The 144,179-nt window shown below is 46.4% G+C and overlaps 1 protein-coding gene across 3 annotated transcripts; it reads left to right on the forward strand.

Moving 5' to 3' along the window:
* Window positions 1-43,132: 43,132 nt before the first annotated feature.
* On the forward strand, window positions 43,133-84,309 carry VEGFA (vascular endothelial growth factor A). 3 transcript variants are annotated; one of them, XM_030195739.1, is made up of 8 exons: window positions 43,133-43,301; window positions 49,826-49,877; window positions 54,226-54,422; window positions 57,219-57,295; window positions 58,454-58,486; window positions 71,355-71,426; window positions 73,286-73,417; window positions 84,156-84,309. In XM_030195739.1, the coding sequence occupies exons 1-8, from the start codon at window positions 43,236-43,238 to the stop codon at window positions 84,166-84,168; spliced, it is 642 nt and encodes a 213-aa protein (XP_030051599.1). In that variant the 5' UTR covers window positions 43,133-43,235; the 3' UTR covers window positions 84,169-84,309. The 3 variants fall into 3 exon arrangements, with proteins under 3 accessions (XP_030051599.1, XP_030051598.1, XP_030051600.1); XM_030195738.1 differs by lacking the exon at window positions 84,156-84,309 and adding an exon at window positions 76,366-76,632; XM_030195740.1 differs by lacking the exons at window positions 71,355-71,426; window positions 84,156-84,309 and adding an exon at window positions 76,366-76,632.
* Window positions 84,310-144,179: the final 59,870 nt, after the last annotated feature.

Here is a 144,179-nt window from a genome sequence, read left to right on the forward strand (position 1 = left end):
ACTATGTTACTATGTTACTCTTTGGGGTTCTACTTGGAATGTTGCTACTAATTGGGATTCCGGAATCTTGTAACTCTTTAGGATTCCAGAATCTTCAGAACTTTTAGTACAAGAGACTTCTACGGTCTGTGCCCTGAGAATGGCAAGGACAAATCAAACTCGGGTTTAAAGTATCACATACCATGTAAAATGAGTTTCTCTTGTTGGGCAGACTGGATGGACCGTACAGGTCTTTATCTATAGTCATTTACTACGTTTCTGATGTCAAGGTGCCAAATGGTCTGCCACCTTGACGTCAGAAACGTACTCTCCATTCGTAAGCACCAGGTCCAGAACAGCTCCATCCCGCGTCGGTTCCGTTACCCAAATTTAAAGGTTGAATATTACGATATTGTGGAAGAGCTGTCTGGTAAGGTTTGTCTCTTTGAGGATGATACTAAACTCTGCAATAGGGTGGACACCCTGGAGGGTGTGAATGACATGAGGAAGGACCAGCGAAGCTAGAGGAATGGACCGATATTTGGCAACTAAGGTTTAATCCCAAAAAATGCAGGGTTATGCACTTGGGTCGCAAAAATCCGAGGGAATGGTACAGTATAGGGGGTGTAGTGCTTCAGTGTGCGAAGGAAGAGCGGGACTTGGGGTTGATTGTGTCTTCCGACCTTAAAGCTTTCAAACAGGTAGAAAAAGCGATGGCCAAAGCCAGAAGGATGCTTGGGTGCATAAAGAGAGGCATGACCAGCAGGAAAAAGGAGGTGATAGTGCCGTTGTATAAGTCTCTGGTGAGGCCTTATTTGGAGTACTGCGTGCAGTTCTGGAGACCGCACCTACGGAAAGATATAAACAGGATGGAGTCAGTCCAGAGGGCAGCTACGAAATTAGTAAGTGGTCTTGAATGCAAAAATTATAGGGACAGGCTTATGAACCTCAACATGTATACGCTGGAAGAGAGGAGGGAGTTAGGAGACATGATAGAAACGTTTAAATATCTCAAGGGCATTTATGTACAGGAAGAGAGCCTTTTCCAAATGAAGGAGAGCTCTGGAATGAGGGGACATATGACAAAGAAGAGGGAATAGGCTTAGGAGTAACCTAAGGAAGTATTTTTTCATAGAAAGGGTGGTGGAGGTGGTGAAGTCGAGGACTGTTCCAGAATTGCATTGCTCTATTGCAGGAGGGACTGTGGAAGACGGGAGAGCTAGACTGAATCCTGAGATTGTTGACTTCTTATTCGTCCACAGATTAAAAAATCATAACACTGCTTCATAGGGCATATTTTTCCCCTCTAGGGCATACAGAACGGGTTGTATTTTATACCCCTGGACATTTTAACAGTGTGAATTAGGATTCCTTGGTGTAGTAGAGAGGTGCCAGTCAAGCCCCCACCCCTGTGGGCCAACACTTTACAAGACCAGATCACTGCACCAGTGATTTCACAGTAAGAATACTGAAAGGTAATTTTAAAACAATACAGGAACTTAAGACCTTTGAAATAAGAATGATTGAATATTTTGACACCCAACAAACAGGACTTAATAAGGATCTGGGTTTTCTAACCCATTATAAACCATAAAGCTGTATTTCTCTGTTTATTACCCTCCTCTCACTTACCAATACCCATCCTGTTAGACTATCAATTAAATGCTTTGATGCCCCATGCATACCCCCACCCTCCCACTCTATCAGACTGTCAAAGTAATGCTTTGATGTTTCTCTTATATATACTATCTGCTACCTCATTTGCTTATTTCCGATCTGAGGAAGAAGGGCAACCTTCGAAAGCTAATCAAGAAATGTATTAAGTTATGTCCAATATAAAAGGTATCATCTTATTTTCTTTTCCATGTTTTATTTTGTTTGATTTCTATTGATAACCTTAAGAGTGGACTAACACGGCTACCACACTCCTCTACAGTAAGAATACTGAAAGGTAATTTTAAAACAATACAGGAACGTAAGACCTTTGAACTAAGAATGATTGAATATTTTGACACCCAACAGAAAGGACTTAACAAGGATCTGGGGTTCCTGGCCCATTATAAACCATAAAGCTGTATGTCTCTGTTGATCACCCCATCCCTCACCTATCCACACCCATCCTGTTAGAATATCAATGATATGCTTTGATGTCCCCATGTATACCTCCTACCCACCCCCATCCTCCCACCCTGTCAGACTGTCATAGTAATGCTTGAATGTTTTCACTTATATACACTGTCAGCTAGCACATTTGCTTATTTCCGATCTGAGGAAGAAGGGCAACCTTCGAAAGCTAATCAAGAAATGTATTAAGTTATGTCCAATAAAAAAGGTATCATCTTATTTTCTTTTCCATGTTTTATTTTGTTTGATTTCTATTGATACACCAAACAAAGAAACAGAAGCCTATTTTACAAGATAATAGTATCATAAAACTCCCAATGTGCAAGATGGTGAGATATGTGGCTATATAGCTATCGGTGTAATATTGTGAACAGTGCTCAGACCAAGGTGCTTGAATTGAGCTATAGAGCAGCTGATAATCATTACACCATCCTCCGCATCACAGCACTGCATTCCCTCCCTCACTACCTAAATATTCTAATATTATTAGTCCAGTATCTTAAATGGTGGTACTTAGCTTGGAAGTGCTGGATGCCATCCAGATGAGGTGCACTGCAACCATAGACATCAACTCAGTTTAATGCAATTTTTTCTTATTTTCAGTTTTTGCTAGTGAAAATGTGCATAGTGATAATGGATCATAGCGGATGTTTCTCTTTTCACACTCTCAACATGTGCTCACATGTTTCGCCTGCTGGCGTCCTCAGGAGAACGAAATCTATAAAATAAAATACCAGAATACCGCCACCAGACTCATATTTGGAAAAACCAAATATGAAAGTGCAAAACCCCTAAAAGAGAAACTTCACTGGCTCCCAATCAAGGAACGAGTTGCGTTCAAGATCTGCACGAATGTACACAAAATCATTCACGCGGATGCCCCCAATCTACATGCTAAACCTTGTGGACTTGCCTCCAAGAAACGCCATAAGATCATCCCGCAAATTTCTCAATCTGCACTTCCCCAGCTGTAAAGGATTAAAATACAAGCTGATACACGCCACCACCTTCTCTTACATGAGCACGCAATTGTGGAATGCAATACCTACAGCCCTAAAAGCTATTGATGAAATAAGTAACTTCCGCAAATCTCTGAAGACACATCTATTCAACAAGGCCTACGAAGAGAACCCATAACCTTACAAAACTACATCACCAACTCACCCAATTATTACAGTCTACCTAATATCTTGCCTAACACCTTCCTTCTCTCTTCCCTCACCTAATCTTTGTACATTACTAATTGTATCTGATATCACGTAATGATTATGTCATAATCAAACTCTGTAAACCACATTGAGCCTGCAAATAGGTGGGAAAATGTGGGATACAAATGCAATAAATAAATAAATAAATAAAATGCAAAACAATCATAGCTATATCGCCCCGCTTCATTAAATCTCCACATCTAGGGCATAACTCATCTCAAATTGTGTCTTACTAAAGCTTAAAGCCCGCCGGATAAAAACCAGTCAGCTTCCGACACAAATTGATTGAAACGCCGACGCATGCGCAGTAGTGCTTATATCTCTACAGATGAGTAACCGCCCACCAATCAATAGCCTTGTTAAGTCCTCTGGGAAACGTAGTTTGCCAATTATAAATGTATTGTGCTTCTCTCTTTAGAAGGCTCGAAACTATATTGCCCCCCACCCCTGTGGTAACCGCAACACTGCTAACACCACAAATCTCAGATCCTCCATCAGATCCCAATGCCCCACCAATGCGCCTTCCTTCTTGTGAATATGCAAATTACAGAGGTGCTCCCCGATCCTCTGTTTGATCTTTCTCTTGGTTTGCCCGATGTACCATAACGAGCAAGGGCATTTAATCCCATAAATCACTTGTGTCGTGTCACAGTCTGTTCTTTCTGGCAAATTAATAATTCGATTGATGACAGGATGAACAACATGTGTAGTAACCCGAGCATAGCGGCAATAAATGCAGCTCAAACATTTGAAATGCCCTCTATCATGAATCGGGGTTGGTCCCTCATGTTTATATTTGAGCAACTCTCCCAAATTGCGTGCTCGTGTAAAGGCAAAACGTGGCATGGTAGGGATTCCATGTAATTGCATCATGGGCCAATGCGTTCTCATAATATTTTTGATTTGGGGGATCCTCGAGGAAAAGGGCAATATGCAAGTGATGTTATCTTCGCCTAAAGATCTTCTATTATTTTCCTGCATTGGTTCAAACAGCCACCGTCTACGCACATTAGCAGCTCTTTTATGTGCCTTTTTTATAGTTTTACGTGGATACCCCCGTTGAGCGAATCTACGTGTCATATCTGCTGCATGATGATAGAAACCTGACTTTAGTTAGAAGTGGAGGAGTAGCCTAGTGGTTAGTGCAGTACTGCACTACTCTAGTTTCCACCCATTATCTCAAAAAGAAGCAATTCCTTTTGGTCAGTTCTTACGAGTGAGGAAGATATGTTCCTTGTTTGCTGGCGGGGGTCCCCAATCCCCGCCAGCCGAAAAGTCTTCTTCAGCGCCGGTAGACTCCAGCGCCTTCGTTTTGTGATAATCTGTTTCTGACGCCTTACGTCCTGCACGGGGCTACATGCACAGAGCAGGACGTAAGGCGTCAGAAACAGATGATCACACAACAAAGGCGCTGGAGTTGACCGGCGCTGAAGAAGACTCTTTGGCTGGCGGGGATTGGGGACCCCCACCAGCAAACAAGGTACCTGATGATGCGGCGTCAGGGCGGGGGATGGCCGGTGGCGGCAGCTGGGGGGGGGGATCAAATGTAGAGGGGGCCAGGGCGTATTCTGTGGGGGCCCATGCCCTCATGGCCCCACATAGCTATGCCCCTGAGTGGCAGCAGGGCCAGTCTTAGGCAGGGGAGACAGGAGTGGTTACAAAGGGCCCCATGTCTCCAGGGGCACCGAGGCGCAGCGGGCAGGAAAGATCCCCCTCTGACCCCTCTGTTGTCGCATCTTCTTTCAAAATGGCTGCCAAGACTTCCAGCAGTGGCCTCGCCAGAATTAAATGCACCTTGCAGAGCACACATCTCATAGTATCGCATAAGTTGTGCGTGTCGCTGGGCGGAATGCCCATGATGCACCCCTCCTCCACCCCCAGGTACAGTCTACTCACAGTTGTGTGCAACGCAGGAGAGGACTGACCATTCAGGCAACTGGGCAGTCCTGAGGGCCCAGAGGCTCTGCCCAATTGCTCGCCACCGTTCTTGAAGAAGCCACTAGACCACCAGGGGATCGGGAAGGGCCCACTGAGGCTGGGGGGACTGTGATGTGTGGGAGGGGGGCAGCACGGTGGTGGGGAGGGGTGGCGGGCAGCGACGGGGGGGGGGGCCAGATAACCCTCATTGCCCGGAGACCAAGTTGACTGTCAGTCTGCCCCTGGCACAACATAACATGTGCACCATCTTTACAGAACAGCGCCTAGCACTTGCGTGTATTTACTACTACTACTACTACTACTACTTAACATTTCTAGAGCGCTAATTTGTCGCTTAAGGGCAACAATCGCGCCTAAAAGTTCTAGTATTCTATAAACGTTGGCACACAATTGGCACCTTAATTTAGCTGCACCTTCCAGAAAGCCCTTAAAACCTCATAGCCTGCCCCATCTTTATACCTGCATGATCATACGCTTACGATAACTCTCGATTTGTGCATATGTACATGTGTGACGCGTTCTCTACTTGTAAAATGACATTTCTACAAATGATCCTCATAGTAGACATTCTCTCTGCTCGTCGTGCCTCGGTAGAAGCAGGGGCGTAGCCAGACAATAGATTTTGGGTGGGCCTAAGCAAGAAGTGGGTGGGCACCAAGTGTTCTCCCAACCACCACCAAAATAATATCTCAACTGACAGGAAAACGCTTCTTTCCACCCTGGCAGTCTGCAGCAGGCATGCGCTGAAAACTGAGCATGCTCAGGTGCCGGTATCGTGGACAGTAACACTTTTGTTACCATCAGGGGGAAGTCTTCAGCTGGCCAAGCTTGGGATCCCCACCAGCTACTGCTACACGTGTGCTACTGTTGGGTGGACCTGAGCCCCGGCCCTTCCAGGCCCACCTGTGGCTAGACCATTGGGTTGAAGCCTCTTTGATCATGAGTCGGGCCATAGTTACGCTGGTGAGGAGTCGTCTTACTTTGCAACGAGAGAGCTGTCCTGCCAGCCCTTCTGGTGAAAACGGCCTTGTGTTTCAAGAAAGCCTGTCTTTCCAGATAGCTTTCCGCTACCTTGAACACGATATTCTTTGTACTTGAGTAATTTCTTAATCTCCTACTCCACTCTTTTGGCTTTTGCTTCCACCTTTGTGTTTAAACTGAAATCAGGATCTGATGTAGACCTTGGCTGAGAGCCCCACGCCTCCCTTCCCTTCCTTAAGCTGCTCTGTTCATACAGGCTTTGCTTCAGTCTTGTCTCTGCACGAGGCCTCTCGTGTAATATCTACTCTGTTACTGTCTTCATTGGCTTGATATGGCGCATTTCAGTGTTTGGCTTTAATAAGGAAATGGCCATCTCTTTCGGGAGCTACGTCCCATAATCCTTTTGTTTGGTTTTCCTGACTTTGCAGCCATATATGTTTGCAATTAGTGGGCCGTGACCATGAGCGGTTCAGCACAGCTTAAATTCATAAATCACACGAGAACGCAAGCTTTCCGAGGAGCTGGAAAGGAGCAGTCTCACAGAGCAGTGACAAGACCTAATTACACTACTTAGTTAAGCCTGTGACAGGCCATTCTAATACTAACTAGGCACAGGTGTACAACAGGAGCCATCACTGTAACTGGTAACATGTGTGTGTCAGAAGCTGTTATCTACAAAGAACAGAGAAATTTAAATTTTAAGCCAGAAAAAGACCACAAGGCTCCTCCGCTCCCTTCCCACTTTTCTTTTTGGCTGTAATACCCAGAACAATCAGTAGGTGTGGGAGAGAAGGACAGTAAAGACGCAAAGCTCTTCGGGAACAGAAAAAAAGACTGAAAAGCAGACAAATGCTGGCAGCAGATGAAAAACCAGGAAATGTGGCCATACTGGGTCAGACCAATGGTCCATCTAGCCCAGTATCCTGTTCTTCAAACAGTGGCCAAGCCTGGTCACAAGTACCTGGCAGAAACCCAAATCGTGGCAACATTCCATGTAGAACCCCAAAGAATAGCAAGATTCTGGAATCCTAAAGAGTGACAAGATTCCACGCAGAATCTCAAAGAGTAGCAACATTCCATGTAGAACCCCAAAGAATAGCAAAATTCCGGAATCCTAAAGAGTGACAAGATCTCAAAGTAGCAACAATTCCACACTACAAATCCCAGGGCAAGCAGTGGCTTCCCATGTCTGTCTCAATAGCTATGGACTTTTCCTCCAGGAATTTGTCCAAACCTTTTTTAAACCCAGATACGTTAACCGCTTTTACTACCTCCTCTGGCAAAGAGCTCCAGAGCTCAACTATTTGTTGAGTGAAAATATATTTCCTCCTATTTGTTTTAAAAGTATTTTCATGTAACTTCCTCGAGTATCTCCTAGTCTTTGTACTTTTGGAATGAGTAAAAAATTAATTTACTTCTACTTGTTCTACACCACTTAGGATTTTGTAGACCTCAATCATATTTTTCCTCATCCATCTCTTCTCCAAGCTAAAGAGGACTCTCTTTAGCCTTTCCTCATACGAGAGGAGTTCCATCCCCTTTATCATTTTTGCTGTTCTTCTTTGAACCTTTTCTAATTCCACTATATCTTTTTTGACATACGGTGACCAGAACGGAACGCAATGCTCAAGGTGCAGTTGCACCATAGAGCGATACAAAGGCATTATAGTATTTTTGGGCTTATTCAACATCCCTTTCCTAATAATTCCTAGTATCTATCCTGTTTGCTTCTTTGGCTGCTGCCGCACACCGAGAAGAAGATTTCAGCGAATTATCTGCAACAACACCTAGATCTTTTCTTGAGTGCTGACCCCCAATATACATCACCTTGTATTTGTTCACATTAAATTTCATCTGCCATTTGGATGCCCAGTCTTCCAGTTTCCTAAGGTCTTTCTGCAATATTTCACAGTTTGCTCGTGTTTTAACGACCTTGAATAGTTTTGAATAATCTGCAAATTTAATCACCTCACTCGTCATTCCAATTTTTCATATCATTTATAAATATGTTAAATAGCACTGGCCCCACTGTTCACCCTCCTCCATTGAGAGAATGATCATTTATCCCTACCGTCTGTTTTCTGTCCAATAACCAATTCCCAATCCACACCAGAACCTTGCTTCCTATCCCATGACTCTTTAATTTTCTCAGGAGTCTCTCATGAGGAACTTTATCAAAAACTTTCTGAAAATCCAGATACACTACATCAACCAGCTCACCTTTATCCTCTTGTTTATTTATGCCTTCAAAGAAATAAAGCAAATTGGTGAGGCAAGACATCCCTTGGCTGAACCCATGCTGACTCTGTCCCATTAAACTATGTTTGTCTATGTGTTCTGTAATTTTATTCTTTATAATAGTTTCCACTATTTTGCCCGGCACCGACATCATGCTTACTGGTTTGTAATTTCCCGGATCACTCCTAAAACCGTTTAAAAAAAATCAGCATCACATTGGCCACCCTCCAATCCTCAGGTACTACGGACGATTTTAATGACAGGTTACATATTACTTACAGCAGATCAGCAATTTCATGCTTGAGTTCTTTGAGTACCCTTGGATGTATGCCATCTGGTCCAGGTGATTTACTACTCTTTAATTTGTCAATTTGGCTCAGCACATCTTCCAGGTTCACAGAGATTTCTTTTAGTTCCTCAGCATCATCCCCTTGAAAACCGTTTCTAGTACAGACAGATCTCTTACATCTTCATCCGTAAAGACAGAAGCAAAGAATTCATTCGGTTTATCCACTATGGCCTTGTCCTCCTTGAGCACCCCTTTTGCTCCTTCGTGATCTGACAGTCCTGCTCTCCAAACTAAGGGGGAAAAAGGCAGAAATTAATAAAGGACTGGGAACCAAAGTGGAGGAGCCAGACCTGGGTGTCAAAATATATAGCAAGAGTTCTGGCAATACCTCAGAACTGAACTTTATCTTTATATCCTCAGTGCTACTGCAGAGATGCCAAGTCATCTCCTTTCACTCGTTAGAAGGGTCTCTCACCCTCACACTCTTTAAACGCTTTCTCTCACTCATTAACAGTGTGTCACACTCATGTGAGGGCTGTCTGCTCTCTGAGTCCCTTCTCTCACTCATTCGTGCTTCAGTGCACTGATCCTGATCACCATTCATGAGGTGCAAGACTAAAACAAACATTTAATCCCCCCCCCCCCCCCCCCCCCCCGCAAACAACTGGCTGTAATGATAGGAAGAAATCTGGCCACTCTGTCCTACCTCTCCTTCCATTTCTGTTTTTAATGATTCTAGTTCTCCATTTTCTGTGAACCTTATGGACTTACCACAAGAGAGTCAAGGTATTGCCTCTACTCTGTTTCCTTCAGACACAGCTTTTCTTTTTTCATTTCTAAAGGAATATAACACTTCTCTCTATCTGGATTCACACTCTTTAGCCTGCAGACTCACTCTGGGAAGGTACATCCTTTGCATCTCCGCCATATGTGCTTATCCCAGGCTTTACCCCTCACTCCCCCCCCCCCCCCCACAGCGAAGGACCCTCTGTGCTCATCCCAGGCTTTACCCCTCACTCCCCCCCCCCCCCCCCACAGCGAAGGACCCTCTGTGCTCATCCCAGGCTTTACCCCTCACTCCCCTCCCCCACAGCTAAGGGTCTACTGTGCTCATCCCAGGCTTTACCCCTCACTCCCCCCACAGATAAGGGTCTTCTGTGCTCATCCCAGGCTTTACCCCTCACTCCCCCCACAGATAAGGGTCTTCTGTGCTCATCCCAGGCTTTACCCCTCACTCCCCCCACAGCTAAGGATCCTCTGTGCTTATCCCAGGCTTTACCTCTCACTCCCCCCCACAGCTAAGGGTCTTCTGTGCTCATCCCAGGCTTTACCCCTCACTCCCCCCCACAGCTAAGGGTCTTCTGTGCTCATCCCAGGCTTTACCCCTCACTCCCCCCACAGCTAAGGATCTTCTGTGCTCATCCCAGGCTTTACCCCTCACACCCCCCCCTCCCACAGCTAAGGATTTTCTGTGCTTATCCCAGGCTTTACCCCTCACTCCCGCCACAGCTAAGGGTCTTCTGTGCTCATCCCAGGCTTTACCCCTCACTCCCCCCACAGATAAGGGTCTTCTGTGCTCATCCCAGGCTTTACCCCTCACTCCCCCCACAGCTAAGGATCCTCTATGCTCATCCCAGGCTTTACCCATCACTCCCCCCATACATAAGGGTCTTCTGTGCTCATCCCAGGCTTTACCCCTCACTCCCCCCCACAGCTAAGGGTCTTCTGTGCTCATCCCAGGCTTTACCCCTCACACCCCCCCTCCCACAGCTAAGGATTTTCTGTGCTTATCCCAGGCTTTACCCCTCACTCCCCCCACAGCTAAGGATACTCTATGCTCATCCCAGGCTTTACCCCTCACTCCCCCCACAGCTAAGGGTCTTCTATGCTCATCCCAGGCTTTACCCCTCACTCCCCCCACAGCTAAGGATACTCTATGCTCATCCCAGGCTTTACCCCTCACTCCCCCCACAGCTAAGGGTCTTCTATGCTCATCCCAGGCTTTACCCCTCACTCCCCCCACAGATAAGGGTCTTCTGTGCTCATCCCAGGCTTTACCCCTCACTCCCCCCACAGCTAAGGATCCTCTATGCTCATCCTAGGCTTTACCCATCACTCCCCCCATACATAAGGGTCTTCTGTGCTCATCCCAGGCTTTACCCCTCACTCCCCCCCCCCACAGCTAAGGGTCTTCTGTGCTCATCCCAGGCTTTACCCCTCACACCCCCCCTCCCACAGCTAAGGATTTTCTGTGCTTATCCCAGGCTTTACCCCTCACTCCCCCCACAGCTAAGGATACTCTATGCTCATCCCAGGCTTTACCCCTCACTCCCCCCCCACAGCTAAGGATACTCTATGCTCATCCCAGGCTTTACCCCTCACTCCCCCCACAGCTAAGGATCCTCTATGCTCATCCCAGGCTTTACCCATCACTCCCCCCATACATAAGGGTCTTCTGTGCTCATCCCAGGCTTTACCCTCACTCCCCCCCAAAGCTAAGGGTCTTCTGTGCTCATCCCAGGCTTTACCCCTCACTCCCCCCACAGCTAAGGGTCTTCTGTGCTCATCCCAAGCTTTACCCCTCACACCCCCCCTCCCACAGCTAAGGATTTTCTGTGCTTATCCCAGGCTTTACCCCTCACTCCCCCCACAGCTAAGGATACTCTATGCTCATCCCAGGCTTTACCCCTCACTCACCCCACAGATAAGGGTCTTCTGTGCTCATCCCAGGCTTTACCCCTCACTCCTCCCACAGCTAAGGATCCTCTATGCTCATCCCAGGCTTTACCCATCACTCCCCCCATACATAAGGGTCTTCTGTGCTTATCCCAGGCTTTACCCCTCACTCCCCCCCACAGCTAAGGGTCTTCTGTGCTCATCCCAGGCTTTACCCCTCACACCCCCCCCCCCCTCCCACAGCTAAGGATTTTCTGTGCTTATCCCAGGCTTTACCCCTCACTCCCCCCACAGCTAAGTATACTCTATGCTCATCCCAGGCTTTACCCCTCACTCCCCCCACAGCTAAGGGTCTTCTGTGCTCATCCCAGGCTTTACCCCTCACTCCCCCCACAGCTAAGGATCCTCTATGCTCATCCCAGGCTTTACCCATCACTCCCCCCATACATAAGGGTCTTCTGTGCTCATCCCAGGCTTTACCCCTCACTCCCCCCACAGCTAAGGGTCTTCTGTGCTCATCCCAGGCTTTACCCCTCACACCCCCCTCCCACAGCTAAGGATTTTCTGTGCTTATCCCAGGCTTTACCCCTCACTCCCCCCACAGCTAAGGATACTCTATGCTCATCCCAGGCTTTACCCCTCACTCCCCCCCTCCCACAGCTAAGGATTCTCTGTGCTTATCCCAGGCTTTACCTCTCACTCCCCCCCACAGCTAAGGATCCTCGATGCTCATCCCAGGCTTTACCCCTCACTCCCCCCACAGCTAAGGGTCTTCTGTGCTCATCCCAGGCTTTACCCCTCACTCCCCCCCCCCACAGCTAAGGATTCTCTGTGCTTATCCCAGGCTTTACCCCTCACTCCCCCCCCCCACAGCTAAGGATTCTCTGTGCTTATCCCAGGCTTTACCCCTCACTCCCCCCCCCCCTCCCACAGCTAAGGATTCTCTGTGCTTATCCTAGGCTTTACCCCTCACTCCCCCCCACAGCTAAGGGTCTTCTGTGCTCATCCCAGGCTTTACCCCTCACTCTCCCCCCCCCCCCCAAGCTAAGGGTCTTCTGTGCTCATCCCAGGCTTTACCTCTCACTCCCCCCACAGCTAAGGATCCTCGATGCTCATTCCAGGCTTTACCCCTCACTCCCCCCACAGCTAAGGGTCTTCTGTGCTCATCCCAGGCTTTATCCCTCACTCCCCTCACAGCTAAGGGTCTTCTGTGCTTCTCCCAGGCTTTACCCCTCACTCCCCCCCCCCCACAGCTAAGGATTCTCTGTGCTTATCCCAGGCTTTACCCCTCACTCCCCCCACAGCTAAGGATCCTCGATGCTCATCCCAGGCTTTACCCCTCACTCCCCCCCACAGCTAAGGGTCTTCTGTGCTCATCCCAGGCTTTACCCCTCACTCCCCTCCCCCACAGCTAAGGGTCTTCTGTGCTCATCCCAGGCTTTATCCCTCAGTCTCCCACAGCTTTAATCCTAAAGATAGTAATGATCCAGAAGTCATATCACTGTTACTATTTCTAAATGACTTAATGATCTGCAGTTTCATTGACCACCAACTAACTAAACAACTCCCTGTAGTGAAAGGTCTGTCAGATGACATTAAGACGATTTAGAGAAAACTTGAGTAAAACTGAAAGAACTGTGTGGAAAGGAACTTGAACAGGAAGGTGTATATTACTATCTAGGAGTGGATGAAAGAGCGACAATTAGGAATCAATCACTGAGAAACATGATCAATAAAGAATATTACTGATGAGCAATATTGATATTGAAGAGGGTATTAACATCACAGAATAAAATAGAAACCAGCTGCCAATTCCTGCAACTCTGATACAGCTTTGGCCTCTTAAAGACCTTGAAAACCTTGGTCTATGAATATGAAAACTCTTCCGTTCCCACGAGGTCATTTGGAAGAACCAGCGTATGCCAAGACGGCATAATTCCCGAGCTGAAAGAGGACCAGGCCCTCAGGGAATATTTATTTTACAGCCTCATCAGATCCAATTGTCCAGAATCCATCTCGTCATTAGACAAGCGCTCCTATGAGTAGAAGGAACGATGAATACAGGGATGGAAGGAAGCGACAGAATTTACAAAAGAAAAGAAAAAAGTTTTCCAAGAATTAGATCAGCAAATGAGGAAAAGCAATCGGCAAACGCATATGTACAGTGGGAAATGCAGAGGCTTTCATCAGCAACCATTTGTTCACTAAAACCAGACACGTGAATGGTTAATTTATTTATTTATTTATTGCATTTGTATCCCACATTTCCCCACCTATTTGCAGGCTCAATGTGGCTTACATAGTTTTGTTAACATTGTCATTTCAGGATATCAGATCGGATTCAGTTAGTAATGTTTAGTGATTAGGAAGGGGAAAAAGAGGAAGGAAGAGAGTGATTAGGGTAGTTATAGAAGGTGGGCGTTCATAATTAAGTGGGTTGGTGAGGTGGCTCAGTGAGGCTATAGGTTCTCATTGTAGGCCTTGTTGAAGAAGAATGTCTTCAGAGATTTTCGAAAGATAGTTGTTTCGTCGATTGTTTTCAGGTCTGTGGGTAATGCATTCCATATCTGCGTGCTCATGTAAGAGAAGGTAGTGGCGTGCATCAGCTTGTATTTAAGTCCTTTGCAGCTGGGGGTACTGCAGGTTGAGAAATTTGCGAGATGATTTTGTGGCGTTTCTGGGAGGTAGGTCTACGAGGTTTAGCATGTAGATTGGGCGTCTGCGTGGATGATTTTGTGTACAATCGTGCAGATCTTGAACGCAATGCGTTCCTTAAGTTAAGGAGAGTTGAACTTAAATCTAAGGGAAAGTCAATGAAAGTTGCAGCCCTGGACAGCAGATATGGACGAGATGGTTAGCTGCTGAATATTCCTGGACTACTGCCGGCCCAACGCAGTCACCAGTGGTAGTTGCAGGTCCAGCGTGTGCTATTTTGGGGTGGACCCCCCCCCCCCCCCTCAGAAATGGTTAGCGCGTCGATAACCCAGCAGTAATCAGGCATCGATGCACATTGCCCGGTTACTGTCAGGTTACCGCGGGAGCCCTTACTGCCACCTCAGTGGGAGGCAGTAAGGGCTTCCTGCTGCATGGCCATTTTGTTTTTGGGCCTTTTTACCCACTGCCAGGGCTGCCGAGAGACTGGGCCGGGCCCCTCGCCGTCCCACCGAGGTCACCGCTGCCTCCGCTCCCCCCTCCACCTCCCCCAAGGTCGCTGCCACCGCTCCCCCCTCCACCCCCCCAGGTCGCCGCTGCTCTCCCCTCCACCCACCCCCTCCATCCGCCACCGGGCCAGGCCCCCTGCATTGAAATCTCAGTGCCTCTCACCTCTGTGTGAAAGCGTTGCAGACAGCAGAATGCCTCCCTTCAGCCCTCCTCCTCTCCTTGTGTCCCGCCCTCGTGGAAGTTACAGCAGACGAGGGCGGGACACAGGGATGGAAGGAGGCCCGAAGGGAGGCGATCTGTTGCTGCCTGCAGCACTTTCACACGGAGGTAAGAGGCACTGTGATTTCAATGCAGGGGGCCTGGCCCGGTGGCAGACGGTCGACGAAGGAGGGTGGGTGGGACTGTGGCACTGGGCCCCCCCTTGGAGGCCCGGGCCCGGGGAATTTTATCCACCCTGCCCCCCCCCTCTCAGTGGCTATGCACGCTGCAGAAAAAAGGGCCCTGGCGCGCAGGAAAAACAGCCGCCGCAGGGCCCTTTTTCCCACAGCTCGGTAAAAAGACCCCCAGAGATCTGTACATTAATCTGGAAATGTTCATAAGTACATAAGTATTGCCATACTGGGACAGACTGAAGGTCCATCAAGCCCAGCATCCAGTTTCTAACAGTGTCCAATCCAGGTCACAAGTACCCAATAGTAGCAACATTCCATGTAGAACCCCAAAGAATAGCAAGATTCTAGAATTCTAAAGAATAACAAGATTCCATGCAGAATTTCAAAGTGTAGCAACATTCCATGTGGAACCCCAAAGAGTAGAAAGATTCCATTCAGAATCCCAAGCACATAAGTACATAAGTGTTGCCACACTGGGACAAACCAGAGGTCCATCAAGCCCAGCATCCTGTTTCCAACAGTGGCCAATCCAGGTCACAAGTACTCAATAGTAGCAACATTCCATATAGAACCCCTAAGAAAAGCAAGATTCTAGAATTCTAAAGAATAACAAGATTCCATGCAGAATTTCAAAGTGTAGCAACATTCCATGTGGAACCCCAAAGAGTAGAAAGATTCCATTCAGAATCCCAAGCACACAAGTACATAAGTGTTGCCACACTGGGACAGACCAAAGGTCCATCAAGCCCAGCATCCTGTTTCCAACAGTGGCCAATCCAGGTCACAAATACCTGGCAAGATCCCCAAAAAAGTACAAAACATTTTATGCTGCTTATCCCTCACAAAGGAAAAGTCCATAGAACATTATTAAGATGGACTTGGGAAAATCCACTGCTTATTTCTGGGATAAGCAGCATAAAATGTACTGTTTTGGGATCTTGCCAGGTCCTTGTGACCTGGATTGGCCACTGTTGGAAACAGGATGCTGGGCTTGATGGACCTTTGGTCTGTCCCAGTATGGCAATACTTATGTAACTATCCACTGGACCACCAGAGACCCTAAGGCAACCCTGGGAGGCGGAGGGGGTGGCAGTGGACTTTAGCTAAAAAATTAATGGTCTACAGACTACTGGGGGGGGGGGGTCTTTAACCATCATTAATTTTGTTCAGTCACCGGTGATAGAGGGTGAGAAGTACTTCTGCCTTCTTTAGACCTGTCCACCGCATTTCGTCTCATGAGTCATAGCATACTTCTGCAGATACTAAAGAAAGCAGGCATCTCGGGAACAGTCTTGTCATGGTTCCTCTCCTATCTCTACAACAGATGGTTTTGAGTCTATTGGTCCAACACCTCCGCTAGCACCTTTCCCCTGCTAAAGTTCTGTTCTTGGACCTGTTCTTTTTAATATATATTTGGCCCCTCTGGTTTGGTTGATTCAGTCACTTGGAATTACCTTCCGTATATATATGGATGACATACAACTGCTGTTCCCCTTGGAGTAATGCTCTGCATTCATCATCTCCAACATCTCGACCAAACTGAGCTTGATCGCTGACTGGCTTCAAATTAAACATCATCTGGTTTGTTTTTTTAAAATCCCTTTTCACACTAGGACAGCTTCAAGCTGTACTTCCACCATTTAATACTCACGGGATAATATTCAGACCACAGTGGTAAGCAGCTTGTCAGCCACTTACAGCCGTGGGCTGAACTAAGGTCGTGTGGAGGAGCATTTTTGAAAGGGACGTCCAAGTTGCGATTTAGACGTCCTTGTAAAACGGTGAAATCCAGGGGCGGAGAAACCCGTATTTTCGAAACAAGATGGACGTCCATCTTTCGTTTCGAAAATACTGTCAGGGATGTCCAAATCCTTAGATTTGGACGTCCCTAGATGTGGACGTTTCTGACTTTCGGCGATTTTTAAAACCAAAGACGTCCATGCCAAAAACGTCCTAATGCAAGCCATTTGGGCATGGGAGGAGCCAGCATTTGTAGTGCACTGGTCTCCCTGACATGCCAGGACACCAACCGAGCACCCTAGGGGGCACTGCAGTGAACTTCATAAATTGCTGCCAGGAACATAGCTCCCTTAGCTTGTGTGCTGAGCCCCCTAACCCCCCCCCCAAAACCCACTACTCACAACTGGATACCACTACCATAGCCCTAAGGGGTGAAGGGGCACCTACATGTGCACACAGTGGGTTTCGGGTGGGTTTTGAAGGGCTCACATTTACCACCACAAGTGTAACAGGTAGGGGGGATGGGCCTGGGTCCGACTGCCTGAAGTGCGCTGCAGTACCCACTAAAACTGCTCCCAGGACCTGCAAGCGCTGTCATGGACCTGAGTATGACATCTGAGGCTGGCACGACATATTTTTAAAGATATTTTTGGAGGGTGGGAGGGCGTTAGTGACCACTGGGGGAGTAACAGGAGGTCATCACCGATTCTCTCCGGTGGTCATCTGGTCATTTCGGGCACCTTTTTGTGCCTTAGTCATAAGAAAAACACGTCTGGGTGAAAACATCCAAGTGTTCGTCAGGGACGCCTTTTTTTAGATTATGGGCCAAGGACGCCCAAGTCCCGCCTTCACTACGCCTCCGACACACCCCCTTGAACTTTGGCCATCCTTGCGACGGAATGCAGTTGGAGACGTCCTAAATCGGGTTTCGATTATACCGATTTGGACGTCCCTGGGAGAAAGACATCCATCTTCCGATTTATGTCGAAAGATGGACATCCTTCTCTTTCTAAAATAAGCCCAACAGTCAATGATGAGAAATACTTGGCTCCTGGCACTGAGTATCTGGATATGTGCACTGATCCAGAAGTTAACTGGGAACCAGTCGATAGAAAGTTAGGACAGCTAACTTGGTAAGTTATGACTCCACACAAACTCTGCCCCGGACCTCATCTAACCTAGCACTGCCTGGTTAAATGCCACTGATTTTCAGCAGCCGGCCAGCTCAGCGGGGTTTAACCCTTTTGAATATTTGGCCCACAATCTCCCTGTTTGCTCGGTTGTAATATCACATTTAGATTATTGTAATTCCCTCTAGCAAGCCTTAACCCAGATCCAACTCAGAAGACTACAACTTCTAGAACATAAGAGCAAAAGTGATGCCATACTGAGACAGACGGTCCCTCAAGCCCAGTATCCTGTTTCAAACGATGGCCAATCCAGGTCACAACAGTAAAACAGATTTTATGCTGCTGATCCTAGAAATAAGCAGTGGATTTTCCCAAGTCCATCTTATTAATGGCTTATGGATTTTTTCTTTTAGGAAATGATCCAAACCTTTTTTAAACCATGCTAAGCTAACTGCTTTTACCACACTTTCTGACAACGAATTCCAGAGTTTAATTATACATTGAGCGAAGAACTTAATTACAAGTTGAATGAAGTTGGTTGAATCACTTTGATGCTGGTGGTTGGGAGGCGGAGATGGTGCTGGGCAGACTTATACGGTCTGTGCCAGAGCCGGTGGTGGGAGGCGGGGCGGGTGATTTTTTGGGCATGGATAGTGCTGGGCAGACTTATATGGTCTGTGCCCTGAAAATGACAGATACAAATCAAGGTAAGGTATACACAAAAAGTAGCACATGTGAGTTTATCTTGTTGGGCAGACAACAACGGCAATCCACTGCGGACTGAGTATTGATCAGCATTGTATTACAACGAGGTGTTTCTCTCAGTCTTTGTATGATACTCATCTTGCCAATTTACAAAAGTAACCTGAAAGGAAATCTAATTCACGTCAGTGCATTTCAATTACATAGTAACATAGTAGATGTCAGCAGAAAAAGACCTGCACGGTCCATCCAAAGACTGAGATAAACACCTCGTTGTAATACAATGCTGATCAATACTCAGTCCGCAGTGGATTGCCGTGGGCAGAATTAATCTTGGATATTTAATGCTGGGCCATTTCGGTTACTGACACAGAATATCCAGGACTCTCAACTAATATTCAGCTGGACTCCCCCCCCCCCCCCCCCCCCCCTCAGCTGAATATCAGCAGGGACCTACATAACTAGAAAGCAGTGCCTGAGCCCCTCTGAACCCTTCCCTCCCTCCGCCCTGGTCCAAATCCCCCTTCTCTCCCCCCGAAGCAAATGCTAGGCTGAGTCTCACCCCCCCCCCCCACCTCTCCCATGCCCATAGGCCCCCTCAGGCCTATCTTGAAGCTCCCTGCTGGTCTAGGGACGTATACAGTATACAGGTATATCCTGTCATGGATCCAACCTCAAAATGGCCGCCACAATCCCTAGCCTCTCCTGCCCGGCTAAATCGCTTTGGATATTGGGCAGAGAGCATTCATCAATGGAAATTAAGAAAAAGTTTTCCATTTTCTCGGTTTCCTTGTTACCAAATGATATGTTCGTAACTCCAGATTTCAAGTCTCAGACTAACTTATTAGCACAAAAACTTATTGAAGCGTCGATATCCGGCACATGTAATAAAGCCTCTATTATACAGAGAGCTCTTTATAATCATCTTGATGCACTTAAACGTTCACCTGGAATAATTTCAAGGGATGATGACACCTGTGTTCTCAGGTAGTCTTCTGTGGCCCCTAAATTGTAGAATGTATTTATTTATTACATTTGTATCCCACATTTTCCCACCTATTTGCAGGCTCAATTTTATTTTTTGGTTACATTTGTACCCTGCGGTTTCCCACTCATGGCAGGCTCAATGCGGCTTACATGGGACAATGGAGGGTTAAGTGACTTGCCCAGAGTCACAAGGAGCTGCCTGTGCCTGAAGTGGGAATCGAACTCAGTTCCTCAGTTCCCCAGGACCAAAGTCCACCACCCTAACCACTAGGCCACTCCTCCACTGTTGCTACTATTTGAGATTCTACATGGAATGTTGCTATTCCACTAGCAACATTCCATGTAGAAGTCAGCCCTTGCAGATCACCAATGTGGCCGCGCTGACTTCTGCTTCTGTGAGTCTGACGTCCTGCACATACGTGCAGGACGTCAGACTCACATAAACAGAAGCCTGCGCAGCCTTCTACATGGAATGTTGCTAGTGGAATAGCAACATTCCATTTAGAACCACAACATTCCATGTAGAATCTCCAATAGTAGCAACATTCCATATAGAATCTCCAATAGTATCTATTTTATTTTTGTTACATTTGTACCCTGCGCTTTCCCACTCATGGCAGGCTCAATGCGGCTTACATGGGGCAATGGAGGGTTAAGTGACTTGCCCAGAGTCACAAGGAGCTGCCTGTGCCTAAAGTGGGAATCGAACTCAGTTCCTCAGGACCAAAGTCCACCACCCTAACCACTAGGCCACTCCTCCACTGTTGCTACTATTTGAGATTCTACATGGAATGTTGCTATTCCACTAGCAACATTCCATGTAGAAGTCGGCCCTTGCAGATCACCAATGTGGCCGCGCTGACTTCTGCTTCTGTGAGTCTGACGTCCTGCACATACGTGCAGGACGTCAGACTCACATAAACAGAAGCCTGCGCAGCCTTCTACATGGAATGTTGCTAGTGGAATAGCAACATTCCATTTAGAACCACAACATTCCATGTAGAATCTCCAATAGTAGCAACATTCCATATAGAATCTCCAATAGTATCTATTTTATTTTTGTTACATTTGTACCCTGCGCTTTCCCACTCATGGCAGGCTCAATGCGGCTTACATGGGGCAATGGAGGGTTAAGTGACTTGCCCAGAGTCACAAGGAGCTGCCTGTGCCTGAAGTGGGAATCGAACTCAGTTCCTCAGGACCAAAGTCCTCCACCCTAACCACTAGGCTACTCCTACATAGTGCTGTGGGGTGAAAGCCTCCTTCAGTCAATAAACAAATATAGAGCAATGTATTACAAATGAAATAGATATGTACAGACACATTAGGAAATATAGAGAGGGAAATTATGTAAAGTTCACTAAGTTCAAAACAAGCCTGGATTTACTTGAGTCGCAGGATTCAGGTGATTAAGTTGGGTCCTTAGGGTATGCCTTTTCGAACAGATAAGTCTTTAGTGATTTCCGGAAGTTGAGGTGGTCATACGTAGTTTTCACGGCCTTCGGGAGTGCATTCCAGAGTTGTGGACTTATACAGTATATGAGAAGCTGGATCCATGAACTGATTTATATTTGAGTCCTTTGCAACTAGGGTGGCAGAGATTTAAATAAGAGCGCGATGATCTGATTGAGTTTCTGGTTGGTAGCTCTATGAGGCCAGACATATATCCTGGGGCATCGCCCCTGGGGTATCACCCGGGGGGGGGGGGGGGGTACCTGGTGTTTGAAAATAGCCAGGAGCAGACTGCCTATACTGGGGGGAAAAAATTGTCAACATTTGTTGAGTCCAGGTCTTCTGTCATGGAACGCACTTGCATCAGTTGGTCATAGTAAAATGTAATTGACGTTAGTTTTGTGATGTGATTCCTCAAATGAAAGAAATTTGTGATCCTTATAATAACAAAAACTATTTGTTTAAGTACGGTACTACATGTACCTCAACTTATGTCATTCACGTGATTTTGAGTCCCTGGAACAAGATTGATGTCATTAAGAGCATGAGGTAATTAAGGGTTTGTTTAACAGTGCACAAGTAACTAAAAAATGGAGGATCCCTGCGTCCTTCTTGTGTACAATAGGGACATCATCTTTCATCTCGTTATGTTTTCCATTGGACTGGATGCCAAAGTTTCCACGAAGAGATGACAGAAGTGAAGCTCTGTTGCAATTTGAACAGAAAGATTATTATTTTGTCATTTGCACAAGATCGTAGTTGCTATTGCAATCTCTTCCTTTTGTGTTGTGGTTTGCTTTGTGTTTAGGCTGATTTCACCTTTACTGTAAATTGCCTCGATGCGTAATTTTTTAATGCGAATGGCGGTATATTAAATTGTATAAATAAATAAACTGAACCAAAGGGTTAATGTCTCCATTGATTGGACTGCGCTTTTCTGATTTTTCAGTTTTTTAAGTTTGGATATTTCCCATCTGATTGGTTTTTTAATGGGTTTTTCTTTTTTTATTATCAATATATTGTTAATTTACATTGATATAATTAACGTAAGTGTTTAGGTAATTCCCAACCATGATTAACAGGAAAAATTATTTACTAAGAAAAACATTTATCATCACTTTGTCCACATATTTGGATCCAAGTACTAAGAAATAAATAAAAATACAGGGCAGGGAGAGGGCCTGGCATATGGGCTCAGGGAGTTTATTCCAAGCATGGGGTGAGGCAAGGCAGAAAGGGCGGAGCCTGGAGTTGGCGGTGGTGGAGAAGGGTACTGAGAGGAGTGATTTGTCTTGAGAGCGGAGGTTACGGGTAACTAGAAGCTAGAAATTTAAAATGAATCAGAGAAATATTTTCTTCACTCAACGTGTAATTAAACTCTGGAATTCGTTGTCAGAGAATGTGGTAAAGGTGGTTAGCTTAGCGGAGTTTAAAAAAAGGTTTGGACGGCTTTCTAAAGTAAAAGTCCACAGACCATTATTAAAATGACTTGGGGGAAATCCACTGCTTATTTCAAGCAGAATAACATGTATTGAACTGTTTTGGGATCTTGCCTGGTATTTGTGACCTGGATTGGCCACTGTTGGAAACAAGATACTGGGCTTGATTGACCTTTGGTCTGTCCCAGTGTGGCAATAATTATGTACTTAACTAATGGCAGAGTATCAAGTGTTATACTCTGCTGTATTGTTCCAACCATTTCAAATATGAATAAAAGTACTTAGATATTTTTCGGGCATTGCCCCTCCTGAGCCCTTTCCCCGAAATCATTGTTCTTCCTGACCCCCTCCCCCCACACACATAAGCTTACCCCCACCTATGAAGAGCACTGCCCAGCTCTTGACCCCTCCACATCAGGTTAACTCCCTCTCAAACCGAACTGCTCTTGAGTGTGTACCGTACAATTTCCCTTTCCCAGCCCCCTTGTAGCCCCCTCTTCCAGATCTACCTTAGAGCCCCTGGTGGTCTAGAGGGGTAGACTAGGCAGGAGACAGTGAACCCCTGTTGCTCCTGCCCATACTGGCTCCAGATACAAAATGGCAGCTGCGCCCTCTAGTGGCAGTCTCATGGTACTACTGATATGGTAATTCTTCCATATAAGGATACCGCTAGAGGTTATGGCAGCCACTTTGCACCCTGAGCCAGCAAGGACAGGAGCAACTGGGGTTTTCTCTTGCCCAGCCTACTCCCTCTACACCAAGGGACTTTTAGATAGACCCGGGGGGCCTACAGGGGAGATGGAGAAGCAGGTGGGCAGGAAGCTAGTAGGGGCATGTTTGGGGTGGCGGGGGGGCAGCTTGTAAAAGGTTCCAGTATGTGCTTGGAAACACTTACCTATAGTTTAAGAGAAGGAACTAACGAGTGTAATAAGGTTTTCTGTCCTTTCGAACTGCTTCAGTGAGGGGCCCATGGTTGGAGGGACCAAAGGATTCACCCAGCATCTCAGTGAAAGAGCCCCAATAATATGAGTTCACTCACCTACACTCGGGGTACCCCCAATAATTCCGAACCCCGGTAGCGAGGGTGACAGTATACTTACCCGGTAAAGATGACCCCACTTTACAGAAGAGGCATTGCATAAGTGAGCTGAACTTATACGAAAGGTTTTGATTTTACCGATAGAGCAGGTAACAATTAGCATCATTGTCAAGATACTGTGATATTCACTTCAGGTGTGATATCACTATTAAGGCCGTGAAACATGTTTCTGTTTTCCTGTGTGGCATTATCTGGACTGATTTGTATTGTTTCATCCTGCTTTTCTTCCTATAAAAGTACATCAAAAACCCCAATGAACTCTAATAAGTACTATTTTATCTGATTACTAGTAAAAAAGGTCCATTTCTGACACAAATGAAACGGGTGCTAGCAAGGTTTTCCCCGGAGTGTGTATGTTTGAGAGAGTGTGTGTGCGAGAGAGAGAGAGAGAGAGTGAATGTGAGAGTGTGTGTGTGTGACAGAGAGTGAGACTGTGTGCGAGTGTGTCTGAGAGAGAGTGTGTGTGATTCTCCTTTCTCCCCTGCCCCCCCCCCCAGGCACCCAGCGATTCTCCTCTCTCCCCTGCCCCCCCTCCAGCCACCCAGCGATTCTCCTCTCTCCCCTGCTCCCACCTCCAGCCACCCAGCGATTCTCCTCTCTCCCCTGCCCCCCCTCCAGCCACCCAGCGATTCTCCTCTCTCCCCTGCCCTCCCCTCCAGCCACCCAGCGATTCTCCTCTCTCCCCTGCTCCCACCTCCAGCCACCCAGCGATTCTCCTCTCTCCCCTGCCCCCCTCCAGCCACCCAGCGATTCTCCTCGCTCCCCTGTACCTCCGTCGAAGCGGCCGCATTATTGAAAGCCCTGCCCATTTCTAGCCTTCCCTTCGAGTTCGTTCCCTCAGAGTCCCACCCTCGCGGAAAGAGGAAATGACGTCAGAAGGCGGGACTCTGAGGGAATGAATTTGAAGGGAAGGCTGGAGATGGGAAGGGCTTTCAATGACGCGGCCGCTTCGACGGAGGTAATCAGGGGAGCGAGGAGAATCGCTGGATGGCTGGAGGGGGGGGGGGCAAGGGAGAGAGGTGAATCACTGGGTGGCTGGAGGGGGGGCAGGGGAGAGAGGAGAATCGCTAGGTGGCTGGAGGGGGGGCAAGGGAGAGAGGTGAATCGCTGGGTGGCTGGAGGGGGGGCAGGGGAGAGAGGATAATGGCTGGGTGGTTGGAGGGGGGGCAGGGGAGAGAGGAGAATTGCTGAGTGGCTCGGGAGAGAGCTGTGAAGTGATGCATACGCGGCACGTCGCTCACAGCTCATTTATATAGTAGGATTTCTCTCCTATCCCATTGCCAGACAGAAAGTATTTGGGCTCTGTTAAAAAGTTAGCGCACCTACAACATGGCTTAGTAAACAGGGCCCTTTGTGTGTTGTTATTTTCACCTTTTATAGCACTAATCCCTGTCCTCTACCACCAGGGGAAACCTTACGTGGTCACCACTTTTTTCCTTTTCATTGATGCAACAGGTGTTATTCATTGCATTCATTAAAAAGCTATGCACATAAGTATCTACAACTGACAGGGGCATAGCCAGAGCCAGCATTTTGGCCAGAGTTACCGTATTTTTCGGACTATAAGACGCACTTTTCCCCCCCCAAATTTGAGAGGAAAATGGGGGGTGCGTCTTATAGTCCGAAGGTAGATTTGGCTGGCTGGCTGGCCGCCCGCCCTCCGAGTTCGGGATCGCCCTCCCCCCGGCCCTGTCACCACTTCTCCCTACTCACGTCACGCGATCTTCCCTGGTGGTCTAGTGACGTCGGGGCCGGAAAGAGCCCCCTCTTTCCTGCCCAGCGCGCTGCTCTCCGTCCTCCTGTATGCAGCCTGACGGTCTCGGCGAGATTCAAAATGGCCGCCGAGACTTCAATTCTCAGCGGCCATTTTGAATCTCGCCGAGACCGTCAGGCAGTAATGCATACAGGAGGACGGAGAGCAGCGCGCTGGGCAGGAAAGAGGGGGCTCTTTCCTGCCCCGACGTCACTAGACCACCAGGAAAGATTGCGTGACATGAGTAGGGAGAAGTGGTGACAGGGCCGGGAGGAGGGCGATCCCGAAATCGGACAAGACGCACCGGAGCACCTAGGTTTTAGAGGAGGGAAAAAGGAAAAAAAAATTTTCCTATTTCCCTCCTCTAAAACCTAGGTGCGTCTTATGGTCCGGTGCGTCTTATAGTCCGAAAAATACGGTAATTTGGATGATCTCTTCCACACCCCTCCCCCATCCTGAGATTTAAAAAAAATTAGTTTTTGTTTTTTTTTTTTTTTTACTTATTCCACATCCAACATCTCTTTCATCTGCGGCATCCCAGCATCTGCCCTGTTATTGCTGGGTCCCGTCCCTCCCCAGTGTGCCTTGTCAGTGTTCCCAGCACCTGCGCTGGCTCCATAGGCTTCTATCTGCCGTGATGACGAGGCGTGTCCCACCAAACAGGAAACAGGAAGAGTGGGACATGGTGGATGGAGGCCTGTGGGCCGGAATGGGTAGCGGGGGTGGGATAGCAGCAGGTGCCTGGGATACCTTTGGGGAGCACTGGGAGGGACGGGGTTTGGCGGCAGGAGGGCAGATGCTGGGGTGCCACAGAGGACACAGGGAAAAAGGCAGTGTAGTGTCATCGCTGGGTGAGCCTGAGCCAAGAATGGGTGGGCTTGTGCCCACCTAGGCCCAACCCGTAGCTACGCCACTGAAACAGATACGAACACAACATTTCCTTGTAGCTCAAAATGTTGTCAATACATCATATCCAACATATGAATGAGAACCTGTATATAGGACATGAAATACTTACTGGGGAAGCCCCACTTTTCCTTTACCTGATCAAAAGAGGGAAAATTCCCCTTGCCTACTTTAGGGGTCCTTTAACCCTTGGATCTGGGACCCATTCTAGCAGGCATTCCCCTACCCTCCTCCCAATTACTTTGCTTTCTCACCATACCTCATCAATCAATAACCATTTTGCACACAATTATGGGATAACCATAGGCCGCAGCTTGATTTATTAAAATTTTAAACTTTCAATTAACATCAGTAAATGATAACTCCCCCCCACCCCCGAGCTACAGTTGTCAAAGGCATAACATCAACAGCTGCCCCCCACCGCCGCTCGCCATCATCATAGCAAAGCAGCAACTTCCGCTTCTTGCTATTGCCGCAATTTTTCCGCTTCCCGGCTCCACCCTAACAGCAAGAGCCCTGGCCTGTGTGGACCTCCGCACGTTTATTCCGGGTCACCCGACCCGCCTTTAATGACCTGGCTCATCCCCATGAACCATTGCTCCTGTAGCTCGGGTTTTTCCCGCTGCCACAACTCCAACGCTATTCACCTAAAAACAAAATCTACAACACAACAAGGAAGCCTCGCCCCAACAAATTAAAGGGGTGGCAGGGTGGGCAAAGCCGCCTTCGAGGATCAGGAAATGCCCTGAGCCTCAGAGGAAATTCAGGCTTTATTCCCTCCCAAAAGCCCCCCCCCCCCCCCCCCCCCGGCAACCTCTCCTCAGACTGGATGGACCATGCAGGTCTTTTTCTGCCGTCATCTACTATGTTACTATGTTACTATGTTATCAGCTCGCAGAAACGGGCTCAAGGGCTGGCTGACTTCTTTTAAGCCAACCAATTATCCCAGCCCCCGAGCCCGCCGGTCGAGAGCACTGCTACCCCCCCCCCCCCCCCCACACACACACACACTAATCTCCTGCCCTGAGCCTTCCCCACGTTTAACGGGGCCCATCGAGACAGGCTCTCGGGCCTTTTCTTTACGACGCTGTAGTGAAAGGGGCCCTGTGCTATCAGTAGCAGCCTTTTTTGTCGTGCGCCAGGTCCCCTTTCACCGCAGCAGGTGAAAAGGCTGTTTCATCTGCCCGCAACCTCGGACTCATCTTCGACTCCTCCCTCTCCTTCTCTGCGCATATCCAGCAGACAGCCAAGACCTGTCGCTTCTTTCTCTTTAACATCAGCAAAATTCGCCCTTTCCTCTCTGAGCACACCACCCGAACTGTCGTCCACGCTCTCATTACCTCTCGCCTTGACTACTGCAACTTACTCCTCACCGGCCTCCCACTTAGCCATCTATCCCCCCTTCAATCTGTTCAGAACTCTGCTGCACGTCTTATATTCCGCCAGAACCGATATACTCATATCACCCCTCTCCTCAGGTCACTTCACTGGCTTCCGATCAGATACCGCATACAGTTCAAGCTTCTCCTTCTTACCTACAAATGCACTCAGTCTGCAGCCCCTCATTACCTCTCTACCCTCATTTCCCCTTACGTTCCCGCCCGTAACCTCCGCTCACAGGACAAATCCCTCCTCTCAGTACCCTTCTCCACCACCGCCAACTCCAGGCTCCGCTCATTCTGCCTCGCCTCACCCTATGCTTGGAATCAACTTCCTGAGCCCTTACGCCAAGCCCCCTCCCTGCCCATCTTCAAATCCTTGCTCAAAGCCCACCTCTTCAATGTTGCTTTCGGCACCTAACCTTTATACCTTTCAGGAAATCTAGACTGTAAGCTCCTTTGAGCAGGGACTGTCCTTCTATGTTAAATTGTACAGCACTGCGTAACCCTAGTAGCGCTTTAGAAATGTCAAGTAGTAGTAGTAGTTTGATTCCCACTGCAGCTCCTTGTGACTCTGGGTAAGTCACTTAACCCTCCATTGCCCCTGGTACAAAAATAAGTACCTGAATATATGTAAACCGCTTTGAATGTAGTTGCAAAAACCTCAGAAAGGTGGTATATCAAGTCCCATTTCCCTTTCCCCCTTTCCCTTATGACATCACAATATCAGAAGTGAGCCAAGTATCGGGCAGCCATTGTGACATCACTGATGAGGTTGGCTCAGGCATTGGTGGAATGAGGCATTATGACATCACAGTATCAGCTCCAGTGGAGGAGTAGCCTAGTGGTTAGTGCAGTGGACTTTGATCCTGGGGAACTGAGTTTAGATTGTAAGCTCCTTTGAGCAGGGACTGTCCTTCTATGTTAAATTGTACAGCACTGCGTAACCCTAGTAGCGCTTTAGAAATGTCAAGTAGTAGTAGTAGTAAAAGAAGAAGGAGTTTTCAGAAAGTTTGGCGCAGTATGTGTTTATTTTCAGGCGTAGGCAGGAAAAAAAACGGGTCCCTGATGAAGATCGCCTTGAAACCCTGCAGAGATGGACACAGACGGTATACTGCCAATATTGGAAAAAGTATTCGTCAACGCTGGATTTAACAGCAGCTGCTGGGCGTTGTGCACACACCCAGCAGCGCAGAGATAAGCGCGCCTTTTTCTTTTTTCTTTAAGGTGTACTATTTATGGACTTAGGGACATTTGTTAAGGATTTATGTCCTATTCTGATTACATCATATGTTTCCTAACTACGTTCGTGGTTAGGCATTGACATGGCCAAAGGAAAAAGTCACAGCGAAGGAGACAGAAAAGATGATGGCAAAAAACTTCCACTGGACTCTACAAAGTTCACACTTCACAGTGTAAGTTTAATTCTTAAAATGTGGACTCGACACGAGCCGTGTTTCGGCAGCTCAGGCCTGCCTCAGGAGCCCCTAAAAACAGTACATAACGTAAAAATGACAAAGCACTCCCCTATTATATTTTATTTTATTTTTGATTTTGATTGTTTAATTTTTAATTTCATACTATTTGCTTTTTGTATCATTTGCCTTTTAGTAGATCATGCGCCAGGACTGTTGAATAAGGAATCAAGGGGGTCTTTTACTGAGGCGCTCTGGCGTTTTTAGTGTCCGCTAAAAATAGGCACGTGCTAAACGCTAAGGATGCCAATGTATTCTTATGGGCGTCTTTAGCATTTAGCGTGCGTCTATTTTTAACGCGGGCTAAAAACACCAGCGCGCCTCAGTAAAAGAACCCCCCCCCCCAAGTCAGTTACTGACAAACATCTCCCATACAAAAATTAAAAAAAAAACCACACAAAACAAAAACGCTTATATTGAGCTGAGTTCAAATCAGCCTGTTGGTTTTTCTAGCAGTTTCTGTCGATGGGATTCCTTACCAAGTCGAAAAATGAAAGCTTTCAGCGTCTTGGGGTTTTCAAATCTCAAATCCTTGTTCTGATAGATAAACTGCATCCAGGGTGGGCATTGAATGCCTCTTTTATGTAATTTGGTGCAGTAGAAAGCAATAACCTTCCTCCTGGCCACCACCTGTAATGAGAAATCTTGGAACAGCAAGATGGCGTGATCTTTGTATTCCGATTTACGGGTCTCCTGATATTTACAAAGTAGTTGCTCCTTATAAACATAATTCAACATACGGCAGATGACCAATTGAAGTTTCTGACCCCCCCCCCCTTCCCCTGCGCCCTGGGTCTCACTCGATGCGCCCTCTTGAACCCATGCACACGCCCAGGGCTTGAGAGAGCCATGTCTTCAGCAATCTACAACGATCCTGAGCCTTTACTAACTCATGTATACAAATGATGCACAAATTATTTTGCCTTCCTCGGTTCTCCTGGCAAAGTGATCCAGGAGCTGCCGATTGCATTTCTCCAGCTCACACACACATTATTCCAGGCCTACCACTCGATCGTCTCGCAGGCCCAACTGTTCTTCGGCTTGTTTCAAGCGATTGTTGTGAGAATCGATGGCTTCCGTTATGGCTTGTATATCAGTGTCGATCTGAGACTTTTGTCCTCCATAACTGTCATTAGAAACTTGGTAAGTTGCTGGGCCATTGCTTTGTGTGGTGTAAACGCAAGTGCGTTGTTTTCTGTTGCCATCTTAGACTGCTTACTGCAGGATTATTTGGGGTCATTTTCAGTCCCTTAGCTGGCATAATCAAGCCAAACATCCAGATAGTAAGTGACAGCTTTTTCCAACTCTATAACTACTACTTATAATTTCTATAATGATACTAGACGTACGCAGCGCCATAACATGTAAGAGACAGTCCCTGCTCGACAGAGCTTATAATTTAATCAGGACAGACAACCAGAACAAATTAGGGATAAGGACAAAGAGTAGCAAGGTTCCGGAATCCCAAAGAGTAACAAGATTCTGTGCAGAATCCCAAACAGTAGCATGATTTTGGAATCCCAAAGAGAAGCAAGATTCTGTGCAGAATCCCAAAGAGTAGCAAGATTTTATGCAGAATCCCAAAGAGGTGCAAGATTTTATGCAGAATCCCAAAGAGGAGCAAGATTCTGTGCAGAATCCCAAAGAGTAGCAAGATTTTATGCAGAATCCCAAAGAGTAGCAAGATTCTGTGCAGAATCCCAAACAGTAGCATGATTTTGGAATCCCAAAGAGAAGCAAGGTTCTGTGCAGAATTCCAAAAAGTAGCAAGATTTTATGCAGAATCCCAAAGAGGTGCAAGATTTTATGCAGAATCCCAAAGAGTAGCAAGATTCCGGAATCCCAAAGAGTAGCAAGATTCTGTGCAGAATCCCAAACAGTAGCATGATTTTGGAATCCCAAAGAGAAGCAAGGTTCTGTGCAGAATTCCAAAGAGTAGCAAGATTTTATGCAGAATCCCAAAGAGGTGCAAGATTTTATGCAGAATCCCAAAGAGGAGCAAGATTCTAGAATTCCAAAGGGTAGCAAGATTCTGTGCAGAATCCCAAAGAGGTGCAAGATTTTATGCAGAATCCCAAAGAGTAGTAAGATTCTGCGCAGAATCTCAAACAGTAGCATGATTTTGGAATCCCAAAGAGTAGCAAGATTCTGTGCAGAATCCCAAAGAGGAGCAAGATTCTGTGCAGAATCCCAAACAGTAGCATGATTTTGGAATCCCAAAGAGAAGCAAGGTTCTGTGCAGAATTCCAAAAAGTAGCAAGATTTTATGCAGAATCCCAAAGAGGTGCAAGATTTTATGCAGAATCCCAAAGAGTAGCAAGATTCCGGAATCCCAAAGAGTAGCAAGATTCTGTGCAGAATCCCAAACAGTAGCATGATTTTGGAATCCCAAAGAGAAGCAAGGTTCTGTGCAGAATTCCAAAGAGTAGCAAGATTTTATGCAGAATCCCAAAGAGGTGCAAGATTTTATGCAGAATCCCAAAGAGGAGCAAGATTCTAGAATTCCAAAGGGTAGCAAGATTCTGTGCAGAATCCCAAAGAGGTGCAAGATTTTATGCAGAATCCCAAAGAGTAGCAAGATTCTGTGCAGAATCTCAAACAGTAGCATGATTTTGGAATCCCAAAGAGTAGCAAGATTCTGTGCAGAATCCCAAAGAGGAGCAAGATTCTAAAATTCCAAAGGGTAGCAAGATTCTGTGCAGAATCCCAAAGAGTAGCAAGATTCCAGAATCCCAAAGAGTGCTACTACTTTCTATAGTGCTACTAGATGGACGCAGCGCTGTACACTTGGATAAGGAAGAGACAGTCCCTTCTCAACAGAGCTTACAATCTAATTAGAACAAAACAAACAGGACAAATAAGGGATGTATAAATATAGTACAAGCCTGCGGCCTACCACCCAGCTTTGGGACCTGCTGGAAGAGCTTGGCCCAGCCTAAGGGCTGCTGGGAAATACAGGCCAAGAATTAATTGAAATCAAAAGAGCTTTTAATAAAACGTTTCTAGCTGGCGTGGAGGGGCATAATTGAACGCGAACGCCCATCTCCATGGGCGTCTATGTCCGAAAACGGGTATGTGAAGAGGCGGGACAGACCGTATTATCGAAAAAGATGTGTGTCCATCTTTCGTTTCGAAAATACGGTTTGGACGCACCAAATGCCATGGATTTGGTCCCTTCTGAGATGGGCCCAGCTCAGAATCGTCCCAATCCAAGCCATTTGGTCGTGGGAGGGACACAAGTACAACACTACCATAGCTCTTAGGGGTGAAGGGGACAACTACATGTGGGTACAGTGGGTTTTAGAGGCCTCCCATTTACCACCACAAGTGTTACGGGTGGGGGGGGGGGGGGATGGGCCTGGGTCTGCCTGCCTGAAGTGCACTGCAGTACCCACTAAAAGTGCTCCAGAGACAGGACTTGTTGCTGGTGTATAACCTTGGCACAGCAGTTGACATCTGAAGATGAATCTCACTGAAAATGTCTTTTATTTGAATAAGCACCTTTATTCACAGTTAACTGCAGATCAGAGGTTGTGCCCCACTGGCAACGAGTCTCCCTGGTACTGAGATTAGCAGTAGGTCTGAGCTGGCAGAATGCTGTACAATGCCCTCTTTCAGCAACATTCAAGGTAAGAACAAAGTGCTGTAGCGTGGCTAACACATGAAAGGGATCTAAAAGTGTCTTACACAAATGGCCACTACCTCATGGAAACAAAACAGGGCACACTCTGACCCAGTAAGCAGAGGGAAAATCACCATGGGAGTAGAGCCCAGTACCCTACACCCACCATAATGCATTGCTGATGTGACTCTGCAGTGCCCTTAACAGAAAAGGTGTCACACTCACCCGAGAGCCACATCAGAACCAGGGAAAGGCTGTCAGAGGATAGAACACATTCTGCTGTCATGGAGGTGGGTACGGCATTTGAGGCTGGCATACAGGCTGGGAAAAAAGTTTGTAAAGTGGGATTTTTTGGTGGGAGGGGGTTAGGGACCACTGGGGGAGTCAGGGGAGGTCATCCCCGATTCCCTCCGGTGGTCATCTGGTCAGTTGGGACACTTTTTTGGGACTTGGACCTGAAAAAAAGGGTCCAAATAAAGCGGATCAAATTCTCGTCAAAAACGCCCTTCTTGTTTCGATTATCAGCTAAAGACGCCCATCGCTTCTCGGCCGATAACCATGCCCCAGAACCACTTTCGCCACGCCTCCGACACAACCCCCGTGATCTTTGTTCGTCTCCTTGATGGACTGCAGTTGAGGACGCCAAAAATCGGGTTTCGATTATACCGATTTGGGCGCCCGCGGGAAACGGACGCCCATCTCCCGATTTGGGTCGAAATATGGGCGTCTCTTTCTTTCGAAAATAAGCTGGATAGTTTGTCAAGTTGAGAAGTATGAAACAGAAATAGCTCAGAACCTGGTGTACCAGGTGCATGAAAAAAGCAGAAATGAGAAAGAACATGGTGGTCAAAGACATCTGCCCATCTGCCCGAAAAAGGTGGGGGATTTTTTCCAAGGGTAAAAATATCAAAATCTGCGATTAAGAGAAAAAACTGTCATCCGGCCATAGAACTCAATGTAAATCAAGAGTATAAATATGGCTGATAGCCTTCCTATTGAGGGACAGTCTGAGACCAGTGGTTGACCTGCACGTCACCCTGTTGAAGATCTCCCCATAAGAATATTTAATTATATTCTTATAAATCAATGCTCTATATATAAGCTGAACTTTGGTGAGTAATAAATCTTATAATTGAACCTGTCTCTAGTTCTCTATTTCTTACTTATGGGTAATTTGTTACAATATGTGAAATCTGATATAGACAAAGAAAAGGGTTAACTAGAATAAATTGACAGTCCTTCTGGGTTTGTCTGGGCAATTCACATCCCCAAGAAGACCCCCTGACAGAACTGGAAGATCGTAGTAATTTATCATTTTCTACTATACTGGGTAACATTAATGGTCCATAGTTAATCAGTTTTCAATGGAACTCAAAGGCTTCAAAGACTGGAGTCAGATGAAATTGGTAACAGCCTTCCCTGTCAATTTAGGGCATATAAAAGTCCACATTAATTCAGGGATAAGGGAATTACTAAGGTGGGGATGTTAAAATAAGGATACCGAACAAGTGAGTAATGGTTAGGAGTTAAAAGCAGCATCAAAATCGTAGGATTTTAGCCTAGATTTGAAGACAGCCAGAGATGGAGCTTGACGCACTAGCTCAGGAAGTCTACTCCAGGCATATGGTGCAGCAAGATAAAAGGAACGGAGTCTGGAGCTGGTAGTAGAGGAGATGGGTACAGATAAGAGAGTTCCCGGGAAGAGTGTAGGGAGAGATAAGAGTGGAGAGGTACTGAGGAGCTGCAGAGTGAATTCACTTGTAAGTCAATAAAAGGAGTTTGAACTGTATGTGGAAACGGATAGGGAGTCAATGAAGTGACTTGAGGAGAGGGCTAACATGAGCACAGCGACACTGGCGGAATGTAAGTTGTGCAGCAGAATTTTGAACAGATTGAAGGGGAGAAGATGGTCTAGTGGGAGACCTGTCAGAAGCAAGTAGAAATAGTCTAACCAAGAGGTGATAAGAGTGTGGATGAGGGTTCTGGTAGTGTGCTCAGAAAGGAAAGGACACATTTTGGTGATATTATAGAGAAAGAAATGACAGGTTTTAGCAGTCTGTTGAATATGTGCAGAGAAGGCGAGAGAGGAGTAGAAGATGCCCCAAGGTTGTAAACTGATGAGACAGGGAGGATGAGAGTGTTATCCAAAGAAATAGAGAATGGGGGAGGAGGAGAGGTTGGTTTAGGGGAAAAGATGAGAAACTCAGTCTTGGTCATGTTTAGTTTCAGATGGCGGTGAGACATCCAGGCAGCAATGTCAGACAGGCAGACTGATACTTTGGCCTAGATTCCTGCTGAAATTTCTGGTGTGGAGAGGTAGATCTGGGAGTCATCAGCATAAAGGTGATAGTGAAAACCATGGGATAAGATCAAGTACCAAGGGAAGAAGTAAAGATGGAGAAAAGAAGAGGTTGCAAGACAGAGCCCTGAGGTACACCAACTGATTCCCTGCTCAACAGAGCGTACAGACAAATAGGACAAATAAGGGATAAGGGAATTACTTGAAGTGGGAATTATCTCCTTTATGACTAGCTGCTATTTGATCAATATTATCTGGGTCCAGGCCCAGAGCTTTTCTTTGGGATGTTCACTTAGCTCTCTGCCATCATGTGACCTCCTTATGTGGACATTTCTATGCATGTCTTAGAGGGGTAGTGGTTTTTTTCTGCCCTGCCCTGTGGTCCTGGCTCCACCCAGATGATGTAAGTGACAGAACTAGGTATACCAGTTGTAAATGTGACAGTATATAAAGCCCATTTACTCGTGCGTGGAAACCAGGTCCAGGAACAAGTAAATGGGCTTTATTCGCCTCTTGTGATTTTTTGATTTTGGCTATGGAGGCAAAAGCGTGATCGCATTGTTAGTCCACTTGAATCAGTGGCATAGACAAGGGTGGGCTCGGGTGGGCCCAGGCCCACCCAGTAGCAGCACACTTATAATGTGACTGGCAGGGATCCCCAAGCCTCACCAGCCAAAAACTCCCAACAACTGTCCCTCCTGCATACCTTGTAAATAGCAGATCTACAACTGCAGCAAAAAGTGACTGATACGTACTGCTCGAACCAGCCCCACAGCCTTCCCTCTGATGTATTCCCACCTATGCGGAAATGGGAAGTTGCATCAGAGGGACGGCTGTGGGGCCAGCATGAGCAGCGTGTATTAGTTGCTGCTCGCTGCCGTTGAAAATCTGCTGTTTAAAAGGTATGCGGGGGAGGGGGGATATTTGAGAGACCATATGACATGCAGGCGAGAGAGGGAGAGACCAGTGGCGTAGCCAAGGGTGGGCTTGGGTGGGCCCAGGCCCACCCACTTTGGGCTCAGGCCCACCCAGTACCAGCATAGCTATAATGTGGCTGGCAGGGATCCCCAAGCCCCACCAGCCGAAAACTCCCAACAACTGTCCCTCCTTCAGACCTTGTAAATAGCAGATCTTCGCCTGAAGTGAGCAGTGACTGATGCATTCTGCTCGCACCGGCCCCATAGCCTTTGCTCTGATGTATTCTTGCCTAGGCGGAAACAGGAAGTTGAATCAGAGGGAAGGGTATGGAGCCAACATCAGCTGTGTGTATTCGTTGCTGGTGAAACTCTGCTGTTTAAAAGGTATGCGGGAGAGGGAGGATATTTGAGAGACCATATGGCATGCAGGTGAGAGAAGGAGAGACCACATCATCTGTGGGATGAGGCGGGGTTCTTCTGCCCACTCATCTTGGGTCCAGGCCCACCCAAAATTAGGTGTCTGGCTACGCCCCTGGGAGAGACCAAATCACTTGTAGGACCAGGCGGAGTTCTTCTGCCCACCCATCTTGGGCCCAGGCCCACCCAAAATTGGGTGTCTGGATACGCCCCTGACTTGAATGCATGGAAATAAAGGTTACGAAAGAACAAAAAAAGAATATAAGGTGAGATCTTGCATTGGACTACTTTAATCCACTTCTCCACTGCCTTTCAGGTATTTCACCCTGCCTCCCTCTGGCCCTAAAGTTGGAGACTGATTCACTGAGTCAAGGGACCAATTCACTAATAAAATGGATTTTCCATGCTTTACAACACTTAGCACATCTTGCCACACTTTACCTGGTAGGGAGTTAAAAACCCCAAGTATCTCTTTAAATCCTTTAATGGAAGTTCTTCTGATCCTTTTAATTTCAAATGTCCCTGGATTGGCAAAGTTCAAAGGCCTGGGCACAGTTTGATCCTTGTTGTCCCATAGAGACAGACACTAACCTCATTCTGTTCTCTGCAATAGGATACACTGACCCCCAAATTCTGGATAAGTCACCCAAAAAGTCAGGTGCACAATTTTGGGCATGAGCATAAGAACATAATTGATGCCATACTGGGACAGACCGAAGGTTGATCAAGCCCAGTATCCTGTTTCCAACAGTGGACAATCCAGGTCACAAGTACCTGGCAAGATTCCAGAACAATAAAACAGTTTTTATGCTTCTTATCCTAGAAATAAGCAGTGGATTTTCCCAGTCCATCTTAATAATGGCTTATGGACTTTTCTTTTAGAAAAGTATCCAAACTTTTTTAAACCCTGCTAAGCTAACTGCTTTTACCACATTACATAACACAAGAATATAAGACTAGCCATACTGGGTCAGACCAATGGTCCATCTAGCCCAGTATCCTGTTTTCCAAACAGTGCCCAAGCCAGGTCACAAGTACTTGACAGAAACCCAAATCATGACCTGGAGATGGGGGTAACTAGTGAGGTAATCAAATTTGCTGATGACACAAAGTTATTCAAAGTCGTCAAATCGCAGGAAGATTGTGAAAAATTAGAAGAGGACCTTACGAGACTGGGAGACTGGGCGTCTAAGTGGCAGATGACGTTTAATGTGAACAAGTGCAAAGTGATGCATGTAGGAAAGAGGAACCCAAACTATAGCTACGTCATGCAAGGTTCCGCGTTAGGAGTCACAGACCAAGAAAGGGATCTAGGTGTCGTCGTTGATGGTACATTGAAACCTTCTGCTCAGTGTGCTGCTGCGGCTAAGAAAGCAAATAGAATGTTGGGTATCATTAGGAAAGGAATGGAAAACAAAAATGAGGATGTTATAATGCCTTTGTATCGCTCCATGGTGCGACCGCACCTCGAATATTGTGTTCAGTTCTGGTCGCCGTATCTCAAAAAAGATATAGTGGAATTAGAAAAGGTGCAGAGAAGGGTGACGAAAATGATAAAAGGGATGGAATGACTTCCCTATGAGGAAAGGCTAAAGCGGCTAGGGCTCTTCAGCTTGGAGAAGAGGCGGCTGAGGGGAGATATGATAGAGGTCTATAAAATAATGAGTGGAGTTGAATGGGTAGATGTGAAGAGTCTTTTCACACTTTTCAAAAATACCAGGACAAGGGGGCATGCGATGAAGCTGCAGTGTGGTAAATTTAAAATGAATCAGAGGAAATTTTTCTTCACTCAATGCGTAGTTGGACTCTGGAATTCGTTGTCGAAAAAAGTGGTTAAGGCGGTTGAATTAGCAGAATTTAAAAAATGGTTGGATGGCTTCCTGGAGGAAAAGGCCATAGAATGTTATTGAATGGACCTGGGAAAAATCCATTATTTCTAGGATGGGTGGGACAAATTGTTTGTTCTTTTGGCCACTGTCGGAGACAGGGTGCTGGGCTCGATGGACCCTTGGTCTGACCCAGCATGGCGATGCTTATGTACTTATGCACTCCGTACTACAAATCCCAGGGCAAGCAGTTGCTTCCCATGTTTGCCTCAATAGCAGACCAAACCTCTTTTAAACCCAGATACGCTAACCGCTGATACCACATCCTCCAGCAAAGAGTCCCAGAGCTTAACTGTTCATTGAGTGAAAAAATATTTCCTCCTATTTGTTTTAAAAGTATTGCCATGTAACTTCCTCGAGTGTCCCCTAGTCTTTGCACTTTTGGAGAATTCCAGAGTTTAATTACACGGATTGCACAGAAAGTAATTCTTTAAATTGGTGATAACGTTCAATAACTAGCCTTAACAAGCATTAATTAGCACTAATTACTGGTTACACACAGGTGTCTGCTCTGCACTAAAAACTGCGCACCTAATCCATCTTGCAGACAACTCCAAAGGAGCTTGGCAAAGGGAGGAGCATGGATGGGTCATGGGCTTTCCCAGGGTTTAGGTGCAGTTATAGAATACTCTTCCATTTCCACACCAGACAGTAATTATCACATGTATTTGCACCAGTTTTTGGCAGACATAAATGCACCTAAGGTTAGGCAATGGAGAAATATGGTACAGCCAAGGGCCACTACTGGAAAGGCCAAGCCTGAAGGACAGGCCTGTTGGAAAGTTTGGCCAAGCTGAAAATCAAATAGTCTATTATTATTTATTTTTTTATTTGTACCCCGCGCTTTCCCACTCATGGCAGGCTCAATGCGGCTTACATGGGGCAATGGAGGGTTAAGTGACTTGCCCAGAGTCACAAGGAGCTGCAGTGAGAATTGAACTTAGTTCCCCAGAATCAGAGTCCTCTGAACTAACCACTAGGCTACTCCTCCACTCATTCCACCAATAAGAGCCAACCTCATCAGTGATGTCACAATGACTTGATTGCCCGATACTTGGCTCACTTCTGATATTGTGATGTCATAAGGGAAAGGGAAATGGGACTTGATATACCACCTTTCTGAGGTTTTTGCAACTACAAGGTGGTTTACATATATTCAGGTACTTATTTTGTACCAGGGGCAATGGAGGGTTAAGTGACTTGCCCAGAGTCACAAGGAGCTGCCTGTGCCTGCAGTGGGAATCGAACCCAGTTCCCCAGGACCAAAGTCCACCACTCTAACCACTAGGCCACTCCTGTCTATATCAGAGAAATTAAAAGAAAAATCTGGCTGTCACAGTTACAGTTGACAGTTGTGAATGTCCCAAACTCAAAAATGAAAATTGGAAAGCACCCAAGTTCACCAGGTGTTGAGAAGAGAACAGGGAAGTCCAGAGATAAGGAACAGGACAAGGAAATTTGGAAAGTTTGCGGTTGGAGACAGTTTTGGGCCACCTGTTTGAGAGGGAGGGAGATCTTCCAGAGGAGCATCTGTGGTTTGCTTTGAAAAAGGGGGGGGGGGGGGGGTCATGTGCGAGAACAAGGTTATCATAGGGGTGGATGAGAGCCTATTGATTTGAATGCAAGCCAAAGGGTATAAAAACTGACAGCAAATGTAAGCAAGGGGGAGAACTCCAAAGGCATGCCGCCCTGCGGTCCTCCGTACCTTGAAAGATTCGTGTACCTTCTCATCTTGTATTACTTTGGTAAGTTGACAAATAAAACTATATATCTTTGAAACTAATCTTTTCTCTCCTTTATTACATTCTGTGTAACTATTCTTTTGGGTTTAAATGGATATTAGGAAGTACTTCCATGTTCCCACACAAAAATATGGAGTCAGATGATTATATGGTTAGCCTTCTAGAGGTTCTCTCCGGTAAGTGGAAAACCGAATGGCATTATCAGACAGAACCTGGGGGGGGGGGGGGGGGGGGAACATTGGTCAGAGTATTGTACGGGCAGTGGCTCGAGCAATGGGGTGTCCTTGGGGACTCCATCAAAGCCTGTAGCAGTGATATTGTCTTTAGAAAGTTTAAGATGCTTTTTCAATTTAAGGGGAGCATTAGCCAGAACAGAGCGAGAAGCAACCTGTATCACAAATAAGTAATGTTATCATTGGATCATCTAATCCAGCTTTGGAATGGACCACGCCTAGTCTCTGCGGACGGCGTTGGTCAGGGTTCCACAAGGGGAACGATTGGCGGTCCGGGGGAGATTGACGCACTTGATTTCTATGGGAAATGTCGAGGGCTCTGGTCACATTCGGAGGCAAAATGGCCAGGACGATGGCGTCGAAAACAAACAACACTGGCACGGCGATTGGGACTAGGCTGAGAGTGGTAGTCCCTAGGTCGCCTATTATTATCGGTGGGACTTCTCTGTGGACCCCTCTGAGGCTGTCTTTCCCGGGAATCGGGGTAGTCATTTCTGGAGTCGGGGGAGTTAAGGCCTAGAGCCTTGGTTTCTGACATTATTATCACTAGCATACATAATATTACTCAGAGGGTTATGTCTGTCGCAATCAGGAAAGTCAGGGCAGTCTCGAGGGCACCTGCTATCCCTAAAAGGGTTCCGCACCTCAGGAGAGCTAGAGCTGGAACTACTGAAATCCCCCAGGTCCGACTATGGCTCGGGAGCGGCGGGGTACACGGGACTATTTATGGGGGAAACCCAAGATGGGGTGCTGGAGCCTGAGGTGAAAGGACTGGCCTGAGAGTGAGTTCAGTTACTTTTCTATAAAGACAATTCTACTTAGCGTGAATCATTCTAACACCTAATTCCTCCCTGAGTACATAATAAAGAGGGAGTGGCATCCTACAGGATGCGGGCAGACAGTCTGAAAGAAGCAAAATGAGCTGCTGAAAGATATATGACTCTGATCTGATGGAAACCTTTTTTTTTGGAAGGAATTGTGTTCTTACTAATAAAGTTATTTTCCAGCTTCACTGATACCACCATTGCTTCTTGCCTTGTAACCCTCTCATGTTTCCAGTGCTGCAGGTTAGGGCTCTTCAGCTTGGAAAAGAGACGGCTGAGGGGGGATATGATTGAGGTCTACAAAATCTTCAGTGGTGTAGAACGAATCATTTTTTTTTTCTCATTACAAAAGTTCAAAGACTAGGGGACATTCAATGAAATTACATGGAAATACTTTTCAAACAAATGGGAGGAAATATTTTTTCACTCAAAGAACAGTTAAACTCTGGAACTCACTGCTGGAAGATGTGGTAACAGTGGTTAGCGTATCTGGGTATAAAAAAAAGTTTGGAAAGTTCCTGGAGGAAAAGTCCATAGTCTGTTATTGAGATAGACTTGAGAGAAGCCGCTGCTGTCCCTGGGATTGGTAGCATGGAATGTTGCTACTCTTTGAGATTCTGCATGGAATCTTCTCACTCTTTGGGATTCCGGAATCTTGCTATTCATTGAGATTCTGTATGGAATCTTGTCACCCTTTAGTATTCCAGAATCTTGCTATTCTTTGGGGGTTCTACATGGAATCTTGTTACTCTTTGGGATTCCGGAATCTCGCTATTCTTTGGGGTTCTAAAAGGAATGTTGCTACTAATTGGGTTTCTGCCAGGTACTTATGACCTGGATTGACCACTGTTGGAAGCAGGATACTAGGCTAGATAGACTATTGGCCTGACCCAGTGTGGCTATTCTTATGTTCTTATGTGTAGTCCTGTTAGAGAATGGGATGTTGATTTTTTTTTGGTGGGGGAGGGGGGAGAGGGTGTGTTTAACATATCAACTGGGGTTGAACCCTGCCCCTCCAGGATTAGAATTATTGTATGCTTCCTGCATAGGAAGGAGTATGTTCCAAGCAATACAGTTTAGATAGTCAGTCTTTTAATGTAGTGTAATAGTAACAATCCGAACTGAAAAGATTTTTTTTTTATATTATTGATGTTGTGGAACAGAAGCCCTGCCTTTGTACTAACTTATGTAAGGCTGTTGGGAGATTTAATTAGACAATGTGCTGTCCGAAGTGCATAGAAATCATTTGAGCTTCTCAAGACATCACATCATGAGCATGTTTCATCCCCAGTCATCTGTTCCAGATGTTGGTAACATTAGGAAAATGACTTTTCATGTCTGACAGGGGATAATCAGTTTGGTGTATACTGTGATGTATTAGGCACTGGAGAATGGCAACTGGCCTAGAGGGGTTGGTTCAGCTTCTCTTGACTTGGCAAATACCTTTAGGATTTGTGTTTATACATTGGAAACGAGGTGACACGTAGGTTTAGAGTAAAACTTAAAAAAAAAAAGGCCTGAACTTGCTTGGTTTCACATCTGCTTATTTACATAAATACATCCATGCATCCAGTTACCGGGAATGCATCCTACATGCACATCTGTAACTCTTCACACGGAAGGGTTAATAAAAACACTAATCATGGGATTTACTGCAAAAAGCCGAAAGTGTTGTAAGAAAATTGGCTGGGAATGTGTGGCAGAACTTCGGCGGCCGGTAGGTGTCGTCGTAGAGCTGCCGAGAGAGCAATATTTGCTGTATAAGCACACGCCAATGAACCTTAATCCTCCTCCTGCGCCCAGGAGAACCATGCAGCCACCTCAGGGAGGGAGTGGGGGCTGAGCCCCCTAACCCCTTTTTCAAATGACGCCCGCTTTCACCCCCCCAGAAGGCAGACGGGTGTAAAGGGCTGGGCAGGGGCTGCAAGGAACAAGGTGCCCACAACCCAGACTTCCCCCGACGCGGCTCTGAGCATCTCCCTCCCCCTCCCCCACCCCAAGTGGAGGTGGAGCAGGGTTGGCTGTCTGCGGGGGGCGGGGCAGGCTGGGCCCAGTCCCTGCCCCATTGGACGGCAGCGGAGAGGGCGGGGCCGAGCTGCTTGAATGCAGGAGTGCTGGAGCCCGAGAGCGACGAGAGAGAGCGAAGAGCGAGTGTGACTGAGCCGCAGCCCGGGAGGGGAGGCTGAGGCTCGCTTTCATGGAGTAGCTGCTCGGAGCCGGAACCCGAGTCCGGCTGCCCCGGAACCATGAACTTTCTGCTCGCCTGCATGAACTGGGGCTTAGCGGTGCTGCTCTACCTCCACAGCGCTAAGGTAGGGGACGCGGGGGAACGGGCTGGATCGGGCGTTCCGCGGTGGCAGGTGACAGCTCCACGAGGTTCCGGCGCTGTTTTTCTCTGCCCTGGCCCCGAGAGGACGTGTTGGAGAGATCGAGGGCTAATTAGGGGACAGCGGGGGTGGGCTGGGTGCATTTGCCTCTGCTGGGGGAGACGGGGGGGGCAAGTGCTTGAAGTTTCTGAACAACCTTTTACTGTTCCAAATGACATTGAATTGTGTACTTTTATCTCTCTCTTTATATATGTGTGTGAGGAATAAGGTGAATGGAAGAAAAGTCATTAAAGATGCACAAAGTGACACAGAAATTAGGGGATTCAGGCTTGCGCTATATAGTGTTACAATAGCCACGCTGTCCGGTGCCTCTGTACTGCCAGGTTACAGCAGGGAAGGAACCCAAGACCAGGCTCCAAATCCCCTTTGTTACCTCCTGCCACAGCTGTCAGTCCCCGGACCTGTGACATCAGAGCAACCAGAGTGACTTTTCGCCTCCCTAAGGGCTGAGTCAGCTGGTGCCCCGGTTGTGGCACGAGGATGTGCCACAGGAAGGCACTAGTACGTCCTGTGCAAACTGCAGCGTTGGAATTGTCTGTGCCGTGACATGCCTGGCATCTCCCCATCCAGCAGGCACAGTGGGAAAATATGAGTCAATGGATCTGAAGAAGGGAAAAAAAAAAACCTTTCAGTCACATAAGTGCCTTTTGCGCTGCACTTCACTGGAATTCCTCCCCTCCCCCCACCCCCTCAACTTTATCCATTTAATTGGGAAGTTAATACAATTGAATTAACCCCCCCCCCCCCCCCCTCTCTAGGTGGCTATTGGGAGTGGGAATGTGATTGTCTTAGTGGGAGAGCACAGACCTCCCAGCTTCTCTCACTGGTTGCTGCTAGATTTAAATTTGCAAAGCTTCATGGTATGAAAGAGCGGTGTGGCTGCCTGGCATGCAGCAGTCTGAGCCTTCCTGGCAGCCTGTGGAGGAAAAGGCCCTCCCTGGCTTGTATTACCATAGATACATGGGAGCAGAAAAGCCACCAGCAGCATGTGACTGGATTCTTAATGGCTCAGATCCCAGACGCCCAGAGCCTCTAGGCTCCGCGCTCCCCCTGGCCACTAGTCTTATGCCACTGGTGGATTCATGACACACAGTTGCTCCCAGCTTGCATGGCTGCACTTCTGAATTTGTAGCCCAAACATACCAAAAAAAAAAAAAAATTCTTATACTGTTGCCTTTAGCAGTGAGCTATCTGGTATGAAAGAACAAGGGTGTCTGTTAAACCAAGTCCTTGGGTCTTTGGAAAGAAGTTGTTTGCTCTCTCTCTCTCTTTCTCAGACTCAGTTAATTGTTTTTCCAGCCCTATACAGTGAGAGCCCGAGAGAGAGGGTTTAACCCTTTCCCGTCCTGTGGATTGCACCTGACACAGAAGGAATGTGGAAAGGCAGAGAGATCGGCCTGGGAGCAGGAGAGAACCTGAGTTCTGGGCATGACCTTCAGCACTGCCCTGCAAGGTTATGGCTCTTTGCGGCCCTATGCAAGCCGGGTGACCTTTCAGTGAATTCTCTCCTGGTGGTGCAGGGCCCGGCGAAAAGGAACTGTGTTTGCTGACTTGTCGGCCAGGAAAGTACAAATTTCCGGGGAGAAGAGCTCGTTCGCCCTGCAGGACTGTCACTTTCAGGAGGGATGGGGAGGGTTTCGGATGGCTTAAGACTGTAGAAAATGGGGACCCTGGCAGAAAAATACCTTTTGTCCTCCAAGAAGTGTTTTTTGGGACGGAAAGCGAGGAACAGGGAGTAGAGGGGCACGTAAGGAAGATTCTCAGCAGGGCTGTGACATCTCAGGTACTGCAGAAACTAAGCTACGGGAACACCAGTCCCTCCTTCAGACAGTGCATCTGCAAGATCCGCTCTGGATACTCAGATATGGAAGCCTGGGGGGGGGGGGGGGGGTGGGCAGGCACTGTGATATGTGGGCATGTGTGAACATGTGTTTGTAAACATGTGTGTCTGTTGGAAAGATATTATATCAGGTCTCTGTGCTTCACTCCTTTTGGAGAGAGGTTTACAATGGACCCTAAAGCCACAACTGAGAACAGCTGAGGTGGAGTTTCCAGACTCCCTCCTTCCATCCTCTGAGCTGATTTGCTCCATTCCTGGGGCTGTTTCAGAAAGTTAATTTCAGGCTGACTGAAGATTGCATTGGGTCCACCCGGTCTGTGTGTGATCTGCTCATTTCGCAGGCAAAAGACGTGACGGGGCTTGTGCCGCGGTGTGACTTGCCTTTTTCAACTGAAGGGAAACTCTAGAACGAGGGGGCATACGATGAAATTAAGAGGGAACAGACTTAGGAGGAATCTAAGGAAGTATTATTTCACGGAAAGGGTGGTGGAGGCGTGGAATGACCTTCCCGCTGGAGGTTGTGGAGTCGAGGACTGTGTCAGAATTTAAGAAGGCATGGGATAAGCACGTGGGATCGCTTAGGAAAAGGATGAGTTAGGGGTTACGGAGGACGGGCCATTTGGCCTTTATCTACCATCATGTTTCTGTTTCTTATACTGGGAGGATGCCTTTTGTATTTAGTGAAGGATCCTCGGTTTTCACAGACTTAGAAAAACTGGTCTCCTTCAAAACCCTGGATATATCCTTTCTTGCTGTTTGGTTGACAAAATGTGGGGGGAGCGAACCCATTTGGGTTTTCTGACGTTTTGTGTGCAGGCTGCAGAAAGTTTCTGCTTCCCGCAGGGCCTGGAGGATAGTTGAAGTTTAGCCATTTCTGCAGATCTCGGTCTGTTTGTTTTACCTGCGCCTTGCCCGCCAAAGCAGGTTCAGTCCCTGTGTTCTTTGTCCCTGTGCTGTGCATCTTTCACTGTATCTGAATAAAGTCCTTCTGTGGAAAACAGCAGGCGCCTGGGGGGTGGGGAGCCGCTGCGGGGCGATAGATTTTTGTTTTACCCTCCAATAACCCTTAATAAGCTGAAAAATGACCCCCCTGTTTTCATAGTGTATAAATCCCTAAGAATTGAAGGCCTTAGGTGTATCATCACACTTGATCACCGTTCCCTGTCTCTAGGGCAGGAAATTCCTTTTATCACCCCGGAACTGGTTCATAAGTCACCAGCTGCAAATATTTGGGATAGGAAATAGGTGGCTGAATTATGCAATGGGACAGCTCATGCTTGTGTATTTCAGAGCAGTTTCCTAAATGTTTTACTACTGAGGCCCAAAGGTCACAGGGGAAGTTTTAACTCCTTCAGCGGCAGGGGAAGGGTGGTCTGGAGCCCAGGCACATAGAGAGTTGCACATGGACTGTGTCTTTGTCAGCCGGTCAGTTGCCCCTCTCTTTTAAGTGTCCAATTTCAGAGATGCCAAGTTACCCACTTTCGGGCTTCAGACAGTTTGGTCCGTCCTGGTTTTGAATCAATAGCGTCTGACAGATTGAACCTCCCTCACAATTCAAGAATGAAACAGAAACCGAGGGAGCCCCTCTCACCAGGGCTAGTGTTAGACATTCAGGGGCCCAGGGCAGAAACCAGGGAGCCGGCCCAAAAGCTTCCTTTAGCTTCAGGCAGATATGGGGGCCCCAGGGCAACTGTCCTCTTTGCCAGCCCCGCGGGCACTAGCATAGACCAAGGGAGGCTACCCCATACTTGCTGCAAACCCAAACTAAGGGATCTTTGTAACTGACATTAACACAGACCAAAGGAAGTCAAGATTGAGACCCCCCTGTGCCTGGTAGAGGCAGAGGTGGGTTCCCGCTTCCTAGCGTTCTGTTTCTATGTTATATTAAGGGCAGATTCTCTCAGGGGTATTAAAAGACACCTTCACTTTACTGAGCGGCTGTAACTGATCCTTTCCATTCCTGCTCTCAGCTCCTCTTGGCTTTTCTGCTTTTGTTGAAAAGTGGCCAGAACTTTAGTGTGCCCTGTTCAGGCCTGAAATCACCCCTCCGATTCAGGCTGGGCTGTGTGCTGTGTTTGTTTGTCGTGTGCTAAATGACCTTCAGCACTGGAATGAAACAGATCAGCCCAGGTTCAGGAATCGCAAAGGTTCACGGTATAAACAAAACGGGCCCGCCTCTTCTGGGACCAACGTACGCTGAACAGTGTCTGTGGCATTAAATCATGCAGGGGTGACACGCAGGAGCCACACCGCTTGGCTCACAGTCTCCCTGCGCAGGACATAATGTCCTCTCCATGTCTAATGCAGATTTCTGGGAGTTTCTGGAGGCTCCCTTGGCAGAATCTCACAGTCTGAGATGCTGTGTTTTCCGTGGGGGGGGGGGGGGGGGGGGGCTCTGAGCTCTGAACCCAGGCCCCCTTGCAGTCAGTGCCTGTGGACGTGGCTCTGAGCCTGTCTTCCCTCTGTGCAACTGATGCCAGAGACTAGGGAGCTGTAAGGAAGTTCTGGACTCCAGTGCTGTGAGAGATAGGGGTGTTTTGAAAGCAAGATCCATCACTGTGACCATCCCCAGGCATAGAGAGGCAGGGAAATGAGCCTGGGATACAGTTCTCTAATTATGTATAGCCACAGAGAAATAGGGACAAGCTGAACCCCGACTCCATCGCTGTTGCTGTCTCTGGGCGCAAGGCCACGGGGAAGCTCTGACTTTTGAACCCAGGTGCCACTGCTGTCACCATCCCTGGGCAAAGAGAGGCAGGGAAGCTCTGGATCCAAGGCGCCATCACCAGGAACAGAAAGGCAGAGCTTCTGCCAAGTTACCTGGCTCCAGAGGGGAGACTTTTCAGCCACTCCTGTTTTTAAACTTATATTTCAAAGTGGTGTAGTTGTAACTCCTGATTCTGCCCATTGGTATTGGTGCTGCAGGGTTGTCAGAAAATCTTTCTACTGGAACTGGATAATGTGGCGTCTCGGACTCTGAGCCCAGACTCCATCGCTTTGACTGTCCCATGACATAGAGAGGGGAGTTCTGAACTCTGAACCCGGGGCTTCAGTGCCCTAAGTGTGCATGAGATTAGCAGACCCAGGAGTCCAGAGATTCAGCCACTGGACAATGGTGACACCTAGTGGCCAGCTGAAGTGCACACTTGTACTGGGCTCCCAAGGGAACCAGAGACTGGGAACTGGGACAGCTGGAAAGGAGGAGAGGAGAAAAGCTCAGCTACCTGGAGAAGGTGGCTCCTGGCACAGCACAGTAGCCCTGTAAAGGCCATTTCTGTTTGTGCTGGAAGCCCAAAGAAGCAGGGGGAAAAATGTGAAAACTGCATGTGTATGTTTGAAAATAGTCCCTTTGTACACGGAACTGTAGTTAAGGGACAGTGTAAGAGGCAAAGTGGATTTTCTCACAGAGACTGTTTCAGTTCTTTTGTAATTTTTAAATATTGTGAGAGCAGAACGAGGTAATTTCACCTTGGGGATTGTGGTGTGGTAGCCATGTTAGTCCACTTCTAAAGGTAATAAATAGAAATGAATCAAAACACAGGAAGAAAAGTAAGATGATACCTTTTTTTATTGGACTAAATACATTTTTTTATTAGCTTTCGAAGGTAGCCCTTGGGGGGTTATATCCAGGATACTCAGGTTGGGAAACCTGAAGCCTCATTTTAGACAGAAAGTTGAAGTAGGAATTGTGAATGTTCCCCGGTATTTTACAAAAAGCTCTGAACGAAGAGCCTTTTGTAAAATATATCTAAGGATATCGGCCAATACACAGGTATTTTGTCAGCGTGTACAGCGGGGGCAGCCATTTTAAACGTGTAAGTGCGTTTACGATGCGTGTATGTGTGTTTACTAGGGGGCTTATTTTCAAAGTACATGGAACTTGGTAAGTCTAAGTGCTTTGAAAATATGCCTCAATGCGTTTACTATTCATTGTCCAATGGCCTTTCTTGTAACATACGTATGTGTTTGCTCACACTTACACATATATGTGGATTTCACCACACTGTATGTACAGAAGGATCTGAGTGAAATAACTCTTTAATGAATTTTTGAGGCTGAGCTTCCCCTTAAATCACTGATGGGGACCCGAATGATCGGATAAGTGGTACTTATGCGTGTTTTGGAGCAGATGCAAAAGCTGCCCAGGGATATTTAAAAAATATATGTTCATTCTTATTCTAAACAACATGTTTTCACTTGTCCAAACTGCACCACCTTGAAACTTCTGCATCTCTAGTAATTCACACATGGAGGGCAACCTCCATGCGTGAATGCTTGTTTCCACGTGCGGGTGTTTCTAAAGTGGATTCCGTGGGCTCTTAGTTAATACTTTGAACTAGGCCCTCGTCGTGTAAACCTTGAGAATCCATGGTGCCTCCTCCTTCTCTTTATCATAAGGAAACTCAAGTTTTACTTTGCTGAACCTCGGTTTATCCAAATATGACTGACTAATAGAGATATTTCTCATCTACCCACCTAGCTCTAGCTGCCAGGGGTGTCTGGGTACCAAGGGGGGGGGGGCAGGGATACAAAAGGTGGTACTTTGTGACTACACAGACCCCAGGAAGGTCCCTGTGCTGGAGCTAATTTTCTCATGTCTCTCCCACAGATATTGCAGGCAGCTCCTACCGTAAGAGAAACAGAGAGGAAGCCCCGTGAAGGTAGGTGAAGGTTAATTTTTATCGGGTATTATCAGATGGCGGGGTATTCAAAGGGGGCTGATGAGATCCAACAGGGCTCTGGGAAGGAAATACTTCAGAAGGGAAATTAAGTTCTGCCACCTGCAAATGTGTGACAGAGGGTGGATGGAGCAGGGAAGCAGGGGGCAGACTGCTGCCCGTCTCGTCTTCCGCCAGGGTCGCTTTACTCATACTACCCCTCTCCTCAAGACCCTCCACTGGCTCCCTATCCGTTTTCGCATCCTGTTCAAACTTCTTCTACTAACCTATAAATGTACTCACTCTGCTGCTCCCCAGTATCTCTCCACACTCGTCCTTCCCACCCCTTCCCGTGCACTCCGTTCCCTGGATAAATCCTTCTTATCTGTTTCCTTCTCCACTACTGCCAACTCCAGACTTCGCGCCTTCTGTCTCGCTGCACCCTAAGCCTGGAATAAACTTCCTGAGCCCCTACGTCTTGCCCCATCCTTGGCCACCTTTAAATCTAGACTGCAAGCCCACCTCTTTAACATTGCTTTTGACTCGTAACCACTCGCCTCCACCTACCCTCCTCTCCTCCTTCCTCTACACATTAATTGATTTACTTACTTTATTTTTGTCTATTAGATTGTAAGCTCTTTGAGCAGGGACTGTCTTTCTACTATGTTTGTGCAGCGCTGCATACGCCTTGTAGCGCTAGAGAAATGCTAAATAGTAGTAGTAGTAGGAAGAGATGCAGCTGCCTCAGTGGAAGGTTTCCAGTGCTTAGCTCTTAACCAGAATAAGCCTCTCAGACAGGCTGTATGTAAGGAAGCAGCCACAGAAGCTAGCAGGACAGAAGGTAATGGGGGCTGGTTGTTGGTTTTCTCTGTTTTTGATTAATAATTGTAAACCGATCTGATGCTAACCTAGCATTTGAGTCTAAATCTTATCTATATTGAAAAAAAAACCAATAATCAATGCCATGGGAACTCTCAGCAGTAAGTACAGTATCTCATATAAGTGCATAAGCGTTGCCACACTGGGACAGACTGAAGGTCCATCAAGCCCAGCATCCTGTTTCCAACAGTGGCCAATCCAGGTCACAAATACCTGGCAAGATCCCAAAAATGTACAAAACATTTTATACTGCTTATCCCAGAAATAGTGGATTTTCCCCAAGTCCATTTAATAACGGTCTATGGACTTTTCCTTTAGGAAGCCGTCCAAACCTTTTTAAAACTCCGCTAAGCTAACCACCTTTACCACATTCTCTGGCAACGAATTCCAGAGTTTATTTACACGTTGAGTGAAGAAACATTTTCTCCGATTCGTTTTAAATTTACTACATTGTAGCTTCATCGCATGCCCCCTAGTCCTAGTATTTTTGGAAAGCGTGAACAGACCCTTCACATCTACCCGTTCAACTCCACTCAATTGACTTGAGGAAAACCCACTGCTTACTTCTGGGATATGCAACATAAAATGTATTGTTTTTTTTGGGATCTTCCCAGGTATTTGTGACCTGGATTGGCCACTGTTGGAAACAGGATGCTGGGCTTGATGGACCTTTGGCCTGTCCCAGTGTGGCAATACTTATGTGCTTGGGATTCTGAATGGAATCTTGCTACTCTTTGGGGTTCCACATGGAATGTTGCTACACTTTGAAATTCTGCATGGAATCTTGTTATTCTTTAGAATTCTAGAATCTTGCTACTCTTTGGGGTTCTATGTGAAATGTTGCTACTATTTGGGTTTCTGCCAGGTACTTGTGACCTGCATTGGCCACTGTTGGAAACAGGATACTGGGCTTGATGGACCTCTGGTCTGTCCCAGTGTGGCAATATTTATGTACTTATGTGCTTGGGATTCTGAATGGAATTTTTTTTACTCTTTGGGGTTCTACATGGAATGTTGCTACTATTGGGTACTTGTGACCTGGATTGGCCACTGTTGGAAACAGGATGCTGGGCTTGATGGACCTTTGGTCTATCCCAGTGTGGCAACACTTATGTACTTATGTGCTTGGGATTCTGAATGGAATCTTTCTACTCTTTGGGGTTCCACATGGAATGTTGCTACACTTTGAAATTCTGCATGGAATCTTGTTGTTCTTTAGAATTCTAGAATCTTGCTACTCTTTGGGGTTCTATGTGGAATGTTGCTACTATTTGGGTTTCTGCCAGGTACTTGTGACCTGGATTGGCCACTGTTGGAAACAAGATGCTGGGCTTGATGGACCTTCGGTCTGTCCCAGTGTGGCAATACTTGTATAGTTATGTACTTAAAAGGTACTTCAGTTCCACCTACAGAGGCTTCCCCAGTTGGGCAATACACCTTGTGCAAAACGGTGTATGAAATATGGAGCAGAACTAGTGATTTGTAGTGAACCATTATGCTCGGTCAGAGTGAACTGTGATAAGGATGCAGAAATGGGCAACAGTTGTGGGAGAGAGATTCACTTATTGTAGACATTCGTGCGCAGTGCCGAGGGGTCTCGTAGACGGTGCTGAAGTATTATAATAGGAGGAGAGAGATTAACATGCTGGTGAGGTATTCAGTTTTAGTAATGATCTTTCATCTGCTCAGGATCTGGGGTGTAAATTACATTTTGGTGTCTGGATTGTAGGATGGTACGTGAAGGTCACTTAGTAAGTCCGTGACAGACTTAGGATTAGAACTGGCATCCCTGGTGTTCTCCCGGCTTTCACAAGTCGTCCTAGTTCTGGGGAAACAGCTCTTTTCCTTGCTGACTTTCTGCAAGCGCCCTGCACGGACAGACATAAGCCCTGCGGCCCGGTGCCAGGTCTTTGCGTGCCGCTGACATTTAGAAGCCACTCCCTTCGCTCTGTCCTGCTGCTTTGAAATGGTAGCTGGGGGTTTATTTTGGAGCAGCGTGACCCTTTGTGTGTGTGTATATAAATGAGACAGTGTGTTCACCTCCCTCTGGGACATGAGCCGACATATATCCCAGATCTCTTAGTCCAACCTTTCAGCTACTCTGTCAGGAGTCCAGAAACCATTAATATCCTTTCCATGATGTAAGCAGGCGTGTGCTTATCAGCCAGGGTTATCATGCACGGTGCTGCTGTGCACTCAACTCTGAGCATGTGTACAGGAGGTTGTCTTGGTGCTAGGTACATACACACGCACGCACTTTGTCCGTGTGCTTACACACGCTGTCTCGTTGCAGACATGTAGATTGGGATCAGTGTTCTAGCAGGTTTTCTGTCTTTCTCATGGCCACTCTGTACCCCTTGAGATGAGCAGTATTGGCAACAAAAGGGAGCGATTTTTTTTTTTTTTTAAAAGGCCCTTCTACCTCCAGGGTGACGGACTTGATTTTCTTCCTTTCTGTGTTTCAGCCAAAGTGGTTTACATTTATTATATGTAGGTACTTTCTCTGTCCCTGCTCAGCTCATAACCTAAGTTGTTTTTTTTTTTTTTTGTAACTAGGGCAATGGGGAAGGGTTAAGGGATTTGCCCAGTAGCCATAGTGGGGAACTGAACCCAGTTCTCCAGGCTCTCAGCCCTCCGCACTAACCATTAGGCTCCTCCTCCAGAAACCTGGGTCCTAACTTTTAAAAGGAAACCCTGCCAACAGGGACAGATGACCTGTTCACTTTGCATCTGCTTCTACTGCAGGTGAATTTTGCTGGAAAACATGTAAATTTTGAAAGTCCAGCTGTACATAGAAGGGGTCTTTTGTTTTTAGGGCTCCTTTGTGAAAGGGACCCATAGTTTTTGATCACCTCCCTTGGGTGCCCTATGGAAGCCCACCTGTACTGTCCTGAGTGAGGGCAGCTGTTTCAGACAGAGCCTTGAATCCAGGTGAATCACTTCAAAAACTGCCTTCTATAGCTAATACAGGAAAATTCACACGGGGGGCCAATTTTAAACACAGGGCAGTGAAGTGACCTGCTAATGCTTGCACAGTGAGTAAGGGTAGTGGGATTAAACGCCCACCGTTAGATTGCACTGTTACCATAGAAATGTTCTGGGACTATTGTTCACATTGAGGAAACCAGGAACGATCGTAGTTTTAATGAAAATACAATTGTACCAAACAATTCAAACTCCTGCATGAGCTAGAACTGTAGTGGATTAAGAAATGAGAAATGTCTGATCCCAAAATAAGTGACTTTGCAATGAGTTGGCAGACTGTGGCATGCAGGATGCCATGGCATGAAGGGCAGAGCATGCCGAGTGGAGCTCCTTAGCATAAAGGGCGAGGGCACCATGCCAAGAAGGGACCGCACGTCCCTGTTGGAGCCAGGGCGCCAGAAGTGGAGATGATCTCTTGTTGTTCAGTGTAAGTAGATGGCCCGAGGGCGGGAAGTTCACCTTGTTTTTGTCTTTCTCCTACACACAGTTATCAAGTTCATGGATGTATACAATCGCAGCACCTGTCAGCCCATGGACACATTAGTAGACATTTTCCAGGAGTATCCCGACGAGGTGGAGTACATGTTCAAGCCGTCTTGCGTGGTACTGAAACGCTGTGCAGGATGCTGTAACGATGAAAGTTTAGAGTGTGTTCCAATACAGTTCTACAACGTCACTATGCAGGTGAGACACGCACACGCAGACACACACTCCCCCCCCCCCCCCCCCCCCCCCCCCCCCCCCAAGCATCAGCTGTTTCACACTCAGCCCAGCCAATCCCCTCCCTCATGACCTACACCTTCAGACGTCTGACTCTCAGAGCGGTCAGTTCTTGCCACTAGACTCGGAGTGCGAGAGGCCGACTGTCCTCCCGCAGAAAGTGCCAGATGTTTTATTTTATTTTTAGCTACATTTGTATCCCGCACTTTCCCACTCATAGCAGGTTCAATGCGGCTTACAATTATATACAAGTACTTATTTGCACCTGGGGCAACGGAGGGTTAAGTGACTTGCCCAGAGTCACAAGGAGCTGCCTGTGCCTGAGGTGGCAATCGAACTCAGTTCCTCAGGACCAAAGTCCACCACCCTAACCACTAGGCCACTCCTCCACTGTTGCTACTATTTCAGATTCTACATGGAACGTTGCTATTCCACTAGAAGTCGGCCCTTGCAGATCACCAATGTGGCCGCGCAGGCTTCTACATGGAATGTTGCTAGTGGAATAGCAACATTCCATGTAGAATCTCCAATAGTAGCAACATTCCATTTAGGACATTCCATGTAGAATCTCAAATAGTATCTATTTTATTTTTGTTACATTTGTACCCTGCGCTTTCCCACTCATGGCAGGCTCAATGCGGCTTATATGGGGCAATGGAGGGTTAAGTGACTTGCCCAGAGTCACAAGGAGCTGACTGTGCCTGAAGTGGGAATCGAACTCAGTTCCTCAGTTCCCCAGGAACAAAGTCCACCACCCTAACCACTAGGCCACTCCTCCACTGTTGCTATTCCACTAGCAACATTCCATGTAGAAGTCGGCCCTTGCAGATCACCAATGTGGCCGCGCAGGCTTCTGCTTCTGTGAGTCTGACGTCCTGCACGTGCAGGACGTCAGACTCACAGAAACAGAAGCCTGCGCAGCCTTCTACATGGAATGTTGCTAGTGGAATAGCAACATTCCATGTAGAATCTCCAATAGTAGCAACATTCCAAGTAGAATCTCCAATAGTATCTATTTTATTTTTGTTACATTTGTACCCTGCGCTTTCCCACTCATGGCAGGCTCAATGCGGCTTACATGGGGCAATGGAGGGTTAAGTGACTTGCCCAGAGTCACAAGGAGCTGCCTGTGCCTGAAGTGGGAATCTCGTCCTGAGCCTGGATAAGCCTCCTCCATAAGGCTCACAGTGCCTTTGCTTTCCGACTCCCAGCCCGGCCAATCTCTTCCCTCATCACCTTAGGAAAATCCATGATGGCAGACTCTCCTCCCCTGCAAAACCCACAATCCTGCTGCAGTCCATCTACTGCCTGGTCACTCTGTTATGTGCAGCAAAACCCCGAGTCAGGAATCTTCAGACGTGAAGTCACTGACTTTGCTAGTAACACCCCAACCCCACCCCCCAGCCAAGAACCATTAACCCAGCTTTTAGTTCTTGCACAGTCACTGGAGGAAAGATAAAGTGGTACACAGAATGCCTCCTTCTTCAGACAGATCTTACATGGAGAAGGTGCTGAAGAACTATTTTGACATGCTGGGACTTTGTGGCCTGTAAATTTCTTGCCTGTTTCCTCCTCTCCTTTTCTACAGTCAGGAGGGAGGGGTTGTAGCCTGCGTGAAATATTTTAGAAAGCAATGAGGCAACATTTTAGGTATCTTTTCAAAGGCTTGGCTGGATATCCTACAGATAAAGGTGGGGGTTATTTAGGTAGAATGGCCAGAGGCATATTAATCTAGGTGCATTGGGGGGGGGGGGGGGGGGGGGACGACAGGAACTAACGAGCACATCTGTCATTTTTCAAAATGTATGCACATAATTGAGCTACTGTCGAGAATGATTTAAAGTCGGAACTTCCCCAAGCACGTACAGACACACATTGGGTGGTGACAGTGCTCTGAGCAGTAGGTTGGTTTGTGGGTGCCTCAGCAGTTAAGCAACTTATCTGCCCCCCTTCATCTCCTTTTTACACTGATTTGATAAAGCGAAAACAGATCCACAGACCTTTGGGCCCAGAGAGAGCACCAGCAGGGGCGTAGCCAGACTTTGGCGGGAGGGGGGGTCCAGAGCCCGATGTGAGGTGGCACATTTTAGCCCCCCCATCCCGCCACTGCCAACCCTTCCCCGTCGCCGGGTACCTGCGCTGGCGGGGGTCTCCAACCCCCCACCGGCCCCCAACCCCCGCCAGCCGAAGTCCTCTTCAGCGCCAGTCTCCGGGCCGGCGCGTTGCTGCAGCTGATCTGGAAGGATTCTGTTTCTGTGCGAGACGTCCTGCACTTAGGAACGGTCAGGAGGACACAGAAACAGAATCCTTCCGGATCAGCTGCAGCAACGCGCCGGCCCGGAGACTGGAAGAGGACTTCGGCTGGCGGGGGTTGGGGACCCCCACCAGCGGCGGCGGGGGAGGGTTGGCGGCGGCAGGAAGGGGGGGGGGTCAAGGGTCGGTGGTGGGGTGACCCCACGTAGCTACGCCCCTGTCTTTCAGTAAAATAATTTAGTCTGAAGATCTGGATTTAAGCAATGGAAGTACTGGTAGATATGCCAAAGGCATTGAATGTCACAGCCGGGTCTGTTATCTGATAATTCCTGCTGCCCAGGGCGTTATCAGAATTAGACAATGGGAAGCAACATTAAGTGAGGTTGACAGGAGTGCATTTTATTACTGCCTCATCGGCAGGGTTTTAGTGCTGTTGTTAATGGTTGTGCACATGGAGGCTAGCGCTGATGGATTATATCGCAGCTTTCTTTATGATCTTCCCCGCAGATAATGAGATTGAAACCCTTTCACGTGGAGAACTACGGCGAAATGAGCTTTCTGCAGCACAAGAATTGTGAATGCAGGTGAGAAGCTCGTCCAGAATGACAGTAACTAGGGACTAGGAAAAGGGGAGCAGCTTTCGGAGAGGAGGGGCAGGGGAGAACAGATCTCTGAGAGGAAGTGGGGGAGGAGGTAGGAGACGGTATGCGTCCATAAGGAGGGAAGGTGGGGGAGGCAGTTTTGTGTTGACCTGCTCTGTGAAGCTTTAGTTGTGTTTCATGTTATCTTAGCAGCAAGGGCCTTAAAAAGAGGGACACGATTATTTAATTATTTAATTGGAACCTGTATAAAAACACTCTTTGAAAAAGACCCGACACGGGCCGTTTTTCGGCTCTCCGCGCCTGCATCAAGGGTCACGATGATAGCGGGGAAAATTGTGTGGAATAACTCAGCAGAAACTATCAGACGCTACGTCTAGCAGCGACATATATTCCTCCGCACGTGCGGAAAAATAGCGCTCAAAATAGTGAAGAAAACTAACGCTCTCCTTCTGTATTCTGTGTCGAAGGAATGGATCCTCAGGAGCTTAGTTAAGATCGGGAGGCGGGGCTGGTGGTTGGGAGGCGGGGATAGTGCTGGGAGACTTGTACGGTCTGTGCCAGAGCCGGTGGTTGGGAGGCAGGGCTGGTGGTGGGGAGGTGAGGATAGTGCTGGGCAGACTTATACGGTCTGTGCCTGTGCCAGAGCCGGTGGTTGGGAGGCAGGGCTGGTGGTGGGGAGGTGAGGATAGTGCTGGGCAGACTTGTACGGTCTGTGCCAGGGCTGGTGGTTGGGAGGTGAGGATAGTGCTGGGCAGACTTATACGGTCTGTGCCAGAGCCGGTGGTTGGGAGGCAGGGCTGGTGGTGGGGAGGTGAGGATAGTGCTGGGCAGACTTATACGGTCTGTGCCTGTGCCAGAGCCGGTGGTGGGAGGCGGGGCTGGTGGTTGGGAGGCGGGGATAGTGCTGGACAGACTTATACAGTCTGTGCCCTGAAGAGCACAGGTATAAATCAAAGTAGGGTATACACAAAAAGCAGCAAATATGAGTTATCTTGTTGGGCAGACTGGATGGACCGTGCAGGTCTTTTTCTGCCGTCATCTACTATGTTACTATGTATTGGTGTTGACCTGCTCTGTGTAGCTGTAGCTGTGTTTCATGTTATCTTACCTTCATGCTAATGTGACTTTTTCTTCCTACAGACCAAAGAAAGATTTGAAAGGAATCCAAGAACAGTAAGTCAGAGGCTTGTCTCCTATTTCTCCGTTGTGGCTGGCTTTTCTCCCCCAAAGCTGTTGAAAGTTTAGCGTTACAGTTGGGAACCAGCAGTACAGCTACGTGGCCCTGAGCCCTTCCCCAGAAGGGGGCGAGTCCTCAAAGACCTCTGCGACAGGGCTGCAAACTCTCTCACACAGGTCGACCCAGTTCTAGCTTTGGCTGTCTGCATGCAACGGGGCAAAACCAGAACTGGATCGGTGTCTTTTTTTAAGCTCACCTCGAAGAAGGGGTAACCCTCGTCCAGTAACTAGGAGAAAAAAGTGTGCGGGCCTCTGCTACTCATGGTGGGACTGAAGGCTCTTCTATGCCAGGCTGCTTTGGTGAAGGTTTGCAGCTGATTTTGGCTTAGGTCAGATTATTATTTTTGGGGGTTTTTTTTCCTTTCTAATGTCACCTAGTAAAGCATACAGGGCTGGGCACAATAGCAGAGGAAAGTAGGACCGTGCACGACCAATGCCCAAATAACCCATGGCTGGCATGCAAGACATAGACAGCAGCCTGCCAGTGTATTCACTTGGCAGACACCCACCCAACCACTACATGTCAACGTATGGATAGTGCCCCTCCCAATGCATGACCTCTGGACCACAAGTGCGTGGCCAGTACTAGCCAACGCTCAGCCAACCTGAATCAAGTGCAGAATTGATTTGTGGCCAGGACTTATGACCTGGCTTGGCCACTGTTTGGAAAACAGGATACTGGGCTAGATGGACCATCGTTCTGACCCAGTATATGGCTACTCTTACGTTCTTATGACCCAACCAGTGCATGGCTAGCATAGTCCTGTACGAGCAAAGCATACTGCACTGGGACTGATAGCCAATGACGGCTGCAAAGCTGTTTTCTTATTTGCTGGATGTTTCTTTTTTTTTTCCCTCATCTTACTTGAAAGCTCTTGTTTCCCCACTCAAGGGACAAAGGGACTCATTTGTCCCTGTCAGAGAGTTAGAATTTTCAGAAATATTGAAAGAATATAAATAATTTATTCACACACACACACACACATATAAGCAATCGTAATCGGCGTTGTCCCTGCTCCTTATTTATTAGGACAGCGTCATACCGCTGTAAAGTCAGGGGGTACATTCTAGCAGCAGAGTTTGCACCAGGTCATGCATAATTTCCCTTTTGAAAATAACCAAAGGAGAAAGTACCTGCAGATCCTCACACTTGCTTTTCTCGGTGGACACTTTTTTTTCCAGAGCAAAACTAGGTGTGTGGTTTTCTCCCCCAGGACCCTAACCTTATTTTTTTTTTTGTCCCTCAACAAATAGTTAAGCTATAGAACTTGTTACCAGAGGATATGGTTACAGCAGTTAAGGTATCTGGGTTTAAAAAAAAAAAGTTTGGACAAGTTCCTGGAGGAAAAGTCTATAGTCTTGTTATTGAGACAGAGACAGGGAAGCCAATGCTTGCCCTGGGATTGGTACCATGGAATGTTGCTACTAGTTGGGATTCTGCCAGGTACTTGTGACCTGGATTGGGCACTGTTGCAAGTCAGGATACTGGGCTAGATGGACTATTGGTCTGAGCCAGGATGGCTATTCTTTTGTGCTAACCTTGCCTCGGTGGAAGTAAATGTTTTGGAAGAGCATAGGTAGGCTTTCTTAGACACAAGGTGAGACCTTTCAAGAAGCCTGTTTCTCTGAGTAAAACACAGTTTTATCCAGGGGGATTGTTTCAACCCAAGTTGATTTATGGTCCCTATTCATAAAGATGGCAAAATCCTGGTTGTAAGTGAACAGGCCCCACTGAAAGTAACAGGTTTTGTGGTAAATAATACCCGATTAGCACATTAACACGTTCGCGGCTTTCTGACTAGAGGCTTAAGGGGAATGTTCAAGGTTATACAGCGAGTACTGAAGAGCAGAACCACATATAGGTCTGTTGCATCCTACTCTAGCTTGACGACCCATGTAGAAAGAAGAGAAGAGGATGGAAAATAGAGGGTCATGGACTTGATATACAGCTTTTCTGTGGTACAACCATCTTAAGTAGAGGAGTGTGGTAGCCGTGTTAGTCCACTCTTAAGGTTATCAATAGAAATCAAAGAAAATAAGATGATACCTTTTTTATTGGACGTAACTTAATACATTTCTTGATTAGCTTTCGAAGGTTGCCCTTCTTCCTCAGATCGGAAATAAGCAAATGTGCTAGCTGACAGTGTATATAAGTGAAAACATTCAAGCATTACTATGACAGTAAAATAGATACCATTGGAGATTCTACATGGAATGTTGCTACTATTGGAGATTCTACATGGAATGTTGCTATTCCACTAGCAACATTCCATGTAGAAGGCTGCGCAGGCTTCTGTTTCTGTGAGTCTGACGTCCTGCACGTACGTGCAGGACGTCAGACTCACAGAAGCAGAAGCCTGCGCGGCCACATTGGTGATCTACAAGGGCCGACTTCTACATGGAATGTTGCTAGTGGAATAGCAACATTCCATGTAGAATCTATAGAAATCAAACCAAATAAAACATGGAAAAGAAAATAAGATGATACCTTTTTTATTGGACATAACTTAATACATTTCTTGATTAGCTTTCGAAGGTTGCCCTTCTTCCTCAGATCGGAAATAAGCAAATGTGCTAGCTGACAGTGTATATAAGTGAAAACATTCAAGCATTACTATGACAGTAAAATAGATACCATTGGAGATTCTACATGGAATGTTGCTACTCTTGGAGATTCTACATGGAATGTTGCTAGTCCACTAGCAACATTCCATGTAGAAGCCTGCGCGGCCACATTGGTGATCTACAAGGGCCGACTTCTACATGGAATGTTGCTAGTGGACTAGCAACATTCCATGTAGAATCTCCAAGAGTAGCAACATTCCATGTAGAAGCCTGCGCGGCCACATTGGTGATCTACAAGGGCCGACTTCTACATGGAATGTTGCTAGTGGAATAGCAACATTCCATGTAGAATCTATAGAAATCAAACCAAATAAAACATGGAAAAGAAAATAAGATGATACCTTTTTTATTGGACGTAACTTAATACATTTCTTGATTAGCTTTCGAAGGTTGCCCTTCTTCCTCAGATCGGAAATAAGCAAATGTGCTAGCTGACAGTGTATATAAGTGAAAACATTCAAGCATTACTATGACAGTAAAATAGATACCATTGGAGATTCTACATGGAATGTTGCTACTCTTGGAGATTCTACATGGAATGTTGCTAGTCCACTAGCAACATTCCATGTAGAAGCCTGCGCGGCCACATTGGTGATCTACAAGGGCTGACTTCTACATGGAATGTTGCTAGTGGACTAGCAACATTCCATGTAGAATCTCCAAGAGTAGCAACATTCCATGTAGAAGCCTGCGCGGCCACATTGGTGATCTACAAGGGCCGACTTCTACATGGAATGTTGCTAGTGGAATAGCAACATTCCATGTAGAATCTATAGAAATCAAACCAAATAAAACATGGAAAAGAAAATAAGATGATACCTTTTTTATTGGACGTAACTTAATACATTTCTTGATTAGCTTTCGAAGGTTGCCCTTCTTCCTCAGATCGGAAATAAGCAAATGAGGTAGCAGATAGTATATATAAGAGAAACATCAAAGCATTACTTTGACTTTGAATATTTTGACACCCAACAAACAGGACTTAATAAGGATCTGGGTTTTCTAACCCATTATAAACCATAAAGTTGTATTTCTCTGTTTATTTCTGTGTTTATTACCCTCCTCTCACCTACCAACACCCATCCTGTTAGAATATCAATGAAATGCTTTGATGTCCCCATGCATACCTCCGACCCACCCCCATCCTCCCACCCTGTCAGACTGTCAAAGTAATGCTTTGATGTTTCTCTCATATATACTATCTGCTACCACATTTGCTTATTTCCGATCTGAGGAAGAAGGGCAACCTTCGAAAGCTAATCAAGAAATGTATTAAGTTATGTCCAATAAAAAAGGTATCATCTTATTTTCTTTTCCATGTTTTATTTTGTTTGATTTCTATAGATTCTACATGGAATGTTGCTATTCCACTAGCAACATTCCATGTAGAAGTCGGCCCTTGTAGATCACCAATGTGGCCGCGCAGGCTTCTGCTTCTGTGAGTCTGACGTCCTGCACGTACGTGCAGGACGTCAGACTCACAGAAACAGAAGCCTGCGCAGCCTTCTACATGGAATGTTGCTAGTGGACTAGCAACATTCCATGTAGAATCTCCAATAGTAGCAACATTCCATGTAGAATCTCCAATAGTATCTATTTTACTGTCATAGTAATGCTTGAACCCCATCCTCCCACCCTGTCAGACTGTCATAGTAATGCTTGAATGTTTTCACTTATATACACTGTCAGCTAGCACATTTGCTTATTTCCGATCTGAGGAAGAAGGGCAACCTTCGAAAGCTAATCAAGAAATGTATTAAGTTATGTCCAATAAAAAAGGTATCATCTTATTTTCTTTTCCATGTTTTATTTTGTTTGATTTCTATTGATAACCTGTGGTACAACCAAAGCGGTTTACGTATTCTGTACAGTATTATAGGACAAGGAAAAGCCAGACAGAGGATGAAGGAGAGGGAGAGGAGGCCTGCATGTGTGTGTATAGGCTTAGCTCATCACTGTGGAAAGGCCATAGGCCGCTGGAGGGTTTCTGCGGCCTAGTGTTAGTTTGTATTCTTTAGCTGGATGGTGGGAAAGAACTTTATGGCAGTGATGTGTTACTCACTGGTTTCTGTCTAATCTAGAAACAAAATGTGTCCTTTTCTTGCCAGTGATGAAACTGTACACCTCTTAACTGATGACATTTCTTTGCTGATTGGGAGTCGGTGCTTCTGCACTCACTTTTCACCTCCTTTGAGTTTAATCCATCACACTTTGACTCGGTGTCTAGGTTAACTTTCCATGTGACAGCGTACATGAAGTCTTGAGTGTAAGGTTGCCTTCTTAACCATGCCAGCTGAAAGAGTCCGCTCCGATGCACGCGTGGGGGGGAAAAAGCATGACGTGGTCAAGTTCTAGGTCTGCATCAGTGTCTCCAGGCTGCCCCGGGTTAGATGGCTTGCTCCTAACTCTCCCTGTTTCGGAGGCGTAGGCCGGGGACTAGGGAAGAGCAGGTACAAACTCCCTCCCTTTGGAGCAACTCCCATCGTGTCCACCTCCTGCCACCTGAAGGACGTGGCTGAGCAGGGTACAGCCCCTCTCTCCACATAGGTGATGTGATCTGTATATATGTTCACTGAGGCTTTGCCCATTCAAGGGTTCGGACTTAATTACTCCTATTTCCACACCATGCTCAAGATTATTCAAGCATAGTTTTCCTTAAAGTGAAGTGTGTACCTGGAGCAAAAGAGAATGAAGGGACTGGCCGAAGGCCACTAGGAGCAGAAGTGAGACTGGTGCGCCTTCAGCCCCTCCCAGCACTGAGAGGGAAGGGTCCTTGCCTGGAAGGAGTAGCTCTCAGACTGTAGTGTGGTCTGCTGGTAAAGTTTTAACAATGGGCTGTCTTCCGGGTGTTGCCAGCCCTTCAATGGGGTGCGGGCAGCAAGGGTGGATTGGGGGGGAGGGGCAACACATGCTTCTCTTCTTCCCTCCCCGTGTGGGCGGGCTAGGCATCAATTACTTGTGACCTGGCTTGGCCACTGTTTGGAAACAGGATATACTGGGCTAGATGGACCATTGGTCTGACCCAGTATGGCTACTCTTAATGGGTCATATCTTTGCTGGCAGGGAGGCCGAGCCCAACCAGCCAAATAGACTGCCACTGTTCCCCCCCTCCCCCACTGCTGGTTTCTGGCTCTGAGCACCAGGCAGGTACATTTCACATGCGGTGAGAAGTCCAGGCCTGATGATTAGAACCGGAAACGAGCAGTGCCAATCTATTTGGCTGGTGGGGCTCGGCCTTCCTGCCAGCAAAGTAAAAGGGAGTTCAGGAGGGGGCCTGAGCCCACATTTTGGGAGCTGGCTGTTAAAGTAGCCACAGGGGTCTCCCAAAATTATTAAAAATGCAGCAAACGGCTCTCGCGAGCTGGTGAGACCCCACTCCAGCACACCACTGGGCGAGAGGATCTGTGAGAGCTGGAAACCACACAAGCCTAACCTGGTTGGATCCTTCTGGCCTTGAAGAGGAAGAGTATCGGATTTCTCTTCTGCTGCTCCGCTGTAAAGCCTCGCTCTCCAAAAGGACAGAGGCTACGCTCTGGACTAGATTTAGTAATTGTGGACGTCAAAATCGATACATACCAAGAGCTAGTCTATAAACGGCGCTCCGAGATGAGCACTAGGATTTATTCTGACTGAAACCTGGTGTAAATACTTGCGCATAATTTGGACGCGGCTCTCTCGAATTCTGTGATACTGCGTGCATCTTTAGTGGACGCATCCCAGACTTGCCCGTGCCCCTCCTTTTCAGTTGCACGCTAAAAGATTTGTGCGCGCATCTTTTATAGAATAGTGTGTAGGCGAGATACGCGTGCGGATCCATATGGTGGGCAATTAATGTCGATAATTGATTGGTAATGCCCAATTATTGGCAGTAATTGGCTTGCTACTGAATTAAATTGTGCTGCAAACCTGCGCACACCACTGCAGGTGCCGTCAGTAGCATGCGGGGGAGTGTATGTAGATAGATATATAGGCTCTGTGTGGCATTCGTGTGTCACTCACTGAAGACAGGAGCCTGTGTGGAAGAAGGGAGAGCCATCACTTGGATCCTGTGCAGCAGTGGCATAGCTATGAGTGAACCCCACATCAACATCTCTCCTCCTCCGTGGCACCCCAGCATCTGCCCACCTGTCACTTAATCCTGTCCCTCCCCGATGTACCTTACAGGTGTCCCCAGTGCCTGCAGTGATCCACTATTGCTGCCTATGCTGACCCTGCAGGCTTTCATTGGCCTTGGTCCCGCCCTTGCTGATGTAATTTCCTGCTTCCTGTCTGGTGGGATCATTGCAGGCGTGAAAGGTTCACCAGGGAGGGACGGGATTTAGCAACAGATGCCAAGACACAGTGAGGCTGACGCAGGCAGCAATAATGGATCACTGCAGGCTCCAGGGACACCTGAAAGTACACTGGGAAGAACGGGTTTCTGACACGGGCAGGCAGATGCCGCCATGGAGGAAGAGAGATGTTGATGAGGTAGGTGAAAAAAAAAACTTATATTTTTTTAGTTCTCGGGGGGGGGGGGGGGGGGGGGGCACACACAAAATACTGGGTCTGGCTACGCCACTGCTGTGCAGATCCAGAGAGGCAGAAGACGGATTTCAGGCACCAGTACTTCTTCCACCTGAAGCATTAGAAAGCGAGCAGGAAACCAGACACCAACACATCTAGGGCTGATTCATCTCTAGTGACTTTTTAAAAATAAAGTTCCGCTTCTACTCATGAAAATCCAAACCCCAAGCTGCACTTGGCAGAGCAACAGTGGCTTCAGCTTGTAGATATCCAGTTTCACAGCAGTACAAAGGATGTTCAGCCCTGCCTGGTGGAGGAGGGTTTCCAGGTTGCATGGGGGGAGCTTTTCTGCCATGCAACGCACATTATCATAGCTCCAGGAAAGCGGAGCAGTAAGACGAAAAGTACCACGAGACTCGGACAAACCTAGCGATCTTGTTAAAAAAGCATGTTATCAGTGTGTCACATCAGAGCATTACCACAGGAATACCGGACTGCAGGGTGTCACATGCAGTGCATTACCACAGGAATACTGGACTGCAGGGTGTCACATGCAGTGCGTTACCACAGGAATACCGGACTGCAGGGTGTCACATCCAGTGCGTTACCACAGGAATACCGGACTGCAGGGTGTCACATCCAGTGCGTTACCACAGGAATACCTGACTGCAGGATGTCACATCCAGTGCGTTACCACAGGAATACTGGACTGCAGGATGTCACATCCAGTGCGTTACCACAGGAATACCGGACTGCAGTGTATAACATCCAGTGCGTTACCACAGGAATACCAGAATGCAGGATGTCACATCCAGTGCGTTACCACAGGAATACCGGACTGCAGTGTATAACATCCAGTGCGTTACCACAGGAATACCAGAATGCAGGGTGTCACATCCAGTGCGTTACCACAGGAATACCGGACTGCAGGGTGTCACATGCAGTGCGTTACCACAGGAATACCGGAATGCAGGGTGTCACATGCAGTGCGTTACCACAGGAATACCGGACTGCAGGGTGTCGCATGCAGTGCGTTACCACAGGAATACCGGACTGCAGGGTGTCACATGCAGTGCGTTACCACAGGAATACCGGAATGCAGGGTGTCACATCCAGTGCGTTAACACAGGAATACCGGACTGCAGGGTGTCACATGCAGTGCGTTACCACAGGAATACCGGACTGCAGGGTGTCACATGCAGTGCGTTACCACAGGAATACCGGACTGCAGGGTGTCACATCCAGTGCGTTACCACAGGAATACCGGACTGCAGGGTGTCACATCCAGTGCGTTACCACAGGAATACCGGACTCCAGGGTGTCACATGCAGTGCGTTACCACAGGAATACCACACTGCAGGGTGTCACATCCAGTGAGTTACCACAGGAATACCGGACTGCAGGGTGTCACATGCAGTGCGTTACCACAGGAATACCGGACTGCAGGGTGTCACATCCAGTGCGTTACCACAGGAATACCGGACTGCAGGGTGTCACATCCAGTGCGTTACCACAGGAATACCGGACTGCAGGGTGTCACATGCAGTGCGTTACCACAGGAATACCGGACTGCAGGGTGTCACATGCAGTGCGTTACCACAGGAATACCACACTGCAGGGTGTCACATCCAGTGCGTTACCACAGGAATACCGGACTGCAGGGTGTCACATGCAGTGCGTTACCACAGGAATACCGGACTGCAGGGTGTCACATGCAGTGCGTTACCACAGGAATACCGGACTGCAGGATGTCACATGCAGTGCGTTACCACAGGAATACCGGACTGCAGGATGTCACATCCAGTGCGTTACCACAGGAATACCGGACTGCAGTGTATAACATCCAGTACGTTACCACAGGAATACCGGACTGCAGGATGTCACATGCAGTGCGTTACCATAGGAATACCGGACTGCAGTGTATAACATCCAGTACGTTACCACAGGAATACCGGACTGCAGGATGTCACATGCAGTGCGTTACCACAGGAATACCGGACTGCAGGGTGTCACATGCAGTGCGTTACCACAGGAATACCGGACTGCAGGGTGTCACATGCAGTGCGTTACCACAGGAATACCGGACTGCAGGATGTCACATCCAGTGCGTTACCACAGGAATACCGGACTGCAGTGTATAACATCCAGTACGTTACCACAGGAATACCGGACTGCAGGGTGTCACATCCAGTGCGTTACCACAGGAATACCGGACTGCAGGGTGTCACATCCAGTGCGTTACCACAGGAATACCGGACTGCAGTGTATAACATACAGTACGTTACCACAGGAATACCGGACTGCAGTGTATAACATGCAGTGCGTTACCACAGGAATACCGGACTGCAGGGTGTCACATTCAGTGCGTTACCACAGGAATACCGGACTGCAGGGTGTCACATGCAGTGCGTTACCACAGGAATACCGGACTGCAGGGTGTCACATGCAGTGCGTTACCACAGGAATACCGGACTGCAGGGTGTCACATGCAGTGCGTTACCACAGGAATACCGGACTGCAGGGTGTCACATGCAGTGCGTTACCACAGGAATACCGGACTGCAGTGTATAACATCCAGTACGTTACCACAGGAATACCGGACTGCAGGATGTCACATGCAGTGCGTTACCATAGGAATACCGGACTGCAGTGTATAACATCCAGTACGTTACCACAGGAATACCGGACTGCAGGATGTCACATGCAGTGCGTTACCACAGGAATACCGGACTGCAGGGTGTCACATGCAGTGCATTACCACAGGAATACCGGACTGCAGGGTGTCACATGCAGTGCGTTACCACAGGAATACCGGACTGCAGGATGTCACATCCAGTGCGTTACCACAGGAATACCGGACTGCAGTGTATAACATCCAGTACGTTACCACAGGAATACCGGACTGCAGTGTATAACATCCAGTACGTTACCACAGGAATACCGGACTGCAGGGTGTCACATCCAGTGCGTTACCACAGGAATACCGGACTGCAGGGTGTCACATCCAGTGCGTTACCACAGGAATACCGGACTGCAGTGTATAACATACAGTACGTTACCACAGGAATACCGGACTGCAGTGTATAACATGCAGTGCGTTACCACAGGAATACCGGACTGCAGGGTGTCACATTCAGTGCGTTACCACAGGAATACCGGACTGCAGGGTGTCACATGCAGTGCGTTACCACAGGAATACCGGACTGCAGGGTGTCACATGCAGTGCGTTACCACAGGAATACCGGACTGCAGGGTGTCACATGCAGTGCGTTACCACAGGAATACCGGACTGCAGGGTGTCACATGCAGTGCGTTACCACAGGAATACCGGACTGCAGGGTGTCACATCCAGTCCGTTACCACAGGAATACCACACTGCAGGATGTCACATCCAGTGCGTTACCACAGGAATACCGGACTGCAGGGTGTCACATCCAGTGCGTTACCACAGGAATACCGGACTGCAGGGTGTCACATCCAGTGCGTTACCACAGGAATACCGGACTGCAGTGTATAACATCCAGTTCGTTACCACAGGAATACCAGACTGCAGTGTATAACATCCAGTTCGTTACCACAGGAATACCGGACTGCAGGGTGTCACATCCAGTTCGTTACCACAGGAATACCGGACTGCAGGGTGTCACATCCAGTTCGTTACCACAGGAATACCGGACTGCAGGGTGTCACATCCAGTTCGTTACCACAGGAATACCGGACTACAGGGTGTCACATCTAGTGCGTTACCACAGGAATACCACACTGCAGGATGTCACATCCAGTGCGTTACCACAGGAATACCGGACTGCAGGGTGTCACATCCAGTGCATTACCACAGGAATACCGGACTGCAGTGTATAACATCCAGTTCATTACCACAGGAATACCGGACTGCAGGGTGTCACATCCAGTGCGTTACCACAGGAATACCACACTGCAGGATGTCACATCCAGTGCGTTACCACAGGAATACCGGACTGCAGGGTGTCACATCCAGTGCGTTACCACAGGAATACCGGACTGCAGGGTGTCACATCCAGTGCGTTACCACAGGAATACCGGACTGCAGTGTATAACATCCAGTGCATTACCACAGGAATACCGGACTGCAGGGTGTCACATCCAGTGCGTTACCACAGGAATACCGGACTGCAGTGTATAACATACAGTACGTTACCACAGAAATACCGGACTGCAGGGTGTCACATCCAGTGCGTTGCCACAGGAATACCGGACTGCAGGGTGTCACATCCAGTGCGTTGCCACAGCAATACCGGAATGCAGTATATAACATCCAGTGCGTTGCCACAGGAATACCGGACTGCAGGGTGTCACATCCAGTGCGTTACCACAGGAATACCGGACTGCAGGGTGTCACTTCCAGTGCGTTGCCACTGGAATACCGAACTGCAGGGTGTCACATCCAGTGCGTTACCACAGGAATACCGGACTGCAGGGTGTCACATCCAGTGCGTTACCACAGGAATACCGGACTGCAGGGTGTCACATCCAGTGCGTTACCACAGGAATACCGGACTGCAGGGTGTCACATCCAGTGCGTTACCACAGGAATACCGGACTGCAGTGTGATGTACCCATAAGTTTAGCAGAAGAATACCAAACTGCAAATTGTAACATGTTGGGTATTATTTTAAATATATGGCATAGAAGACAGGTCTAATAAATGTATGGCGTGATCCTGTTATTCATTTGCAGCTCCCCAGACTTTGGGGGGGGGGGGGGGTTATGATCTACAGGTTGAAAAATGTGTTTGTCTTATGGTTCAAAGGTTTATAAAATAAAACCTTGTACCCTAGCAATTTACCCTTTTCCTTGCAAATTGGGGTTTAGTGGGAGAGGTTTGGGGGCAGAGGAATTGCAATATAATGAGTCTTATGTTCCTGGCATGTTTTAGTTTTATTGTGATGGAATATCTGTTGGTAGGTGGTAAATTTGACTGTACAGCGGGTTTGAGCACAAATGACATTTGTAGGGTTCTCTTTGGAGAACAGAAGTGTTGCGTATGTGATGCAGAGAGAGAGACACTTTCCTGAAAATAAGGAGCAATATCTCGCATTCCTGCCTTCTGTCCCACAACAGAGGAGGACTTGGGAAGGGAAGTGGGACAGTTTTTTTGCATGAGTGTGACGGATGTACCTTTGGCTGATATCTGGAAGTTTTTCTTCCTACATCGTCACTTGGAGTCGGTGTCTCTGTGCTGTACTTGACGGCACCTGAGAATTTAGAGCCGCCCGTGGGATGGATTTGGGGTTCACGGGTTCATTTCTGTCTCATTCCGAGAGATAAGGGTTTGTTTGTTTTATTTACTTATTTGGAATTTCTTTTAACCACTTTCATTGGAAAACAAGGCAAAGTAGTTTAGAATATACAATATAATAAAACACCAAAAATCCGTCATAGAAACACAAGAAAAACATGGCCGTGGACCTTGCTGGTTCCAGCACGGGGAGCAAATACCGCTTCCGAGTGGGACCGTTTCCTGCATTCTGACCACATTATGATGACAAATGTTCCCTTCTGTTCCAGCCCCCTCCAATTCTTTCCAGCTTTTCCCTTTTACTCCTTTAACTCTGTCATTTTCCTTCTGCTTTGTCTTCCCCCCCCCCCTCTGTGCCTCTCTGTCTTTCTTTTGTTTTTCTTTTTTTTCTTCCAGAAAATCAAAACAAGAAAAGGGAAAGGGTCAAAAAAGAAGGCGCAAGAAAAGCCGGTACAAAGCACCCCGCTCGTACGTTGACATTACAAGCTCACCTTCATCTCTCCTGCCCTGCCCGTGACCAAACAAATCATGCCAGAGGGTCTGCTCCCTTCCCCCCGTCGCACATGCCTTGATCGTCTCAGCCCCCCGACCCTTTTCCATGATTGCTGACGCAGAGCAAGCGAAACAATGAGCAATCATGGCGGTAGCAGGCAGTGATGGGACAAGATGGACCTCGGGGCATGGGGTGCAGGGTACACAGGGTCTGCTCGTGGCTTGCTTGGTGGCTCTCTCCTAACTGACGACAGCAGCAGAATCATTTTGCCTGCCTTTTACTTTCCTGTCTTAAGGGATGTGGGCTTTTTTGGTAAACAGCTTCTATCTGTACCTGATCACTGTGGCAAAAGGAATGTATTTTGTGTGTGTTTATCCTCTCTGTTAATTCCTCCTAGGAGAGGGTCAGGGGCTCATTGCTTTTTTTTTTTTTTCCTTCTGTTTCATTGATAAAATTCTGCATCAGAAAGACTAACTCTGAAACCTTTTGGAATGACAAATATCAATTGGATATTTAAAGAAAATATCAGTCGCCACCCCTTCTGTTTTTGTCAAAAAAAGGAAAATTGCAAAAAGAACCCAAAATTGTTTGCCTACAAGTATAAGTGGGGTTGGGTGGACAATAATTTCCAATTTTTAGATTAGTTATGAGGGTCATCTTTTATTTTTGTTACATTTGTACCCTGCGCTTTCCCACTCATGGCAGGCTCAATGCGGCTTACATGGGGCAATGGAGGGTTAAGTGACTTTGCCAGAGTCACAAGGAGCTGCCTGTGCCTGAAGCGGGAATCAAACTCAGTTCCTCAGTTCCCCAGGACCAAAGTCCACCACCCTAACCACTAGGCCACTCCTCCACTGTTGCTACTATTTGGGATTCTACATGGAATGTTGCTATTCCACTAGCAACATTCCATGTAGAAGTCGGCCCTTGCAGATCACCAATGTGGCCGCGCAGGCTTCTACATGGAATGTTACTAGTGGAATAGCAACATTCCATGTAGAATCTCCAATAGTAGCAACATTCCATGTAGAATCTCCAGTAGTATCTATTTTATTTTTGTTACATTTGTACCCTGCGCTTTCCCACTCATGGCAGGCTCAATGTGGCTTACATGGGGCAATGGAGGGTTAAGTGACTTGCCCAGAGTCACAAGGAGCTGCCTGTGCCTGAAGTGGGAATCGAACTCAGTTCCTCAGTTCCCCAGGACCAAAGTCCACCACCCTAACCACTAGGCCACTCCTCCACTTCCTCTCACTACCCCTGCACCGTGCAGCAGGAGGAGCAGGGCGTATTGTGGGGTGGTTTCTGAAACCTTTTGCTTTAAGGCTAGTGGAAGGAAGAGGGCCACGTAGGCTTAGTGGGCCAGCAGCTAGAGCAGAGGCCCAGCTCTCCTGTGACTTTTTGGCAGCCAGCTGGAAGGCGGTGTGCGAGGACTTACTGGTTAGGCAGCTCTTCTGCATGCAGAATTTTCGAATGCTATGCTTTTGTCTCTTCCGGGACCAGGAATGGGCCCACTCTCAGGGCTGCTGGGTAGGGCTGGGTCCGTGTCATTGAAGAACAGGTCAATCCGTTCCTGTCTCTAGCCCAGTGCGTGCATGAATTTGTGGTTGTGATATTTTTAGGGAAAAATGAAAGGGACAGTCGGAACGCCAAGTCCATGCAATGCACTAGGGCCAGAACTCTGATACGGACCCATCTTTTAACCCTATGTGCTGAGAAGTGTCGCTGGGCTGGAGCGAGGGAGTTATTTTTTTATTTTTTTTGCATGTGGAAAGTGTTCTCGTGGCTGTTCCGCTCTCGCTTAGATCTCTTTTCCTCTTTTGCCTTTTTGCAGTCACTGTGAGCCGTGCTCAGAAAGGAGACATCACTTGTTTGTTCAAGATCCCCAGAGCTGTAAATGTTCCTGCAAATTCACAGACTCCCGCTGCAAGTCGCGCCAACTTGAGTTAAACGAAAAAACTTGCAGGTTGGTTTTGGTGAAAGAGGAGAGCGTGGGGGTAGGGGGAGGGGGCTTGCTTCTGGCAGAAACGCTTGAAACTCTGTCGCTTGCACCGGAAGGCTGAAGTTTTTCTGGAGATCCCTTCGCCCAGCACCTCTTCTGGCTCGGTGTTGGAGGCTGTGATTCTGTTCTGGTTTTCTAGGCTTGTCACTGGGAACTCAGGGGTGGGTACTGGGAAGCTGGGGCTGAACTGCTGGCTTGAGTACATTATAACATCTGGATGCTGTCTTTCCCCCATCCTCTCATGCTGCTGCTTGCGGCTCTGGCACAGAAATGTATTCCACAGCCTACGATATCAGGTGATCGTCCCAGGATTGCTTTGGCCTCACTGGAATCTAATGCTGATTGTGTGATAACATGACAGAGGAGGTCAATTTTTTACAATGACATTGTAATTCAAAGGAAAAGAAAGAATGTCAGCATTTAAATTCTTATACTTGCAATGCACACGGGAGTCCCAAATCATACATTATTCTCTGGTCGCTGCTGGCTTTCTTCTCTCCCTCTCATTGCCTGTGGTTTAGAGAATTCCCTAAGATTCATCTCTTCCTTTTTGCTGTCCATCACAAGTGGCAGAGGCAGGCTTTGAATCTAAATCTCTGGGTTCCCTGCAGGCTACGAAGCCATTCCTGCCCCTGCTACCTGTCACACAAACATGTCCGTACTGTGCACAGTTTCAAACATTATACGTAAAACGAAAGGCACGTTTCCAAGAGATGAGGAACGTGCTTCAATGAGTTAGTCTATGTGCATATTCCCTACTCCTAGTGCTGACGTTCAGGGGGGGCGGGGGATAGTCAAACAGTATGGAATAAAATTGTTTAAAAGCTAGCAAGCAGAAAAATCAGCTTTCATTTGGAAATGTTGCAGTGTATCGTTTTAGTTGTGGTTGTTTAAACTCCACGTGTGATTGTAAAGCACCTAATTTGTATTGCTTTAAGTTAATCAATTTGTATGTCGTTGTAAGCCTTAGGGGTGGGGCAACAAAAAGATCCTAGCTAAATAAATATTTATCCAGCAGACAAGTTGTAGGTTAAACTTTTTTTTTTTTTTCTTTGTTCAAATAATCTTTATGTTATGGATAGGACCTTTTTATGGGACTAAATTTATACATTTGTGTCAAACTAGGCAAAGTTTTGGTCCCTTCCTTCAGGGACGCCGAGAGGAGGGGCAAGATTCCCCCGGGCCCAGCCTCCACGGGGGGCCTGGCACCGGGGTCTATCTCTCTTTCTCCTGTGTGTCGGGACCCGGGTGATTGCATTAATGCGATAACCCGGGTCCTGACACACAGGAGAAGGAGAGTGACAGACTGAGGGAGGAGCAGACGCAGGAAGGTAAGGGAGGGAGAGGGTGGTGGCTTCCCGAGGGGTGGCGGCGGCTGCGGTGGCCCTGCCCCCCCGGCCCAGCTCTGTCTCTCGTCAGCCCTGCCTTCCATCAGGTCACTACAGAGTGGCCTAAGGATTGATCTTGATGGGAGGAGAGCTTTGAATAACCCCTTAGAAATGTGTAAAATGAGTTTCGTAAAAAGGTCCTGGCAATGAATTTGTTTAAGAAAAAAGCCTTGTAAGAAAAGTTACCATTGTATATGCTGTTTGTTTAGAATCACTGACATAAACTGTAGAAATATTATTTTTCTGGGGCCACAGAGGGCAGGACATGAGGCCTATCGGACTTCACAAGGGTAGACTAAATGACCTCCAGGACACAGCTTCTAGACTACTTGAGACGTTCTAGGTTATTCTAGCCTCTGGAACAGGGGTGGCAACCACAGTCCCCAAGGGCCACAACCCAGTTGGACTTTTCAAGATTTCTACAATGAATAGGAATGAGTTTTCTTCATAGAATGGAAGCAGAACCTGCAATCCAATCTCATGCATATTCATTGTGGAAATCTTGAAAGCCCAACTGGGTCGTGACCCTTGAAGGCTGTACTTGTCCACCCCTGGCTCCAGAAGCATCTTTGTGTTCTTATTACATAGCCGTTCTCCATTGGGACTTTAAGACATTGTGCCTTTGTAAGTGACATATATAAAATTGACATTATTATTATTTGTAGCATTTGTATCCCACATTTTCCCACCAATTTGCAGGCTCAATGTGGCTTACATTTGCCGTAATGGCGATTGCCATTTCTGGGTAACTGAGTTCAGTGGCGTACCAAGGAGGGGGCGGTCCGCCCCGGGTGCACGCCGCTGGGGGGTGCCGCGGTGCGCGCCTGCTCCTCCGAGTTCGCTAAACTTCGTTCGTTCGCTGCAGCTCCCTCTGCCCCGGAACAGGTTACTTCCTGTTCCGGGGCAGAGGGAGCTGCAGCGAACGAGCAAAGAAGTTTAGCGAACTCGGAGCAGGCGTGCGCCGCGGCACCCCCCCCCCCCCCAGCGGCGTGCACCCGGGGGGGGGGATGTCATTTCGCCGGAGGGGGGGGAAGGCGTAATTTAGTGGGGGGGGGGGGCGCATCGGCGCTCCGCCCCGGGTGCCATCCAGACAAGGAACGCCACTGACTGAGTTACATACGATTAAAGAGAAACACGATGCGGGTCGAGCACCTGGACTCAAAAAGTATGTCATAAATAAACAAAAAAGAAAAGTCCTTTACTTAAGTAGTTTATCGATCCCATACGTAAATCAGGAGAGTGTCTTCCTATTGTAGAGTTCTCTAGACTTTTTTTGGTTTGGCGCATTCCCTAACTGTCATCTCCTGTTCTGTCCCGTCCTAGCATTTCGATAGCAGCACGAGACAGATAATAAATTCCAGCTATCTCACTTAAGGACCCAGTCCTAGATAAGGGAGCGTTTGCACTGGGCCCTGGCGTGACCTCACTTTCCTCCCTTGAAGGCCGTGTTCCGTCAGTAAGCAGACCTTTGGGCCCAGCTTCAGAACTTAATGCTGTCTGTCTGTCTTACCTCTCCTTCTTCAGGTGTGACAAACCCAGGCGATGAGACGAAGCAAGGGCGTCGTGCAGAAGAGGAACTGATGTGACTTTAAATGAAGGATTTGATTGGTACCGAGCACAGCACTTTTCAGGGCAGCCTGCTCAAAGAGAAGCATTCCTGTAAGAGGATCCTGCCTCGAACATACCCACTTGTTCATTTCTATGCTGCTAATATTGAAATCCAGGAAGACTGTGGGCTGGATTTTTTTTTTGTTGGAGTTCCATTAAAAAATCTATCTATCTATATATACATGTGTGTGTATATATATATATAAATACATATATACGTATGTATTTATTTGCTTTTTATATATATGTATGTATGTGTATATATATATATATATATAATGAAGATAGATAGATATATTTGTGTTGTTTTTTTTAACATTGCTGAGAATATTCTTATCTTCACTGGATATCTTCATTGATATACTGGGCTCCCTTCTGAGTGTTGGCAAAGCCCGGAAAACAGCGTGAAGAAGCTTGTGCAGCAAGAGACAGCTCTCAGCCTTAATCGTGTGGTCGCTCCAAGCGAGGCACAGCCCTATACTTGCTATCGGATGTGCTGTGCTGTTAATTGGGCCCCATCCCAAGGTTAAAAAGCAGGAGAAGAGAGAGACAGGCGCCAACATAAGCAGAACAGACACATCCAGAATTTCTCGTGGCAGTGGATGATGGGTCAAAGGCCAAAAAGTATTGGGGCCATCCTGCAAGAGAGAGGGGAGACGTTTGCCTCGCCCCTCCCTGGCCGAGCCACCCCGGCCTTACCGTGCCTATCAAGCAGCCCTAGGGTAGGCCCTGGGGGCACGATTGCAACGCACCAGAAGCCCGTGTGGAAATGGATGATTGTTTTAACACCACTTCCTGCTCGAGGTTAGGCAGGAAGCGTTGCTGGGGATCCATGGCGACAAGGACGGGAACTGGTTACTCCCCTCTACGTCCAGTCTACAGCTGCTGTGCGTCGGGAACGGCATCAAACGTATCTGGTGAACGTTTCTGGAAAAGGGTACGAGCTGACTTCATCGATACCCGTATTGAGATAAATACGTGTGTCTGGATTAATATACCCACAAGTGAGCGAATGCACCAGACAGCTGCAGCTCTCCGTGACAACAGGGAATCCCTACTTGAAATGACGCGTTTTCTTTGCCACTTCCTGCCAACTGTGCTCCATTAGCAGAACGGGCGACATTCACCCCACCCAAAGCAAATACCAAATAACAGCGTTCCAAAAACACTAGAGCAACGACAGTGAGAGCGAGAGACTCCTGATCACTGCAGACACGAACTGCTCCAGCCCCCAGCCCCAAAAGGAGCCAGACTGCAGCTTCTTCTGCCTCCCTCCTATTTAAATAGCCCTTCAAATTTTTTGTTAATAGACATCTTAATTTAATTAAAGAGTAGGGTTTGTTTTTTCAGTATTCTTGGTTAAATATTTAAATTTAAAACTTATTTATAAGTAATTACAAATAGTTCCCCCCCATGGTTTTATTTTTAAAATCTGTGTTTTTCTGTTTGTTTTTTTTTCATGGTTCTTTGTAACTTTGCCACCTACCCTCTTTTTTTTTTCTTATTTTTCTGATTTGCAAGCATTTCTCAAACTGTTTTCTCCTGCTTCTCCCCTTGACACATTCCTAGTAAAGAAAAGGCAAGACGATGATGCTGAGGTCACCAACTGGCTCCAGCCCCCAGGGGCAAGTCGAGCCAGACCTGGTTCTACCCCCAGCAAATCTATTGATCTCTAGTTTTGTTTTGAGACCAGAACGAATGAGGGAGGCAGTACTCGCCAGGATAGTCACCGCAGAAAGATAATTGCGTCATTTACCTGGTTATCTGTACGCCCTGTCAGTTCAGGTAGAACCACTAATCAAACAGTCCTACATTTAAGCATATAGAGCATTCCATTTAAATTACAAAGGCTCACACCTTTCTCAGTAGCTCCAGGTAAGTTAGATTCATGTACTGTTAAGTATTTCCCTGTCCCTAGAGGGCTCCCAATCTCGGGGGCTCTTTTTTTTTACTAAAGCATAGCGAGCGAATAGAATTGAGTATACAGTCGGCTTCTTAGCGTGTAGCGTGCCCTAATTCCATTAGCACACGCTAAGCTTTAAGGAGTCCTTTAAGCACTAACGTATGCTTCCCGTTTTGTGGACGTGCAGAAGCGCAGGATGCGCTCGGGCACCTGCACACGCTTCCCCGGCGCTAAAAGATAATTTGTATTATTTAGTGCTGGGGGCATGTTTGGGGGGGGGGGAGGGGCAGAGAGTAGGCGTGCCCAGCACTAATGGTTTAGCGCAGCTACATTTCCGCACGCCAACCAGTTGGCGCGTGGTTAGCGCTAATCCTAGCACTGGCCATCTTTTAGCACAAGTTAGCGAAAAAGCCCCTAAGTTTTTTTGTTCCTAGGGCAACGCTGGGTGAAGTGACTTGCCCAAGATTACAAGGGGCAGCCGTGGGATTTGAACCCGGCTTCCCTGGTTCCCAGCCACTGCTGCTCTAGCGGATTGGATAGTCCTCCAAGCAATTGATGGGGCGCGTGAGCTTTTGAGGACAAGAAAAAAAAAGTTTTATCCATTTGAGTTTGCCTGCTTTCTGTGCCGTCCCCCGAAATCTAGATCGTGGCTCAACATCACTGCTGTCTGAATACATTTTTGGCACTGCCCCCTCCTCAGTTTAAACAAATACATTTTGACTGGGCATTGAGTTGATTGGCTAAAATTTATCAGATGGAAATAGACTTTTTAAAAAGCACTACAGACCTAGTGCAACCCAGAATGGCTGGAGGTAAAACCAGGATTGGCTCAATTTGTCCAGATACTGTGTGAGTCACTTAAGGCCCCTGTGAATTGTGTACAGTTGAATTTGGTGGGAAGGAAGACAGTCAATCACGTAGGGTTTCCACACACAGCTACATGTCTGTAATGAGAGGCTGAGCCAGGCCTGGTTGAATGCAGAGCTGCCAAGTTACCCAGTTCCAGGAGGGAGACTTTTAGGCCAGGCCTGGTTACGTCCCAAAGCAGTGTAGGATTCGTAGTCCCTGATTCTACCTGTTGACATCAGTGCCGCAGGCCTAAAATCTCCCTTTTCGAGCTGGGTAACGTGGAAGCTCCGTTTTTTATACCTTCTGTCTGCTGTATCGAGAAATTGAGGGAAGAAAAGGACTGTGAAGGCCACTCGTCCGCTGAAACAATGAGTGGAAACCCAGGATTGGCTCATTCTTTCTCTGGAGCAGGGGTTCTCAACCAGTCTTCAGGACACAACCCAGCCAGTCGGGTTTTTCAGGCTCTCCTCTGTGAATAGGCATGAGAGATTTGCGTGCAGTGGAGGTACCTGGGATGAGAACCACTTGCTCCTATAGATATAGAGGCCTAGCGGAGCTATAAAGACCCTTTATTTGTATTGTAAACTGCTGCAACAGAAGTTTTAGCACATTTTGTGACAGAGCCGGGCACCAAAGTGTGCAAAGATATCGGAGTGAGGGCACCCTTAAGTTTAGAGAGGAGAGAGCGTTCAAGTCTTAGTGTGAGGAGGTGGGATGGTACCGACAGTAACCAAAGGTATTCAGAAACAAATGTAAACAGTGCCAGAAAATGCTTTCCATGTCTGGATTCCATGTTATAGACTCCGGGGCAGTGAGAAGTGCAGCTGATGGCTTTATCTTTCAGGGATCTGGCCTCCCCCTGGACCTCTCTCATCAAAGGTCTTCTGGGAACTGCCATCCCCGTTGTATTAGGGCTCAGGAAGCTATACTTCCTGATTGGCAACAGAGTGCTTTAAATTTGCTCCTGTTGGATTCTGGGGGGCTGTATTGCTGCTGTTTTTCTTACAGGGTCTGTGTCAGTTCTCAGTGATGAGCCTGTACCCCAGAACATTTCTTTCACCTTTCACTAACACCAAACAAGTGAGTAAGGTTCTTGAGGAGTAAATCCTACGTTCATAATCTCCATTTAAAAAAAAAAAAAAAAAAAGAAGGCCACCTTGGCCTATGGCACTGTCAATTTTAAGAAACTTTATTGACATAGCAGCTGGTGGACACTCACTGCCAAAGTGCTACTGATTCTGTGTCATCAGCTCTACCTTACCCTCAACGGGCTTAGACAGCCTGCCGAGGCACTTTTGTGGAACGTGGAAGCCCCACGTTGAGTATTACGTGGTAAGGAGAGAAGCCATGTGTTTTTAAGCTGAGTTGGGGGGGGGGGGGGAGTTCAGCAATTAGTTCCTGCTGTGCTACCTATGAGGGTTGTGTTGTGATGTTTGCAAAGACACAGGATTTAAACAATAACATGCTGGGAAGCAGAATTGTTGAGTAGCCATGATAACACAAGACATCAGAACTGGTGGTGGGATAGAGTTATGGATGTAGCACAGAACTCCTAATGTCGTCTTCGGGGAGTTTCTGGCCCCGTATCCTTTCATAGGGAAGAGAATGCTTTTAGTACGAGAGAAAGAACTGGCAGCCCAGTGAAAAAGACAGTTGGAAGGGGTTACTAGTGCAAAGCCACTGTATCTTCCTGAGTTCAGCCAATTCCATCTAAGTAATATTATTTCTGAGAACTGATGCTCCCTGTCTTCACTTTACATTGCAACCCTGCATATTCTGCAGGCCTGGAATGTTCTGTCAGATTGGCTCCCCGGAGGTACCGACCTGCATGTTTTTTTTTGCTAGAAAGCATCCAGAGATCGAGGTCAGTGCTCTAGCCACCAAATTGTAGCTGCAGTGGTTCCTTCACACCAGAAAGTCGTGTAGGAACAAAGAGAATGGAGTCTGGTTCGAGCTTCTGACAAGCAGATCAGATGAGCAGTGGCCTACAATAGTGGTCAGAATAAAAGGCTCGATCCAGTCTTGGGGTTTATGACTCTCCCTAGATGTGTATCAGCTGAACTAACAATGCAAAGAGCTTTTTTTTGTGTTTTTTCTAAATGCGATGCCAGCTAAAGGATTCATTTTGGCCAGACAACTTGATTTCTAGTTAAAAATGATCTGTTTAAAATTGGAAGAGTCTAGGAGTGTTCCAGGGTGTTGGGCCAAAATTTAGGCAGCAGTGCTGTTCATCTGCTAGTTTAGATAAATGAACCCATTGAGCGGAAGCGTAAAAACAGTCCTAACTTTAAACAGAGTTATCTGTTATAATTTAGGACTGATTGACTATTGAGCAGTCCTGCCTAACCCACGCGGGCTTATCTTTTTTTTTTTTTTTTTGCAGTGGCTATCTTTCTGAGTATTGCCCCCCCCCCCCAATAGATTTTTATAAGTAAAGGAAAAAAAAAACCAGGAAAAAAAAAAAGAATACTCTATTCTTCATGCAAAATCTTTCTTTTTTTTAATTTCAATATTTTTTCTCATTTATTTATTGGTGCTACTGTTTGTAATTATTGTGGGAAAATATATTAACAACACTATTTGTGCCATGGAGTAAAACATTCTGTAGAAACATATTTATTTTTAAACAAAATACAAATATATCTAAAAAAAAAAAAAGACATTTTGTATTAAAGACAATTCTGATCCTGATTTTTCTGTGCCACCTCTGTTTCTCTGTTTGCTTTTCGGTTTAGAAGGGGTAAAGGAGAGGGGTAGGTAGTCTGGATCCTTACATGCTCCTGTTTTCAGAAGCTGAATCTTCTATGAAAAACAGACTGGTGAAACCCACCGCATAGAAGGTACACAGCGAAACGAAAGAGCAGTAGCAGTACTTAAGTGAAATTTATACTTACCTGATCATTTCCTTTCCTTGAGTCCTGCCTGACCAATCCAGACATGGGTTATATTCTCCAGCCAACAGATGGAGCCAGAGACAAAAAGCTCAGAACTGACATCACTTCTTTTATAGGAGGGCTGGTGTTTCCTTCAGTTCCTCAGTATTTTATATCAAAGCTAAGAGAACCGAAGGCAATTTAATGTTTTTGAGTTTCCAAATCAAATACATCATTTCACGGTCACTAACACAGGACTGTATATCAAGGGTACAACTGCTTGCAGAGTGGGCTACAACATACACACCATTAGTGTTCTGAATTTGTCAGACTGAAACACTTTGGCTGCCATGGTTTCCCTGGGTGGGCTCTAGACTGATCTGGCTGACTCAAGGAAAGAAAGTTAATAGGTAAGTCCAAATTTCAATTTCCTTTTGCCTATGCCAGACCAGTCCAGACAAGTGGGATGTACCAAAGTTCTACCCAGCTCAGGTAGGAGGAAGCCACACTAGCTCTCGGTCCTCCAGACCTGAATACCAAAACTGAGATACTTAGAGTAGGGCTGCAATGGAGGCAAAGGCACGGCCTTGCCATTATCCTCTGGAAAGATAGATTCTAATTCTGCCTACAAGGACTCATGCTTCACAAATGCTATCCAAGCCTATCACCTCTATGGCGCAAATGGGTATGTGCATGCTCATGATGTCATCAGTTTCTTGATGGTTGATCACATGGCTAAAATGACAGCCTGATCGTCTACAGGGTGTAGATAATGACCAACACTAACTTTAGCTTCTTCGGGGGTTCCTGTTCCAGTGGTGCCGATAGTATGAAAAGGTTTCTTTGACTTACGCAAGTTATGGACTGTCTAAGGACCCTGAGGGGGTCACGATCAAATTTTTGTGCTCTCTCTCTCTCTAAAAGGCAACTTGTTGAACCTTGCCTGAAGCAATCCTGCCAGGGCAACATTACCATAATCAAGCACAGACATTAATAAAGCAAGGATAAGTGTACATAGTCAGGTCTCATCAAAGACTCCTTTGGTAGCCCGTAACTTGCATAGGACAAAGAAACCTTTCCGTACTATCAAAAACACTTGGTCCTCAAATGGAAGTTCAGAGTCAAAATTTACACCAAGAAATTTAAAACTAGGCATCACTGGAACGGGTCCCCTCAGGAAAGCTAAAGGTAGTGTTGGGCATTCCCTAGGTCCTGTATACCAGCAAGCTGTGGTTTTAGTCAACCATCAAGAAACTGATGACATACAAGTGGTAAGGCCTACAAAGAGAAGCCATAGCCTTACAAAACTACCTCACCAATCCACAACAGTTATCACAGCCCACCTTCAACCCTGCCTAACAACTTCCTTCTCACTTCCCTTACCTAATCTTTGAACACTACTAATTGTAACTGACATCATAAAATGATTGTGTCATTTTATTATGAACAAGCTTCCTTCCGTAAACTACTGAAGACTCACCTGTTTGAAAAAACTTACGGAAAGAGCCAAAACACATAGAGCCCATACTCACTGTTCATCAATGCAACATACATCCACTTCTGATCCCTCATCCCGTAATCCAGTCAATCATACACTTATTCACGGAACTATGTACACCATATGTCTTTGTGTCTAACACTGCCCTTTAGCTTCCCATTGCCTCCTTCCAGTGTTTCTATGTTGATGTCCCATTGTTATATTCCTAATGATATTCGAATGTCTCACACAACTCTGCACAATGTAATCCATAACCAAGTTGTAACCAATGTATTTCTATTATTCATATCTTATTGTAAGCCACACTGAGCCCGCAAAAAGGTGGGAAAATGTGGGATACAAATGCAATAAATAAATAAAAAAAATAAGTACACATGTATTCAGGAAGATATAGGCTAGCAAATAAGAGAACATCACAAAATGTGTACACACTTATAGTCTTAAAATTTGTGAATCAGTGTTAACAATGTACTCAAATATTAAAAAGAATAGGCAAAAGGGAACCGCCACAATGCAGTGCTTTGCCTAGTATTTGCCATTCCTGATGCTATTATATTAATTTGGATCCTTTTTCCATTTTCAGAATGCTGTTCTAATAGCTCTAACAGCCTCCTTCACCTCACTTTATAACCATGTCGGCTGTCGTTTGGCTTTCCTTTCACCTTTATACGTGGAATATATTTGGTCTGGGCTTCCAGGATTGTATTTTTAAATAACATACATGCCTGATGTAAAATTTTGATCTTTGCATCTACTCCTCTTAAGATTTTTTTTTTTTTAAATCATAGACTCCTTTTTGAAAGGTAAATGCTAATGTAGTGGATTTGCTATGTGTATCGACTCCAGTTCTTAAATCAAATTTGACCATATAATCACTGTTGCCAGGTGGCTCCAGAAACATTACCTCTTGCACCAAATTGCATGTTCCAGTAAAGGACTGGATCTAGAATTGCACCAGGTCTTCCAAGAAGCAGTCTTTTATCATATGTAAGAGCTTTATTCCCTGCCCCCCCCCCCCCCCCCAGTGCCCTGATGTTACATTTATCCAGTCAATACTGGGGTCATTGAAATACCCATTATTACAGTGTTGTCAAATGTCTTAGCTTTCCTCATTTCTGCTAACATTTCAACATCTGTCTGTTCATTCATGGACTTTTTATTCTTAAGGAATCCAAGGTATATTTTCTTTCTTACAGAACTTTTATTCAATTTATCTCAAGATCCTTTTTAACATAGCCTACACCTGAGGCAGAAAGAAGCCTGTGAGGTCGGCGCAGGCAGTGAATAAGAATCGTTGCAACTGCCAATGATGTCTCAGAGATATTTACACTGGGGAGGGATGGGAGGGGGGGGGGGGTCCTATCTTTATGGGGTATCCCAGAGCCAGTTAAGTGCTAAATGGTCTGGCATTGAATTTCCAAGTTTAAAACTAGCGATCGTCAGTAAAACACTGATCACTGCTGACTGAATATCAGGCCCTTGGCTTTTAGATCCATGCCTGAAGGAGGTCCTAATGTGACCTTCTCAAAGGCTCAAGCACATCACAGGCAATATTCAAAGAAAGTTCCACAGGTAAATGAGTATTTACTGGAAGAAAAGTCTTCCCCCCCAGGAAGTTCCACAGGTAAATGAGTCTTTACTGAAGAAAGTCCCCCCCCCCCCCAGCAGTTCCACAGGTAAATGAGTATTTACTGGAAGAAAAGTCTTCCCCCCCCAGGAAGTTCCACAGGTAAATGAGTCTTTACTGAAGAAAAGTCCCCCCCCCCCCAGAAGTTCCACAGGTAAATGAGTATTTACTGGAAGAAAAGTCTTCCCCCCCCCAGGAAGTTCCACAGGTAAATGAGTCTTTACTGAAGAAAAGTCCCCCCCCCCCCCCAGAAGTTCCACAGGTAAATGAGTATTTACTGGAAGAAAAGTCTTCCCCCCCAGGAAGTTCCACAGGTAAATGAGTCTTTATCTGAAGAAAAGCCCCCCCCCATGAAGTTCCACAGGTAAATGAGTCTTTACTGAAGAAAAGTCTCCCCCCCCCCATGAAGTTCCACAGGTAAATGAGTCTTTACTGAAGAAAAATCTCCCCCCCAGAAGTTCCACAGGTAAATGAGTATTTACTGGAAGAAAAGTCTTCCCCCCCCCCCCCCAGGAAGTTCCATAGGTAAATGAGTCTTTACCTGAAGAAAAGTCCCCCCCCCCCCCCCCCCATGGAAGTTCCATAGGTAAATGAGTATTTACTGGAAGAAAAGTCTTCCCCCCCCCCCCCCCCCCCGGAAGTTCCACAGGTAAATGAGTCTTTACTGAAGAAAAATCTCCCCCCCAGAAGTTCCACAGGTAAATGAGTATTTACTGGAAGAAAAGTCTTCCCCCCCCCCCCCAGGAAGTTCCATAGGTAAATGAGTCTTTACTGAAGAAAAGTTCCCCCCCTTCCTCAAGGAAGTTCCAACAGTAAACGAGTCTTTACCTGAAGAAAAGCCCCCCCCCCCCCCTTATGCTAGGAACAAGGGCAGAGCTGGGGCTGCGTTGGCAGACATACGTGCCAATATTTCATTCTGAAATTCCAGAATGCATCCAGGTTAAGAAACACTGCAGCATCTGTCAAGAGAGGGAAGGCGTCTCTCCCACTTCCACCTGGGATTTCCATTTAAAAATTGGCTTGTAGGACCTCACAGGCCTCCAACCTCCCTGCACGCTCTAAAACTGGCTCTCTCTGTCACCGATTGCAAAGAATTGAAGAAGGGGAAGGAGAGTCTTTAATTTCTGGCTGTCCAGTCATTACTGAGTAATAATACTTTATAGGTAACAAACTGGAAGCTGAATCCTTTTTCTGCAGGAAACTGACATTCAGGGGGGGTTGGGGTAGAAACACTTATATCACAGGATCATCTCTATACCTATGGGAAGCCATCTTTTGTGCCGGAACAGCCCCATTTGCAGTGCCGGGCGGCAGTGAGTGGATGTGAGCGGGCCTGCAGCACGCCAAGCCTTCGAAAAGAAGGCACGGCCAGGGGTGTGGTTCTGGCTTCACCACACAGCCCTGAGGCTCGGAGAACCCACGTGAGCCACCTTCACAAGCCCATCCGCTCCCAATTTTTTTTTTTTCTTTCTGGTCATATATCATTTCAGCAAACTGGTTTGATTCCTATGAAACCGACAGCTCAGGTTTCAGAATCTTATCCAGAGAAATGTTTAACTCTGCCATTCACGGAATGAACAACAATCACCCCGGAAATACTGGAATCCTTGAGCTGCGAATAGCAGTTTTCACAGAAGGACATAATAGTTTAAGCAAAGGGATTTTGTTTCAAGCGATTCCCCAGACACTTTCCGCTTACAAACAGAGCTGTGTTTGTACAGGTACAACTAGAAACTGTTCTGGCAGCCAAGACAGAAGAAATGAGTCTGGGGGAATAAACGATCACAAGTTGGTTCTCAAAGCAAATGGGATCAAACTGCACATACCCTGGCGTAGAAGTGAGGTTCATTCCCGTCACCATATGTGCAAAACTAATCCATTTGCAGAAATTGCCTCAGACACAAATGGATGCCACAGGCCTGACTAAAAAGAATTTCCAAGTGCACTTAGATAAATTGCCTTTACATGTAACATCTTATGAATAAGTACATAAGTATTGCCACACTGGGACAGACCGAAGGTCCATCAAACCCAGTATCCTGTTTCCAACAGTGGCCAATCCAGGTCACAAATACCTGGCAAGATCCCAAAAAACATCAATACATTTTATGCTGGTTATCCCAGAAATAAGCAGTGGATTTTCCCCAAGTCATTTTAATAATGGTCTGTGGACTTTTCCTTTAAGAAGCTGTCCAAACCTTTTTTAAATGCCGCTAAGCTAACCGCCTTTACCACATTCTCTGGCAACGAATTCCACAGTTTACACATTGAGTGAAGGAAAATTTTCTCAGATTCATATTAAATTTACTACTTCGTAGCTTCATCACATGCCCCCTAGTGCTAGTATTTTTGGAAAGAGTAAACAAACGATTCACGTCCCCCTGTTCCACTCCACTCATTATTTTATAGACCTCTATCATATCTCCCCTCAGCCGTCCTTTCTCCAAGCTGAAGAGCCCTAGATGTTTCAGTCTTTCCTACTACTACTTAACACTTCTAAAGCGCTACAAGGGTTGCGCAGCGCTGTACAGTTTAACAAAGAAGGCCAGTCCCTGCTCAAAGGAGCTTACAATCTAAAGGGTGAAATGTCAAGTTGGAGCAGTCTAGATTTCCTGAATAGAGGTATAATGGTTAGGTGCCGAAGGCGACATTGAAGAGGTGGGTTTTGAGCAAGGATTTGAAGATGGGCAGGGAGGGGGCTTGGCGTATGGGCTCAGGAAGTTTATTCCAAGCATAGGGAGTCATAGGGAAGTCATCCCATTCCCTTTATCATTTTCGTCGCCCTTCTCTGCACCTTTTCTAATTTCACTATATCTTTTTTGAGATGCGATGACCAGAATTGAACACAATATTCGAGGTGCGGTCGCACCATGGACCGATACAAAGGCATTATAACATAGTAACATAGTAAATGACGGTAGATAAAGATGTGTATGGTCCATCCAGTGTGCCCAACAAGATAAACTCATTTTACATGGTATGTGATACTTTATACCAGAGTTTGATTTGTCCTTGCCATTCTCAGGGCACAGACTGTAGAAGTCTGCCCAGTACTGTTCTTGTACTAAATTCTGAAGCTAACATCGAAGCCCCTTAAAATTTACACTCCAGCCCATCCCTATCTATTCAGTCACGACCAGGGCATAGACCGTAGAAGTCTGCCCAGCTCCTGTTTGGTTTCCCAATTACCGGTGTTGCCACCCAATCTCCGCTAAGATTCCACGGAACCATTCCTTCTAAACAGGATTCCTTTGTGTTTATCCCATGTTTGAATTCCATTACCGTTTTCATCTCCACCACCTCCCGCGGGAGGGCATTCCAAGCATCCACTACTCTCTCCATGAAAAAATACTTCCTGACATTAGTCCTGAGTCTGCCCCCCTTCAACCTCAATTCATGTCCTCTAGTTCTACCGCCTTCCCGTCTCCGGAAAAGGTTCATTTGCAGATTAATACCTTTCAAATATTTGAACGTCTGTATCATGACACCCCTGTTTCTCCTTTCCTCCAAGGTATACATGTTCAGGTCAGCAAGTCTCTCCTCATACAGTTTGCAACGCAAATCCCATACCATTTTTGTAGCTTTTCTTAGCACTGCTTCCAGTCTTTTTCCATTTTTAGCAACAAACGGCCTCCAAAGCTGAACACAATACTCCAAGTGATGCCTCACCAATGACTTGTAGAGGGACATCAACACCTCCTTTTTTCTGCTGGTTATGCCCCTCTCTACGCAGCCTAGCATCCTTCTGGCCACGGCCATCGCCTTGTCGCATTGTTTCTTCACCTTCAGATCCTCCGACATCAACACCCCAAGGTCTGTCTCCTGAGTCGAGCTTACTAATCTCTCCCCTCCTATCCGGTATCTCTCTTTTGGGTTTCCGCACCCCAAGTGCATCACTCTGCACTTCTTGGCATTAAATTTATCTTAGTAAATTACAATGTAATACTTCTACAGAAACAGTTTAAATTACTCTTTTTTATATGCTGTGAAATTTCTATAGTGTCTAAATTGAATTATTGGTGCTCAGTTTTACATTTCTCTGTGTGGCTTGTCTTCTAGAGATATGCTGTAATGCACATCACTGCACCATATACCCTGCCTACCTCCCTAATGCTGTTTGTGATATTACGTCTTCACAATTCTCAAATTATGAGCTGTTATTAATTATACTGGTTCACTTATCTCAGAGCAGGTCTTCCATCACTGGGATAGTGGTGCAGATCTCACACGGGGTTGCAAACTTGTTAAATTAAGTGTCCGTGACTAGTGCTCGTGCACTTCTCCTGCCATCCTTATTAATCAGCTTAGTCCTGTTATCATAGTTCCCGACAGAATCTGTGTTTCGCTACTTGTTAGCGTCTTCAGGAGAACTGTTTATTTCTGGTGTGGACCATCATTCCGATTCAAGACAGTTATCTATTTTTTTTAAAAACGCGAAACACAGCGCGTTGCTGATCTGCAAGGGCAGACTTCTACATGGAATGTTGCTAGTGGAGGAGTAGCCTAGTGGTTAGTGCAGCGGACTCTGATTCTGGGGAACTGGGTTCAATGCCCACTGCAGCTCCTTGTGACTCTGGGCAAGTCACTTAACCCTCCATTGCCCCTGGTACAAAATAAGTAACTGAATATATGTAAACCGCTTTGAATGTAGTTGCAAAAACCTCAGAAAGGCAGTATATCAAGTCCCATTTCCCTTTCCCCCTTTCCCTTATGACATCACAATATCAGAAGTGAGCCAAGTATCGGGTAATCAAGCCATTGTGACATCACTGATGAGGTTGGCTCTTATTGGTGGAATGAGTGGAGGAGTAGCCTAGTGGTTAGTGCAGCGGACTCTGATTCTGGGGAACTGAGTTCAATTCCCACTGCAGCTCCTTGTGACTCTGGGCAAGTCACTTAACCCTCCATTGCCCCCGGTACAAAATAAGTACCTGTATATATGTAAACCACTTTGAATGTATATCACAGAAAGGCGGTGTATCAAGTACCATTTCCCCATTGCCCGCCTAAATACATTTCATCTCCAGAAGTCAGAAGCAGGCAGCGGTGAATGCAGATCCTAGCTATCGTTGCTGTGGCAGGAGTACTTTGTGAGTAAGCATGGGGACCAGGCAAGAACATGCTCTGAATGGAGTGGCTTAAAGATTAGAGCTGGAGAACTGCCAAGTGACCATGTCCCAGGAAAGAGATTTTAGTCCAGGTACAGACCTGGTGCATTATGGGACTTGCAGCAACTGATTTCAATGGGTAGAATCAGGGACCCCCCAAATAGCACAATGAAATGGGATGCAAGTTCAAAAACAGGTCTCCTTCCTGAAACCGGGTAATTTGCCAGCTCTGGAGCTGAGAGCCACAGAAGTCGTGCAAGTTATTTTCAATTTCCTTTGCTTATGACACAAACTAGAGATGCCAAAGGTGGTCTGTCCCACAAAGTGAGACAAGTATAAGAACATAAGAATAGCCATATTGGATTATTATTATTACTTATTTGTTACATTTGTATCCCACAGTTTCCCACCAATTTGAAGGCTCAATGTGGCTTACATAGTACCGTATCGGCGTTCGCAAATTCCGGTATCAACAAATACAAGGTGATATAGTGGTAGAATAAGGTTCATGTGTGATAGACACATTGGGAGATCTTAGAGAGGAAGAGTTAAGTTTTGTCCATTACAAACTTTGGTTTCGTTGTGTTGCAGGTATTCAGGCTTTTATGTTGAGTCGGTGGGGTATGCCTTTTTGAACAGGGTTGTTTTTTGTGGTTTCCGGAAATTTAGGTGGTCATATGTTGTTTTTACGACTTTTGGCAGTGTGTTCCATAGTTGTGCTTTTAAATAGGAAAAGCTGGATGCATAAGTTGATTTGTGTTTGACCAATGGACCATCTAGCCCAGTATCCTGCTTCCAATAGTGGTCAAAAGCCCAAATAGAAGCAAGATTCATGCTACTGACCCCCATGGACAAACAGTGGCTTCCCACATGTCTATTTGAATAGCAGACTATATATTCTTCCTCCAGGAGCTTGTCCAAACCTTTTTTAACCCCAGATACATGAACTACTGATACCACATCCTCTGGATTTCCAGAGCTTAACTATTCATTGAGTGAAAAAAAAATTTCCTCCTATTCGTTTTAAAAGTAGTACCATGTAACTTCCTTGAGCATTGCCTAGTCTTTGTACTTTTTGAAACAGTAGAAACAAAAAAAATTGATTTACGTTTACCCGCTCTACACCACTCAGTATTTTGTAGGCCTCTATCATATCCCCTCTCGACCCTCTCTTTTCCAAGCTGAAGAGCCTTAACCCTCTTTAGCCTTTCCTCATGTGAGAGAAATTCCATCCCCTTTATCATCTTGGTCGCTCTTCTGTGATTTCGATTCTTCTTCTCAATGTGCATCACTTTGCACCTGTCCACATTAACCTCCGGATTCTATATATGGCGACTAACGGGGCCCCTTTTACAAAGACGCACTAGTGTTTTTAGCACGTGATAAAATAAGTGTGCACTGAATGCTTGAGACGGCCATATATTCCTGTGGGGCGTAGTCAGACTTCGATGGGAGGGGGGTCCAGAGCCCGAGGTAAGGGGACACAGTCCACCACCAACTTTGCCCCCCCTGCCAACGACCCTCTTGACCCCCCTCTTGCCGTCGCCTACCTTTGCAGGACATCAGAAACATAAGGAAGCCTTTTGCGGGAAGAAGAGGACCTCGGCTGGCGGGGGTTGGGGTCCCCCGCCAGCAAAGGCAGGTGACGGCGGGTTGGCGGCGGGAGGGGGGGTTGAGAGGATCGTCAGCAGGGGGGTCCAGGGCCAAATCTATGGGGGCCCAGGCCCCATGTAGCTACACCACTGGTGCACACTAAAAACTCTAGCGTGCCTTTGAAAAAGACCCCTGCAATTTGGCCGTACGGGCCATTTTGCATGTACAGTTAATTTTTTACACAACAAAAAACAGGGTGGGAAAGAACCAAGTCCAAGAGATCAGTCCAAACACCAGGATAAGATGCTCCAAACACAACTTTATTTGGACCCTACAAGGTCCGTGTTTCGGCTATAAAAGCCTTCCTCAGGGGTCCATCGATGAGTGCTCAGCTTTATATCGACTGATGATGGAGCGCATGAATATATTTTTAATGGACGAGATACGCTCACTTCCACTCCTGTTTCTTAAACCTTCTTGGTTGGGCTTCAGCTCAGAAAATGGTTTTAGAAACAGGAGTGGAAGTGATATAAAGCTGAGCACTCATCGATGGACCCCTGAAGAAGGCTTTTAATAGCCGAACCACGGACCGTGGAGGGTCCAAATAAAGTTGTGTTTGGAGCATCTTATCCTGGTGTTTGGACTGATCTCTTGGTTCTTTTCCACCCTGGTTTTTGTTGTGTTCTGTTCTTGTGGAAAGTGTGAACCCCATTTGTTTTTGTGGCAGTTAATTTTTTTAGCAAGCCAATCAGCACTGATAATTGGCCACTAACAATCAATTATCAGCACTAATTGCTGCTAATTAGAATTTATGTGCACACCTTTCTAAGTGCATTCTATCGAATGGTGCACTCTAATTCTAATGTGCAGATCTCAAATGGGGACATGGCCATGGGAGGGGCATTGGTGGTTTATGGGCATTCCTAAAAATTATGCAGACCGTTATAGAATATGCCCGATCTGCACCTAAGTTAGGTGGGGGCAGTTACACCAAGTTTTAGCTGGTGGAAATGGTCACACCTAAATTTTAGTCGCAGAAACGGGCGCTACGTGTATTCTGTAAACTGCATCTAACTTAAGGTGAGGTTTATTTATTTATTTATTGCATTTGTATCCCACATTTTCCCACCTTTTTGCGGGTTCAGTGTGGCTTACAATATGAGTTAAATGTTAGAAATACAATTTGTTACAGATTGGTTATGGATTACATAGTGCAGAGTTATGCGAAACAATTGAGGTGTCGTTAGGGAATGTAGCAATGGAACATAAACATTGAAACTTTGGAAGGAAACATTGGGAGCTTGGAGAGCGATAAAAAGGCATGAGGACATATGGTGTATATCTTTCTGTGAGTAAAGGTATGAGAGATGTGATATTACGGGAATGAGAATTCAGAGGTGAATGTATGATGCATTAGTGAATATTAAGTGTGGCCTTTATGTGTTTTGTTTCTTTCCGTAAATTTTTCCGAAAAGATGGGTCTTCAATGATCTGTGGAAGGAAGCTTGCTCGTTGATTGTTCTTAAGTTGCGCGGCAGTGTATTCCAAAACTGCATGCTCATGTGAGAAAAGGTTGACGCGCGTAGACTAACGCTAAGCGTGGGTTTCTTTGGTACTAATTTTCTTGGCCCCACATATAGAATCTGGTGCTAAATCTCATCTGCCATTTGGATGCCCAGTCTTCCAGTTTCCTAAGGTCTTCCTGCGATTTTTCACAATCCGCATGTGTTTTGACAACTTTGAATAGTTTTCGGTCATCTGCAAGTCTAATCACCTCACTTGTTGTTCCCATTTCCAGATCATTAATAAATGTTAAATAGCACCGGTCCCAGTACCGATCCCTGTGGCACTCCACTATTCACCCTCCTCCACTGACAGAATTGGCCATTTAACCCTACCCTCTATTTTCTATACATCAACCAATTCCTAACCCACAACAGAACATTGCCTCCTATCCCATGGGTTTTTAATTTTCTCAGGAGTCTCTCATGAGGGACTTTGTCAATCGCTTTCTGAAAATGTATATACACTACTACATCAACTAGCTAAACTGGTCAGGCAAGACTTCCCTTGGCTGAGCCCATGCTGGCTTTGTCCCGTTAAACTATGTTTATCTGTGTGTTCCGTAATTTTATTCTTTCTAATAGTTTCCACTATTTTCCCTGGCACTGAAGTCAGGCTTACCGGTCTGTAATTTCCCGGAACACCCATGGAACCTTTTCTAAAAATCGGCGTCACATTGGCCACCCTCCATTCTTCAGGCACTACGGATGACTTTAACGACAGGTTACTAACAGCACATCTGCAATTTCATATTGTCTGAGGTATAAATTTACAAAGTTTTACATGCGGAAAAAAAGCTTCATAAATGGAAGAAGGAAAAGAAAATGATATGTTACTTTCTTTTGTGCGTCTGAAAGGATATAGACAGAGTGAAGACAGTATTTGGACAGTTTTCAAAGGAATTTGCCCAGGTAACTAAATAGCTGGGTAAATTCCCCGAACGGAAAACTTTCTTTCACTCAGTATTACACATAGGTGTATTTTTACTAATGGACTTCTCCACTCCAGCAAGTCTAGTAATTGTGACATAAAGACAGTGCTGGGTGGACTTATATGGTCTCCAAGTCCTGCAAATGAATCAAGGATGTGTGTTGTATATCACATTCATTATTGGCTTGTTCATGAACTGATAATGAGTGTGATAGGCCAAGTGACATCCACAACAAAGAAAATGTTCCACTCAATGTGGAAACTCAAACACATGAAACAATTCTTCCCGAGAGGAACATTTCGCAACCTGATACAATCAATGGTACTGTTGGTGGAGGTACATATGAAGGCCTAGACCAAGCAGTTTGGTGGAGGTACATATGAAGGCCTAGACCAAGCAGTTTTAGCACTGCTAAAACTGCTTGGTCTAGGCCTTCATATGTACCTCCACCAACAGTACTAAGCCATGTAGACTACTGCAATGGAATTTATGCGGGATGCAAAGAACAAACCTTAAAGAAACTTCAGACCGCTCAAAACAGGGCAGCTAGGCTTATCTTCGGAAAAACGCGATTTGAAACTGCAAAACCCCTTCGCGAAAAACTATACTGGCTCCCAATCAAAGAACGCATTGCTTTCAAAATCTGCACCCTGGTTCACAAAATTATCTGCGGTGAAGCCCCGGGATACATGACAGACTTGATCGACCTACCAACTAGAAACACATCCGAATCAACACGAACGTATCTAAATCTGCATTACCCAAGCTGCAAAGGACTCAAATACAAATCAACTTACGCGTCCAGTTTTTCCTACATAAGCACACAACTGTGGAACGCATTACCAAAAGCCTTGAAAAGTATGAACGACCACCTAAACTTCCGGAAAACACTAAAAACCAGCCTGTTTAAAAAGGCATACCCTACCGATCCAACATAAATGCCTGATCTCTGCAACACAACAAAACTAAAGTACGTAATGGACACAACACAACTCTTCCGCTGTTTGATTCCCTAATTGTGGCTGTGCCACATGAACTTTATCTTACCACAACATCACTTTGTATTTGTTTACACCGGAGTCTGTAACGCCTCTCTGGTACTATGTAAGCCACATCGAGCCTACAAATAGGTGGGAAAATGGGATATAAATGTAACAAATAAATAAAATAAATAAATAGGCAGACTGGATGAACCATTAAGGTCTAAGTTATTTATTTATTAAGATTTATTTACTGCCTGTTTGAAGGAATTCTCTCAAGGCAATGCACAGTAAGAGTAGATCAAACATGAGCAATAGGCAAATTACTATGTTATTGATTAGTAGAGAGGTGTGGTAGCCGTGTTAGTCCACTCTTAAGGTTATCAATAGAAATCAAACAAAATAAAACATGGAAAAGAAAATAAGATGATACCTTTTTTATTGGGCATAACTTAATACATTTCTTGATTAGCTTTTGAAGGTTGCCCTTCTTCCTCAGATCGGAAATAAGCAAATGTGGCAAATGTTATTGATTAAACTCGCTTGATGCCAATTGCATTATAACCATTGTATCATATGGTTCTGACTTGCACAGTTGTATTGATTAGGTTTTAAGGCGTGATTTGCTGCTTTGAATCATTCCCACCTTAAGAGGGAGCTGAGGGAGAGAAGATGGACAGCAACTTGGCCAGTCTCCTGTGTGCATATGAGGCCAATATCAGACTAACAAGGATTCTACCGGAAAGCACTATGGACTTCTGGCATTGCGCTTTGCCATTCTGCTTGTGTACAAAGAATCAAGGACAAGAACTTTGTTTTGTATACTGGCTCAAACAGACTGAGGCTTCTAGTCTGAATTTATTTCCGTATTCCTCAACTGAACTTCAAAGTGCCTGTCTGATTGGTTCTGCCGCAATAAATGAGCTCTGATGCAACCATCCACCGAGTCTGTTGCCAGAACTCAAGTATAGGTTGTACAAAGCACTGATAACTGAAACTTACTCACTGCTTTGAAAGAGACAATGATTTCGCATTTTGTCTTGCTATTTTGGTACTTTGCCATTTTCCGTAGACTTTTACCCAAGATTGTATGGGGCGTACAGTCTCTGAGACCCCATCTTTGCTAGCACACTTGAGACTTGCAGACTTCACTGGACATTGTATTTTCCTGACTATCTACTATATACTATAATGTCTTTGTATCGCTCCATGGTGCGTCCACACCTTGAGAATTGTGTTCAGTTCTGGTCGCTGTATCTCAAAAAAGATATAGCAGAATTAGAAAAGGTTCAAAGAAGAACAACCAAAATGATAAAGGGGATGGAACTCCTCTCATATAAAGAGTAAGACCTTTCTTCCCAAGGACTGTCTTCCGTAACCTGGTACAATCAATGGTGCTCAGTCACCTAGACTACTGCAACGCACTCTACGCCGGCTGTAAAGAGCAAATAATCAAGAAACTTCAGATAGCCCAGAACACTGCAGCTAGACTCATATTTGGTAAAACAAACTATGAAAGTGCTAAACCTCTACGAGAAAAGCTACACTGGCTCCCACTTAAAGAGCGCATCACGTTCAAAATATGCTCCCTAGTTCCCCAAATCATTCACGGAGACGCACCAGCCTACATGTCAGACCTGATAGACTTACCACCCAGAAATGCCAAAAGATCGTCCCGCACATTCCTTAATCTGCATTTCCCCAACTGCAAAGGTCTAAAATACAAACTAATGCATGCGTCAAACTTTACCTACTTGAGCACACAGTTACCGCGCAACTTAAAAACGATTTACGAACTAACCAACTTCTGCAAACTACTGAAGACCCATCTCTTTAATAAGGCATACCACAAAGATCAACCAATGTGAATATACACCACTCCTCCGCATATACTCAGAACTGTCCTATAATATCTGCTTGTTATATTACTATCATGTTTTATCATTATCATGTTACCCAAGCTTCTTCTATAACACTAAATGTATATTTTCCAATTTAATTCCACCATTCATGATGTATTTGAGCCTGCAAAGAGGTGGGAAAATAAATAAATAAAATATAAGGAAAAGGCTAAAGAAGTTAGGGCTCTTCAGCTTGGAAAAGAGACGGATGAGGGGAGATATGATTGAGGTCTACAAAATCCTGAGTGGTGTAGAATGAGTAGAAGTAAATCGATTTTTCGCTCGTTCCAAAAGTACAAAGACTAGGGGACACTCAAGGAAGTTACATGGAAATACTTTAAAAACAAATAGGAGGAAATATTTCTTTCACTCAACGAATAGTTAAGCTTTGGAACTCTTTGCCAGAGGAGGTGGTAACAATGGTTAACATATCTGGGTTTAAAATAGGTCTGGACAAATTCTTGGAGGAAAAGTCCATAGTCTGCTATTGAGCCAGACATGGGAAGCGACTGCTTGCCCTGGGATTTGTAGTATGGAGTATTGCCATAATTTGGGATTCTGCCAGGTACCTGTGACCAGCCTTGGCTACTGTTTGGAAAACAGGATACTGGGTTAGATGGACCACTGGTCTGACCCAGTATGGCTGCTCTTATGTTCTTATGATCTTTGTTTCTGTGGTCCTACAGTATTCTAGGGTACACACATGTTACTCACTGTCCAGGTGTCCTGGAGGTTTAAGCTGGTGTCAGAAGAAGAATAAACACTGCCTTATCATGGAACAGCTGCTGCTTTATGTGACGACTTGAAGCCAGTTGAGCTTGTCATCAATGACAGATTGTAAGGCTGTTATTCTTCTAGCATTGGGGTTAGTTAAGGCCATTTTCTTTGGTCTTGGGACTGAGTTAGACATTGATACTTTGGTCTTGATTTATAAAAGACAAGGGGGCCAATATTCGGACCACAACTTGCCAGAAAAATGCCATTGAAAGTCAGTATTGTCTGCCTCCATCTGCTGGTTGGGTGAGACAACCCACTTGTCTGGACTGGCCTGGCTGGATGATAAGAAAGAAGAAGACAAAAAAACATTGGGAGATGCTGAGCTTAAAACCTCCCAAACAGTCCGGAGAACTTTCTCTTTGCATCTGTCCAGCAGAGCAAAAAATGTAATTGAGGGGCTGAGTGTGTTGCATGTGAGAAGGACTTGCATGCTCAGAATTTTACAGTAAGACTCTTTTTTTTTTTTTTTTTTACTAAACTGCACAAGTGATTCTCATGCAGCAAATGCAATGCAGCATATTCAAAATGAATGAGCTGCGGCGCATTTGCAGCGCCGGGAATCGCTAGCACAGTTTAGTAAAAGAGCTGCTCTGTCCAGGTGATGTGTAATGATGTCACCTTTTTGTGTCCAACTCAGGGGCCCTTTTACAAAGCGTCAGTAAGCCCAACGCAGGCTTACCGTGCTCTAAATCGGAACTGCCATCCCAACGCGGCCGCTGGCTGTAGTTCCGGCGCGAGCACGTTCCATTTCCGGTGTGCCATAAAATATTTTTTTCTAGCACGGCGCTAACCCGGCAGCAATTGAGCATCGCCATGTGCTGCCTGGTTACTGCTAAGTTACCGCGGGAGCCCTTACCGCCACCTCAATGGGTGGCGGTAAATGCTCCCCGCCCCCTCCCCCCACATGGCCACACAGTAAGAGATATCTTGCCGCATGGCCATTTATTTTTGGGCTTTATATGTGCTGCGGTAAAATGGGCCCTGGCGTGCCGGAAAAACATCCCCCGCCGCTACCTCAAAGTCCTTTTTCCCATAGCCCCCCCCTTGGGTACTCCGTTCTGTTTATAAATCTCTCTTATCTGTCCCCTTCTCCTCTATTGCTAATTCCAGGCTCTGTTCCTTTTATCTTGCAGCGCCTCACGCCTGGAATAGACTTCCCGAGCCTGTACGTCTAGCCCCCTCTTTGGCCGTTTTCAAGTCCAAACTTAAAGCCCACCTCTTTACCACTGCTTTTGACTCCTAACCACTGCTCACTTGCCCTGTCCTTTTATCCTCACCTCTTTATTCCCTTACCCTTATTGTTCTGTCTGTTTACCTGTCTTATCTAGATTGTAAGCTCTTTGAGCAGGGACTGTCTTTTTGTGTCTGGTGTACAGCGCTGCTTATGCCTTGTAGCGCTATAGAAATGATAAGTAGTAGTAGCTTAGTAAAAGGACCCCATCAGTCCTGCATGTCAGACTATAATGTCTTTCCTTTTGGTTGTTTAAAAGCTCTCTCATGATTTCAAGGAATAACTTGTCTCTGTATGCTCACATAGTTAGTCATCGTTGTTTTAGTGTGTCTGAGTGACTGAACCAATTCCAGCAGCAGGAGGAAGTCAGATCATAGGTGTAGTGATGTTCTCAGCCTATCAGAACCTTGCTTTCATCTCTCACCCAAGAGTAGGTCTGGAGCAAGCTGAGTCTTGGCTGGGTGCTGAGTGGCTGAGAAAGTTTACCTCCTCGGAAGATAGTGAATCATTGTGCTCCTTCTGTTAATTAGTAGCTGCCTTCATATCGCTGCCTCACAAAGTTGCTGAGGGCTGCATTCTAGGTTATTTTCTTATTGCTGGGTAGTATTATTAGTTTTTGAATGATGCTCTTGTGGTTTTTGGCAGCTCTTGCCAAGCATTCCTCTCCAGGGTTGTTTTATGCTCTGGGAGAGTAGACGAGAATGGGAGTGCCTCCAACTGCACACAGGCCAAGATTTGTAAACTCTTTAACGGGGGGGGGTGAGAAACTGAGGAGAGGCAAAATCTGCTACAGAGAGACAGGGCAATAGCATTAGTTTTATGGAAAGGGACAGTGAAAAAAAATCAGATCGTGTTAAGTGTCCTAACACAAGAGATTCTGTAACCGAGGGGTCAGCGGCTGTTTGTGATCCGGCAGGATTTGTATTTCCTCTGGATCCATGGAACCAATGCCAGCAGCGAACAGCAAAAATCACTGCACTCAGCCTCGCAGTAGAATCTGGATCCTTCTACCCCACCTGAAGCCTAACACAAAGCTTAACTTCTCAACTCTTCAATTTCACCTCCCCATAAAAACTCTAGACTTGGCTAACCGTCCATTAAAATAAAGATAACACTCCGCATTTATAGATAATCAAATGTACTCTATCTTCCCACCCCACTCCAAACTGAGCCCATCATAATCCTCCCCACACCAAACCTAACCTGCCATAGCACTTACCTGTTGTGCTGGCAGCTCTTCTAAGAGCACTCCACAGTTCGAATAACCAACGTCAGCTGGTGGAAAACATACATACATAGCAACATAGTAGATGACAGCAGAAAAAAACCTGCATGGTCCATCCAGTCTGGCCAACAAGATAAACTCATATGCGCTATTTTATGTGAATACCTGACCTTGATTTGTATCTGCCATTTTCAGGGCACAGACCGTAGAAGTCTGCACAGCACTAGCCCCGCCTCCCAACCACTAGCCCCGCCTCCCACCACAGGCTCTACCACCCGATCTCGGCTAAGCTTCTGAGGATCCATTCCTTCCGAACAGGATTCCTTTATGTTTATCCCATGCATTTTTTAATTCCGTTACCGTTTTCATCTCCACCACCTCCCGCAGGAGGGAAAAACACACGTAAGTGCTGCTCTCATGTCACCTTGGGGAGGAATAGCGGAGACTAATCAAGTGATAACACAAAAACAGAATATGAGGACAGATTTAGAGACCTCAGTACATATATACTTTGGAAAAAAGGCAGGAGAGAGGACATAATGATAGAGACCTTTAAATCCTTTGTGGCATAAATGCACAGGAAACGAATCTCTTTCAAATGAAAGGAGGCTCTGGAATGAGGGAGCACAGGATGAAGGGGAAAGGGGAAAGACTAAGAAATACTTCTTCACAGAGCGGGTTGTAGATGCTTGGAACGGCCTTCCGGTGGAGGAGGTGGCGATGAAGGCTCTATCTGAATTCAAGAATCTAGAATCTCTAAGGGAGAGGAAGGGACAGTAGATGGCATGGATAGTCAGACTGGATAGGTCATATGATCTTTATCTGCTTCAATTTTCTCTGTTTCTACATTTTGATATTGGCAGATAAAGGTCATAAGGCCTACCCAGTCTACCCATCCACACCAAGATGGGGGTACTGTGTGTAACTCTGGTCTCACCACACAGTTCCAGGTACCAGCTAGGTCTTCAGGTCAGCACCCAAACCAACGTCATAGCAAAATTTCTTTTTCAGCTGGGCGCAGGCCGCAGCCAGGCTTCATCCTGGTAGGCCTCAGGGTTGTAAGCCATACTTTTGCTACTTTTTATTTCTCAATGTGGCTTACATATTGTATACAGGTACTTATTTGTACCTGGGGCAATGGACTTGCCCAGAGTCACAAGGAGCTGCCTGTGCCTGAAGGGGGAATCGAACTCAGTTCCTCAGGACCAAAGTCCACCACTCTAACCACTAGGCCACTCCTCCACATGACATCTCCTATCCATCTAAACCAGCAAACATTTCCCTCAGCAACTTCCCCATAAACACTCCCCTTTTCAACCCGCTCCCTCCCCCTAATAACTCTGAAGGAGAGGTCTCTTATTAGTTTTAGTAATCCCCAGTATATTGGGGGATTATACTCTCTCCCCCAATAAAGAAAAGATGACTTCCCAGGTTCCATCACAGGGAATCATCTTCCCTTGTCCTCAAGGGCCAACTTTACCTCCCCTCTTTCCCTCAGGGGTCACAACAAGCCTAGGTAACATCATCAATTTTTAATCAAATATAATAATTGTTCCACAACACCATTTGTGATTGTTTGCAAAACACATATCCATATGTCTTCCCCAGTTCACCACAACTTTACATCACACAACCCATAAACTGGTTGAAGGATAGGAAACAGACAGTGGGGTTAAATGGGCAGTATTCACAATGGAGAAGGGTAGTTAGTGGGGTTCCTCAGGTGTCTGTGCTAGGACCGCTGCTTTTTAATATATTTATAAATGATTTAGAGATGGGAGTAACTAGTGAGGTAATTAAATTTGCTGATGACACAAAGTTATTCAAAGTCGTTAACTCGCGACAGAATTGTGAAAAATTACAGAAGGACCTTACGAGACTGGGCGGCTAAATGGCAGATGACGTTTAATGTGAGCAAGTGCAAGGTGATGCATGTGGGAAAAAAGAACCCGAATTATAGCTACGTCATGCAAGGTTCCACGTTACGAATTACGGACCAAGAAAGGGAAACCTTCTGCTCAGTGTGCTGCTGCGGCTAGGAATGCGAATAGAATGTTGGGTATTATTAGGAAAGGTATGGATGTTATAATGCCGTTGTATCGCTTCATGGTGCGACCGCACCTTGAGTATTGTGTTCAATTCTGGTCACCGCATCTCAAGAAAGATATAGTAGAATTGGAAAAGGTGCAGCGAAGGGCGACTAAAATGATAGCGGGGATGGGACGACTTCCCTATGAAGAAAGACTAAGGAGGCTAGGGCTTTTCAGCTTGGAGAAGAGATGGCTGAGGGGAGACATGCTAGAGGTATATAAAATAATGAGTGGCGTGAAACAGGTGGATGTGAAGCGTCTGTTCACGCTTTCCAAAAATACTGGGACTAGGGGGCATGCAATGAAACTACAGTGCAGTAAATTTAAAACAAATCGGAGAAATTTTTCTTCATCCAACGTGTAATTAAACTCTGGAATTCATTGCCGGAGAACGTGGTGAAGGCGGTTAGCGTAGCAGAGTTTAAAAAGGGGTTGGACGGTTTCCTAAAGGACAAGTCCATAAACAGCTACTAAATGGACTTGGGAAAAATCCACAATTCCAGGAATAACATGTATAGAATGTTTGTACGTTTGGGAAGCTTGCCAGGTGCCCTTGGCCAGGATTGGCTGCTGTCGTGGACAGGATGCTGGGCTCGATGGACCCTTGGGTCTTTTCCCAGTGTGGCATTACTTATGTACTTATATACTTATATTCCCAACAGACATTTTGTGTTGCTCTTTTCTTCTCTCAACAAAAGCGTTTTACTATTTCCATCTTTACTATTTAAGCCTGCTTCTGTACTTTTAAGCTCATAACTTCTCTCTTTCTTTATTTGAGTCAGGACACTTTTCATCGAATACAGGTTGCAACCTGTTCACATTGCCATATTTATATTTTTTCCACTTTCCATGGAACATACTTTATCACCAACCTAGACATCACTCTTGATCAGTCATTTTGAACCTTTAATTTCAACACTTTATTGCAACTTAACATGATTTTTTGTTCTTTCCACACAAACCCCAAACAAAATCCTTTCTTGTTAAAATGCAACCTTACCATACATAGTAACATATAACATAGTAGATGACGGCAGAAAAAGACCTGCACGGTCCATCCAGTCTGCCCAACAAGATAACTCATATGTGCTACTTTTTGTGTATACCCTACTTTGATTTGTACCTGTGCTCTTCAGGGCACAGACCGTATAAGTCTGCCCAGCACTATCCCTGCCTCCCAATCACCGGCTCTGGCACAGACCGTATAAGTCTGCCCAGCACTATCCCTGCCTCCCACCACCGGCTCTGGCACAGACTGTATAAGTCTGCCCAGCACTATCCCTGCCTCCCAACCACCGGCTCTGGCACAGACCGTATAAGTCTGCCCAGCACTATCCCTGCCTCCCATCACCGTTTCTGGCACAGACTGTATAAGTCTGTCCAGCACTATCCCCACCTCTCAACCACCAGCCCCGCCTCCCACCACCGGTTCTGGCACAGACCGTATAAGTCTGCCCAGCACTATCCCTGCCTCCCAACCACTAGCCCCGCCTCCCAACCACCGGCTCTGGCACAGACCGTACAAGTCTGCCCACTTCAATGCAATAACATAGGAACAAAAATATGGCTGAGAATTATGTTATTGCATTGAAGTGGGCAGACTTTGAGTCAATTCGGTCATCAGTCCCTCAACTATCCCACTTGGGGTCTAGCTTGCGTACCTGTGTCCCCCAGTAGAGTACAGGTCACACTGTGAAACTTGTTTCCATTGTAAGAGTCTACAATCTCCACAAAGGGTTTGTGGATGCAGCATCCAATTTTCCAGTCTCTACACTGGGCAACGAGGTGGCCCTGTACCATAGGATCTCCTACATTACAGGTAGCGGGACATAAGGGTACCCAACCGCCACATGTACCACACGACCTTTTCCAAATATCGGTTAGCTTGGCTGAGTTTGGAGAGCTTCTTTCCACTGGCTCTCCCCAGGTCTATTCACGATTACCGCAGTTGTTCTTTGGACAATGGGCGGCCCACCAAGCAGTCAACAGCTTCCTCCGTGGTTTGGAGAGGACCTCCGTCTCTCTCCGAACTCGCCCGGTTCACTCTAGTGCTCTGGAGCAAGCAGTCTACCTCCATACTCCTTACTGCCCACTCTGCCACCAGTTCCATGGGGACATTCATGCCCACAACCCCAGTGACCAAACACAAGTAGTCCAGGAGGTTGCAGGGCTTAGGAAGGAATGTTGCTAGATCTTTGGGTACTCCCGTAGCACTCCTTGTTCCCACTGATAAGTCGCCGGTGCTTCCATCGGTGGTCTTTCTATGTTGCCTCACATGCTCTCAAGGATAGAAGCTGGGGCTTGCCACACATTGGCAGCTCCATCTTGCACAGCTACAATCTCCTGTTCCATGGCCCCCTTCCAGCCTCACCCTTGCCCCCAAGTCCATCCAAGCATGCCCTGTACACTGTTGATCTTGCTGGGGTCAGTAGGGCGCTGATGTACGACTCCCCATCCGCTCCACTTTCTCGGCTCTCAGATGTTGTTGTGACAGGGCTCAGCTCCCCAGGTCCCTGACTCACCCTCCGGCTCACCGTCTCCAGTAGTTCTGTTCTAGTCACATCCATCCTCTTGGGGCCTTCACCCAAGGAGTTTGCAACCAAAGACTCGGCTTTCCTCTGCTCCCGAGTCTGAGTCCAGATGTCTTTCCGGTTGCTGCTATGTCGCTCTGCCTCCCTGGTCTTTTCAGGGACCGAGGTTCTGCTGCGTGGGTTGGCGAGCTCTCTTCCCAATGGTAGAATCCCGTGCCACATCCCTTGCAACACAGGCACACTGGGACCAGCTCACTTTGATAGGCACACCCCAGGAAGATGACATGGCCTACGGTTGCCCCATCTTCCAGTGCCAGTTCAATGACTGCTTGCAACCGGTGAGCCATTTCTTTCATGTAAGTCCAGCTCTCTTCTGATAATAAATGCCAACTCCTCTCCACAGTCCATGTACTCCACTCCTCCTTTTATCTCCAGATGCACCACCCCGGGCCCTCGTACTTGACCTCCACCCTTCTGAGGTACATCTGATGTAATTCATGGTTTCCTACCAATGGGAGACTGCTCCCAGTATTCCATGTATTGATTAACAATTTGGCACCCTCTCATCTATCCCCTGGTTGCAAGCGTGGGAACAGTGGTCGTATTTGTCTCGCAGAGCCTTCCCTCCACTTCGCAGGTCCTCAAAGTTCAGATGCTATCCTGGCAGTTACTTTCACCAGTTCCGCACTTCTCTGGTACTGGGAAAATTTAGTAAAGTCACAGTTATCAATTAAGCAGTCTCTCCTATCTTAAACCCTATTGCCCCACGTTACGGGTGCCATTTTGTGTAACCGTGGTGTCACCACACAGTTCTAGGCACCAGCTAGCTCTTCAGGTCAGCACTCGAACCAAGGTTATAGCAAAGTTTTATTTCTTTTTGAGCTGGGCGCAGGCCGCAGCCAGGCTTGATCCCTGTAGTCCATAGGGTTGTAAGCCACACTTTTGCCACTTTTATTTCTTTATCAGTATGAGAGCAAACAAACGTCACACTCTAAAGAAATTCTCCACTCCAGGTTTTATGAAACAAAAGCAAAGCTTTACTGGAACGCTACAACGGGCAGATGTCCAAACTCCCTGTTTCTTTTGTAACAAACAGATCACTCCATATCAAACAGTTCAGAATACAGCGATACCTCGGTTTTCGTCGATAATCCATCGGGAAAACAATCGGCGAAACCAACGAAATCCGAGGCAATTATTTCCATATAAATAAAAAAAAAAAGCACAAAAACACTGGAAAGCAATGGAATTGTTTGACTAGACGCGCGGGGTGATGCTCGCACAACGAGAAACAACGCCACACTGAGCAGGAGAACGTGTTTTCGCAAAATTAGCAGCGAGGTCACGTAGGCACGCCAACGAAATCCGAGGCAACCAACAAAATCCGAGACAAATTTTTTGCGGGAAAAAAATCAACGAAAACTGAAACCGACGATAACCAAAGTCAACGAAAACCGAGGTATTACTGTACTTTTAGAGGATTTTGTCCAAGACTATCGGTAAAAATACTATTCAGTAAATTAGCCGTCTCTTCTAATCCTAGGCTATTTACATATTTACAGCACCACCAGTCCAATACCCATACTCTTGGGCAGAAGAATCCAAGGCTGTGCTTGCAGCGCTTTTGCAGCAAGCTGTTCCACTGGGCTTTATCCAGCTACCAGACCCACTCAAGCTCCCCTGGCTGTGTAACCCTTCTGCCCACCCAGAGCACTCCGCATACTCCACAGTTAATGCTTTAATTGACAAAAACCTTTTTTTTTTTTTAGTTACATTTGTACCCTGCGCTTTCCCACTCATGGCAGGCTCAATGCAGCTTACATGGGGCAATGGAGGGTTAAGTGACTTGCCCAGAGTCACAAGGAGCTGCCTGTGCCTGAAGTGGGAATCCAACTCAGTTCCCCAGGACCAAAGTCCACCACCCTAACCACTAGGCCACTCCTCCACTGTTCCTACTATTTGAGATTCTACGTGGAATGTTGCGATTCCACTAGCAACATTCCATGTAGAAGTCGGCCCTTGCAGATCACCAATGTGGCCGCGCAGTGCAGGACGTCGGACTCACAGAAACAGAAGCCTGTGCAGCCTTCTACATGGAATGTTGCTAGTGGAATAGCAACATTCCATGTAGAATCTCCAATAGTAGCAACATTCCATGTAGAATCTCCAATAGTATCTATTTTATTTTTGTTACATTTGTACTCTGCGCTTTCCCACTCATGGCAGGCTCAATGCGACTTACATGGGGCAATGGAGGGTTAAGTGACTTGCCCAGAGTCACAAGGAGCTACCTGTGCAGGAATCAAACTCAGTTCCTCAGGACCAAAGTCCACCACCCTAACCACTAGGCCACTCCTCCACTTAAATTCTGCCGTAGGTTATTGGGCATATCCAGGACACCCCCCTCTCCTGATGGGTCCTGGAAAGGGTGAAGGCAAGCAAAGATCATGTGCTCTGAACAACAACAGTTTTTTAAAGTCCTTTTTAACTCCACCCCTCTATGACATCTCCTTATCCATCTAAACCCACAAACATTTCCCTCAGCAACTTTCCCACAAACACTCCCCCTTCGGGCTGTGCTTCTCACTCTCCCTTTCCAACCCGCTCCCTCCCCCCCCCCCCCCAATAACTCTGAAGGAAGGGGTCTCTCATTAGTTTGAGTAATCCCCAATATATTGGGGGATTGCATATGTGTCCACAGAGACAGACAATGATGTTGCTGTTGCTGCGATTTGGTTCTGAAGTGCTCCGAATAAATTGGGAGACTGTGAAATACTACTACTACTATTTAGCATTTCTATAGCGCTACAAGGCGTACGCAGCGCTGCACAAACATAGAAGAAAGACAGTCCCTGCTCAAAGAGCTTACAATCTAATAGACAAAAAATAAATAAAGTAAGCAAATCAAATCAATTAATGTGAACGGGAAGGAAGAGAGGAGGGTAGGTGGAGGCGAGTGGTTACAAGTGGTTACGAGTCAAAAGCAATGTTAAAGAGGTGGGCTTTCAGTCTAGATTTAAAGGTGGCCAAGGATGGGGCAAGATGTAGGGGCTCAGGAAGTTTATTCCAGGCGTAGGGTGTAGCGAGACAGAAGGCGCCAAGTCTGGAGTTGGCAGTAGTGGAGAAGGGAACAGATAAGAAGGATTTATCCATGGAGCGGAGTGCACGGGAAGGGGTGTAGGGAAGGACGAGTGTGAAGAGATACTGGGGAGCAGCAGAGTGAGTACATTTATAGGTTAGTAGAAGAATTTGAACAGGATGCGAAAACGGATAGGGAGCCAGTGAAGGGTCTTGAGGAGAGGGGTAGTATGAGTAAAGCGACCCTGGCGGAAGACGAGAGGGGCAGCAGAGTTTTGAACCGACTGGAGGGGGGAGAGGTGACTAAGTGGGAGGCCAGCAAGAAGCAGATTGCAGTAGTCTAAACGAGAGGTGACAAGGGTGTGGATGAGGGTTTTGGTAGAGTGCTCGGAAAGAAAGGGGCGGATTTTACGGATGTTGTGAAGAAAGAAATGACAGGTCTTGGCAATCTGCTGGATATGAGCAGAGAAGGAGAGATAAGAGATGACCCCAAGATTTCGAGCTGAGGAGACAGGGAGAATGAGAGAGCCATCAACAGAAATAGAAAACGGGGGGAGCGGGGAGGTGGGTTTGGGGGGGAAATGAGAAGCTCGGTTTTGGTCATATTTAATTTCAGGTGGCGTTGAGACATCCAGACAGCAATGTCAGACAAGCACGCTGAAACTTTGGTTTGGATGCAAGGTGAGATATCAGGGGTAGAAAGGTAGATTTGGGAGTCATCAGCATAGAGATGGTAGGAAAAGGAGCCCCCTTGAGATCTGGGTAATTCTACAATGAAATCCACAGAAACTGAATCCAAAGGAAAGCTCCAAACCCCTTCGAGAAAAACTGCACTGGCTCCCAATAAAAGAACGTATTGCTTTCAAAATCTGCACCCTGGTTCACAGAATTATCTACGGCGAAGCCCCGGGATACATGACCAACTTCATAGACCTACCATCCAGAAACACAATCGGATCAACACGAGCATACCTAAATCTCCACTACTCAAACTGCAAAGGACTGAAATACAAATCAACATATGCATCCAGCTTCTCCTACATAAGCACACAATGGTGGAACGCACTACCAAAAGCCGTGAAAACAACGTATAACTATCTAAACTTCCGAAAACTATTAAAAACCAACATATTCAAAAAGGCATACCCCTACCGACCCAACTTAAATGCCTGAACCCTGCAACACAATGAAACCAAAGCTCGTAATGGTCATAAACTAACTCTTCTGTTCCTCTTCATGATTCCTAAATATGTCTGTACACATGAACCTTATTCGACCACAGCACCTTATTGTATTTGTTTCTCTACTGGTGTTGGTGAACGCCTTCACGGTATTATGTAACCACATTGAACCTGCAAAAAGGTGGAAAAATGTGGGATGCAAATGTAACAATGCCAAGCCATGTCTGGGTGCTGGATATTCAATGCCAGGCCATGTCTCTGGGTTCTGGATATTCAATGCCAGGCCATGTCTGGGTTCTGGATACTCAATGCCAGACCAATCTGGGTGCTGGATATTCAATGCCAGGCCATGTCTGGATGCTGGATACTCAATGCCAGGCCATGTCTCTGGGTTCTGGATACTCAATGCCAGGCCATGTCTGGGTGCTGGATATTCAATGCCAGGCCATGTCTGGGTTCTGGATATTCAATGCCAGGCCATGTCTCTGGGTTCCGGATACTCAATGCCAGGCCAGTCTGGGTGCTGGATATTCAATGCCAGGCCATGTCTGGGTTCTGGATACTCAATGCCAGGCCATGTCTGGGTGCTGACATTGAATATTCAGGTTAGCAAGGCTACTCGGAAGTTAGCCGGGCACCAGGTCATACTCATACCAGTGTCCAGGTAGCTCTGTGGATAACGTTGGGACAGACGGTTAGCAGACTCAGTATCGTCACCAACCAGGAAAATCCTAGTTCTGCCCTGACTCTGTCCTTAGGCTTCCCCGGCACTGCCTGAACAATGCCACAGTGGTCACAGGAGATATTCAAAAGCGCTGCCCGGTTAACTGCCATTGAATATCCCCTCCCAGACCACTCAGCATGGTTTAGCCAGGGCAGTTGCCTCTCCTGCCCAATTCAATATTTTTGAATATTGAGGCTTTGAGTGTTTCAAAGCATTTAACTAGATTTAACTTTTCTAATGACTATAAACCATGGTGATCACATCAGATCAAACTTTGCTCTTGATGTGTTTGAATGCTGCTGTTAAAAATTAAAACCGTTTCTAACTACACAGCCCTGGAGAACAGAGCAGGATCACCAACACTCCCTAGTTCACACTTTGGAATTAAATACTGGTGAGCAAACAGGGCTGGGCACATGTGGCATCCATAAAGTTGCTCAAAGTTTCTGAATCATGAACCCCTTTTCAGCCCAAGAGAGGGAAACTAGAAGCACCAATTAGGCTTCGAAGGGTTTCTAGGGAGTCTTTCCAACCCACCACCTTCTGTTGACAGTGGCACTGAAAATGTTCCGATTGAACTAGGATGTTTTTTTTTTTTATCCATAATGGAACAAAACAGAACTGTCCAGGATTAAAACTAAGATATTTTCAGCTAGACCTGTTTTTATAAGGAATAAGGCAAAAACAGAAAGGTGCCCTAAATGACCATATGACCACTGGAAAGAATCAGGGATAAGTACATAAGTATTGCCATACTGGGAAAGACCAAAGGTCCATCGAGCCCAGCATCCTGTTTCCAACAGTGGCCAATCCAGGTCACAAATACCCGGTAAGATCCCAAAAATGTACAAAACATTTTATACTGCTTATCCCAGAAATAGTGGATTTTCCCCAAGTTCATTTAATAATGGTCTATGGACTTTTCCTTTAGGAAGCCGTCCAAAACTTTTTAAAAGTCTGCTAAGCTAACTGCCTTTACCACATTCTTTGGCAACGAATTCCAGAGTTTAATTACACATTGAGTGAAGAAAACTTTTCTCAGATTCGTTTTAAATTTACTACATTGTAGCTTCATCGCATGCCCCCTAGTCCCAGTATGATGACATCCCCATACTCCCTCAGTGGTCACTGACCCCTCCCACCCCTGTTCCTTGGTCTGATAGGATAAGAAACCATTGAATGGTCATCTGTCCTATATACAATCAGAGCTTGGACTGCGTTCTTCAACAGGATCATGGTCAGCGTCAAGCCGCCCGATATTCAAATGACCCAGAGAGTCTCCTGGCTGTTTAACTCACTTGTTTATGGCTAACTGCTAATATTCAGCGGCACTTAACCGGTTAAGGCCTATATCAAAACTGGCTAACTTGTAGGCGTTACGGGGTGAAGTTGGCACTTATGTGGCTTAAGCGCCAATGCTCAGCCCTTAACCGCATAAGAGAGCTGCATGAACTGGGCCGTATAAAAAGAATTCCTTATCTTATGCGTTAAGGGCTGAATATTGCACTTCACCGCGTAAGTTTGCCTGGCATTGAACATCCTGGAATAGAGCCAGCACGGACATAAAAACACCGACTGCCGCTGGCTGAATTTCTGTGGCCAGCAAGCCGATCACCAAGCCTACCCTTCCCTCTGAATCAGTACTGACGTAACGTTCCTACACTCCCCTAGGAATTTATACTGATCCACATGGTGTGACAGGGTGCGCTCCCCTCTGACGTGAAAAGAATTATTTTACTGTACGGCTGCTGCTCCCAGGACTGTAGGTAGCCTTCCTCTGCAGTGGAACAAGCCAGAGGCCATGGGGCAAACAGAAAGCCAGCGAAGTTAACGTTCCTTTCAAAGTGATGGCTCCTTGCTATTTTTTGCTTCCCTTTCTAAGAATGCTGGCATGGGTATCCTAAAGATAGCTAACAGAATCAAAAGAGGGACACAGAATTATGGGTTTGGACTCTGTAGTCTGGTATTATAATCAGACTAAATGCCGCCTGAAGCTCTGGTCATTGTTCTCTCGTCGGCGCTGTTCGTTTCTCTGTTTCAGTGTCTAAACTCTGAAAACATTCGTCTATGTCACCTTATATAAATATAAAAGAGAGGTTAAAATAATCCCAAAATATTTTATGAGAAAGGTGGACTAGAGACAGACAGAATAGTGAACGTCACACAGGATCATGGCAACAGTTTGTAACTGTTATATCTACTTTTATGTCTTACTTGGCAACAAGTAGACAAATTGGCAGCTCAATAAGCTAACTAAATTAACTTTAATTATAGTTTGAGTGATAAAGGAAAAAGAGACATGAAATATGGGAGAAATGGAGAAAGTAACCCAGAGCTGGACTCCCAAACAATCTATGGCTAAAATATCTTTCAAACAGATATTTGAGCAAGCTTGTGTGTGTGGGGGGGGGGGGGGGTCATCCTCTTTCTTCTTCCTTGTAAACGCATACTCGCCACACTCACTAGAAAGTTTCCTATATTACTCTGGTACCCGAGAAAGTACATTCTTCCATCCTTTCCAGGTACCCCTGTACTAACACTCTGAACGGGGGAACCACTGAAAGCTTGTGGTCTTGTGGCAATAGTGTGGATATAGCCCACTGTAGTCTAGTATTTCTGTGGCATTCAGAAGTAAGGCTTCAGATGCTGCACATTGGAAGCAGGATATTGGGTTAGATGGACTATTGGTCTGACCCACTATAGATATTCTTATGTTCTTATGCCAGACAATGTGGTAATAGTAGTTAGCTTAGCAGAGTTTAAAAAAAAGTTTGGATCATTTCCTAAAAGAAAAGTCCGTAAACCATTTTTAAGATGGAGTTGGGGAAAATCCACTGCTTATTTCTAAGATAAGCAGCATAAAATCTGTTTTGTTCTTTTGGGATTTTGCCAGGCACTGGTGACCTGGATTGGCCACTGTTGGAAACAGGATACTGGGCTTGATGGACCTTCTATCTGTCCCAGTATGGCAACGCGTATGTTCTTAAATATCACTGAAATATTCAGGATACCAAAACTGGGAATACCTGGTAGAAACCCTTGTAGGGAATGCTGACATGTATCCATGCAAGGAACTGCCTGAGCCCCTAGAGCCATCTCTGAGCTTATCACCATTCCCCAAGGCCTACAGGCTGGGTGAAAGGAACCCTTCTGCATCATGCCTAACCCCTCAATGAGAAGACCTAAAGTGTTGAAAGAGCAGAGGCAGGGAACTACAGCTCACAGCAAGAAGGGATTTCTTCTGCCAAACCCTCTACAGAGAATGAGTTTCATGAGTAGGGAAGGGGACTGCATGGATAATATTGATCACTGCCTACAAATGTGGACCAACTTTGACCAGTACTGAGGTGGGAGAGGCAGGTGAGGGGAATCGCCTATTATTCTTCCAGCCAGTTCTGACTCTTGTTCCCTTGAATGTTTATCAACCTTGACGAAGGCGCGGGGAGGGGGGGGGGAGGCAAAGGAGCTGGGTGTATAATGATTCTAGCCAGCCTCTGACTCGGTCCCTAAATTGTTTGCGTTCTCCAATGACTGTGATCTCGTGAAGAGAATGAAACAGCACAATAAGTTCAAGATAACCTCTGTGCGTGAACTCCTGAAAAAGATGGCCCTACTTTGAACTATTCCTGACCGGGCAATATAGAGGACCCACAAAGGGAGCTCATAGCATTACCTACCTCCTTCACCTCTTTAATTGGGCCAAAAGCTGAAAAGTGAAGTTCAGGGACCTTCAAGCCCTCACCTGTAAATACTACTACCCAAGGAAGGTCAACATGACCCCATCCAGGGGATGCTGGATCCAGCACAGAAGGACTCAATTCATGGAGCCATTTTACATATCTGCCAAGAAAGCAAGGGACTATAAAAAATGTAGCAGCCAGCAGGTCACGGCTCAGCAGATGTTGAGTTAAGTCCATCTGTGGACAGCCTCCAGTTCGATTCATGTAAAGTTTGCTCTTGACAAAGCCCCGTGTCAAACCTCCGCCTGTGTCATGGGACCTCGACGTTCTCCTTACCCAGCTGATGAAAGCTCCTTTTGAGCCACTGTATTCCTGTCCTCTGAAGTTCTTGACCTGGAAGGTCTTGGTTTTGATAGCAGTTAGCGGATCCACCTTACATGAAATTTCATGACAACAGAGTAGTTCTCTAGACGCACCCTAAGTTCCTTCCTAAATTCCATCTTAATCGGTCAATCATCCTGCCAACATTTTTTCCAAAATCACATGCCGATTCTGGCAAAAGGGCACGGCACATCTTGGACTGTAAGCAAGCCTTGGCCTTCTACCTGGAACGGACTAAGCCCTATAAACAGTCCATTAAAAGTTTTGTTTCTTTTGACCCCCAGCAGGATTGGGGTAGCCATCAGTAAACACACTCTTTCCAATTGGCTGGCAGATTGCATCTCTTTCACTTATGCCCAGGCTAAGCTGACTCTGGAGGGCCATATCACAGCCCATAATGTCAGAGCTATTGTAACTCGGTCCTTCTATCCCGGGTTCAAAGGGGCTTGAGAGGCACTGCATGTTTTTATCACTTGCACACTCTGATTCTGTCAGCTCATCCACTCAGGAACCACACGACACTCAGAGGATTAAAAGAAATGGAACATTTATTAACTCTTAACTGATGGTTTCCACTGCACTGGTCTTCTGACAGTCAGTTATACTTCATAAGCAATAATACATATCTGGGCTAATACACATGCTTAACCCCTATGCCTGACCTGCAGCTCAATCAAAACCCAGAGCGGATTTCACATTCCCGATGTACTTCAATACCATCCGGGCTGGATTTCCAGTAACTGCATACTCCTTTCAGGCTGCCACCTGAAGGTCTCGCTATCAGTCAGGAATAGACTACAATGCCACCAGAGCCCCTGTTATGGCCGGACTCCCCAATCCGCCGAGTTTCTGGCTCCTATAATGGCTGATGCAATGTAACAGCTTACTGTCCAGATAATCAATCTACCAGTCACAATGCTACAGGACGTCCCCTTCTCTTGCAATGGGTCTTCTGGCAGGGGAACTAATAGCCAACACCAACAGAAGGTGACCTCTCCACTAAAGAGCGAATGCCAAGCAAAGAAAAGTGGTTCCAAAAAACCTCTCTCTCAGATGGTGTTCTCAAACAAGGTCTTTATTCGAAACGATAAAATAACGACCCGACACGAGTCGTGTTTCGGCCTTACCGGCCTGTGTCAGGGGTCTAGTAAATTTTTTATACAGTATGCTTTCCTAGAACGATTGTTTTTCAGTCAGTTTCCTATGATGTATAACATCACATACGAACCTCCAAACAACGAATCTCGCAGCCTTCCTGTAAAATGCTATAGGTTTTGGCTTTATTATTGCACTGCTGGTCCCGCATTCACAAGGAAGGCACCTGCGCATTGGAACGTTGCCTCAGGTTCTTAGAGGGATAGTACACTAGGCAGTGTTTCCACACCAGGCTCCATAGATGACCGTCACCCATGTGTGAGAATAATTGGCCTGCTGTCCTCGGAGAACAACTGCTACAGGTAAGTAACTGCTTTTTCAGTTGGCATTTGGGGTTGGAATTGGGAAGTGTACTAGGAGTGATGAAGGTTCACCTGCGGGAGATTGCGTCTGCATGGCTTGCTTCTGTTCTCCCTGAATTGCTTGTCCTTTCCTATTAATATTTGGAGTTCTTTTTCTTTGTCTCTGTTCTGAACCTGTGCACAGGACTGAGACCTGTTTTTTTTTTTTTTTTTAATTGTGCAGTATATCAAGTCTATACCTTGAAAAAGTTAAAACAAGTGTAGACTCCCTTGCGCTTCAGGTCTAATGTGTCGCCACTCAGTAACAGGAAGTTTGCATCAAAGATGCCAGAGACACATCAGACTTGCAATGTGCACATGGGCTCAAAGATCCCATGCTGCTTTTCAGTTCATATTTTAAAACAGTCCACCATCCATGGCTTGCTGCCCCACTGAAGCTGGGACCAGCTGGTTCACTGTGCTGCCAGACCATGTCTGGGTGCTGACATTGAATATCCAGGTTAGCAAGGCTACTCGGACGTTAGCCGGGCACCAGGTCATACTCATACCAGTGTCCAGTTAGCTCTGTGGATAACGTTGGGACAGACGGTTAGCAGACTCAGTATCGTCACCAACCAGGAAAATCCTAGTTCTGCCCTGACTCTGTCACTAGGCTTCCCCGGCACTGCCTGAACAATGCCACAGCGGGCATAGGAGATATTCAAAAGCGCTGCCCGGTTAACTGCCATTGAATATCCCCTCCCAGACCACTCAGCATGGTTTAACCAGGGCAGTTGTCTCTCCTGCCCAATTCAGGCTTCCACCCTGTACGAGGGCTTGGCTTGCACAGTGGAGTACAACAGCCCTCGATTTGAAAATGCAATTGACACACATTCCTTCCACAATCTAACTATACCTCCAAGAATACCTTTTCACAATGAAGCTAAAAGTACATACATCAAGGAACAGTGAGCAGGTTTTTAGGTGCATCGAAAGTGCGAGGGAAGCAGTGCTCAAAGGTATGTGGTCCAGCATCTCACTGGCTTTGCTGAAAACTGCAGTCATTAGCTGAGATAAAGTATATACCCTGGGCTTCCAAAGAGATAAGCATTCTCAGCAAGAGGTAGGAAAACAGAGCATACTTACTGGATTGGGGGGAGGGGGGATTCATTTTTATCTCACACCCAGGGCCGGTCATAGCAATTGCAGGGCACTGTGCAGACCAGTTCGGTGGGCTCCCCCCCCCCTCCAGTCCCACCTAACCCTGCCCCTTGTTGACAAGATGTGTTTTTATTTCAAATAAAGACAAATCAAGCAAAACTTGTGTAGAAAAACTAATTCAAATATGTAAAATGTTATCATAGGAAACCTTTGGGTTTAAAAAGCAAAACCATGTGCATGTAAGGACTGGATAAATGAATTAAAATGAATCCCCTTAATATGTAATACTTGGTAGCAATAATGAAACAGTGATTGAATATTCAGATAGCCAAGCACCCTGAGCCAACGGATTTATTTTCCATTCAACATAATTAACTTTTTATGAACTTGATGCTAATAGTGTGTTGAACTGGACAATGTTGGCACATTTAGCCACACCCCTTTTACCAGCCATGGCGCATATAAACTTTAATCATTGAAAATATTACACCAGTACAGGAGAAGAAAAACAACTTTTTTCATTATAAATAATTTCTGTAAGCTGTTACAGCTCCAGTATTCCCAAAATGACACAAACCAAATTAGCATACAGACTCTACATGCAGCACAATACCAGAAAAACAGGAAGAAACACATTGCAAAATAAGACAGCAGATGTAAATTCTCAAATTGGACATATTCCAAACACTAAAATGAAAATAAAATGATTTTTTTTCTACCTTTGTCTGGTAACTTTATTTTTCTGACATGTTGGTCCAAGTCTTTGATTCTGCTGCTCTCTCTCTGTTCCCTTAACTCCATTTCCAGGACTTCCTTTCCATTTATTTCTTTACTTTCCTCCTATCTTCTTCATTTCTTGCCCTACATCCATAAGTAAAAGCTGGGTCCTTCGCGGACTTAACTGGAGGAGATTTAGAGTGGATCTAGCTTTTGTCTATTTTCTCCATCCACGTGCGGTTTTTCTCCTCTTTTCCGTTTGCCTCATCTCCGTCAGTATGCATCTCCTCCTATTTCTTCCCTCCCCTCCATCCATATGCATCTCCAGTGCTGTTCCTAGGGGGGGGCGGTGGGTGCGGTCCGCCCCGGGTGCACGCTGCTGGGGGGAGGGGGTTGCGCGCGCGCCTGTCCTTCGTTCGTTCCATGCTCCCTCTGCCCTGGAACAGGTTCTGGGGCACAGGGAGCATGGAACGAACGAAGGTCAGGTGCACGTGGCACCCCCCCCCCCCAGCGGCGTGCACCCGGGGGGGTCTTTCGCAGGGGGGATGTCCTTTCGCCGGGGGGGGGGGCATGCTGCATCCGGGGGGAGGCGCTACACCCGGGGGGGGCGGGGCGCATCGGCGATCCGCCCCGGGTGTCAGCCCCCCTAGGAACACCACTGTGCATCTCCTTCCTCTCCTCCATCCATGTCCAGCATTTTTCTTCATCCCCCTCCATCCGTGCCCAGCATTTCTCCTCTCTCCTCCCCTCCATCCATGTTCATCTCATTTCCTCTCTCTTCCCTTCCCTCCATCCATATCCAGCATTTCAACTGTTTCTCCTTCCCTCCATCCATGTCCAGAATTTCTCCTGTCGCCCTCCCCTCCATCCATCCATGTTCATCTCACTTCCTCTCTTGCCTCCCCTCTATCCATGTCCAGCATTTCAACTCTCTCCCCTCCGTCCCTGTGCATCTCCTTCCTCTCTCTTCCCTTTCCTCCATCTGTGTCCAGAATTTCTCCTCTCTCCCCTCCATCCATATGCATCTCCTTCCTGTCTTCCCTCTCCTCCATCCATGTCCAGCATTTATCCTGCCCTCCCCTCCATCCATCCATGTCCAGCAACTCTCCTCTCTCCCCTCCCCTTCCATCCCATCCATGTCCAGCGATTCTCCTTTGTCCTCTACTCTCCCCTCCCATCCATGTCCAATGATTCTCCTCTGCCCTCCCTTCCCATCAATGTCCAGTGACTCGGCCCAGCCCCCACCTGCCCACCCTCTTCTCCCACAACATCCCCCTTTTCGCTCCTCTGCTTTGTGTTTAAATTTTTAATTTTACCTCAAGTCACAGTGGCTGCGCAGGAGTGAAAGCACGTGGGAGTGAAAGCAGCAGGCTCACCCCTAACCTTCCCTTCTTCTCTCTGTGTCCCGCCCTCGCGGAAACAGGAAATTACATCAGAGGAGGGCAGGACACTGAGAGGGAAGAAAGGAAGGTATAGGCGAGCCTGCTGCTTTCACTCCTGCGCCGCTGCTGCTGCGACTTGAGGTACAATAAAAAATGTAAACGCAGAGTGGCCGGAAGAAAAGGAGGACTGTCCGAAAGCTGAGGGCGGGCAGGTGAGGACCCAATGGCTGGAAGCGGGAGGGAGCGCCATGGGGCGCTGAGCGACTGCTCCTATGCTCCAGCCTAAGACCAGCCCTGCTCACACCTTTTAATTAGGAGCTCAAGGTGATACAAATGCTCCATATGGAATCCTCCTGTTCTAATCCCACCTCTGCCTTGATACACAGAGACCTCAGGCAATTACAACACCTCACTGCTCCAATATATACAGATGCCCTGGTCATTAAAATCCCACTTTCCCCCTGATGCACATGGATTTCTTTGGCCCTTATTACTCTCATGACCCTGATACTCTGAGACCCCTTTCATAACTCCATTATTGCCCACCTGGGTTCTATAACTTCCTCACTATATAGACAAAATGTGGCCCAAGGTAGTGCGAGTGTGTCTTTTGGGTGCGTGCTGGGCCATTTTTTTTTTGCCACGTCTTGGAAAAAGGCTTTTTTTTAAGTGGCCAAAAAATGGACGTGCGGCAAAATAAAAACCAGCTGGGGCAGTTTGAGAAGAATTTGTGCCACTGCCCCAGCTATATGACTCAACAGTGATTTTGGTAAAGGAAACCAATGGCTGGAGAAAATAAAGGGGAATCCCCTGGACCAGCAGCCTCTAATGGAATACAAGGTCGCCCCTCCCCCCTGCCCACATCAAGGCCGTAGAGCTGATATCAGGAGAAAAGAGAGGGCCACGGCAGCAAAAAGGCGCGCGTTCCCGCCATTTTAGCTCGGGAAAAGGGGAACTTCAGCACCTCCCTCCCCAGCATTCAAACACACCACCACACAGAATCCCGCTGCGCAGCATCTGCTACTGCAGCGGAAACAGCTTTCAAACGTCAGCGTCGCCCATATTAAAGCACGGTACCCCCGTGCCGAAAGAGAAAGGCAGGGACTCACCGAACAGCAGGTGTCTCCAGAGGAGAAGCAGAGTCCCACAGACGCAGCAGCCTAACCAGCACACAGACTGAAAGCACAGCACTAAGACAGGGAAACCCTGTACTGCCCGGTCCTCTCAGAAATCTTCTGTTTCGTTTTGGTTTTTTTAACACCAAATGAAGGCAAAGGAGTTCTCTTGTTTTTTTGTTTTGTTTTGTTTTTACTGGTGAGGAAGGCTAGAGCTCTAAAGACCGGGAGGCAAGAGGGGAAAGGGTGAAGCAGGGACCCAGAAGACTGAGTACGCCCCCAAAGTCGGCACCACCACCACCCCTAAACTCAACTGGTCCACAGGACCCAGGAGTAGGGCCGCTGAGAGGGGGGGACGGGGGGACAAAAGTCCCCGGGCCGCTGCAGGGGGGTCCGGCGCCGCTGCAGTCCGTCCCGCCCTCCATAGCTCCTGGAACTAACCTGAAGTGCCTTCACGTTCACATCGCAGCAGCAGCAGGGCAGGCCACTCCTTCCTTCCGTGTCCCGCCCTCGCCTGATGTAACGTCCGTGAGGGCAGGGCACGGAAGGAAGGAGAGGTCTGCCCTGCTGATGCTGATGCTACTTGCTGCGATGCGAATGTGAAAGCGCTTCAGGTTAGTTCGGAGGGCCCGGCAGCGGGTGGAGGGGGGGCCCGGCGACTTCGGGTGGGGAGGGGCGCGACGCGACCTCAGGTGGAGGGGGGGCCCGGTCACTTCGGGTGGGGGGGGCGGGGCGTGACGCAACCTCAGGTGGGGGGGCCCGGGCCCGGCCCCGGCTCTCGGCGGCCCTGCCCAACAAACAAATCCAGGAGCTGCTGAAGAGCTGTCTACCACCTGCTGGAGATAGAGATGTACTGAGGTGAAGGAGGAGCTGGCCGTCTGGTATCACTGCCTTCAGCTTTGTAATCTCTATCTCCACCTGCTGGTAGATGGACACTACCCACCAGTTCTTGGATTCATCTGCTGAGTACGCTAAGGAAATATAGGCTTCTTTAACCGTCACTGCTCCAGTAAACAAGGACCCTTCCTGGAGCCCTTACAATTTCAATAAACACAGCCATCCCCCTCCTAACCTGCCCACAGTGCTTCCTGCTCATGAAATACAGTATTTATTTTCGTACACTTGACATACAGCGAAAAGGCCTACACATAGGCAACTAAGCGGTTTACAAAACAATCACAATGTTGAGATGACATTGTTAGTACAATTCTGTGCTTTTCAGGAACAGAACGGATGGGTTCCCCTTATTAAATGGAATCTGAAATAACGAAGCTTCCTTGAGCCTGAAGATCAGTGAGTCAGCATGTGGGTGGCACCTTGTCCCTACAGTGAATGACCTTATCCACGGAATGCAAAACTATGCGGTAGAGTTATTGATGTGGACTTCGGTCACTTGATTCCGAACCCTAGGGTAACATTACCTCATCTCACAGGGAGCCTTCATACATCTCACCTCATCGGGACTGTATTTTGATCCTACTACATGGGAGTGCGAGGGGGTTGTGCTATTACTGTCCACTTTACACAAAAACATGTGGCCCAGGAGGGGAGGATCATGTGCGGGGGGGAGGGGAAGGGAAGGTTTTCTGCTTCCATTAATAACTGTTTCCCTGGAGAGTCAGATGTATCTCCTACTCCAGCTTTTTTACTTGAGGCTCAGCACGTCCTCGCCTGGCAGGTGGTAGAGAGAGGGAGGGGGAAGAGGAAGAGAGCTGCAATTCCAAACCACAAAGGGAAAGGTGGGAAGGGTCATAGAAGAGGGGAAGGTTGATAAAAGGGAAAAAGAAGATAAGGTGCATGACACGAAGAACAGAAAATATCTAGAGGGAATGGAAGAAGACAAAAAAACAAGGAAGAGAGGAGGGAGAGTATGCACTTGGGAGACCAATAAACTTACATAGTAACATAGTAGATGACGGCAGCAAAAGACCTGCACGGTCCATCCAGTCTGCCCAACAAGACAAACATATGTGTATACCTTACCTTGATTTGTACCTGCCTTTTTCAGGGCACAGACCGTACAAGTCTGCCCAGCAGTATTTGCCGCCTCCCAACCACCAGTCCCGCCTCCCAACCACCGGTTCTGGCACAGACCGTATAAGTCTGCCCAGCACTAGCCCCGCCTCCCAACCACCAGTTCCGCCTCCCACCACCGGTTCTGCCACCCAATCTTGGCTAAATTCCTTAGGATCCATTCCTTCTGAACAGGATTCTTTTATGTTTATCCCACGCATGTTTGAATTCCGTTACTGTTTTCGTTTCCACCACCTTCCGCGGGAGGGCATTCCAAGCATCCACTACTCTCTCCGTGAAAAAATACTTCCTGACATTTTTCTTATAATGGGGTCACTTTATAACACAGTACTTAGAGAAAAAAATGAAAAATGCACCTTTTGTGTGTGTCAGTTGTATAACAACCTGTAGAAAGCTGTTCTACATGCCGAATTGTTCAGGCGAGGAAGGTGTTGACTAATTCCCAAGGTCAAGGAGATGTTCTGTGCAATAAAGATCATTATGAAGGTGTCGGAGATTCCAAGGTGGATCAGCAAAGAGAAAAACATAAGCATTTTACTTGCTATCTGATAGAAGCAAAGATTTTAGAACTAGAACACACCAAAAATGTCCGTCAATCAATCAATTATGGTGGGACAAACCAACGGACAACACAGAAAAGCACAAAAGGACCTCCAAGGTTGGAAAGACGCAAAACTTTAATGGAAGGAGACTTGACACGGGCCGTGTTTCGGAGCTCAAAGCGCCTGCCTCAGGAGTCAAGAATGAAGTCTTGAGTATCAATAAGCGTACAAACCGCGTTATGATAGACTTACTCTACAATGTGATGCACAAACTTTAGCAAGTAGCAGCCGATTCCGTGAACTGCCAATCACGGAATCGGCTGCTACTTGCTAACGTTTGTGCATCAAATTGTAGAGTAAGTCTTTCATAACGCGGTTTGTACGCTTATTGATACTCAAGACAAGTCCTATGAGGAAAGGCTAAAGCGGCTAGGGCTCTTCAGCTTGGAGAAAAGGCGGCTGAGGGGAGATATGATAGAGGTCTATAAAATAATGAGTGGAGTTGAACGGGTAGATGTGAAGCGTTTGTTCACGCTTTCCAAAAATACTAGGACTAGGGGGCATGCGATGAAGCTACAATGTAGTAAATTTAAAACGAATCGGAGAAAAAGTTTCTTCACTCAACGTGTAATTAAACTCTGGAATTCATTGCCAGAGAATGTGGTAAAGGTGGTTAGCTTAGCGAAGTTTAAAAAAGGTTTGGACAGCTTCCTAAACGAAAAGTCCATAGACCATTATTAAATGGACTTGGGGAAAATCCACTATTTCTGGGATGAGCAGTATAAAATGTTTTCTACATTTTTGGGATCTTACCGAGTATTTGTGACCTGGATTGGTCACTGTTGGAAACAGGATGCTGGGCTCGATGGACCTTTGCTCTTTCCCAGTATGGCAATACTAATGTACTTATGACTTCATTCTTGACCCCTGAGGCAGGTGCTTCGAGCGCCAAAACACGGCCCATTTCGAGTCTCCTTCCATTAAAGTTTTGCGTCTTTCCAACCTTGGAGGTCCTTTTGTGCTTTTCTGTGTTGTTTATTGGACTTGTGTACTTTTGGACCCTTTCTTCTGCTACTGGAACAAACCAATGGTCCATCAAGTCCACCATCTTGTCTCCAACCAAACCACTTGTAAGTAGGGGTGGGCAATTAATGCGTTAATTACACGATTAATATGTCAAAATTGTAATGCAGGAACAATTTTTTAATGCAGGCCAGATTTTTTAATGCCACCCCACCCCTGCGTCCTGCGTTTATCTCAATAGACCTCCTCTTCCTAGAGTCTTAGGCAGCAGCACTGATTGCCACATGCTGCTGACCTGGAAGACTTGCCTCTGTCCCATCCCACCCCCTCTGATGCAACTTCCTGTTTTGCTTCCGTACGCTGCAAGCCAAGACTTCCGGGTCAACGCTGAATGTGTCATAAGAACATAAGAATAGCCATACTGGGTCAGACCAATGGTCCATCTAGCCCAGTATCCTGTTTCCAGCAGTGGCCAATTCAGCGATTCTCTTGTGGATCCCTTTCACCTAAATTGGAAGGGTGGTTGAAACCAGATACTTGGGTTGTTAAAAGAATACTGGTGGGCTGGAGCTGCAGGTACTCTTTATAGGGAAGAACTCGCATCTCATAAGTTTGTTTCAATTTGCTGGATGAGGGGGTTTTGGAGTGATCTGGCTGGACTCACCCAGTTGTTCCAGATCATGGCTAGACTCAGTTTATCATATTTACTATACTGCTTCTATTGAACTCAAATCAAAATGGTTCACAATACATTAAAACAGAATAATAGAAAAGCTAATACTGAGAAAGGAATGCCATCTGTCCCCTCTCTCTCTCCCCCCCTTTCCATCCATCTGCCCCTCTCTCCCCTTTCCATCCAGTGACTGCCCATTCTCTCCTCTTTCTGTACAGCATCTGCACTCTCTCATTCTCCCCCTTCCATCCAGCATCTGCTCCTCTCTCTCCCATCCAGTGTCTGCCTCCTCTCTCTCCCCACTTCCATCCAGCATCTGCCCCACCTCTCTCTATCCCTTCCACCCAGTGTCTCTCATCTTTACCTCCCCCTCCATCCAGCATCTGACCCTTCTCTCTTCCCACTTACATCCAGAGTCTGGCCCTCTGTCTCCCCATTTCTATCCAGCATTGGTCCCCGCTGTCTCCTCCCCTTTCCATCCAGTCTGCCCCCTCTCTATTTCTCCTTACTTCCATCCAGCATCTGCTACCTCTCTATCTCCCCCTTCCAGCCAGCATCTGACCCTTCGCTCTCCTCATTTCCATACAGAGTCTCTCCTCTTTTTCTCCCCCTCCTCACTTTCTCTCCTCACTTCCATCTAGAGTCTGGCCCCTCTCTCTCCCCAGTTCCATCCAGCATCTGCTTTCTATCTCCCTCCCATGTCGTCCAGCATCTGCTCCCTCTCTCCCCCAGTCCATCCGGCACCTGTCCCATCTCCCCCTCATCCAGCATCTACCCCTTCTTCCTCCCACCCACCAGACACCCCTGACACCAGTAGCACACCAGGATCTCCCCACTCCCAACCAACACCGTGCTGCTGTTGCTGTTTCAGCAGTGGCGGCAAAAACGAATAAAAAATCATGGAGCTGCCTCGTTCCCACTCGCTACTGCCGGCTCTGTCCCGGAACAGGAAATGATGTCCGAGGGGAGCGAGACCAGCAGCTGCGAGCAGGAAGCTGCGAGCAGGAAATGTGCAGCCCTGCAATCTTTTTCTTTGTGTTTGCTGAAACAGCAGCAGCAGCAGCGGTGGTGGTGGTCACGACAGTGGGGTGTTGGTTGGGAATGGGGAGAGCCTGGTATGCCTCCTGCTCCCTCCAGATTTTGGGAGGGGGGCACGGCACTCATGGCTCCCCCTGTTCCAACACCTATGCAGTTAGGTACAGTAAGGTTTTAGGTGTTCCTGGAGGGCTGACAATACAAAATAAGGGTGTTAAGGTGGGATTTGTACCTGGCTCCCTTTATGTAAAATCCACTGCACGAACCACTAGGCTTCCCTCTGCTCTCCTGGGATGTCTGTGTGGCCAGTTTACTAGGCATGTTGCCAAAAAGTTATCCCTATGGCTTCTTTTTTGCCTTTTTTTCTAGGATTTGTTTTTTTTAATGTCACCTAAAGAAATACACTAAGCACAAAAGCGACTGGAAAATAGCAATTTTCGAAACAAAAAGAATAGTCTTTTTCCTGGATTGAAAATCGCTATGTTCAGGATGAGAATTTTAGACTTTTTCACCAAAACATCTTCAATTGAGCATCATCTCGAAAATGCCCCTCAATGTCTCCTACATCACCTTCTGGCCTACTGTGGGTTTTTTTTTCCTGTTGTGAGTCATGTAAACCGCTTAGGTGTAGGCTGTATAAAAGTTTTGAAAATACAGAAATAAATATAACTCTGTGCTGGTTTCTTCAGTACAGAAATTTGCAGAGCTGGACAATTAGACTTTGCACAAGTCTGGATGAAGGTATAGTCATGATATAAGTCACACTGACTACTGTAATGGAATCTATGCGGGATACAAAGATCAAATCATAAAGAAACTTCAAACCGCCCAAAACAAAGCAGCCAGACTAATATTTGGAAAAACGCGTTTTCACAGCGCCAAACCACTACGAGAAAAACTGCATTGGCTACCAATCAAAGAACGCATCACTTTCAAAATCTGCACGACTTGTTCACAAAATAATTTACGACGAGGCACCGGGATACATGACAGACCTCATCGACCTGACAGCCAGAAACACCACAAAATCTACACGATCATCCCTAAACCTCCACTACCCAAGCAACAAAGGACTCAAATACAAATCCATCTACGCAACCAGCTTTTCCTATTTAAGCGCACAACTATGGAACGCACGGCCAAACGCAGTAAAAACTACGCTCGACCATCTAGACTTCCAGAAAGCACTAAAGACAGACCTGTTCAGAAGAACATACCCCACCGTCCCAACATAAAATACCTGGACACCTACGTCATAATGAAACATAAGTATATAAGTAATGCCACACTGGGAAAAGACCAAAGGTCCATCAAGCCCAGCATCCTGTCCACGACAGCAGCCAATTCAGGCCAAGGGCACTTGGCAAACTTCCAAAACGTACAAACACTCCATACATGTTATTCCTGGAATTGTGGATTTTTCCCAAGTCCATTTAGTAGTGGTTTATGGACTTGTCCTTTAGGAAACCGTCTAACCCCTTTTTAAAACTCTGCCAAGCTAACCGCCTTCACCACGTTCTCCGGCAACGAATTCCAGAGTTTAATTACGCGTTGGGTGAAGAAAAATTTTCTCCGATTTGTTTTAAATTTACTACACTGTAGTTTCATCGCATGCCCCCTAGTCCTAGTATTTTTGGAAAGCGTGAACAGAAGCTTCACATCCACCTGTTCCTCTCCACTCCATCTTAATGAACATTACCTGACTCTTCCTCCCCTCTCCCTCTCTAAGACCCCCCCAATCCAACCTACCATACATGTACTTCATCCCACCACAATATCACTTTGTATTATTCACACCATGTATTTGTTCATACTGGAATTGGCTATCGCCGTTAACGGTAATATGTAAGCCACATTGAGCCTGCAAATAGGTGGGAAAATGTGGGATACAAATGTAACAAATAAATGATATATTGCAGGTTACAAAATAATATCGTGAGGAGGATGGAGGAGGGGGGGGGGGCACTCGTGTTCTCAAGTCTCCATAGAGTATATAGGAAGAGTAACTTGTTTTGTGACGAATGCAACAAAAAAAATTCTTTTGGGGGAGGCAGGGAAAGGGTTAAAGAGGAAGCGACTGTTTTGAGCTAAAAGGGTTGATGCACTGCTTGTTCTCAGAAATACACCTGGAGAGACTCCAGCAGACATTGGAGCCCTGGGCAGCCCTGCTTCCCACACCCTTTCATGTGGATTCTGCTCTGAAATGCTCACTAGTGATTATAAGCCTATTATGGCAGCACTGCCAGCCATTTCTGGCAACACTCTGTGTGGCCCTGCCACTGACAAATTGGTGTCACCGACAGGGACAGGCTGGAGCGTATGCAATGCTGAGAATACGGTGCAAAGAGAACGAAAAACAATTCCACTGGTAGCTTTTATCTCATAGACACCTCATCCCTGCACACCTCAGAGGTACATAAGTATTGCCACACTGGGACAGACCGAAGGTCCATCAAGCCCAGCATCCTGTTTCCAACAGTGGCCAATCCAGGTGACAAGTACCTGGCAAGATCCCAAAAAAGCACAATACATTTTATGCTGCTTATCCTAGAAATAAAGCAGTGGATTTTCCCCAAGTCCATTTTAATAATCGTCTATAGACGTTTCTTTTAGGAAAACATAGTAACATAGTAGATGACGGCAGAAAAAGACTTGCACGGTCCATCCAGTCTGCCCAACAAGATAAACTCATATGTGCTACTTTTTGTGTATATCTTACCTTGATTTGTATCTGTCTTTTTCAGGGCACAGACCGTATAAGTCTGCCCAGCACTATCCCCGCCTCCCAACCACCAGCCCCGCCTCCCAACACCGTCTCTGCCACCCAATCTCGGCTAAGCTTCTCAGGATCCATTCCCTCGGAACAGGATTCCTTTATGTTTATCCCATGCATGTTTGAATTCTGTTACCGTTTTCCTCTCCACCACCTCCCACAGGAGAGCATTCCAAGCATCCACCACTCTCTCCGTGACAAAATACTTCCTGACATTTTTCTTGAGTCTGCCCCCTTCAATCTCATATCATGCCCTCTAGTTCTACCACCTTCCCATCTCCGGAAAAGGTTCGTTTGCAGATTAATACCTTTCAGATATTTGAACGTCTGTATCATATCACCCCTGTTTCTCCTTTCCTCCAGGGTATACATGTTCAGGACCACAAGCCATCCAAATCTTTTTTTAAACCCTGCTAAGCTAACTGCTTTTACTACATTCTCTGGCAATGAATTCCAGAGTTTACTTACACGTTGAGTGAAGAAATATTTTCTCCGATTCATTTTAAATTTACTGCTTTGTAGCTTCATTGCGTGCCCCCTAGTCCTAGTATTTTTGGAAAGAGTAAACAAGCAAAGTAGGTAGGAAGTTTCTCTTTAAGCAATATACTATACCTGGGAACACCATTAGACACACAATGCCCAGCACAGACAGGGTATAATACAGACAACAGCAGTGCATCCTTCACAGAAATACAGACACACACACACACACATACACCACAGGTGCAGTACTGGCAGAGGGCTATCAGTGAAAAACTACCATTTTGCAGATAGCAAATCTGAAACAAGGTAGACACCCTGAGAAATTGTGAAACATGACAATGGATCTAATGAAGGTTGTCAGCTAAAATATAATATTAAGCAAGTAGGGAAAGCATGCAAAGCATGGCTCAAGAAATCCTTTGCAGCCCCTCTGTTTAGGTATCTGTAGCTTTGGGTATATGCTTATATGTTTTGGAGGCCGTATCTTGCGAAGGATGTAAAAAGAATTGAAGCGGTGCAAAGAAAAGCTACAAGAATGGTATGGGATTTGCGTTACAAGACGTATGAGGAGAGACTTGCGGACCTAAACATGTATACGCTGGAGGAAAGGAGAAACAGGGGTGATATGATACAGACGTTCAAATATTTGAAAGGTATTAATCCGCAAACGAACCTTTTCCGGAGATGGGAGGGCGGTAGAACGAGAGGACATGATATGAGATTGAAGGGGGGCAGACTCAAGAAAAATGTCAGGAGGTATTTTTTCACGGAGAGAGTGGTGGATACTTGGAATGCCCTCTGTTACCACCCCTCTCGGCTGGACTGTACTGATGTGCTCCCAGATACCTGTTTGTTGTAGTCGTGGCGAATATCCAGGGAACACATACTCACAGCCGAGGGAGTGGAACAAATAAACTAACCTCGTCCTTTACTCTCAAAGAATAAAGGAGGAAAAGAATCTAAGTTTAGGATTTGTTCCTGAACTGGAAGAACCGCACCTTCAGATTTGCAAATTATCTTTTTCGTTATTGAATACAAATGCAAACAAATTTTCATTCAAATAAACCCAAAATTTACAATTAGTGTGTGGCTTAATAGAACTGCAATAACATATCCAACATTCAAATGTAGTTTCACATGTATACCCTTAACTTTTTCTGTTTCTTTCAAGACAATCACCTAAAAGGCAGAAAAGAACCTTTTCAGATAAATATTTAAATTGTCTTTTTATCAAAATCAGATATTTGTTTTAATACTCTTTCCTTGCTATTGATGTCAGAATTTGAGTCTTTATGGGTATTATGGATGTTTATGCAGGGATCTCACTTGAACCCAGAACTTTAGGCAAGTCAGGAAAACATGGATTTTTTTTTATATTTGATGTTGTTCTGTTCTTTAGTTTCCCCTTAAAATGTTGTAAACCAAAAAAAAAAAACTATATGTCCTTCAACACCCTTTGCCAATGTCACTTAGCTGTGGTTGAATTTATTTAGGTGAGGTCTTTCTTGCTTTGGAGCTCAGCCTTCAGAGGATAATTCACCGATCTCTTCTTCCTAAACCTCACTTATAAAGAAAATAATCAGGGAAGCAAAATCTTAAACTCCCTGTACTTCTTCAGCAACTGACTCCACTCTGATGACAATTAATCATTTCTCAATACTGTGGCCACACTCTCTAATTGAAATAAAATAAGTTAAAGCAGTACTCACTTCAAAACCTATTTCTCACTGTTAGTTCCCTATTCTATAATGATCCAGCAGGCTTCAGCACTGCATTCAGAACCATCACACAGTAACACATTCCATATTCAAATAGTAATACAACATTCCATCTCACAGACTTCACATAAAAACATAACATTTCCCTGCACAGCTATCAGATCAATCTGGAGAATACAGCACACTCATACAGAAGCAGGGCTTAATCTGCCACCTCAAACCTTGTATTGAACTCAGAGCACTCACAAACCACACACCTTTTCCACAGACACAGCCTAATAGCTTCTTTCTCCAAATAACAGATTCACCTTCAATTTTCCCTTAATCATCCTTTAAATTCTAGCACATTTCTTTCCCTGACACCCTTATAGTTTCTCTCACTTAGTATAACTACCAGCAGAAATCACAGTCTCCCACACTCCTGTGTCTCAACTGTTTTTCCCTGTTCTAAAAAGAGTAGGCAGCCATGTGTCCACTTAATACCTTAGCATACAGACTCTCATGCCACAAAATTGTAACTCACTTTTTATCTCTTGGAACCCAGTTCTATCTCTGAAACACGCTTCACACTCACCTCAGCTCACTTTCAATATCAAAGTACCCTTTTTCAATGTCACATTTCACTTTAACCTCATAAAATATACTGTTTTCTCTTACATTACACAGACACACACCATACCATTTTCTTTCCCAGTCCTTCCCTGCTCTCTCTGCTCAGCAGGTCTCCCTAGAGGAACATCTGACATCCCTCAACCAATCAGCTTGTCAGGAAAAGACAGGGGTTTTTTTTTCTCTGATCTGTTTGGTAAAGAATCTAGGCTGTCCCTTCCCCCCATAGAAATAAATGCAAAACTTCCTACACAGAGAATTTCAAAGTCAATTTTAACCTGACTTGGACCCAACAGCAAGAAACATTTTATAGTACAATCCCCACCTAATCTTGGTTTATTTCTTTTGTAAAAAAAAAAAAAAACCCCGTCTTTAAGAAACATCTCACACTTTCTTCACCTAACTCCATTAAAAATTCCCAAACTAACTTTAAACCTTTTCCAGCCAGCAGCATCCACCTCAACCCTGGAACAAGCTCCCCCAGAGCCCCAAGAAAAAAACATTTAATATATGTTACCATACATTACACTCCTGCGGGAGGTGGTGGAGATGAAAATTGTAACGGAATTCAAAAATGCGTGGGATAAACAAAGGAATCCTGTTTGGAAGGAATGGATCCTCAGAAGCTTAGCGGAGATTGGGTGACAGTACTGGTGGTTGGGAGGCGGGGCTAGTGGTTGGGAGGCGGGGCTAGTACTGGGCTTCTACAGTCTGTGCCCTGAAAATATTAGATACAAATCAAGGTCAGGTATACATATAAAGTAGTGCATATGTGTTTATTTTGTTGGGCAGACTGGATGGACCATACCAGGTCTTTTTCTGTCGTCACCTGCTATGTTACTATCCAGCTCATTTTCAAAGGAGATCGCCGGCCAAATTGGTATAATCGAAAGCTGATTTTTGCCGGCGCCAACTGCTTTCCGTCACGGAGCACGCCAAACTTCCAGGGGCGTGTCGGTAGGGTAGCGAAGGCGGGACAGGGCGTGTGGTACGAGATGGCCAGCTTCGCCCGATAACGGAAAAAAGAAAGCCGGTCTTGACGAGCATTTCGCCGGCTTCACTATTTTGTGTTCTGAAAGAAACTCTGATCACTGAAGAGATGCAGGAAATAATGTTGCCAATAAGCCAACTTCACTACCCCAAATTGTCTCATATTCACATCTAATATGATACCCCTCAGCAGACAATGGTTTGTCACATTCTTTAGCATTTATGAGCCAAAAATGTTGCAAACAGATGTCACTAAGGATGTGGTTAACTCTTGCCGATGCCATTGCATTAGCTGACAAAATCCCTATTATAAGTCATTTAGGGGACCTTTCACCAAACAGCAGTAAAAAAAATGGCTTTAGCATGCACTTACACGGGTCATTCCTGCATGCTTAGGCCAATTGTCTGAAGTTTTCAATAATGATTGTGCTGTTCTAGGCTAGGTGAGGTCACAAAGATTCAACAGCCAGCTAAAGCACTCCCAAGCAAAAACTTTACCTGCAGACTCTCAAGTCTTAAGTCAACTCTTCTTTAACATAGTAATCATAGCAAATAAAAGAAATCAACTTGCAGTTCAGTTGCTTAGAAAGAATTGTTGCCTTTTGCAAACAAAGTCCATATCTAGCCACCTCAGAGGCAAGGAGATGGCCAGAACACTCAAATGGGAAAGTGTGGGAATCAATTGGGAAATAATGCCTTGGGAAAATGGTGAAGAATTTTGATGGAATCATAATAGATTAAGGAAGGATCAGCCCCTAGAACAGCTGCTGATCACAAAGGTACACTAGGAAGACTGGGCTCTCTCAAACAGCCCACAGGGGGGAAGAGAGAGAGAGAGAGAGAGAGAGAGAGAGGACTGGCCCTAGCTCAGATCTAAGAGCCAATAGGAAAGCTTGCAAGGAGTCAATCACAGGAACTGAAAACTGTAGGAAAAGCAGTCCTAATACACAGTGCTATCTATACACAGACAACACCATTGAATACAAATGATACTTATAATAAATATACACAACAATCCACCCTGCCTCCATGAACATGGGGGCAGAACAATGGCCATGTGTTAATGTTCCTATTAATGCATGAGCCACCAGCACCAGCACATGCCAAATCGGTTAGCATGTGGCATGTATTGCCACAGGATGCCCTAGTGCACTCCGTGGTACCCCATTTTTTGCTACAGTAAGCACGGGACCCTTGAATTTGAGAGCTGGTTGTGACCATAGGACTACACACCAACCTTGGACAAATTTGACAAAAGAGAGGTATTCTGAGAGAAGCTGGAGAACTGCAATAAAGCTACAAAGTAGTAAATTTAAAACAAATCGGAGAAAATATTTCTTCACTCAACGTGTAATTAAACTTTGGAATTCGTTGCCAGAGAACATGATAAAAGCGGTTAGCTTAGCAGGGTTTAAAAAAAGGTTTGGATAACTTCCTAATAGAAAAGTCTATAAGCCATTATTAAAATGGACTTGTGGAAAATCCACTGCTTATTTCTAGGATAAGTAGCATTAAATGTATTGTACTGTTTTGGGATCTTGCCAGGTACTTGTAAGCTGGATTGGCCACTGTTGGAAACAGGATATTGGGATCAATGGACCTTTGGTCTGGCAACACTTATATACTTATGTAAGTCTCACCAATGACCTGTACAGAGGAACAGCCATCTTCTTTTTCAGTGTGTTCTACTTTTCCTGATGCACACTAGAGTCCCTCTGGCTTTGGACACTCACTTCTCATGAATCCTTGACAGGCTAAATTATTTTCTTTCTTGAACAGAGTAGAAATGCATTAACCAGAAATGAAAACTGTTTCTCTACAGCTGATATTAATGGGGCACAGCAGAGAAGAAGCTTATACTGTAGGATTCTCAAGTATCACAGACGGGGGCTGTGTTGTGAGACTATTGGATTCCTGGGTGGCACAGGCAGAAATTAACGTTGCTGAGGGTAACAGAAGTAAACTGAAGAAGGGAGTGTCCTGTAACTAAGCCAGGCTATGAATTTCAGAAGGAGGGCTGGCCGGACTCAGAGGCCAGGACCACGGCATGAGAGTTTGCATACACATGGTTCCAGCTAACACTGTACAGCTTGTACCTCTGGAGGAGGGACGGGGAGGTGGAAAGAGAAAAGTGAGAACTGAAGCAGGTACAGAGGGTGTGAGGTTTGAAGAAAGAACTTCACTTCAGTATCTGATGGAGTTTGTCACACATCTTGATGGGATTCACTCAAGGGGAAGCACAATTCAAGCACCACTTGTCAACCTCAGGCCACTTGAGAAGTTGAATGTGCATTCAGGGGCATAGGAACCGACTCTGTGGGTGCTTGAGCCAGTGGCATTCCTGGGGGGCTGGAGCCAGTGGCGTTCCTGGGGGGGCTGACACCCATGACGGATCGCTGATGCGCCCCATCCCCCGGGTGCAGTGCCCCCCAGATGCAGCGCGGACCCCCCCCCCGGGCGAAAAGGACACCCCCGCGAAGGAACCCCCCCCCCGCTGGGTGCACGCCGCTGGGGGGGGGGTGCCGCACGCGCCTGTCCTCCGTTGTTCCATGCTTCTTCTCTGCCCTGGAACAGGAAGTAACCTGTTTCGGGGCAGAGAAGAAAAATGGAACAACGGAGGACAGGCGCGCGCGGCACCCCCCCCAGTGGCGTGCACCCAGGGCGGACCGCATCCCCACTAGGAACACCACTGGCTTGAGCACCCCCAATATTGAGAAAATTCCTTGTATGTGTCCAAGGAAGGGTTATTTCCACTAGGCTTAGCACCTCCAATAATTTTGAAAAGTTGGCACCTATGTTCAGGGGCCAAATCCAATTAAGGAAAATCAGCTACCTGATAATAATTGTTCCAAGCATTTTCTTCCTTTTTTGTAAAGCAATATTTTACTATCCAGCTTATAATCGAAAGTAATTGCTGGCTATTTCCCGACACAAATCGGGATATGGCCGGCAATTTCGCAAAAGCGGCGAAAAGTATATAATCGAAAGCTACATTTGTGATAGCTTCGCCGCTTTCCCTTCGCCGGCGAAAGTTCAAAGGGGCGTGTTGGCGGCGAAGCGAAGGCAGGACATGGGCAGGCTTGGGCGTGGCTACCAGATGGCCGGCTTTCGCGGATAATGGAAAAATAAGACCCGGCGATAAGCAGTATTTCACCGGGTTTACTTGGTCCTTTTATTTTCACGACCAAGCCTCAAAAAGGTGCCCCAACTGACCAGATGACCACCGGAGGGAATGGGGGATGACCTCCCCTTACTCCCCCAGTGGTCGCCAACTCCCTCCCACACTAAAATTATTAAAATACAAACCTTTTTTGCCAGCCTGTATGCCAGCCTCAAATGTCATACCCAGCACCCTGACAGCAGTATGCAGGTCCCTGGAACAGTTGTTGTTGGTTGCAGTGGACTGCAGAAAGGCAGAGCCAGGCCCATCCCCCCCCCTACCTGTTCCACTTGTGGTGGGTAATGTTGAGCCCTCCCAAACCCCCCAAAACCCACTGTACCCACATGTAGGTGCCCCCCTTCAACCCTTAGGGCTAGGGTAATGGTGCACACTTGTGGGCAGTGGGTTTTGGGGGGGATTTGAGGGACTCAGCACACAAGGGAAGGGTGCTATGCACCTGGAAGCTAATTTGGTTGTTTATAAAAGATGTTTGAAGTGCTCCCTAGGGTGCCCGGTTGGTGTCCTGGCATTTGAGGGGGACCATTGCACTACAAATGCTGACTCCTCCCACGACCAAATGCTTTGGATTTCGCCGGGTTTGAGATCGCCGGCAGTTTTTTCCATTATCGCGGAAAAACAAAAGTGGCGATCTCAAACCCGGCGAAATCCAAGGCATTTCGCCGGCCCACACCGTATTATCGAAAAAAAAGATGGCCGGCCATCTTTTTTGAAAATACGGTTCCGGCCAGCTGTTGCGCCGCCGCCAAAATAGATCGCCGGTGACCTATTTTGCTGGCGACGTTCGATTATTCCCCTCTATGTTACTCTTTTAGTCAATCCCTCGCTAATCTCCGCCTGGTTGTAGGCAGAGTAGAAATGTATCAATAAAAAAAAATCAAAAGACATGCCATGCTAGGTACGAATAATGGTTCATTGAACCCAGTATCCTGTCTGCTGACAGTGGCCATCATTTAATCTCTTCTCAGAATTAAGAGATGACGCCCACACCTGTCTGGCTAATAATCATTAATGGATCTGCTCGCCTTGACCATGTCGCCCAGTAACAAATCCCGATGCTTAATTGTGCATTGCCTGGAAAAAGATCCTGCTTAGAATTTGTAAAGCTGCTGTCAGTTTAATGGAGTTTCCTCTAGATTTTGTACTAGGTCCACAATTTTATTCATTTAAAAAACATTTCTATCCCACCGGTTGCTACCAGTTCTAATTGGACTTCTAGATGGTTGGGACTGAGGGTCACCCCAGAGGCAGGTACATAATTCATACTGTTTGCTCAAATCTACTTTTCTTTCATCTCAACTTTGCTTGGGTGCATAAAGATAGAGATGACCAGCTGGAAAAAGGAGGTGATAGCGCCGTTGTATAAGTCTCTGGTGAGGCCTCATTTGGAGTACTGCGCGCAGTTTTGGAGACCGCACCTAAGGAAAGATATAAACAGGATGGAGTCAGTCCAGAGGGCGGCTACGAAATTAGTAAGCGGTCTTGAACGCAAAAATTATAGGGACAGACTTATGAACCTCAACATGTATACACTGGAAGAGAGGAGGGAGAGAGGAGACATGATTGAAACGTTTAAATATCTCAAGGGCATTTATGTACAGGAAGAGAGACTTTTTCAAATGAAGGAGAGCTCTTGAATGAGGGGGCATACGACAAAATTAAGAGGGAACAGGCTTAGGAGTAACCTAAGGAAGAATTATTTCACAGAAAGGGTGCTGGAGGTGTGGATTGGCCTCCCGGTGGAGATGGTGGAGTCGAGGACTGTTCCAGAATTTAAAAAGGCATGGGATAAGCATGTGGGATCGCTTAGGAACAGGAAGAATTAGGGGTTACAGAGGATGGGCAGACTGGATGGGTCATATGGCCTTTATCTGCCGTCATATTTCTATGTTTCTATGTATGGCACACAGGCTCCTCTCTAGTCTTTGAGATCAATATGGTAAGAAGCATTCAGCCCTTAGCACATGGTTAGCGCATGGTAGCTGGTTACTGCACAAATGCATTAAGGGGTTGTGTGGTGGTTTGGCTGTTTTCTGCATGTTGAACTGCAGGTGATTGCATTTTTCTGACTTTTTTATCTGAGGGGCATGGCATGGGCAGGGAGTGGGCATGGCCAGCTAGTACAATATACTCGTTCTTGCATGAAATTGTCTCATTGCTTGCTCCTCCTAGAGAACATTTTTAATAGCGGAACTTGACTGAATCAGTGGAAGGCAGGTCACCTTTCTCAGCAAAAGGTAGGCTGGTCTCTGCAAAGTGAAACATAGGGGTCCCGTTTACTAAAGCCGTGCATGCGTCTGCCTCCACGCGCCCAACACTCACCAAATTAGAGTTACCGCGCAGCTACCGCATAGCCCTTGTGGTAATTTCATTTGTGGTGACGCGTCTGCTACTCACGCCCGCAAAATATTTTTTAGTTTCAGGCACAGCATTTATTTACTTATTTGTTGCATTTGTATCCCACATTTTCCCACCTATTTGCAGGCTCAATGTGGCTTACATTGTTCCGTCATGGCGATCGCCAATCCCGGTGAGCGAAATACAGAGTGGTCTAGTGTTAATGTTCATAAGTGACAGAGTATATTAAGTATTCAAGGAGAGAGACTTAAGTTTTGTCCGTGTGAAGGTCATTACCACCTGGTTACCGCGTGAGACTTTTTCACTAGGTCAATGGCTGGCGGGAAGGTCTCAGACCCAAAATGGACACACAGCATGATTAGCTGCCTTCCAATGAGCCACTAAAGGGGCCTCAATATGTTCATTTCTTATGCTACTCAAATGTTCTGCAATACGCAATTTTAATTTCCGACGGGTCTGCCCAATATACTATAGTTTACAGGGCCATACAATGCAATACACCACCTGCTGAGATTCACATGTGGTCCTACACCTTAAAAAGAATTTTTTTTGTTGTACCTGGAATTATTACAAAAGCTGTGGTCAATGACTAGGCGCAATACACACACCGCCCACATGGGGAATGTGCCCCATTAGACTTATCACTATACGGGCGTTTCAACAGCTCCCCCATATTAACATTACAGGTATATGCTTCCTTGGGCCGTTCTTGTAATACATTATGAACTGCCAACACCCCCCCCCCCCTGCAATACTTGTGAACTACCCTGGCTATCGCTGAAGCCTGAAATGAATAAGGGATGACGCAAATCGTGGAATTAGTATCCTGATCCCTTTTGGGGAGAAACAACCATTCTCTCTGTGCATAAAGCACCCGTTTGTAACATGAGTAACATAATAGATGATGGCAGAAAAAGACCAACACGGTCCATCCAGTCTGCCCAACAAGATAACTCATATGTGCTAATTTTTGTTTATACCCTACTTTGATTTGTACCTGTGTTCTTCAGGGCACAGACCGTATAAGTCTGCCCAGCACTATCCCCGCCTCCCAACCACCAGCCCCGCCTCCCGCGACCGGCTCTGGCACAGACCGTATAAGTCTGCCCAGCACTATCCCCGCCTCCCAACCACCAGTCCCGCCTCCCACCACCCGCTCTGGCACAGACCGTATAAGTCTGCCCAGCACTATTCCCGCCTCCCACCACCAGCTCTGGCACAGACCGTATAAGTCTGCCCAGCACTATCCCCGCCTCCCAACTACCAGCCCCGCCTCCCACCACCGGCTCCGCCCTTTTAACTACCTGTACTGGATATCCACGCTCTATAAATCTATTTCCCATCACTTTTGCCTGATTTTTGTATTTATACACAGAGGAACACAAGCGTCTAAGGCGCATGAAGTACCCTACTGGAATTCCCTTCCTAAGGGAACTAGAATGGTGACTGGAAAAATGCAAAATAATGTTTCGGTCCGTATTTTTTCTATGAATAGTAGTCATAAATCCGTGATCCCTGTCTTCACAATGTTAATATCCAAAAACTGGATTTCAAAATCTTGTACATTGACAGTAAACCTAATATGAGGATCACAACTGTTGATGTAATCAATGAACGTATGAAGCTCGTCTCTGGTGCCCTTCCATATAAAGATTATATCATCGATAAAACGCTTCCACATAATGATCTGATCATTATATGCAGACGTGTAAACAAGACATAGCAAGACATATGAGGAGAGACTTGCTGACCTGAACATGGATACCCTGGAGGAAAGGAGAAACCGGGGTGATACGATACAGACGTTCAAATATTTGAAAGGTATAAATCCGCAGAAAATCATTTTACAGAGACGGGAAGGTGCTACAACTAGAGGACATGAATTGAAATTGAAAGGGGGCTGACTCAGGAAAAATGTCAGGAAGTATTTTTTCACTGAGAGGATGGTAGGCACCTGGAATACCCTCCTACAGGAATAGAAAATCATTTCACTCGGTGAACATGCAGCTCTTGTGTGATGCCCAGGGAGAGATTGTGAATGTGTGTGCCCACTATCCAGGCTCCACCCACAATTCCTGCATCCTCCAGCATTCATGAATCTACCCCAGGTTTGACCGAGGGGAGATCACTGGTGGTTGACGCCTAGGTAAGCAGTGCAGGGATTCTCAAACCCCTCACCTCTCCTATCCTTCAACAAACTCCCTCCCTCTAGATGCCCCCAGAACCCATAATCTACATCACCTCTACAAGGTCACTATACCAGACAATACACACCCATGTATGTGATTCAGCTTCCCCACCCCTCCACAGGTGTCAGAGGCTACCCCTGGTGAACCTGGCTCATGATTCCCATAGTCCACCCCCAAAATGAGTTAGAGGAGGAGGTTATGCCACAAGAGGCATAAGAACCCCTGTACGATCAAAGAAAGGACCTTTGGCCAGCTGAAGAATCAATTCAGATGTCTGGACTGTTCAGGAGAGGAGCTCCTGTACAGCCCTGAAAAGGTTGCCAAATTTTCATGGCCTGCTGCTGCACAACAAGTCTCTCCGAAGAAGACAGGCCCTGCTAGAGCAGGGACAGCAACCACATCAACAGCTGCCAGACCCAGAGGATGAGGAGCCCCCCGATGATATAATTCTCAACTTATGTATTTACTTGTCGATAGTTGCCTGTCTAAAAATCAGGAAAAGAGTGGGATATGAACAGATACCACCCGATATTTACTGCTGTTTAACTGGTCAGAATGGATGCTAACTGGTTAAATAGCGCTTAACTGGCTAGCCGCAGATATTCAGTGGAGGATAACCATGTATCCTCTGCTAAATATCTGCAGTTAGCGTCTAGTGGATAACCGATTATATCACACGATATAACTAGCTATCTGCCAATTTTAAACCAGGTTTGGCGGTCATATTTGGCCATGTCAAACTCTGATATCTTTGGCCAATTTAAAGATAACCGGCTACGTCTGAATATCAGCATAGCTGGTTAACTTCAAATCGGCCAGAAACCCCCCTAGATATTCAATGCTGGTCACTGGAAACGGCCCGCCATTAAATATGCGTGTTGTGCGTAGACTACCGGAGATGGCCCAGCTATCTCTCGCGGTCTGAATATCGGTGCCATGGAATTGAATCAAATGTCTTTTTGGCTTTCAAAGAATCCTTTACCTCACCTTTCAACTATGCCAACAGTGTTTTGAGGAGAAGGTACTACTACTGCAAATCATTTCTATATCGCTACCAGTCGTACGCAGCGTTTCACAGTTGAACATGAAGAAAAGACAGTACCTGCTCAAAAGAGCTTACAATCTAAATCAGGACAGACAGATAGGACACATAGGGAAAAGGGACTATTGAAGAGAGGAAGACAAGATAAAGGTTATGAGCAGGTGACAAGTTAGGAATTAAAAGCAGCATCAAACAGGTAGGCCTTAAGCCCAGATTTGAAGGTGGCCAGGGATGGAGCTTGACGTAAAGGCTCAGGAAGTTTATTCCAGGCATAAGGTGCAGCGAGATAAAAGGAACCGAGTCTGAAGTTAGCGATGGAGGAGAAGGGTGCAATTAGGAGATATTTGCCTAGTGAACGGAGATCCTGGGAGGGAGTGTAGGGAGAGATGAGGGTGGAGAGGTAGTGAGAGGCAGCAGAGTGAATGCACTTATAGGTTAATACGAGGAGCTTGAACTGTATACGGAAACAGATAGGGAGCCAGTGAAGTGACTTCAGAAGAGGGCTGATATGGGCATAGCGAGACGTTAGGGAGGAAGATGGGATTGGAATGAGAAGTAAAAGGGAGAGGAGGGGTACAGAGTGGCTAAAGGATAAACTGGACTGAGTTTTATTATATATGGTCCTATTCACCCCTCATTCCTCTCTGCAACACTGGTGATGAAGTGTCTAAAGAGAGTCTTCACTCCTTAACCATTTATTTTCTTAGTACCCATCATCTTGTCATGGTCATGAAGGTGGCAAGTCTATAAACTGGCACCTCAGCTTAGGTGCCCAGTGTGATGCTGGTGTAAACGGGCATTGGTGCATCCTCTTATGGCATGTCAACAGCTGTTGTAAGTTGGTGTCTCTAAGGGCTTCTTTTACAAAGCCGCACTAGCGATTCCCGCGCGGCAAATGAGAGGAAGCCCATAGGAATTGAATGGGCTTCTTCTCATTTGCCACACTGAGAATTGGCAGCGCGGCTTTGTAGAAGAAGCCCTAAGTGCGTCAAATGATGCACATAATTTATGGTATTCTAGAAGCTATGCACACCCATGGCCCGCTCCACCAACGTGTAACCCCTCCCCCTTATAATCAAGCACTATGGCACTTAGGTGCTACCTTATGAAACAGTGCCTAGTGCACATGAGTGTCGGACAATTAACAGTGCCTTTGTTGCGCATAAGTGACATGTACCTCTAGGCATCAGTTAGCAGAATTGCCTTCTAAGTGCTGGATGAGAAATCTCCCAGGGTGGCATCTTTCCTGCATTTGGATGGACAACAGTCCACTTTTGCTTAAAACTACCAGTAATTTCTGATCCTACCACATTATCAAATGTCCCCTTTCCTCACTAGGCAGGCAAAAGTAGAGGCTGACCAAAGATGAATCCACCACTGGAGATATTGTCCAACAGTCTTTTATTGAGGCAAATCAAAAGAGGACCCGACATGGGCCATGCTTCGGCACATATAAGCGCCTACATCAGAGGGTCAAATAATAAACTATGGATGGAGGCGCAGGTACTCAGTTCTGCGCATATACGAAAATGTAGAGTAAATCTGAGTACTGCGCGCAAGTAAATCAACACTGGCGACAAATGTAGAAACCAGTCTAGAAACAAAGCTCGCAAAAGACTGTTGGACAATATCTCCAGTGGTGGATTCATCTTTGTCTACTTTTGCCTGCTGTGTTCCTTTGGCGTAGAGGGATCCCCTGCTTTGTCTTTTGATTCCTGGAATCCAGGTTTGACATGGCGTTTCAACCATGGGAGAATGTTTTGAGTTTTCCGATTTGCCTCAATGAAAGACTGTTGGACAATATCTCCAGTGGTGGATTTGTCTTTGTCTACCTTTTCCTGCTGTGTTCCTTTGGCGTAGAGGGATCCACTGCTTTTTCTTTTGATTCCTGGAATCCAGGTTTGACATGGCGTTTCAACCATGGGAGAATGTTTTGAGTTTTCCGATTTGCCTCAATGAAAGACTGTTGGACAATATCTCCAGTGGTGGATTTGTCTTTTTCTACTTTTTCCTGCTATGTTCCTTTGGCGTAGAGGGATCCCCTGCTTCGTCTTTTGATTCCTGGAATCCAGGTTTGACATGGCGTTTCAACCATGGGAGAATGTTTTGAGTTTTTCAATTTGCCTCAATGAAAGACTGTTGGACAATATCTCCAGTGGTGGATTCGTCTTTGGTCTGCCTCTACTTTTGCCTGCTGTGTTCCTTGGCCATAGAGGGATCCCTTTCCTCACTATTCATTTCTGAAATGTCCCACAAAATAACATTTTAAACACGGCTGCCCTACAAGGGTGAATCCCTCTAGTGCTGTCTTCTGCAAGCAGGGATTACTGCTGTAACATGTGATCATTTGCTATCACAGTTCACTGCCTCTATGACAGAACCCAGCTGAAGTTGACCAGCCCTGTCAGCAAACCCAGGATCCACCTATAGAATTAGCTCTGTACATCTCTGGCCAGGCTCTGCACCCTGTGTACTGATAAAAAGATTTTTGGGACATTCCTGAGCGGACTGAAAGAAAACAGAGCTCCCAAAAGCACTTTTTTTTTGGCAGATAGCGTGAACACAAATCTGAAACCTGAATAATATTCCATTAAATTAATCACATTGTGCTTTGGATTCTCTCATATATGTAACTCTTCAATTCAGCACTGATTCATGGAAGGCTCACAGAAGGATTAGAGACATTCATTTTAAATTAATGTTTGACATAATCATCGGAGGGCGACCTTATAGACTTACCAACCAGGAACACAAAAAGATCAGCACGCACATACCTAAATCTCCACTATCCTAGCTGCAAAGGACTAAAATATAAATCAACCTATGCATCCAGCTTCTCTTATATAAGCACGCAACTATGGAATGCACGACCTAACAAACTTCCGTAAATCGTTAAAAATCAACCTGTTCACAAAGGCATACCAGAATGATCCAACCTAAACACCTGAACCCTGCAACACAATCGAACTGGACAAAACTTAACTCTTTCTCCTTGAATACTTAGAGGGGCATAATCGAACGGAAACGCCTATCTCCATGGGCGTTTATCTCTGAGAACGGGTCCATGAAGGGGCGGGCCGAACCGAATTTTTGAAAAAATGGACGTTTTTGAGCTGGGCGTTTGTTTTTTTTTAGCGATAATGGAAACTAAAAATGCCCAGCTCAAAAACGTCCTAATCCGAGCCATTTGGTCGTGGGAGGGGCCAGGATTGGTAGTACACTGGCCCCCCTGATATGCCAGGACACCAACTGGGCACCCTAGGTCAGTGCGGTGGACTTCAGAAAAAGCTCCCACATGCAAAGCTCCCTTACCACGGGTGCTGAGCTCCCAGCCCCCCTCCCCCAAAACCCACTCCCCACAAATGTACAACACTATCATAGCTCTTAGGGGTGAAGTGGGCACCTACATGTGGGTACAGTGGGTTTTGGAGGCCTCCCATTTACCAGCACAAGTGTTACAGGTGGGGGGGGGGGGGGGATGGGCCTGGGGCCACCTGGCTGAAGTGCACTGCGGTACCCACTAAAAGTGCTCCAGGGACCTGCATACA

This window comes from Microcaecilia unicolor, chromosome 3, assembly GCF_901765095.1.
Source record: "Microcaecilia unicolor chromosome 3, aMicUni1.1, whole genome shotgun sequence".
NCBI classification, from domain to species: domain Eukaryota; kingdom Metazoa; phylum Chordata; class Amphibia; order Gymnophiona; family Siphonopidae; genus Microcaecilia; species Microcaecilia unicolor.

Excerpts from the sequence above, each read along its gene's own strand:
- VEGFA (XM_030195738.1), top strand. The coding sequence starts at position 43,236 with ATGAACTTTCTGCTCGCCTGCATGAACTGGGGCTTAGCGGTGCTGCTC. Across the intron at positions 71,427-73,285 it reads CGGTACAAAGCACCCCGCTC|TCACTGTGAGCCGTGCTCAG; the intron begins GTACGTTGACAT and ends GCCTTTTTGCAG. Across the intron at positions 73,418-76,365 it reads TTAAACGAAAAAACTTGCAG|GTGTGACAAACCCAGGCGAT; the intron begins GTTGGTTTTGGT and ends CTCCTTCTTCAG.